General features: G+C 35.3%; 1 protein-coding gene and 2 pseudogenes across 1 annotated transcript; 2 read left to right on the top strand and 1 right to left on the bottom strand.

Annotated features, from left to right (window-relative positions):
- Positions 1–5365: 5365 nt before the first annotated feature.
- On the bottom strand, positions 5366–64222 carry LOC100728715 (protein DEK-like; annotated as a pseudogene).
- LOC111757506 (U4 spliceosomal RNA) lies at positions 46223–46347 on the top strand (annotated as a pseudogene).
- A 24329-nt stretch (positions 64223–88551) lies between the features above and the next one.
- Tyrp1 (tyrosinase related protein 1) lies at positions 88552–105501 on the top strand. Its single transcript, XM_063251176.1, has 8 exons — positions 88552–88673; positions 88912–89379; positions 90726–91048; positions 93994–94198; positions 97766–97933; positions 99725–99904; positions 103923–104069; positions 104829–105501. Exons 1-8 carry the CDS (start codon positions 88628–88630, stop codon positions 104996–104998), a joined length of 1707 nt encoding a protein of 568 aa, XP_063107246.1. The 5' UTR covers positions 88552–88627; the 3' UTR covers positions 104999–105501.
- The last annotated feature ends 38678 nt before the right edge of the window (positions 105502–144179 follow it).

Genomic DNA, 144179 nt, shown 5'->3' on the forward strand with positions numbered 1-144179 from the left:
GGAGGGTACTCATGCATTATCCTTTTGCAAAGCTTCTGTGTCTCCCTAGGTGGTAATCTGGCTTTTCAATTTTGGAACCAATGATCAGTGACATACAAGTGACAATGCATTTGATCAGCCAGTTCTGCTCTGGTTGTGAAATCAGGGTAAGGGTTATTTTCAAAGAAGTATTTCAGAATCCGCATCCCTCATAAACTTGTGTCACATTCTTCCTTTTACTTTTTCATATTTTGTTCCTTTTACATCAATATAACTATCTTCTTTAACCAATGATCCTTTAGGAGCATGATGACTTTCAGTGCAAGATCTCTTAGGCACTATTATGGTATATTTGGTCTATCTAAATTCTTAGAATTCTGTATGATTACTTAGCTGGCAAGGTCCTCTATAATGCTACCCTAGTGCTAGGCTTTCTGGGTGCTGGAGTGGCCCTTGGTCTATTCTGTGCTACCACCATGAGGGACTGCCTGAGGGACTATAGCCTCTCAGGGTGCTATTGCAGTCCATAGTTTTTCTGAGTGGAAATTTCAAGTAGATGGTCAAGGCAGGAAAGTTCCTAAAAGATTAAATATATTTTCTGGACCACTTAATTACCAAAGAACTCTGATGTCTATCATTTAAACACCTAAAATGTACACCTGAAAAATTATATTCTAGCTTTTTTTGTCTTATTTTTGATGTTTGAATAGTTTGTGAAAAATCACAAAATATACTACTTGGAAACACACTAGAACATTATCATTCACCATTGCTGAAATAGAGATAAAACTTGAAATATGTTAAGTGATTTCATTGCCCTTTGCTAACCTTTTCTGGAAATGCAAACAGAAATCCTTGGAAAGAAGCTCCTTTTAATGAAAAACATGATGGATTCTGGATTATGAAGTTTCAATATTTTTGTCATGTGTTTTTACTAGGTCAAGTAAAACATGTAGGAAAAAAATCTATGCATTATGTCTAGGAATTGGGTGCCAAAGTTGAAATAATAAAATGTTTCCTTAAAATAGTGTATTAAATCTAAATAACTTGGTAGTTTTTTGTAAATATTCTGTATTAAGTAGGCTTAATTCCTATAATTAATCCACATATATAGAAATATTTTTCAAAAAAATTAGTATCTTGTGCTTTTATCTGCTCAAGGTTCCTTAATTGTTAAGAAAGTCTCTTGATTTACTTTAACTTTGGATGAAACTTTATCATTTTCAATGAAGGCTTAGCAATTAGTACAATAAATCATCTCGGATTTTTAAATAAAAACATTGTCAAATGAGAAAATTATTAATTTTCATTAAATTAAAAAGTGATCAAAGTCAATTAGTCAACATTTTTTGTCACTGTGACCTGAGATAACTTTTAAGGAGGAAATCCTTATGGAGTAATTTTCATTAACTTGTAAGGGAAAAATATTTATAGAAAACATTTTTGATTTCACGGTTTCAGAAGTTTCAGTCCCTCATTGCCTTTCCTGCTCAGTTTGGACCTGTGGCACCTCAGTCCCTGCTGGTGGAAGCACATGTATGTGGAGCTGCTCTATTTATAGTGCCTGGCAAGCAACACAAGGGGGAAAAGAGCAGACCCTCAATGTTCTCTTTGAGAGCACACCCCAGCGATTTAACTCTTCCCACCAGCACCCACCTCCTATGAGTTCAGTTTGACGTGGTGGAGGTGTGACCTTTAACACAAGGTCCTTTGGAGGATACCCCAGATCCAAACTGTAACATTGTCACTTCATGTAATACCACTAAAACTGCAGAAAGTATACATTGTCATCTCCCTTTAAAAATCAGAAAAATTTAACTATCAATACAGCTCACACTAATTTTCTCATTACTTTATTTGCCTCACTTTAACAGGTTCACTGGTAGAGTGGAAATTAGATGTCATTTAGTTCAGCATAGGAACTTTAAGTATGAGATTTTAGTATAAGTCTGTTATAATATTGTTCAAGAAGAGATCTACTATTCAAATAGTTTCTTTTAATTTGTAATGCCAACAAATAAATGCTTGTTGAATTTAAGCCATAAATATTTGCTTAGAATAATAAACTGCTACTCCTCAATTGACTGGCTATGTGGCATGACATGGCATGGCAGGAGGCACGGAAAGGCATCACTGGAATGGACTGAAACAAAACTAAGACTGCATTAGACCATAACTGAAATTCAATATGATCAATTTGTTTTAGCCTGCAGGTCAACAGCTTGATCTTTTGTCACTATGTGCATTGTAAGAGATCATATGTCTTTTGTGCACTTATGTCAAGAAAAACACCACAACATACTTATCATACTTGCAAAACATTTAAGAAAAAAAGGCAAATTCCTTCAAAGTAATTCAGCTTTTGAGAAGGGCAATTGCAATGTTGTCAAAACTGACAAATTGAAGTTTCTAAATAACTGGCTTGTAACTGGGTGTCTCACAGCCAGAAGATGCACCATTGGTCTTTGCTGATTTTCATGTAAGTTTGAAAGTCTTTTATATGGTAGAGAGGCAGGTAAGCATTACCATAGGCAGAACACATGAAAGGGGAATTATTCTAAAGCTTATTTTACTTTTAAAAAGTTAGCAAAATATTGAAGCTGAAACATGCTAACAATACAACAAAACTAACTCAATGGGGAGAATTCAATCATTTACTTTGACCAAGGTTAATTTAAAAATCCTTGCTTTTTCCTGTTAATCATGTTAATATTGATTTGATAGCAGATAGTTCCTAATGCTTCCAATTATTATAAGAGATTCCAATCACATGGAAGTCAGACTATAGAAATGCCAGAGTATCACTTCCAGTACATCGGAACTCTCCATGTTTTAGATGAATGTGTGACATCAGATCATATTCCATAGATAACATTTTAAGGAGTCAGCAGAAAAGTATTATTTCTCTTTTATTATGGATCCTTTAATATTTTGCTAACCAGAGCACTTTTTAGAATGAAAATTTTTGGATAAACATAAAAAAGAGCTAATATTTTACTCATCACTATTCTAAAATTCTAAAATTAGTCTAAAAGTATTTTAAAATTATTCACAAAGTATTTTGGCTTAGAGCAAGTACCCAATGAAGTTCAAGGAATGAACATTTGAAAACGAGAAGTTTGTAGTATAATATATTGTATATAGCATTAATGTTTCCAAATTTTCATTTTCCTATACTCATTTAATGTAATGCACTACTAAATTGTTGACAACTGTCAACAAACAAATGACCAAATAAAGATAAAAACATGAACATCTTGATTTTTTTATATGTGACAAGTTTTGCATGTTGTAAATAATACTACCGGGGCCAATTTCAGGTTACCAATATGACATCACTGAACCCAGAGCTGAGGTCAGTTCTCCTGAACTGGCCAAGCTGGCTCCAGCACACTGCTGTCACTCTTCCCATCAATGTGTCTCTGTATTTTTTTCCACTAGTAGGAGAAACTACTCTTCCATCATATTGAAATGAGTTTGATCATATCCTAGATTTGGGGAGTGGAATCATATGGGATATGACATACAAAAGTGTTGGAAATGTGCCTAATCGCATTAGGCATTTGTGACGGCTGCGTTAGACTTTTTCCATCACCACTAGGAAAACATATCACTGCTCTAAGAAGTAGGAAAGCAAACCTATATAGGACCTATCTCTTGAAATGAATTCCAACCAAGCACAGTATAAATTTGTCAAACCTCAATTCATCCACAGATATAAGAGTGAGAAATCAATGTATGTTGTAATCCAATGCAAGTTAAGGTAAAGTAAATCTATCTAGTAAAATTTTGCAGTAAGAGTCAAACACCCGTGGCTCCATTTTTATTCAACTAACATTGTGCTTGGATTTTCTGGGCTAATTTATGGAGTTTTTTTTTTTTTTCCTGAAAACTATCACCTCTCTCTACTTAATAACAATATCATGTACTACATAAATGTGCTAATTTATTATTGCAATATGTTGTGTTTTTGTCACCATTAGCACTTAGGCACTTTGGAATGATAAAGGCAATCACATCACTGAAAATTTAAAACACTCATTAATTTATATGACTCATCTTCATGATAGGAAATGCATATACTATAGGTGAACTATCCTTGGTATAATTTCTCTTTGAAGAATGCAACTTTTCCAACCTATACTGAATGTACTGATATTTTACATTCAGGAGTTGTCCATATATTGATTATGTGGAATCTTGATTACCCAAAAGATAAAATCCAACAAACACATTAAATTTCTTTAATTCTAAAAATAAATACAACATACCACCATTTCTGAGAAATACTTTTTGTTAGAGATACTAATACTATTGTCTACACATTTTCTTCTGGCATTGTAATACTTTTATCATAATTATGAAAGTGGTCAGGTTTCCTGTAAATATCAGCAATTTATACGGTCAAAAGCAGTTAATAACAATATCACTATGTAGGCCAAATGTAGTTACTCTTAACACTTGCTCAAAGTTTTTGAAGCTTTGATGTGTTGATTTTGGTCTGTCCTTAACACAAAACATTACCTGTGCTTTTGCAGTTAACACTGAAACTATAAATTGCTGACAGTTTCAAGGCAAAGCAGAAGTGCACAGTTCTTGCACTGTCACTGAATTCTGACTTCCACTGCTCCATCCATCACACTTTCTAACACTGACATTTCATAGCTTATAAGTGTAAAGTACCTACCTGTGTGAGTTTAAAAATTTTCTGCAAAAAAGAAATAAAAAATTTTTGTATACAACATTTTTTAAAAATAACATTTGTCACTTCTGTCATACTGACAATTTGGCATAAATACACATGAAGAAGAGGTTCTGATTTACTTATCCACACAGCTTGCGTATAGTTTTTGGAGGTTTCAAGCCATACTCAGCTGGCTCCAAGGCAGGGTGTTGTGGCTGAGGGGCAGCCCTTCATGGTGGCTGCAAGCAACAAGAGAGAAATGACAAAAAAGGGAAAGGCACACCTCTTTACCAACCCTACGTTGTACGCTGACTCTGCCCCAGGTGAGTGCAGCATTCATGCTGCCAATTGCAACACTAAGCAGCGAACCAATCATGAATGCTAGTTTCAGCTGCCTCTATGACTTGAGACTTTGGGGCACACTTAAACAAGTCATAACCGCCTTATATAAAGAAATTTAAAATGTACAAAATACAACTGTAAAAGTAACAACTGCTGCCATGCAACATTTTAACCTAAAAACAGCATAGAAATGCAATTTAAAATGATGAACTCAAATTTATATTAACACCTAAGAAAAAAAGTTTAACAGTAAGTTCTATCAACACAAAGATTTAGAAAAGGAAATACATTCTCTTTGCTGGTATAATATGTGCATCAGATCCTCCAATCTGTAGGAACAAGTCATCCTTGTCTTTTATCTCAAGAAATCGACTCTTCTACTATTGTTTTTATGAAATATTTTCTCAATTAAATCATAAGCAGGCTAGTTTTCCTATATCTTTTTGCCAATCTGCTTCATTGTGACTTCCTCCAAATAGGCACTGTCCAATAATTTCTTTATTTTAGCTCATCATCAATAGGTGGTTTCTTTAGCTTTTAAATTAAAGATTCATCACCTGAACTATCCTCAGACACATTTTTTTGAATTGTTTTGATGCTTGTTAGTGGTGCTGATAGCCACCTGTTTAAGATTAGCACTTTTTACAGACTTCTTCCTCTTAGAAGTAGCTTTCTGTTTAGTTTTTTTTTTTTAAGACGTCTTCTTTAGTGGCTGCTCCTCTTCACCTTCTTTATCTTCATCTGAAGACTCTTCCTTGTTTTTCTTTTCATCTTTGTCACTACTAGATTCATCTGACAGAATTTCAAGACATTTGGTTTGCTTTGCCTTCCTTACCTTTTCAGAACTGTTCTATTCCTTTAGACTGCCATTGCTAGAAGATTTTTTTAGACTTTGGCAGTGGTTTGCCTGGGTGCATTAAAAATTCAAGATCTTCAAAACCTGTTTTAGATCATCAACACCTATTTTGAAAACCTTTACTCTCAAAGATTGATAACATAGAAGAAATAGATAGATTCCTAGAAACATATGAAGTACCAAAGCTAGGTAAAAAAGATGTGAAACTGCTGAATAACCCAATTTCTAATAATGGAATTGAAAATGTAATTAAGTCCTTACCTGCAAAGAATAGCCCAGGCCCATGCATGTCAAAAGAAAACCCATAAACTGGGAAAAAAATCTTAGTGAACTCTCCCTCAGATGAAGGACTTCTGTCTAAAACATATAAAGAATTAAAAAAAATCAGACTTCCAAAATTCAAAGATCCACTCCAAAAATAGGCATCTGAGATGAATGCATAATTCTCAGATGAAGAAATGTTCATCATCATTGGTCATTAGAGAAATGCAAATTAAAACCACACTGAGATTCCATCTCACTCCTGAAAGAATGGCCAGGATCTAGAAAACCAGCAACAACAAATGCTGGAGAGGCTGTGGGGGCAATGGAACTCTCCTGCACTGTTGGTGGGAGAGTAGACTGGTGCAACCATTGTGGAGGTCACTCTGGAGATTTCTCAAAAATCTGGGATTGGAAGCCCCGTTTGTTCCAGCTATTCCACTTCTAAGCATATTCCCAGAAGAACTGAAAGCATCACACCACAGTGATATACGTGCACCCATGTTTATAGCAGCACAATTTGTAATAGCCAGATCTTGGAAACAACCTAAGTGTCCATCAACTGAGGAATAGATTAAAAAGTTATGGTATTTTTATACAATGGAGTACTACTCAGCTATAAAGAATGACAACATTGAGATATTTATAAATAAATGGGCACAGCTTGAGACCATACTCATAAGTGAAATAAATCAAACTCACATGTATGAATACCAAATAGTTTCCCTAGTGTAAGAAATGATATGAATACATAAAAGTATGTAGTAATCATGATTCCCCATTGTATTGCTTTGAAGCCTTGTAATGTTTTCACTCATTAATTGAGTTGATTTTATTCTGGGTTGTTTGATTTTATTGTCTGTGATGGTATGAACAGCTATTTTGAAGAAAACAAGACATCACAATAGCTAGTGCTGATTTAATATCATCTTGTTTTGAAGTCCTATCAAGCTGTTGTTCTTCTGTCTCCATTTTATCATGTTGTATCTTATTGGATTTTATTATATGTGATAGTATAAACAAATTTTTATAGGCTGAGGTAATATAGAAACCATTGTTTATTTTCTGTTAGCTGGTTCTAAATACCCTGTAATACTTTCATTCTCTTGAATAGGTTCATACTGTCTTGATATGTTTGATGCTATAGTATACAAAGTTATACTCAAATATTTCAAGAAAAGAGACACTATGGTAACTACTATTTTGTCAGGTTATCTTATGGTGAAACAGTATGTTGCTTAAATTGTTCTGTTCTGACCTGTGTTGTTATGTTGTTATGTCCTCTTTTATCTCAATCTCCTTTTTTAAAATTAGTTTATTTTTTTTATTTTTCTAATTTAGGCTTCAAAGCAATATAGCAGGATATATTATAGTAACTTTTTTGATTTCCTTTTAACTTGATTTGAACCCCTGTATTGCTCTCACCATCTTGTTTTGACTGATTTTACTCTATTCTGTTTTATTTGATAATATCAAGTTTGAAGGTACAGGGAACTACCTTGAAGGCAATAAGATTCACTATGATGCCCATTCTGCTTTGACTGTTACCTTTTTTTGAACTCCTGCCTTATGAGACACAGTATAAAGAACTAGAGTTCTTCCCAGTGGGAGAAGGAAAACCAAATGAAAAAGTTTATAATAGATTCATTCTCACCACTCACAGTGTTCCACGCTTTTCACATCCTTAATTTCAGCTTACTTTTCACCTCTCACACGATGCTTTATCCTATAGCTTCAATTTAATTAACATCTTTCTTCTCTGAACCTTTGTTAAAATAAACATGTAATTTAATTTATTTTGTTTTTTTAATGCTTGGCAACTTGTACATATTGCTCTTGCTCTTGATGTTCTCAAGGTGTTCTCCTTGAATATGTATTTAAACAGAGACAGACAGACAGACACACACACACACACACACACACACACACACACACACACAGTCTCAGTAGTCAGCATGAGTCATCCTCATGAAAAACTTTTGTTGCCATAGTGGAAAAAAGCTGGGAAATATATCTTAGAAGATCTCACAGGTAGAGTATTGCAAGAGAAAAAGGAGAGAAGGGAGGTCTCAAGCATAGATTGCATCCCTCTTGCACACAGTTTGTTTTACAATAGAAGAATTTTGGTTAAATAGTAGAATATTTGTGTCAATCAGCATTTCATTCAGTTGACTTCTCTAAATTAGAATAGCTCATCAGCTGGTGAATTTTATGATCTTGAAATATCCTATTGTAATCACTGTAGCTATTTATATGGAGGAAAGGATATTTTTCTGAAATAGAATCCATGATCTGATAAGATAAAAATAACAGCTACTGTTATTACATCACAGAAACCGCAACAGTCTATAGTAATATTTATCTAAATGCAATTTGGTTGTTCATTAGCAACCTGCTACTAATACAGAAATTTCTAACTCTGATTTCATGTGCTATAGATTTTAAGGGGCCTCAATAACATGAATGGGAAAACACCAGGACTTTCTAAGCTATTCTTGAAATTTAGTATTTTTTACAAATTATAGTGTAGGGCAACAAACCATCATGGTTTTAGCACTATCAATGGCCTGAATTAGTTCAAATCCCTTATATTTTCACATCATATTGCATTTTTGCAGATGCATCAAATACATTAAATCATGACTTTGAAGTTACAGTAAATATCATGCTCCTTATGTCTTGTACAAATGGGTTATATGTATATTTAAAATTTAGACCCTGAGCTACTTATAAGCAGAGTGAGTGTTAAAGCTGTGTGCAAGTGGAAAACTCACTGTTATCTAATAAGATTGTGTTTCCCAGCACTTTGGGTATGGAAGCAAATGAAATATGATTTATTAAACCTACCTACTGTCAAGCCCACCTTGGCTCATCTCCACTGTGAAACAAAACTGTTAGGCCTTCCATTGCCCTCTTTGACACAATCACTTATAAATTTTTCTTAGAGTGATTTGTCATTTTTCCCCTTGTATAACTAGCGAGCTTTCCATGAGTATTTCTGAATGTTCCTTTTCCAGTGGCTCCTCATGGTGGGCTTTGCCTTTGGGGCTCACCAGATGCCGATTCAATAAGGAGCTGGGCCATCAGAAGCCTTAAAAGCAGCAATTCCACTGCCCTCCAATGATGATGGAAATGTTCAGGCAACCTCTTTACAGCTCTTTCTGATCCATTTCAGCCTCAGAGCCAAGTGGTTCAGGGTTTAGCAACAAGATGGTTCCAACTCACTGCCATTTTTAAAGGCCCTCCATCCTCAGTGGATAAAAATGTGTGGATAATATTAATAGTGCCTTTGGTGCCTCTATAGGCACATCCATCTACATTTAAATACACGTTTTTATGTTTAGCCATTTATTCCTAGCTGTGAAATATTGCAACAGCTTAAACATTAGCATACTAATCCAGGCCTGAGGTCTTGGGAGATTTATGTTGAACATTTTTGATGCTATTATTCACACTATATGCGAAGCTGAGTAAGACTTTCTTCTGGATCAGAGTAATACCTGCACTCTGAACACCTGGCTGTACTCTAAACACCTATTCTAACTTCAGTGATATTTCAATTTTTTTTAAAGTTTAAGACGATGATGTCAGCATGGTTTTGCAAATATGAACGATTACAGAGTCAGAGAGAATTGATTTAAAATCATGTCATTCACTAGTTGTGTAACCTTGAGTAAGGATTTATCCTCACTTAGCCTCAGTTTTTTTGACTATAAAAGTAACTAATGTTAGAAGCAGTAAATGGAAGAATAAGAAAATGAAAATTAAAATACCAAACAAATATGAAGCCTTAGGTGTGTAGCTGGCACCTAACGAAAGGATGCTATCATTATCATGATCATCAGTAATAAACAATGAGACCTAGGAGCAGTGACTTTTCTGAACATGGACACACTCCTGTCACAGACAGAACCACTAAAGCTCATTTGTTCTATCTAATTCATCCTTCATGGCAGAAAAGTGAGACAGAGGTTAATATGGTTTTTGAGGCTCATTTGATTATTTGTCTAATCTAAAACTAAGGGAAATACCTACTATTTGGCCTAAATTCTATTCAAATATAAAGATCCAAGCTTCATGACACATTGCCAAGGGGCCAAAGGTAGAGAATTTCATCATGAGGTAACAAATCTCCATTTCCTTTGCCCAGATGAAAAATCAAGGAGTGGGAAAAGCAATGGATCCATATAAGAAAATGGTTGCTCCTCTACATCCCAGAGCTACTTCTGGGAATATTTTACATCCATGGAATTCGGAAGCACAGAGCAGCAAAACTTGGCTTCATATGTCCCTTCCCTTTGCATAGTACAGGAAGCACAGACTGAATTTCCATTAATCTCAATCTGAATTTTCAAATTCAATTTTGATCCAGCTGTAACACTTCTCTCACTCCCTCTAGAATCTGTTTTCCAACTTCTGCCACCAAATCTTGCTTCCAGTCTCCCTAGAATGTACTCTCTAGTCTGCACTCCCTAGTCTGTACTGCACAAAAAACATGAACTATAAGGTAAAATAGTTTACTAGCTTTTTTGTTTACCAGACAGTTCTACCTTTACAGGATTGTGACACCTGGAAATGGAAAGATAGCCTCTTTGCATCTCTGTTGCCAAGCAAAGTCCCTAAATGACATACATTCAGTAGAATCATACCCACCCTCAGATCTACAGCCACGTAACAAATGAGCAAATTTGATAATGTCACTTTACTGTTTGAAACCCATTAATCACTCCACAATGCATTCAGAAGAAATGGCAGCATCCTAACCTCTATTACACTACTGGTAGCACTCTGTCCTCTGCCTGCCTTCCAGGCTCAACTCCGAACACTCACTCTAACTCCCTCTCACTTCCTCGACTGAATCATTCTTTTCCCGGACTTGGCAATGCTAGTCCCTGCCAGGACGTTTCTCCCTCAACAGCCCCTGTTAGAGTCACCCTTTGTTTGTAGCATAAAAGCCTTATCTTTCTAACTTTTTTGTGTGTTCTGGATTCTCATATTTTTCTTTAACACTTGTTTTTCTTTAGATTTTAAAGATGTGGGCATAGTATCCTGTTTCCTTTCTTTCCATACTTCTTAACTGATTGTTTCAATCCTTACAGGTCAGCTCTCAGTGGCCTCTCATATTGCTTAGTCATGTTTCAAAACTGATGCACAATTTCCTTTGAGTGACTATACATGTGCACCTGTATCCTTTTTCTGTTACAATTTTCTGTTGCTCTTTTGAGCTCATTTAAGCACAGTGATTATTATGTTTTCATATATCTCATCGGCATGTAAATAATAAGGCAGTGTTTCATACACCACAGTTTACGCAAAGGGTTCACCTGTCATCAGTGCATTGTTTCAGCCATTCAGCAGGTGTGAGATAAGATTGAAACAGACAGTGTTTACAACAGTTTTTACAGCATAAGACGCATTGCTGTTAACTGCCTTCAAAATACCCCCAGTCACTTTGAGCACACTATTGCACTGTTCTTGCCACATTCTGAAGCAATTCAGAAAATCCTCTTTCCTGAATATCTTTACAAATTATGCTCAAAAATTAGGTGCATGTTGTTGCTGAGTGGTACAAAACAGAAAAGCCAGTTCGAGTGCCTGAGAACATTATGATGCATCTGTCTCTCACCTTATTTACAGGATCTTCACCATGTGACTTCTGATTGTTCTCTGAAGTCAAAATGACCAATCTGAATGGATACTGAAGCAGCCATGATGGCCCCACTTAAAACATTTTTGAAAGAAGACTTCCAGAACAGCTTAGAGAAGTGGCAAGAATGATGAGATTAATATGTTTGAACTGAGGGAGAAAATTTTGAGTAGCACCAATAGCAATGTCTGTTAGGGCAGTACTTTTTATAGTATAAACGTTAACCATATTTTTTATCACACCTTGTATTTGTTGCATGCTTGTGTGACTGTCACTTGCAAAAGCAGTAGAGAAACAAACATAAGCCCAAAGGAAAGGGCCTCTGTCTGCTGCTCAGGGAGCGCACAGCCTATTAAAATGGCAGATCTTGCCTATTATGCTGACCATTCAGACAAACATACTTAAAATACAAAACTGTGGAGGAGACCGCAGCATAACTATTAACCCCACACAGTCTGGAATGCGGTTGCTTGGGTCTTCTAACCCTTGCCACTCATTAGCTACATGGCCTTCACCAGCTTCATACCTTCATAAGAACTGGCTTCTTCTTTTGTAAGCAGTGAGGGAAAATCACTTCTTATCTCACAGAATTGTTATAATGATTAAATGAATTAATGTCTGAGAAACACTTGAAGCTATATCTGGCATGCAATAAGTACTATAAACTTGGCCGTTATCATTATAATGTTGTTTCAATCCTTACAGATCAGCTCTCAGTGGCCTCTCATATTGCTTAGTCATGTTTCAAAACTGATGCACAATTTCCTTTGAGTGACTATACATGTGCACCTGTATCCTTTTTCTGTTACAATTTTCTGTTGCTCTTTTGAGCTCATTTAAGCACAGTGATTATTATCTGTAAGGATTGAAACAATCAGTTTAGAAGTGTGGAAGAACGTAATTCTGTTCTTCCAAATTTCTTGGTGATAAATTTCCTCTTCTGAATTACAGTGACAGAATTAAAATGGCTTTGTTTGACCAATGCTATTTTGAGGGGTCTTGTACATTGGGAGAGTAATTTTACAACTTTAATCTTGGAAACATTCAATATCCAAAATGCTGAATACAGAATCCCAGGCCTTCCATCACACTGCAGTTACCTTGTTCTTCCTGTTGTTCTGGTTTTCGACTTATATGCAAAAAAAAAAAAAAAAAAAAAAAAAAAAAAATCCTAACTATTAGTGACTTGAAATAACATCCATTCTCTCATATTTTTACGAGTTTGTAAAGTCAGGAATTCTGTTAGCAGTCAAAGAGAGTAGTTCTGGTATTGACTGGTGATACAAATGATGTTAAACCTGTGGCTCATCTGACCTGCAGGGTCCAGGATGGTTTGGGCCACATTTCTGGGGCGTTGCTGCAGATGGCCCTTTCATCTTGTTCATGTAACTAATGCGCTCTCCACATAGTTTATTACAATCAGGCTTCTAACCCAGGGCTGGCTGGCTTCCTCCATAACCAGCATTTCCAGGTTAGGAAAGAGGAGTTGAAGGCTTGATCTGAAAAATGCCAGGCATTTCCAGCATGTTCCAACCTCTCAGAGATAGAGGCTGGGAGTGAAGGGCACAAGATATAAAATCCACATAAGCAGAGATTTTTAATCCTTTGCCTAGAGCATTTCCTTTAAATAATATCTTCCAGTAACCTCTCACATACTCCTTACTGATGGAAGTCTCAGTGTCTTTGTCTGCCTTCATCTTCTGCATGATGACACTTTTACCTTTCATCTTCTAGGTGATTTAACCCTTTATTTCAAACTTCAGCTCAAACATCATCTACTGTGCCACATCTCCAAATACTTGCTTGCTACTTACCACACTGAACACATCACTACCTTATTTATTGCTTTATTATATGGAGCTGGTCTGTTAATCTGTTTTTTTAAATCAGCAAATTAACTCTGCAGTAGATCCAATACCATGTTTCATTCATTTTTTTCTGTCTAACATTATACTTATACCAACATACCTGATCTGCTCTGAATGAAGCATTGATTGAAAATGGTTTAAGACTGTTATTTTTAAAACTTGATAAAAATGCAAATGACTGAGGAACTTCACTAGACATATTTGGCTACCAAATATATTTTACCAGATTAATTTATAAAATTTCCAATTTCTATAAAGATATAGACTAAGTACTTTAAAATATTCAATATGAGATGGATTTTACACCATAGGTCTTTAGTCAATTACAATATGTATTTTATTGAATTGGCAACAGATAGACTGAGAAATAATTTATAAAAGTTATACTTCACCTGGAAATCAATAAAAATGATGAAGAAGCTGCCTTGATGTTGACAGAGAAACAGAATTATATATGATCTTTCAAGTATAGAAAATTAATCTACACTGGCTGAAGATGTGTTTGATCATAATCCAAAAATTAAAAGTACAAGTAAAGCTCAACGAATTTTCCATTATTTCAAAACGTACCAAAAACAGCTTGCTAAACTGCTCTGCTTGCAAAATTCTGTTTTTTAGCCAATCTCCTCTATGCCTTTGGTTTTTGTTGTTTTTTTTTTTAATCTATCAGTTACCATTCATTTATGGTAAAAATTTCTTCACAAATTAAGACTGCAAAAACTGTGTTTATGTATTTTCATATTACAGTATTCCAAGAACTGTGTTAAGTGGTTTATGAAAAATACCTCATTTTTACAATGACTTTGGAAGTTACGTGATATTTAAAGTAAGGAAATTCAGCTGAAAGAGAATAGGTGATTCTTCCCAGGTCACATAATCCATGAGGGGGACAGACAAAAGATTTCTAACTCCAAACATCTTGCATCAAATCTGCCAGTATTATTTACTAAAGGAATTGAATTATAATGCCTAATCCAATCTACATGGCTGCCCTGTAGAGATCAATCATTCATAGTGTTGCAAAAAAAGTCAGAGAATTGCACAGAGTATTTTATTCTTCATTTTGTGCAAAGGGGGATACATATTTGGGGATGGAATCAAAATTCATTCTTGAGTTAGAGTGAGGTATCTCTGTTTTGGGCTGGAGAAAGGTTTCAGGTCTACCCTAGACCTCCTCTCACAATCAATTCCTCCCTTGTCGCCTTTTTTTCTTTCTATCATTTGCTCACTTATAACCTCATTAGATTCTACTTCTAGGGAAAAAAATTCACAGATCAAACCCATACCTGAGCCTGGGGTACAACTTCTGCTCTTACTCATGGCTATGTTCAATTAAAAATTTTTTTAAAAAGTTAATCTGTGTAGAACTCTAGATTTTAGTGGATTATAATCCATTTTGGGTGATAGCATTAACAATTTGAGTAGTAGTATTTGATTTAAATGAATAAATAAAGTGGTCAGGAGTAGCACAGGTAATATGTGAAATAATTGACAGGAAGTAGCACAGACCCTATGTGATTCTGAAATCCACTCCTCACTCCTGGAATCCTACAGGTACTGTATTTCATTTGAAGCAAAAGCAATGTCATGAAAGAATGAATAATAGCCAACTTGGAATAAAGATGGAGGAATGAAAACAGAAGCAATTCAATTCCCTATCCAATGGCAGTAGTTTGATTCCATTGTCACAGTTATGTCTGAATATAGCTTTATGGCACTTTTTTGAATTTATTGTTAAGGACAAAACACGTCTTTTGTATATTGGTATCACATTGCAGGATGGTCAGTTACATTTATGAAATAAATATATACATGTAGTAGCTTAGTCTTTATTCTTACAGTGTTTAATTTGTTAATACCACATATGCACAGAAATTCAAACTTTTTAAAATTGAGCTTTAACATTTGGTGTATGAAACCTGGATCCTCTTGGGGATATAACTCAGTGGCACAGCACCTGCCTGGCAAGTGTGGGCTTGATCCCTGGTACCAAATAAATAAAGAGAGTCAGAGAGAGGGAGAAAGGCTCAGAATGTAGCTCAGCGATGGAGCACTTGCCTAGCTTGTGCTAAGATACTGGGCCCAATCCCAGCACTATGAAAGTAAGTAAATAAAAATAAGTTGGATAAAGAAATCTGAATTTTGATTTGGTTTCTGGTACAGTTAGGTATACAAAGCAGTATGGAATTGCTGTTAGTGATTATTAAATGAAAAACAAGTTGTCAGCTGTGAGTAAAGTGTGTCTGCCTCCATGGAGTGCAGAGTTATTTTGCCATTCCTTCAGTACTTCAGTTCAATTTTGTTTTCTTAATATAGGAATAAAATTTTGTAATGGAAGAAGTAATTAGAAAGGGACAATATTATAATGTTAAAATCCATTGACTCATACAAGGAGTGCTTTAAATGTATACTTATGGGATACCAGAGTTTTAAGTGTCATTATGAGAGTCAGAATTCATACAGGTATATAAAGTTCAAAGCTTGCTCTTTTCTCCGTAACATTTTGTTCTCAATAATGGGCCCTTGGAATCATGTTCATTCCTTAATACCAAATTTGAAATGCAACTAAGAACAGAGTATAACACGAGGATCTCTGCAGACCTCATCGTGTTCTGAGCTGGCCGCTCTCATTAGTGTGAGTGCACATGTGGGCGAGCTCCAGGGGGCGTTTCTGGGACACTAAAAGCTCTTCACGACGCACCTGCAGTCAAGATTCTACTCAGGCATTTTGGGGCCGCTCTATTTCCTCTCTTTCCTGTAGCATTTATTCACACTTGACCTTATGTTTTAGAAAGTGCACACAAGTCAGTATTCCAGACATCCCAGGGACTTGAAGAGCTGATCTAGTGCCTATGTTGCAAGATGAAAAACAGAAGAATTGTGTTGAACCTATAAAAAGGATGACATTTTGCCTGGCCCTGAGCTGTTCTGTTCAAAATTGAAGCTTTTGCAGCTTGGGGCTCTTTGATTTGTGAGATAGAGAGCATCATTTCTTGGCCATTACTGAATCATAAATGTTCTCTGCCTCTTCCCAGCTCATTTTATTTAAAAGGAAAAAGAGAAACCCTTTATCTTGCAAAATGCACTTTCTTTTTATTTTCTTTCATTTTGTACATTGCTGGAATAGCTTCTGTAAGGGTTCAGTGGAAACATATGTAAATGGTAATTTGAAAAGACCACTGAACTGATACAGAGAAGGTTATTTGGGTGATTAGATTGGAATAGGTGTCGTGATAATAGAGAATTTTGCAGCACTTTTTTTTGCCACATTGCCTTGTGGAAAGGCCAGAACCCTGTACACATTATTTATTTTCATCGTCTATAGAGTAGTAATATTAGAGCCACAGAGCACGTCCAGGTCAGGGTCCGGCTTAACCACAAGGTATTGATTGGTCGGGGTGGAGGGAGTTGAGCACAAAGGAGAAAATGTCTTTAAAAATTCCTCTGCTTTCCATGAGTTTTCAACAACAGGGCAGCACATGGAGCCTTTCTTAACAATGCAAAATGATAACCTCTTAGCTAAACTGTATGTTCTTTTATTGAAACCCTTCTCACTAGTTTAATTATTCCTTTATTCCACAAACATGTTTTCAGTAGATTTTCAATGCTAGTCACTCATAGCAGCTGGAAATCAATAGCAGAGCCACCTTCTCTTTCTCGGGGAGCTCTCAGTCTAGCTATGAACATATAATTATGTCAGAGTAATAAAGTCTATTTAAAGGCTTATACCAGACATGTTCCTATATTTTGCACAGACAAAAGATAGTCCAACATTATTTCAAATGAAAAGAGTATTAATGTCTTCCACAAACCAAAAATAGAAATAAGAAATTACATTTCCTGAGACAACTTTTTTTCCTCAGGAAAAATAAAAGATTTGTGAGCAAAGCACTGACCTGCCTAGAAGCATTTATTTTTTTTTTAAAGATATGCTTTAGAGCCTCCCCACTGAACTACATATTCAGTTCTTGTATTTTGATTTATTTATTTATTTATTTTAATTTGAAACAGGGTTTCATTAAGTCAGTAACTTGCCCAGGCTGAACTTGAACTTGTAGTCCTCTCGCCTACTCCCCTGGAACACTGGCACTGCAGGCAGGCATCATTATGCTCAATAGCTAATTTTTAAATAATGTTTTTAGTATTTTGTGATGTTTAGTTCACGGACTAGTTCTTGAAAATATCTAATGTGTGATAACTCATTTTATCCATTGAAATAAATACTTACTTCCATATTCTTTTGTGAAAAGGACACCCCCAAACTGTAGAACCCTGAAGCTCTATACAGTCTAGGTCCGACTCTGAAGCAGAAATGTGGGGAACTACTCAGAATGCTTCGAAGCCCAAGGGCATTGAGGACACCTAAGGACATAACCCTGCTCATCTAGCGCGGGTGCACTGTGGGATACAGTTAGGTAACCAAGAGTGAGCACAGGTGAACCTGCACCCACTGTTACAGCGTATGTAAGAATGTACGTATGAGTTCACACTCTGTGTGAGAATTGCACAGGCAGCTCTTGTGCCTTGGACTCTGCTCCACTTATGCTGCTTGCCGTTGTTGCTGATTCTTGCACTCATCGGTTCTTCCACTTTGGGACCTCATCCACAAAGATCTCTTTTGGGTCCCCTGAGTGGGCCAACAAGAGTGTAACAGACATTCTTCGTACAAATTGACACTTTCTTTTGGATGCAAAGGGGGCATAATGCATGGTGAAAATGATTACTACTGCAGATCTTACTAATTCCTTAGTTGTCATTTGCCCTAGCCCTGGAAAAGTATAATAATAAATCAGACTGTTTCAGGAGTACTATATTAACATACATTTCTGGTTAATTTTACCAAAAATGTATTAATCAATGTAGAAGTATAAATTTATGCATGGAAAACACAGCCATAATCAAGTAGAGAGCAAATATCCCATATGAATTTTGACAATTCTTTGATCTTATTTGAAATACTTACTGCGAGAGTGGAGACACATGAGTAGCAAATGAACAATTCTTCAGATTGGTGGAAAAACTCACAGGTGTTTAATGTCCTTTGTACAAAGATGTCCTTAATAACAGTTTATCTTTTTGTTCTCTCTCCTGAGTTATCTGAAGAAGGTATTCAGGGTCTTTCAGTGTGCAGGAAGAAAAATACAGCCATCCTTTTCGTTGGCTTCCAACCACCTCAAAAGAGTGAGCAGGCTGAGTCTGAAGGAAGATAGCCATCTGTTAGAGATAAGCAGGCCTGGGCAGTTTTGAAACTGAGCCAACTTGGAGAAAAAGGACAAGTTTCAAGGAAAGACTTTTGACTTCAACTTAATCACTTGCTGCTTGTTGATAAGGAAAAGAAAGATTAGTAAGTAAAGCACTGACCTGTCTTAGAAGCGTTTATTTTTTAGATGTGCTTCAGGACTGCCCACAGCGGGCAGATGTCATTATTCAAAGTAATGTTAATGGAGTCTTATCTGTATAATAAAATTGTGAGAAATTTGGGTTTCAGTACGTTTGGGAAGAACCCAGAGTGTATTGCAGCAGTGAAATAGAGGAGTCCTCATGAGGAAAGGTAGCTCAGAGACAGACTGGCTGCACTGAAATCCTGACTGCATAACTCCATGACCTTGAACAAGCTCCTGAACTTTTATGAGACTTAGTTTCTTGAACCAAAGAAATTAAATTAAGGATAGCATCTACCTCATAGATTGTTATGTGGATTATAGGAGATCATCTCTGTAAGGATATCAGCCCAATGGATGGTAGACAGAAAACATTCTTTAAAAGTAAATGTTCCATTAATCTTGAAGTCATCAGTTTCTAGTTTGTTTCTAGTGAAATATATCATATTTCTAGTGGTGAGACTTGCTATGACTTAAAGAATATGTAAAAGTTCCCTATTTATTTAAATGTGCATTTTACTTGCAAAAACTTCAGTCAGTTCCTAAAGATGATGACCACCAGTGGACCTTACTAAAAAAGTTAGACTCTGGTTTTGTTGCTGGTGAACTGGCTAGAGGAACTGATGCTTCTCACATCCAATATTATACAAAGAGATAGACAGAGAGAGAGAGAGAAGAGAAATATGCAGGCAAGTGGATTTACTTCATTTATCCCAATTTGGAATAAAAATTTTAAACCACAGGGTTCTGAGGAGATATTTTCTTAGAAATGAAGTTTTCATCTTTTCTCTACAGAACAACAAATAAAGGTGCATCTAGTGGTGGCAACAACCAAGCAAAGATGAAAGATATCATAAAACCACACCATTGAAACTTGAGAATCATAGATTTTGACACCTAGGTTAGTAGCTTGGCTGTTTAGAGTCCAAGATTAAGAGTGTACATGTGTTAGATCATAGGACATTTCACTGAACACAAAGAAACACTTTGGGAATAACCTGGGCTGCAAGATGGGTGCTGCCAGAGGAAAGCAGCCAAAGAACAGTACTCAGGTGTCCCGTGACACTCCTCATCCCTCACCTCCTAAAGACTTGTCCTAATCTTCTATCATGGGAATTCTGATTTAGCCAGTTTCTGTATTTATTTAGTTTTGTTTTTGTTTTATCACTGCTACTCTTGCTTGTATAATGACTTGTATCACAACATCAGAAGGGAACATTGGAATGATCCTCAACAAACCATTTTTGATAAATTTAAGCAAAGTTCTGGCTGAGACTTGGTGCAAAAGTATCACCACCACCCAAGAGAGAGACCTCTAGAACTTTTATTTTAGTGACAAAGGAATATACGTATTTATAAGATCAAACTCACATATCAAAAACTGAAGTGATAACATCAAAACTGAGGAACTAGGCAGTGATTACTGTCTTCATCAGTGTAAGTTAATAGTTGCTTAATTCATCCTCTGAATTTTTGTTTATAGGAAACACCCCCATTTGGGATTAGCATACAATTTCTTTCAACCTCAGAAGTCCCCATGCCAATTTTTTGGTAGATAAATTGTGTTTATCAGACCCTTATCTGGGGCTCCCACATGCAAAAGTTTTCAGTATACTGTCCTTCATTAAATCCTTCTTTAGATCCAGCTGACAAGGATATTCTGATGCCCAGCAATCAGCTGTATCATTCTGCCATATGTGGGTCTCCCATAGTCCCCCTTGGTGCATAACTGAGACAGCAGTTCCTTTTTTCCAGAAAATATCAGTTTAAACCACCTTTCATGTTGGTAGCCATCTTCTTTTTTTCTTTTAAAATGTTAATGAAACTGACAAAATTCTGGAGGTGAAGAAGTATGGGAAATAAAACCATCATAATTATGAAAGAAAATTTAATTAAAACAGACCAGTGATTTAGCTCAGCAGCATAAGCACCTATCTGGCAAGCATGAGGTCATGAGTTCAATCCCTGGTACCAAAAAAAAAAAAAAATTTATTAAACATAAGGGGCTTTAATTAGTCAAATTATTAGCTTCTATGACATATACAAAAATATACACATGAAATAAAAGTATTACGTGTTAAATAAAATATTTACAAAGATACTAAGGTAGTTATTAAAGGGACAAAAAACAATGAAAATGTCATGGCAATTTGTGAAGCCTTTTGATGTAAAAGTCAAAGAACTACTTTATATGAAATTCTTTACAAACGCAAACCATTATCTCTTTAAAAACCTGGGGGAAAAAAGACTTCTGAAATATTTTGCCCAAAGTATAGGTAATTACATTTAAGAAAAGGATGCATTGTGTTCAGAATTTAATGTTTCTCTACAAATGAATCATATAATCATATAAAAGGACAGAGATTTTAGAAAAGTTCTTAATTGAAGTATATAAAATAATTTAACACATCTCTTTGGAAGACTTGTGTAGTAGTCTATTTTGTGTTGTTATAACAGAATATCATGAGCAGTATTATAAAAAGAAAGCAAGCTGTATTCAGAGGGTGTAATTCAGTGGTAAGATGCTTTTCCACCTTATGCAAGTCCATGGATGGGAGCCATAGTACCTAGAAAGAAAGAGGAAGAGGAAGACAGAGAAGAAGAGAAGCAAAATAAGAGGGAAGTGTGGAAAGGGGAGTAGGAAAAAGGAAAGGAAAAGAAAACTTGCAGTATTTGGTTGTGGAAGGCTGGGAAGGTCAAGACTATGGCACAGTCTGATGGGGGCCATTGTGCTGCTCCATCCCATGGCAGAAGGTGGAAGAGAAAGAGAGAATGACCTAGAGTGAGAGAGGAAGAAAAGGAAAAATTTGGTTTTTATCGTGCACCCACACCTATATGTAACTCACAAGGCAACGATGCTCCTGATAGGAACACTCTCATGATCTAATAACTTTTAGAGATCTCACCTGCATTAAAGATTAAATGTCTAACATATGAACAACATTAGAACTTTCTTTTCCTTTTATTTTAAACTTAGAGAAATTTTTTCTAATAAACATAAAATTATATATTGGCAAAAGATTTCAAAAATATCAAAATTATTTTGGTTTTACTGTGTGAATAGTGTTTTCTAATACTTACAGTGAATTTCATTTAATAAAATGTTCTATTACCACTGGTAGCATATTTTATATTGCAAATAAATCAATTTTAAAAAATCAGTCAATATCTAGGCTGTTATCTCAAAATTTCTTTGGAAGACCTGTGTAGTGGTCCTTATCCCTAGCATGGAAGATCTCTTTCCTCAAATTTTTCTGTTTCTCTTTGACAACTATAAGCATTAACAATGTTCAGATTCATATTACCCAGAGATGAATGCTGCAAAGAGAGCCTGACTCTTTTAAAGACCGAAACTGAAGTATAAAAACATTAGCCACTGATGAAATGAGGGCTTTTTAAATAGTATAACTGTTGGCTGAAACACTTCGGGTAGAAAATAACATTTTTCCAAGATGCTGTGATATTTTGTGCTAATATTTCACACCTAAGGTGTTTTCTTCATGCAGAGGCAGCAATCAGTTGGAAAATAGAGACAACACAAACTAGCACACTTTTTTTTATCTTAAGACTTAAACTAATTTGCTACATGGTGATTAATGCCTTAATCAAGATTCCTGGGTTTGAAAGTTAATCATTTCATCAACGGAATATAGAATATGTATGGGTGGAAAAACACTATACATCAAAAGGAGAAAAGTGAAACATTTAGACGTTCTCAATTATTAATTTTTCAAAAAAACTGCTATTCACTTTTCCTTTGGAGTGTGCTTCTCTGACTCCTCCCCCACTTCTTAGTAGCTAACTTGCTCTGTGTAAACTGTCTGACTCCATCAGATTTTTAGCTTCATCACATGAAAAGCAAAATGAATATCCCCCTCCTCATGTTGAAAAAGTAACAAAAGCATTTGAAAAGAGCTATGAACATAGAAGCATAGAACATAGATCCTATTTGTTCGGATCTATATCATAGGAGACTGGCATGGACCCCCATACATAAGGAGTAATCCATCGCTATCTTGTGATAAACCCCACCAGAAGGCAGAAGAAGGTATTGAAGAAGGCAATAAAAATACATGTTCTAATCCCCTTGTGTAAACAGAATTCACAAAGCATGGAGATAAATTAAATAGACTGTGCTGGAACTTAGAGGAGTAAAGATGGAATTTGAGGTCAATATACTATACGAATTTGCGGAAAGAAATCACCACACGGAACACCCACAGATACACCAAAATAAAGCAGATGTTGCCACAATGAAAATAGCAGTGAAGCACAGTGCATTTTGCCAGAATGTCTTGATGCCTATGTAATGCAGATGTTGTCTGCTTGTTTATAGGTGCCCTGAAGAAGGACGCAAGCACTTAAAGTAGCTGCTGCTTGCAAACCCTTGAAAATATTCTGAGAGAAGGCTGGCAGTGTGGCTCAGTGTTACAGGTGCTTGTCTAGCTTGCTCAAGGCCCTGAGTTTGAACCCAGACACTGAAAAGGAGAAAAAGAAAAAAGATTCCTTGGAGAACTGATGGTGCAACAACACATTGAGAATCGTTAGCCAAAGATTTCATGTCAGACAAATTCAGTCTGAGTGACATGCACGATCAGGAAGACAAAGAAAGGCACCCATTTAAAGAATGAGAGTGACTCTGCTGAGAAATTACAGTTCTAAGTAGACAAGCCAGATTGAAGAATTGACTTAGTAGAGAAACCAAATCCAAGGGAAGGGGCAAGAACCTTATCAGGGGGTCCCAAGCCCTCGTGCTTTTTAATCATTACCAGGGTACCAGGTCTAACCTGCTCCCTCAAATAGGCTTCCAGAAGTACTGATGGAAGAAGATGCAAAAGATTGCACACTCACCTGGGCGACATTTCAGTGTGTAAGAAATTATCTAGCAAGGTTAAACTGAGATGACTTTCCTAAATGGAATGCATTTATTTCCTCTTAAACCATTCCCATCTTTTAGTAATATGGAGTTCTATACAAAACACAGATCAGTTATATCAGGAAATACAGCAAATATTTTATTTTTGCTTTTCTAAGAATGAACATATTGTAATTTTCCAGTGAAATCATAAAATTAAATGAAATTAATTAACAGATGAAAAACATAAGTCATCCAGCACAGAGTTTGTGACTTATGCACCACTTAGTTGACGATGGCTTCTCTTCTTATCTGATGATGAGAAAAGTATGATCTCAGAACTCATGGCATATATACAATTGTCCTTTGTAAAGTACTATTCTCTCCCACCTAGCACTTGCTTGGTTGTGTGGCATGCCCCCATGTGATGCATCATCATTACTATACAGACTATTGCCTCAGAGTGAATGACAAGACAGTACAGAAAGAACTATAAGCATGACCTTTGTGAGAGAGGCTGATGACTATTAAGTGAATTAGTAAGTGACATTTTGAAACTGTACGTTATTATGTTGGACTTCCATGGTGATATAATTGGGCATATAGGGAAGTTGATAAGCTGTCATTTGGAAATTCTCAGGACCAGAAAGGTCATCCAGAAAAATTATCACCACCAATGAGCAAATATCCCAATAATTTTGATGTATATGATAAACAACACAAACAACTGTAAACATTTTGAGATTGTTATGGAAGTATCCGCCATCAGCAGTCCAGTTGTGCCAGTCCTAGGAGGCAGACATGGTTTACCATATACACCATGGTACAAATGTCACACATGTTAAAATGCCCAGCCATGTGTTTACTGCTTTTTCTGGCTCTCACCACATTTTAGAAGGAGATGCTGGAGTACTCACTACTTGAGGGCCCAGGAGTTCATCAATTTTCTGGTTACTGGACATCAATTAAAGAAGAAAGATTTAGTTTATCTCAGTTTGGGTGGGCTTCAGTCCTCAGCTGACTGGCTCCAGAATAGGAACACCATGGCAAAAAGGCATGGATGACCAAGGCTGTTGAGTTCATGGCAGCTGGGGAGTGAGCAGGAGGAGAGGGACCATATGTGGTACTCGGGCCAGAATTCTATGACCTACCCACACACACCCAGGAGCGTGCACGACTAATTTGTTTGCATTTCTTAATCCAATGAAATTGACATAGCAAGGTTAATTTTCACACTGAGAAACAGTATGGAAAGGCTCATTAACTAACACATTGCTTAGAAGTATTGACAGGAATTATTCTAATGTAGCAATATAATGAGCATAACTGAGTATAGCTAAGGTTTCATACCCATGGTTTGCTTTGGACAACCAAATAACTGCTACTCAATTTTCTTACATAACTTATGCTTTTAACAGAAATTATTAAATGTTTGAAGAGTTTAAATAATAAAAATGATTGTTTATTCTTGCAGTCTACTTCTATCCCTCAAAAAGCCTATAGAGGACAGCTACCAGTGCCCATGAAAACAGGAAAGTTCCTATAAGGAGAAAGTAGGTACCCATTATAATTAAATTATCCTGAAATGAAGAGCCATGCTATCTAACCCTTATTTTGTGGAGCCATGGAACCATGTAAGTCCTGCCTGCTGGTCACAAATGAAACAGGCAAAATCTATTTCTTTGTTTTTATAGCACACCCACTATTCTGAGAGTCCTATGATTATGAATTCAATTTTCCAAATTATTGAGCCCTAGGAAGGAACTGCACTAAGGAAAAAGGTTGAAGTATTTAATTTATGTAAAATTATATACTTCTGCCTGTATTATTATAATACATTATAGTTGATCTATTGATTAATGATCTTTCCCAATAAAATTGGGATTAGCTTAAAACAACCAGGGCATAACACTTCTCTGATCTGGGATTGAACACCAAGTTTAAGTAGACATAGTAAATTTGATTAGAAAAATATTATATTATATTTTATATTATATGCCTGGATGTAATAATTGGACACAAATATAAATAAAATTTTAGGCACTACAGTAGAACTTTTATCAATGGTTAGCTTTATGTGTCAATTTGTCTAGGTCAAAGTATCCAGATATTTGAACAAATAAGGTATAATTAACATTTAAATCAGACTAGGAATATAGCTCAGCAGCATGGCTCCTGCGTGGCAGGAGTGAGGTTGTGAGTTGGATTCCTTATTAACAAAAAAAAAAAAAGCCAGTAGACTTTGACTAAAGCAGTTACCCTCTGTCTTATGGTTGGGCTTCATTCAATAGTCTAAAAAGAAAAACAATGAGTTTTCCCAAGGAAAAAGCTACCTCGTGATGGCTTTCCAGTTTGAGCCACAGCATCATTTCTTCCCTGAGTCTCCAGGCTGCCTCGCTCCCTGTAGGTTTTACCTACTCCCAGAAATGACATTAGCCAATTGCTTAACATAAATCCTTCTGTCATGTATTCAGTGTATGCACACCATCATGTTGACTCTGCTTCTCTGAAGAAACTTGAATAATAGCTCATTTACTAAAACTCAGACCAGTGCGCCCCAGCAATTTATATTTTCCAGATAATTCTGGTGCAATTAAATTTTTCACCCTTCTGTACTTTTCTTTTTCTTTTTGCATATTGCTTTCATTTCAGTGAGAGATATTTGAAATTTTACTGTGGGGAATTTGCATTGTATCAATTTAGCTAAAATAAAATTGTGTTTTCCTAGAATTCCTGCAAAATTCCAGGTTAGTGTGAGCCACAAAGACAATTATGTGAAATTAGAAGACACCACCCTACTCCAGAGGTCCCTTAGTCCTGTGCTCTGCAGCTTGTGGTGATGGGGCTTATCTGCTTGTCATGATTTATGTCTGTGACCCCCAGGCCTCATAAGTTTGCTTTGTGCATTTGTGATGCTTCATTGTCTAGTGCTTGGATTGATGGTCAGTGCTCCACCTACATAGGGGTGGAGCCAGGATATGATGTAATGGCAGGAAGAAGGTGTGTCTTGCTCTTTGCTGGTTCCTGCTTGCTGTTTGCAGCCACCATGAACTGTGGCCCAGCCATACCCGCCTGCCTTGGAGCCAACTGAGTGTGGACTGAAACCTCCAAAAACTGTAAGAAATAAACCTTTCCTTTCCCAACTTGGGCTTCAGGTATTTTGTCTCAGCAATGAGTAAAAAGTAACTAAGACACTGCCACATCACCTGCCCCAGCCTGGACAGCAGCCAGGACCATGGACTTACTACTAGAACGGCCTCTGTCTTCCCAAAATCTAGACGAGAGGAAAAAATAAGATTTCCAGTGTTTCCACTTTGACTTTAGAGGTACAGAGCTGTTGGGAAACAGAAGCTGATTTCCTACCATGGCCCTGGCTTCCTACCTGCTTTGCTAAACTTCATTAGATGCCTGTTTATTGTGCTACGCCTCCTTCTTTTTTAAAAACATATAAGCACAACCCTTCCACAAAGGCTGCTTGTTAAAGTTTTTACAAATGGTGATGTCAAATCCCTGTGGCAAAATGCCTTCTTCCAGTTCTCTCTCTTGAACATCACCTTTTAAGGTTCACAAGTGCCAGCAACCAGGTTTCCCTCAGAGCACGCTTCTAAGTGATGTCAATCTGTTTTCTGAATTTTTTTCTTGTCTTATGATCCAATATTTACTTTTCTTTCCTTTCTTTCTTGTATTCTTCACTTCTCTTTTAATCAAAGATGGAGCTATAGAGGGGAGCACTAAGCAAACAGATTTAAACATCAGTGATTTTAGAAAGTGTTACATCCATTTTCAGTAACTCTTTTTGTGTTTTTGAGGCAAGGCTTCACTATGCAGTTCAGTCTGGCCTTGAGCTTACTTTGTAGCCCAGGCTGGTCTCAAACTTGCAGAGATCCTCCTGCCTCAGCCTTCTGAGTGCTTAGATTGCAGGCATGCACCACCATGTCCAGCTTTCCATAATCATTTTAAGTGACTTCAATTTTTTAAATATTAGTCCAAATTGTGTTTCATTTAAAATAAATTTCAATATTATTTCTAAAGCATTATCTGACTTAATCAAAGATTGTTGGTGAAGTCTTCATATTATCTTTAAAAGCACTATAATTTTTTATGTAACTAAAATCAATATAGTAAAAGGAGACTTCTCCCATTAAAGATGTTTAAATCAATTGTGATAAGAATTATTGAAAACATTTAGTCAGTATCATGAGAAATCTCTAAGTAACCCCATCAGATTACATTTCCATCATTTTTATAGGTCATATTGGTATAGGGGAGCAAAACTCCCAACCTCCTAGAAGTCCAGTATGAGTCCATGTTCTCTGAAATCGAAGAGAGAATTTTTAGGAACAATGGAGGTTAACAGCAGAATATATTTCTGGAGAGAAACAAAGCAGAAGGTGTCCCGAGTGGGTTGCCAAAGACTCTGTCTTTTCCAGGGACTTTTATGGAGTAAAACCACAAAGTTAGGCAGATTTAAAGTGAGGAAAACATGGCACTCACAAGGCAGGCGTGAAATGGGACAACTATGGCTAACCAAGATTAATTGCTCGGGTAAAATTGAATCAGAGACAAATGGGGAAGTGAACCATGTAGTAAGCAGGCAAAGAACAGTGGCTCTTCCTGTGGGAGGTTGGGATGATGACTCCTGGCTTCTGCAGAGTGGTAGAGAGCTGTTTCCAATGTCAATGACTGATGCTCATTCTTAGGATGGGAGTACATTTGTTTGATCTTTTGTCTTGAGGTTTGCTCCGTAGCCAGAGGTGTATGTCTCCCCACAGTTACAAGGTATCTGGCCTTCTGCGCTGGCTCGTTCTAGGGCGCAGCCTGTCTGGTGTCTGTAATATTTCTGTCTAACTAAGTTGCCTGTAACATTATTTATTCCAAAATATTTTATGCTTTTAGTAATATTGATAGATGATTTCTCTCATTAACAGCCTGTTCCCAAATACTATTGATCTTTAAATTATAGCATGGTACAATATAATATGACATAATATTATTTCACTATTAACTTATACTAAAATTTTTTTTTGCCAAATACCTAAGACATGTCATTTCACATTTGAAATACTTAAATATGGACCATTCAGTTTATAATGTTTCAATGGAACCAAAACAGATCAAATATTTTATTATAACAGAATCATTTTTTTTATTTTAAATATTGGAACAGGGCAGAAAAACAAAGTAATTTAAGAAACAGTGCATGGATTCTTTCAAATAGAACCAAACAGACAACAACTCAAACTTTCTTTTCTTAACTCAGATAAACTCTTAACATAAATGAAACAAATTAGCATACACATTGAAATATTTTTTGGTTTATGTCTTGCACTGAGTAACTACTTTGATGATAATGATACACAGTGTAAATTTTGGTTATGAAAATTTATGTTATTTTTTTTTCAAAAGATAAAAAAAGGAACATTGCATCAATTCTAAATGACAAGACAAATCAGAAATATTGGTTGTGTTAGTGACCTAGCTGCTACACCTATGAAAATTACTATGAAGATGTAAAATGTCATTTAATGGTCAAATAAACTTGGTAAATTATAAACTTATTACTGCTTCACGTAAATGCTAGAAAGTTGAATTTCATAGTAACTATGTGATTGGTTAAAACATACTATAATTAAAACACATTTGTAAGATTATCATACAAATAATATTTAAATCAAGCATACTGGCCCTCAGCTATAATCCCAGAACTCTGGGAAGCTGAGGCAAGAAGATAACAAAGTCAAGCCCACCCTAGGAAATTTAGTGAAATCTTGTCTGAAAATTAAAAAAAAAAAATTAGAGTCTAGGGATATGGGTCAATACAAAAATGCCATATTTAATCCCCATATGAAAAAAACAACTTTATTTAAATTTAGGGGTCCATAATATATTTATCTAAATATTACACTTGTTACTTTTTACCACATGGCACAACTATGTCATACAGTGTACAGGTTTACATGTATGTATTATAGTTTCAGCCATCATTATAAATGTTTTCACTCTGCTATGTGACTTATTTGTAACCCAATTTATATCTTCCAGAACCCAAATTTGTAGGTTCACATGACTGAATTATAGATTTTTATTAGTTTTCTTTTATCTTAAAAAGAGTGCATACATTTTATTTCATGAACAATTCTTTTTATCCAATGTACATTGTCATACAGAAATTAATATATGTAGAAAATTCTCTCTCAAATCCCTTGTCAAATCAAAAGGAAGGAAATGGTGCCTTAAGGTCTTGGAATTTCATTATGCAGCATTCAGTGATCCCAAGGACATGTGCTTTTCAATGAATACTAATTGCTAGGAATAAGAAAGGCTTATGTAGACTAATTGCTTAAACAAACAGTAGTTCGTGTAGTGTTACAATAGAAACTTTTAATTACAGTGAGGCAACTTTTTTATAGTTCTTCCAATTTTTTAACTGTGTCTTCTTTAGGTATGTTCAGCATCTCCTTCATTACTTTTATCATTTCTTCTTTTACCTGGGAGATTACTTCTAGTTTGAATTCCTTTAAAGCTTCCTGGAGTTGCTTCTTTAATTCAGTTGCTATTATTTCAGATATTTCAAGTGTATGGCTTACATGTTCTTCTATGTACATAGCTCCTAAGGTTTCTTGGGATGGGCTGGAGGTTTGAGATTGCATTTTGGTCTTTAGCTTTGTCATTTTTCCTATATTTCTATGCTTCAAGTGTTGTTCAAAGGCTTCCCCTAGATATGTTGGAAATCATCTCCCATGCCCTAGGCTCCTGGGACTGAATGGAAGTTGCTGAACCTGGTCCAGTTATGCCCTCAGGCCCTCCCGTGCCACCTTTAGTGTTTCAAGTAGCTGGGCAGGCACCTAACCAGTGGATGATGGGTTGAAGCTCTTCCCAGGCAAAAACCAATGCCCTGGAACTCACTTCACCTACTCTCAAATCCTGTAATTGAAGGTCACTGGGCGTAATATAGTTCGCCCACAAAACCTCCCAAGGCTAGTCTAGTGTGCCTGGGCTCTGGATGGATCATTGAGCTCCACTTGGAGTAATGCAAATTTACCTCTGCCACCACTGAGTTTCCCGGATTGGGAGAAGGTCACTGAGCGTTTTCTGGGCAGGTCTGAAACCTGCCAAGCACAGCCTAACCTGGCTGGGCTCTGGGCGGGTCTTTGAGCTCCGGAAGAGATGTTCTTAAAGTCTCGGGGGGCTCCGGATGGCGCGGACTTACCACAGCCAGCTGTTTCCCGGTCTTTTTAAATAAATATTCTTTACCTGGTTATTACACACTAAGAACAGAATATTTTTTGCTCCCAAAATATTCAAAATTAGTAGAAAATGAGAAGAAAATTTAAGTGCAGCATAAAATAGTAACTTCTATAAAGAAAACTCAGTAGAAACTGTACAAAATAAAAGCAGTGGAAATAATAGGAGGAGACAGTTCCAGATCAGGTAAGAACATGTACCCAACCTGTGCAACCCAAGAAGAGAAAAATCTAACTCTGCCATATACTTCCACCAGATTTTCTACCTCGGAACCAGAGAACTATATACTGAATTCCATAGAAACATGAGCTAATTCAACCTTTTCTCCTTTTAGTTGTGGATATTGGGCATTGTTCCCCAGTCACAAAAAAGCTCACTAATGTACTCTGTTCAGCCAGAGGTTGTAAGGAGAACAATTAGATACAGGACACAGAATATATAATACTATTTTATGATGGTGACCCAGAGTTAAATATCAGAAAGTGCAGGAAATCTGTCCACAACAGTAAAGACCTGAAAAATCCAGTTGAGGATCCTAATCCCACAGCAATAGCTTCAGGAGTCCAGCTGAAGACCTAGAGCCCATGACACTGCCTCACACAAATGCAACTGAAGGCCTAGAGCCCACGACTCATGCAAGTCTGTTTTATGGATCTGCACTGGGATGACCCAAAGTTCAGTGGTGGAAGTTAGAAAGTCTGTGCCAGTGGGGTGAAGGATCTGTGCTAGCAGGCTGAGGGCTCTGTACTAGAGCCAAGAAGTGATACTTAAAATGAGGACCAGCAGTCTCCCAAAAGTATCACAGCCATCCTCAGTGACAACGAAGTCCCGAGCTCCTTCAATGAGAATAGTCGAGTATGTATCAGGAAGCCAGCATTCTCCTGTCACCTTCTCCTGGAGAATAACACACATCTTTCCCTCCAGAACCAGGAAGCAGTGCTTAAAGTAAGGACCTGAGCTCCTGAAAAGTAAATCACAGCCATCTTCAGTGACAGGGTCCCAAGTTTCCTGATGATAATGGCCGAAATCATACTGGGGAAGCTAATCATGACAAGCTTCTTCAGGAGAACCAATGGCTCCAAACAACACACTCAAGAGAACCCACAATGCCATGCTATTTCTTTCCATGTCTCCTTTTGTGCTGGCAACTTTCCTCACGTGGGCCATCTACATACAGCACTATCCTGATTTAATTCAGCTGGTGTTAAGTTGACCACCAGTTTTTAATCCATAATGCACTGTGTCAAGTAAAACTTCAGCCTTTCATTTGTCTTCATAAGCCTTGCTAATCGTTACTCCCCTTTCAGATTCAACCAAGGTGAACTTCTTCATATTTAGTAATTCCAAAGTAGAAACCCTGACATTTCTCCCACCTTCCATTCCCCATTGCCTCAAGCTGACTTCCTCGGTCAGTAAAAGGACCTTTTACTCAGCTACTCAAGCAAAAATCCTATAGATCATTGTTGATTTTCCTCTTTTGTTCAAGCAACAAATTTAATCCATCAATGAGTCCTGCCAGCAACATCTTTGAAATAAATTCTGAATCTGAGCATTTCTCACAGCCTCCACTCTGACTGCTATGTTATCCCAAATTCCCATCACTGCCTGAACCACTGTAGTGCCCTCTGTGCTTCTAGGCTGGTCATCCTGCATTGAACTTTCCTTATAACACTCAGAGCTACCCTTTCCATATCACCTGCTGGATCAAAAATTATGATTATGTCACCTGCTAGCTCAAAAACACTTCATGGATTTTCCACTTCAATCAGACCAAAAAAGAAAACAAAACAATAAGCAAACCAAAAATCCTGCTCAACATTGCATGCCTTGGGCTGAGGTCAGCTCTCAAACTCTGAATCATGACTTCACACAGATCACCTCCTCGTTCTAACCTCGTTTGCTTCTAAGCTCTCATTTGGACAATGCCAAGCATATGCCGGTCTCGGGCCTTTACACCCAGCATTTCCTCCAATCTCCACATGACAGTCTTCCTCTCCTTCCTCACGTCACAGTTCGTGCCTTCTTTCCAGAGTCCTTCCCTGACTCTATTCTCAAGACACTCTGTCTTGCTCAGCCCTATTTCCTGTAACATTGCTTATTTTAACTTTTTTCACATATGATAAGGGTATATGCTTGTTCTTTGTATGTCTTCCCTAATATGTAAAAAGTCATAGTAACAGGGTTTGTCTCTCTTGTATAATATCTCCAGTATCTTGAATAGTGTAGCTGGTTTGTGTTTATTGAATGAGTAAAGTGTCTTGTAAATTACCTTCTATCTCCTGTAGAAATCAGTTCTGAAGGTCTTGATCTGCAGGTTCATTGTACTCAACTTATTTTCTTTATTTAGAGGACTTACATTTTTTACTTTTCTGTATCTATTACTGAGTTGTTTGCATTTAGGATCAGATCACATCAGTCATATGATGTTCATCATAGCATGACCAAGGTAAATCACAATATTTATTGTATAACAAATAATCATTTTACAACACAATAGTGGTTGATGGTAGTGTACAGGACCCATCAATATCAAATAAACAGAAGCTAGGACAATAATACCAGACATTTTTATTTATTTGAGTGCAATCTTCTTAACTAGTGTCTGACTTAGGAGATGAAAAGAGGCAAGTAAGAAGTAAATATAGGTATGAAAAATAAGCCTTTGTCACTTATTTTATTTTTACAAGACACAATCCATTTAATTTAGGTTTATCAACCATAGGTATTCACTCTGAGATAAAGAATATGCCTGCAGTTTATTCCCAGCATACTGGGAAGTATTTTCCCAGTCAAGGAAAATAAAAAGCATTGACAGTATTTTGTTCATCATCTCTTTTTGTACTAAAAAGGAACTCTTAGAGATGAGGGTTATTACTTTCAACATAGATCTGGGTTTAAGCGTACATTTATAGAATGCTATTGACTAAAAAGAAAAAAAGAGAGAGAAGGTAAATTACCTGGTGATTGAAAAGCAGTAACTAAACCATCAGGAAAGTTGTCCAGAGATCACATCATTATTTCCCAGGGTAGAAGATGATCATAATCCCTAGAAAGAGCCGCATCAAATGACTGTGGAAGGAATGAAATAAAAGCTAAATGATGAGCCTCTCTAACATTTTTATTTTGAATTGCTGTCTTAAGTATCTGGGAAGCTATATGAATTGTGCACTGTGTGTGAAGAACTTGGGAGTTTAACTTTTGTTTCCACATGGAAATTTCTGGATGTATTAATTATTAGATTTCCAGATCTTGTTTAGTCACCCACTGTACCAAAAACCATGGAGGTTTCATTATAAATAGTTCAGTATTGTAAACATACTGGTAATTTGTTATTGCATCAGAGTGCATGTTGATGAATTCTTTAAAGTACAAAAGCCTCTCAATGCAAACCAGGTAACAGGCTCAACTGCAGGATTATGATAACAGCACAGTGGACAAGTGACTGATTTCAGGTCCAGCATCTAGATGGCAGTTATTTTATTTTTATTGCAATATTAACACTATTAGAAAGTTTTTCCTGGTCTCAAAATTTAGCAAGTTTTTAGACATTATCCATCCTTACAAATTTGAAAAATTTTCAAGAAAGTGGTTCTATTTTTTAATATGTTGCTGTACTCTAAAAGGGCACAAAACAACACTGACTTCCTCCTAATATTAAATGATAATTTTTAAGGACAAATCAATGAATGTAACTCTTTGGTTTGACAATATTTCTCTTGATCTCTTCCTTTGCACCACTACAACTTGATGCTTTGATTTCAAAGTTACTTAAATGTGATTTTCCAATTAATTATTTTGGTTGGAATCCTAAAGATATTTAAATGGTTGACAGTGCCTTATTTTACTGCAGGTAAATCCAGTCCAAACAAAGCACTGGACACTTCAGATATCAGTAAACATTCTGGGGGAATCAAATGACATGCATTTGACTCCTTTGAAATTTATTAATTTCTGTTTTATTTTTTCTAACAATATTTTTGTCTCCTCATCCTTCCTTCCAAAGTCTTACCAATTTATGACATGAATTTCAGGTGGCAATCCATGTTGTAGTGTAATGACATCTTCAAAAAGGATAAATATATGGCAACTTTTGTACATATTTGCATGATACAAATTCAAAATACAGTAGGGAATATCTGATGCTTTCAATATTTATTATTTATGAGCAGGCATTTCCTGAATGATATATGTAATTATCAGAACATACATGAAATGCTTGATGAAACTGAACTACACAGCTTTTGTTAGTTCTTTTAGCCATTAAAGGAGCCTTTCATTTTTTTGTAGCTCTGAGCATTTGCAATATTCCAGAGGAAGAAACTCAATCTTTTATTTGTTACTTATATTCCAGAAAACAAGTATTCTTGCATATAAAAACAAATCATCTCATGCTCTTGTAGCACAGTAACAAATTAAATGATTGAAATCAGCATTTGTTATTGTGTCACATAAGATTACTATAAATCATGAAAATAAACATAAACTATTTGCTTGTTTCATATTTCCAATTTCTCATATAATTAGAAAAACTTTATTTAAAAGGATCTGAAAGACTCAAAAAAGACAAGATATCTGTAGTAAACTCTTATACTCAGGTTATTACTTTGGAAGACATTTTTCAGTTTATTATTCTAAAAGACACTCCCTAAAGCCCTGGTTCTCATCTTAATTTTTTCTTCTTTCTTTCCCTCGCCCCTCTCCTACTCCTTTCTCCTTTTACTAATAGTACTTGGGAAATAAGTTAAAATTCCCAGAGAATAGAAACTATTAATGAATAATGCCAGACATCTAACATTCCTGACATGAACAAATATGTCCTAAATTTTTAATTTCTAAATTCAGAGCAAAGTTCAGATACAAGTTCAAAGTTTTGAACTAGCAGCCATAGTGTCTTTATAGATTCCAAGGGTAAGGCTAAGAATTTTTAACTTTTAGATGTGCTATATATCTTTTATTATTCATAAAAGTCGAATCTCATAAATCTGCTGATTTCAGAAAATCTGCAGTTTTTTGAATAGTGACCCTTGTGTTTTGATTTTAACCAAATGGGACCAAACTTATTACTTCTATTCTGAAAGGTCATTTTTCATCAAGATTGTATTAGAAAATAAATCATTTAAAGCCATCATTTGGACGGATCCCTGCATGAATATCTTAACACATAATAAGAGCTGTTCTGCAAAGCAAAGCTTGTTAATTCAAAATGGTCTGAAGCTGCCACCTTCTGGCACTTAGGTATCATTTCTCCACATTTAGTATTCTGCTCAAGTACCACGATTTAACTAGAACAACCCATAGCAATGCCCTCCATGCCAAAGGAGGTCTCAAAGTACAGCAAAGGCAAAAGACCAACACTGTTTATTTGTGTGTGTGTGTGTGTGTGTGTGTGTGTGTGTGTGTGTGTAATATACATAGAATATAACAGCACTATTAGTAGAAAAAAAAGAGAATGCAGTGGTAGAGCTCTGGTAACCGGCAAGTTTCCATTAAAATCAGACAAGCTCTAAGAGCTAGGATGGGTGTTCTCATCTGCTTTAGAAAAGTGAAAGTTTGCATGGGATAGAGATGTTGATGATAGCTATTTTCCAGGGTTTTGCTTCTGCGATAGAATAAACCATCACTTGGTAGTTTATCATTGGTCTGCTTGGAGCCTAGTAAAATTAATTCCTTGGTGAAGAATCATTTTTTAAACATAAAATACTTATCAATATAAACCAAATATTAACAGCTATCTCTACTTACAAATATTGGAAAATAAAAATTCATGTTCTTAAAATATTTATGACTTCATTTATCAATTTTTGTGGCTATCAAAGGTAATCCACAGTCTCTTTGATTATATTGATAATACACGATAGTGTTTTGTTTGGGATCAAACTCAAGATATTTAAGGAGCAAAGCCCAGGGCGCAAGTCAGCAGGTCATCTTTGAGGATACACTGGGTTCCATACATAAGCTATGTCTGAGGAGGTCATTTTCTTTTTGCAACAGTAAAAAGAATAAGTTAAGAACTTTACTGCTTTTCCATTTTCCAGACTTTTTTATATAATGATTTCCTCTAAGTGAAGGGCAGTAAGGTTAAATATTTGGAACGTAAAAAGTAGTTCCAAGAAAAGAGACCAGAAATTTCTTGTATTGCTGCTAGTAATTAAACAGCCCTACAGTGCCTGCTGGAATTATAGAACATAAGCAAAGATTAATGAGGCCTGAAGATGCTGGGTCCCACAGTCTCCAAACAACATGCAAGGTGTCTCACCTCAGCTTTCTCCATATTGCACAGCTACCCATTTTTAAGGCAAGCAAATTGTATGTGTTCCCACTTGGATTCAGAAACACTTTGATAAAACGTATGATGAAGAATGTGGGTGTCATAAAATCATCTTAGACTTTCTTTTCCTGTCTCCCAATCATGATAAGAGGCCTTGTCTTATGCTCTGGACTACAGAATATGAAAAAGTGGACGGTCATTTGTGCTCTGAGTTTTTGTCCTAGTTTGCTTCCTAATCTAGGAGATTATAGATTGGGATTCTATACAAAGTCACATCTACTTGGGTCATCAGTTAAATTAGGAAACACATCACAGCTCCTCATTTCTCTGATAGAGCTAGAATGCTTCTGCTTTGAATTACAGCTAGAATGTGTCTGCTTTAATGTTTCCAATAAATTTGTAAAAGAAACAGAGACTTCAGTTAGAAAGAAGTTTTCTCAAACTGATTCTAGACTCATAGATATTACATCAGCCAAATATGTATTCCAAGGAAACAGAGAATGTTAATTTGGTGAAATTTATATACTTATAGGGTCTTACAAAAACCACATGTGACTACACTGTGACCAAAAGTCTACTGAATTCAAACCATTTAAATGTAAAATTATACACAGATGGTTAGCACTTGACTAACATGGTTTAAAACACTACAGGTTCCAGCCGATGCCAGACAACATTCTATGAACAATTTCGTCTAAGTTCAGTGTGCTTGTGTATCTGCTGCCTGTCAGGAGGACCTTGTGCTCTTGCCATCTGCTATTTTTCATAGGTACTAGGAAACTAGGTCACACATATTTTCTCTCTGTGCTCTCTCTCCTTTGTCTTCTCTGCTGACTCTCCTTTCACCTCTCCCCTCTCCCTATCCTCTCTCCACTCTTCTCCTCTTTTCTTATTCCCTCTCTTCTCTTTCCTCCCTTTGTCCCCTCTTCCTAAAATCAAATAAACATCCAGCTATATGATTGCATGTTTTTTGAAACTTTTAACTCTTGCATGTAATCTACTGATTTAGTGTGCAGTGATACACTTAATGATATACTGTGTACACATTATAGACATTGTGGTATTTTATATCTTATAGCAAGAATATTGCTTTAATCTAAATTACCTCAATTTGAATGGACTGACAGACCAAATTGATTTCTCTATCCCTGCTTTCCTCAGGTCTCATGGTAGGTCTGACAGAATTCCACACCAACTCAACTCCCCATCCTGGTATCCACTTCACTCTGGTCTCCTAAATCCCTGTCATTACTATGAAAGCCTGCCATGAAAACTTCCTGTGACAGAGCTCACAAATGCTAGATTTGAACCTGACAAATAAGGTCGGGGATTTAGCTCAGCAGCCTAAATACCTGCCTGGCAAGTGCAAGGTCATGAGTTTGATCCCCAGTACAAAAAAAAAAAAAAAAAACCTGACAAATACAAGATGAAATGTCACCCAGTCCATGTAAATACATGAATTTCTGTCTGTTTCCCATGATCATGTGGTTCCTGCAGAGGTTAATATGGACACTGTCCTCACCAAGACCAGTGTTCCATTCTGTGCAGGTGGGTGCCCTACTGACTTCAAGGTTGATGCTAATTGCCAGCTTCCCACTGATACCAGGCAGGGACCTGACACAGGTACAGGAAGCTGTGTATATGCTGGGCAACATCACATCCACTCCTGATAGCTGGGCTGAATTGGACCCCAAGTGAGACTCTCTGCATGCTAAGCATGCCTTTTTCACTGGCATGTGTGTGAGCGGACAGAAAGAGTGTGTGCTGAGGTGTGTCAGGAAGTGGCCCCTCTAGAGACTGTATGAGGAGGTTAATATGAAATCTGTTTGGAGAGGGAGAGGCTTAAGAATACTAGAGTTTAAATTTTGCAAAGGTTCTGCCTTTACAAGAATGGTTCTCTGCTTTAAGCATTGAAAAGTTATGATCGAATCCCTTTTATTTGTATGTAGCAGCATATGCTCTCATGCTATTGACTTTTGCTGTAACCCAAGGTGTCTACTTTTGCCATGGGTTTTGAATGAATATTCCCTAATTTTAAAAAAGAATAATATTGTTTTGGAAATACATTATCAAATGTAAAGGAAATATTCTTGAAAGTAATTGTCCTCTCAGTAATGTATTCTTTGAATTACTCTTGGAGGGGGATTCTAATGCTTGTCACTTACAAAATTACAATAATATGTTCAATAAAACATTCCTTTATTATTTGAGCTTGTGAAAATATACAAATAAAACACTTTTGGGCAAGACAGCAGGGGGCCAGGAAGAGAGAAGTCAGGCAACATCTCCCAAGAATCAGCCATACTGGGACTGGGCGGAACCCTCCAAGAAGTCAACTAGCCAGTCCTTCCGGTAAGCCATGCAAACCATGTGGGGTCCAAGAAGAGAAAAATCAGATAGCACCTCCCATAGGCTGAGAATCAAGAACCCCCTCCCTCTTCCACCCCCAACACTGCTGTACTCAACTGGCTGGTTAGGGAGACAGGCTGAGTTGATAGGAACTGAGGCACGAAAATACAACTGAATGCTTATATTGTTTGGTTGACTTTGCAGTCTGGGGCTGGCAGTCTGAGTGTCTATTAGAAGGATAACATTATGCGATACTGACAATATCCTTCTGTCTTGTTTTTGAAATCCAATATTATTCTCAGTTTTTATTTTGTTCTGATTAATTGTTTTGATTTATTCAATGTTCTGTTTTGATTGGTTTTATTCTGTTTTCTTTGGTTTGATTTTGCTATACCTGAAGGAATGGACAACTATTGTGAAGATAACAAGATACACTATGGTAGCTACTGTTTTCCTATTATCCTGCTTCAAAGTTCTGTACCAATTTCACTGCTTCATTTTGATTGGCGTCATTCTGTTTTGTTATGCTAGTTTCATTATCTTTAAAAGAAAAAAGTTACTTTTGTTCTATAGGTCGGCAGCACAGAACCCGCCTACCAAGTCCAAGGTCTTGAATTCAACTCCTGATACCAGAAAAAAAAAAAAAATGTGTGTTCTATATGATAGTCTCAAGAAGATGCTTTAGGAATTTTTTCTTTCCTTTTGGAGAGAAAACAGGAGTGTGTTTCTGTGTGTGTGTGTGTGTGTGTGTGTGTGTGTGTGTGAATTCAGTTTAGTTCAAAATAATTTAATGTGTTTAAATCATATGATGAAGTTTTATAACAGATAATTGAGGGTAATTTTAATCCCTACATTCTTTGTTTCATTCCTTGGATATCATTTAGCATGCCATACATTTTCTCATTTAACTTGTTAAACACGTTTCTTCTATTTTCCTCCTTAGAACTAGACTGTATTTTACATTTAAATGAGTGAAACGTTTCAATTATATTTTAATTGAGTTTAGTTACTCAGAATATGAATAAGACCAGGGAAGATGGACATAAGCTAAGGGCCTCACTTTTTGAGCAGGTTCCTCAGTGGGAAGGAAAGTTTCCAAGCAATGTCACTAATCCTGTGTGTATATTTACTTGTATGTCATACACACTCAGCAATCTGTCAATATATTTTAATAAATTATATAAAGAAATAAGCAATTTAAGAAAATATGAAGTAAAAACTAACTACTTGGTTATTTAAGTGCATCAGCTATTCCAAAGATTGACTCATTAGAGAATTTTTTCTAAGTTTGCCAACATTTTCTGATAAAAACAATTCAAAGTCTGAGTGTAAGAAAGGTTTCTTTCAATATTGGTTTGAGAACGGCCATTACTAGAAAAACTTTGCAGTCTCACTTTTTAAAGAGACATCATTAGATATTCTTATTTAAGATACTTATTTTTTCCAGCAATAAACTTTTTAGGGGCTGGGGATTTAGCTCAGTGGCATAAGCGCCTGCCTTGCAAGCAGGCAGTCGTGAGTTCGATCCCAGGTACCAATAAAAAGGAAAAAGACAAAAAAAAAAAAAGGCATAGCCAAACTTTTCAAAAAATTTGCCAAAGTATGGCTTTTCAGTAGACATCTATCTTAACAAGGATTCGATCATAAACCACTTATAATATTTTTCATTCTGTATTTTGTGTATTTGAAAGAACAAAAAAATTCTTCATATCCTTATATGAATAATAACATTGAGACTATTTTTGTCAGCCTTGTATAGTACAAAAGATTTTTATTAAAATCCTTTTCATACTATAAAGTGTTTTAAGAAGTCAACTATTTACCCACTTATAGATCAATAACTGGTAAACACTTAAATTTCAATGTCTTGCAATTTGATGCAAGTTAAATAAAATTTGATCCAGTACTAATCTGCCTTCCTCCCTCCTGAGTGTAGGCTGTACTCACCTGCACTGTGTAGCTCTGTCACACTGGTCGCGAGAAAAGAGGGACAACCAGCCCAGAAGGCAAACACTAGTAATGAGGAGTTGTTTTTATTTTATATAAGATACAAGTGAACCCCGGGCCTCACAGTCCTTAAATAACCCACTAGAACACTTTGCTCACTTACAAGGATGTCAGATCCTCATAATTAACACAAGTTCTTTCCCATAGTCTACAAATATGAAACTCAACTAATGAAGAAAACATGAATGTGTGATTATTCTTGCTGCAAGTGTCTTCAGATCTGCAGTGTTTTCTACCCAGGACCGGTCCCTCTACTTCTTTACTTTACAGATCTCAAAGGCTTTGTGACAAACACTGTGACCTCTTTTAAATGATGTTACCATTTCCCTTTCAAATAGCCCTGCACATTTTGCTAATTTAAAGCCCTCCAGTACTGTTTGTGTCCCCTAGTTAGGGTTGTGACCTCAGGGTCCTCCCGTGCACTGTGGCCTGTTCACAGGCACATCCCGGAGACAGCCTACAGGTACGATCTGTTAGGGAGCTGGCCCTCTCCTATCATCCCAAGCACTGTTCTTAGATTTAGTCTTGCATTTCAATTATAAGACTATGATATATTTCTTCCATACCAACATTATTATGAGGAATGGGAGGAGTTTCTTTATATTGAAGCTTGTCTAGTAAAAAAAATAGTTCTTAAATATCTTTTAAAATAATATACTTAATTACATTTACAAATAGTCAAAATTCCTTCATTCTCACTTGCTAGGAAAACTCTTTAAATGAACAAAATAAAAATTCGAAATGTGACTTTGAAATTCAAGCCTTTTTCTAGTAATTTTGTTGTTCCTTTTCCATCAAATGGTGTAGAGGTCACATCTGATTGAAAACCCCATTAGAGTGAATATCAGACTCCACAATACAGCAGCAAAGAGATAAAAATGTATAATTCAGCTGACAGCCAAGTTTGGTTATTTGATGCTTGTCGAATCTCAGAAACCTTATCTTTATTTGGAAGACCTACTAAAAGAGCCTTCAATGACTTTCTATCACAACACAAGCATTATTGTGCATTTAATGTGATTTCCTGCTGTCTGGGGAAAAAAATGAAAATGAGTCAAATCAAGATGTGAAATGATGTGAAAGGCATATCAAAAAGTCAATAGCCAGCTTTAAGAGCTGCTTTTATTGTCCAGTTACACTACAAAAGGAAGAGAAAAAACTAAGTACAAGATATAAAACAGACACATCATAGACTTTAAAATGATTACACATTTCAAACAAGGCAGAATAGAATTTCTTAGATTTGGGGGTGGGGAGAAAAATAAATGTATCTAGCTTGAATGTGTTTCACATACACAACAGATTTGTTCTGCTTTACACAGAATGTGAATCAAGACTATGTGATAAATAACTCTTGAATGTATTTCAGGCAAGTATAAGCAAGAATATAAAAAAAATAAAAAATTAGTTTGAGACTATATTGCCAGGCTTCTTGAAAATTATTTTGCACAATACACAATGTATATCAAATCTCACAGCAAAGGGGAAAGGCAGAAATAAAAGTCTTGCACTAATAATCTAGTTTCCTTGCTAAAAGTCTGAAAGTAATGAACCATGATCCTGATTCTTGGAAGCCCCCTATTGTAAGAGTTGTGATCAGCCCAAGTTGTGTGTCATGGTGTCATTAACTGAACCACTTTCATGGTGTGAGTATAATCTGATTTTACCGCAGATGGTTTGTCATGACCATATTGGCCCATGTCTCAAGAATACCAGGACTGGAAGAGTTTCCATACTTGAATAACCGCAATAATGTTTTCTGGAAAGATATATAAAGTTCAAATTAATAAAAATGATGAAGAGTACTTTAATGTGGTATACTTGTTTGTTTTGTGTTGGTACATTGATATTTATGTATCTCACATATTAGATTTATAATACACTAATAAACTAATTTTCTGAAAATTTAAAACAACTTAAGTTCTCCTATGTAATCATCCATATAATCAAATTTTATTTGCTACTTAGTGTGAAACCAAGATAGTGCTAGAAGCTGAAAGACTCAGTGAAGAATGTCTTGTTCCTAATCAAGAGTTTTTATTCTAAAATTAGACACTGACGAGTAATCATATAATTCAGAAAGTGTTCGAATGTGTGTAATAAAAGACCACTAGGGAAATTCTTTTTAATTATTCAGTTTAAAATCTGAGACTTGTCAGTGCAGGTATTCTGGTCAAAGTGGTTCTTAACAGACTTTTTTTAAAGAAATGGAGGAGCAGATGAAAGGAAGCAGAGGGTTCCAGGTGAACAAATTGTTCCCGTGCCCCAAGCTTGACCCCTGGATGTTCAGGCACACAAGAACTATTTCCACATGACTAGAGTATGGATATTGAGAGATGACTATGGCAGAAGTAAGGTATGGTGAGGTTCGAACTGGCCTTAAACTGATGTTGTTACACAGTCTGAACTTCATGTTGAGAGAAAAAACAATCGGCTTGACAACTCTCAATGATAAGCATTGTTGTGTGTGTTACAAAAGGAGAAACTGATATTCAAAGATGTCGGGGTAATTTAGTACATAAGTCAGGAGTCTGGCAGAAAATACATGATGCACTTGATCTAGGTAACTAAGAACAGTCAAAAATAAGGAACCAGTCAAATGAACGGGAGTTCAGCTAGGGGCACACAAAGAAGGTGGACCTCTAAGTAGGAAAACTTATTTTCGCTAGGCATAAAGACCATGAGGAGAGAATAATTATCATAATGCAAAAGCAAATCATGTGTGGAGATATTGACAGTTCTAAAGGAAAACCACCATACCCACTGCGCCCAGCAAGAAGAGCACAAGGGAATTCAGAACCATGATCCCACCATGGGTCACTTGCACCCACCTGGAAGTGCAGGGAATGTTGGGATACTGTCCAGCATGACCCTGGAAGGCAGACAAAGCTGGAGAAATAATCCAATGAGACAATGTGTGACAAGCAGGAAATGAATGCAGAGCTCAAACTTAAGTGTCCCTATTCCTCACATCATTAGGTACAGTGAAAAATATTAAAATAAATTATTATGAACAAGAAGAAGGTATATTTATAGGCTGGTATCCTTTCCATGTAAATTATAAAGTTCATTAATAAGATATTCTGAGTGGAATTATTATTTTTTTTTGTCTTTTTCTTTTTATCGATACCAGGGATCAAACTCATAACTGCACACTTGAAGGAAGGCGTTTATGCCACTGAGCTAAATCCCCAGCCCCTGAAATTATTTTTTTTTAAAGGCACTCCTGTATATTTAAGAACAATGCCACAAAATTTGGGCAGTATTTGTGCTTTTATGTCCTCAGATGTATGCAATGATCTCAGAGCTGTAGGCAATTATTGAAAGGAATAAAAATTGCATTTATATTATATGGAAATAGCTATTAGAGGAAATTGAACTTCATAATAGAATTTCTAAGATAATTAGAACTTGTGGAATTTCAAATTTACTTACTTTACTAGCAAACAATTTAACCATGTGAAATGTCTTCTGGAATGAAGAAACTTTGATTTTTCATTCTTTCTTTTTTCCTTTAAGATATTGAAGTAACATTTTCTAGTTTTAATGCATTATTATATATTATAATAAGTGTTAGATACAATTAAATATTTAATTTTATGTGACTATGGATAAATTTAAGCAAAGTTTAAACTACATACTTTATTTTCAAAGTAGTAATTAATTCAATACAATATATGATAATAAAATTGCACAAGACTCTAGATCATAATCAATTCTTTTAATAATAAAAATGAGTCATTCTCCATGAAGTACCATATACAAAGCTTTTAGAAAGATAACAAAATTGACATACAGAAGAATGCACAGAAGCACTTGGCTCAGTCACCACAGACAGTTACAATATTTTATTCTATGAAGCCATAAACTAAGTAGTTAACATGTTCAGTCCTCCGAAGTTTCCTAAGCCTTGATTTCTTCTTTTAGAAATCGAAAGAGTTAAATTAGATGACCACCGGGCTTCTCTCCATTCCTAAATGCATTTTACCTGTGTAATTAAAACAGCCATGTCTGCAACTAGATACAGTGTACCAACAAAAATTCCTGGATTCCCCCACTTTGATTCTCTTAACAGAGCATTAAACTATAAGTACAAGTCTACTTATGCATGAAATCAGGACATTATTAAAGTTTCACAGAATTGTTGGAAGAATTAAATTTGTAAAATATGTGTGATTAACAGTTATATATAAGAAAATTAATAAATATCATCTTTAAAAATCTGAAATATTTTTCAGTAAATTTTCCGTATCCTATTTATGTAGTGCCTTGCTGAGTTTTATCTCTGTTGTTAGTGGTCCCTCAGAGATCTTGTTTACCGAACAAATTAGATGTGTTTTATGGTTTCCTTATGTCTGATCAGTGAGCGCTATCATGCTCACTAGAGCAGAAAGGAGAAGGGCAATCTAACAGAAACTGCTCACAGCCTCTGGAGCTGCCCCACCCCTCATTCAGACCTGTCACAAAGATGGAAAAAATTAGCTTTGCTAGGCGGCAGTATCATAGCCAGTGAAGTTTATCTGAGGCGTGATTATTGCTAATCAAAATGGAAAAAACTTACAAATTGGAAAAGTTCAAGAAAACTTGTCAGACTCTCCCAGGAGTGGAAATGTGGTTGTATTTGAGGTGAATTATTGAAGACGGAGGCCCACTAAAGGAAGAGAGACAGTTAATATTGAGAAACATTCCCCAGGGAAAAATATTTGGAATTACAATTTTTTCTATGACGTATAGAAGGATCCTCTTCCATGCAAATTTTACTACACAAAAGTTGCGCAAACGCCTGAGTGCTGCTCTGATTGGAGAAAGGGGTGTTCACCTCAGGGGGCCCGAATTCCTGCTGGTGGGCTAAGTGAAAGCAGGACCAGGTGTTCCTCTGTGGTCCTCTGGGACTCCCTCCTCTACTTCTACCCCTGCCCAAAAAGGAACAAAAGCAACAACAACAGAAATACCTCTGGCAACTCTTTAAAAACTGCAGTTAACCTAAGGGTAAGTTCTCTGAAAAGGAAGTGAGTGGAGATGATACTTCTGGAGACTCCCCATCCTGAGACTCCAAACCTAACTCTCCAGGACTAGGCATTAGGCTTGATAGCCCTTTGGGAGGACAATCGTAAGTCACCAATCTCTAAGAAAAATATGAACTCTCAGAGGAAAAGTGACAAAACATCAAACATCATCCAAGCACAAATATTCCAAACAAATCATACCAAGAATCATATAAACAACAAAACCAAATACAAATTCCAAATAGAATAAAAGTGAAAATTAACATAATACTCTCAAACAAAATTTATGATCAAAGACTTATTAGAAGAAAATGAGAACTATGAGATATAGAAACTATTATTTTTATAAGGCACCAAAACAAAAAATTGAATAACAAAAATAGCACAGAGAACACATCAATAAACTGGGAGGAACAGATAGAGAAATTTCCTAGAAAGTAACAAGAAAGATAAAAAAAGTCTGTAAGGACAAGTTAGGACACAGACACATGGGCAGGGAGAAATACAAGTGTCAAATATTTATAGAAGCGATCATTAAAAAAAAGAAATTTAAATAATGAAGAAGAAGCATCTGAAAAATATATCAGAAATTCTCACAATTAAGAAAAATTGAAAGGTAACATCAACAGAGAGATAGAAAGTCTGGCTGTTTACAAATTGCCAGAGGAATGAAATAAGAAGAAAGAAACCTAAACAAAGTAGTGAAAATTTGAGACTTTCAAAATAAAGAAAACTTAAAAATACTTTAAGAAACAAGGAAAAAATAAGAATAAATTTCAGAGTGTGGTTAACAACATGTATTGTAAGAAAAAAATAAATATATTTCAATCACTGAAACAAAATAACAATAGACTCAGAATTTTATGTCTAAATAAACAAGCATTTAAATGAAATATAAAGAATTTAGATGAAAATTAAGATATCCTCATTAATAACAAATTCCAGAGTGCTCACACAGGAAGGGCACCGTCATCTTAAAATATTTTAGCAAAAAAAAAATTCAAAAAGCATGTTAGAAACACAGAAAAGTAAATGACACAAAAAAATGAAACTGGTTCTTCCTCTGGATCCCCAGTTTACGACAGCTCCCTCAGACCCTCAGCATTCAATCATTCCCAGACTTTACGCAGAATTCTGCTAATATTTCTCAGTGGCATGCAATGGGAGCCAACTCAGGAGAGGCATACTCAGAAAATTTAGTGACAAGTGTCTGTTACAAGTGTTAAGTGCAGCAGCAATACACTTAACACATAAATTCCATCTTACATGTTTTGCAGCAAATACAATCAGTGAAGTATATTTGTAGCTGAGTGATGGACACATAGCAGCTATTTAAAAGTATAGAATTTTTTCTTCCTGTATGTTTTTCAGTGACATAAGCTTAAGCAAAAAAGAGGCTGAAGTCAAAAGAGCTACTGAATCAGCCCAGCTTCTGTAAATTTGTAAATGTATTGTGTTAATTTTTATCACAAATAATAGTGAAATACCTCTCCTGACTCTAAACTGAAGCTCTGCTCCAACATCACTGTAGGCTTTCTCCCTCCTCTCTGATATCAGGCACAAAAGTTCGAACACCTAAAACTTTCCAGGTCATTTAGCATCTGATTTCAAAGTATATATCCTAAAACCTGAAAGAAGCACTTCTGCTTCTGCTGCTTCTGCTTCTGCTTCTTTTAATATAATTTAGCTTTTTTTGGTGTTGGTACTGGGGATCGAGCTCGTGACCATGTGCGTGCCAGGCAGACACTTACGCCACTGAGCTAAATCCCTAGCAGAAGATGCACTTCTAGGATTCAAAAAAAACTCTTCACTAAACGTGAAAAGCATTCATTTGTATATACATATAAATCCTGCATATGTATGAAAAAATACATTCATATGCATATGCACATTTATACTCTATTTATATTGATATGATAACGTGATAATCACAGACACTTACTGAATAATTAAGAATTTAAAATTAATTTTGTTTTAACTATTGTGGTGGAAAACATCTAGTTTCTACTTTTCTTGGTCAATATTTTTTTGTTCATTTAAACAAAACATTGTTTTGTCCAAAAAGTATTCCTACTAATTGTTTGGAGATAAATATGTTTCACCTTTAAAAGAGTATATGTATGTGTTTTGATTTTGAATTAATTTTAAAATTACATTTACATTTTAAAATTATCATGTTTTCCAACAAGAGCACAGAAGTTAATGATAAGAAATCATGAAATAAATATGAGATAATAGAAAAATGCAAATCATTGTAAAATGTCTTACACTGTTTGAAGAATGGTAATAAAAAATTCAAAAAGTGTATAAAAATGTGACTGACACTGTTCTCCAACTTCCTTGTTTTACACTTCTAGAAATCCACCCAAAATAAAGGGTACACATTCTTTCTAAACATTATTATAATCTAAGGAACTCAAATATATTCCAAGTAATAAGTTATACCGAAACAAATTTTACAAGGCTGAATTTGACTTGAGTTTGACTTATGATAATAAGGACAGAGAAGAAAATATCTGGATTGAAATGAAATGAAATAAATTAAAAATGTAGCTTTAAAAAGTAACCCAAGAAGAAAAAGAAGATCTGGAGTATTGTGACTTTAAAAGAATGTGGATTTATAATCAAAAATCTCCACCAAAAATGCCAGTACTTGCAATGTTTTACTGGTAAATGTTAACAAACACTGAAGGAAGAATTAATACCAATATCTCAGAAATGCTGCCAGACTTGTGAAAGTAAGAAAATATTTTGCAGTACGTTTAACAAAGCTAGTATAGTATTGACACAAACATTTGATAATGATATTATAATGAAGTAAAATATAATGAAGTAAAATTCTTGAGGTTGATGCAAAAAAATTTTACATTGAGAAGTTTAGCAATATACAACATATATGATACATAATGAGTTTGTTCTATAAAAGGAAAGTTGTTTTAGAATTAAAAATAAACAAATATAACTTACCACATTATCTGAATGCAAGTGAAAAAATATATAATCTTAAGACTCATAACATCCTGTCTTTATTTATGGTCTGTAAAATGCTATAGAAAATTAGTAAATTCTCTTAGCTGGAGAATTCCCTGCAAGGATCCTCTTGTCACTAAAAATCTATAAGCAATATTCTGGTTATTGTGTAATACTCAATGCCTTTCCCTTGCATTTAAGAACAAAACAAAGACAATTACTAGTATCACATCTAGTCAAGATGATATTGGAGAACTTTTCTGTGCATTTAGCCTAGAGAAGAAAATAAAACTAAGCAGATTCAAAAGAACAGAAATTAACTTTATATATGAAAACTTGATCATGAAAATTGTTTTTAAACTAACTAAAATTTGTATTATTATAATGAATAAATGTATCACGTTAACTGAATTCCACATTAGTGGATGTAAACAAACCGAAATTTTGTGTACTACAGAGCAAGAACATTTAAAACAATTTTAAATACCATTTAAAATTCCATGTTATTATATGATATCTATGTCTAAATATAGTACAAGATGTCAATTGATGAATAAACACAAATATACTTAAGGAAAAGATCCAAATAAATAGAAGATGCAGAAAAAGTGAAAAATGCTACACGTTCCTGGTGAGATTTTAAATTTGTACAGTTTCTCAGGAAAACAGACTGGCAATCACCAGTAACACTCATACACACATCATCTATAATGTGGCCAGGGATACAGCTCATCAGGATATGATGTGTGTACTTTGAAGTATGCAACATAGAGAAATGTTTATTTTTATGACAAATGTGATATATATATATATACATATATATATATATATATAGTTTGTTCATAGTAGTATACTTTAATAGCCCAAATCTGAAACAACACAAATAGTCATTAAATGTGGAATAGCTAATAAGTTGTGGTATCCAGTGATATATAAATAAATCTAATACATAATCATTTTCCTCCTGAGTGTAAAGTTGACTTTATAATTTAAAGAATCAATCGTTGATTTAGTAAATGTAGGAGTTACGTACCAACAACAAAGAATAAAACTTCTGATGCATACAACAGCATGAATGACTCTCGCAGATACGTTAAGCAAAAGAGTTCAGAATACTCTCACTGTGGAGAAAAAAACATTTTAACAGGAAGAAGAATTATGCCACTCTGGTAGCCCTGGAAATGCTCCCTGCATTGCTTTTCCAGATGTTACATGAGTAAATACCTATGGAAAAATCATCATTTTATTCTTAAAATTTAAGCACTTTCATGTTTCAAAATTATATTTCCAATTTTTAAAAAACCAGAAGACAGGATGGTAGACATAAGCAATTTTTCCATTTGAGTAGACTGTTTCACACTGCTTAACCTCATCGAATGTTCATCTGATATTGCTAATAATACTTTATATATATATATTCCTTCTATTCTTGACTATTGGCTGCATGAGGAAAAAGTCTCAGGTCCTGAGATGCTTTGTCCTCATATCCTCATATCCATATTCTATTTTATGAACAAACATAAATACACAAACACAGAAGGTGAGTGTGAGGAATAAACTTTACAACACAACACATGAATTCAGAAGAAATATTTTGTTTCCCTTTCCACCAATGCAGGTTAACTTTGTACTTAAGATGCAGGATTTATACAAAATCATTCCTCTCATTCTATAGCAAAAGCCCCTCTGTGACATACACTGCATTTTGTATTTTTTTCTCCATAGTGTAGATTCCTTTGCAGTATGATTCAAAGGATACAAGAAAACTACTGTGATCAAATAACACATTTTTGAACAATGTTGAGCTTCTATTAAAGGTGAGCAATATAATACCTGAGATTAACATTTGATTTTTCACTTTATTTTGAAATAAACATGATTAAAACAATAGATAAAATGTATAATGTAAAATATTTTCAAAGAGTGTAAGAACGATGGAAATCTGATTCAGCTGGCCAATGGAACAGTTTGAAATGAATTTGTGGGGGACCACTGCTCTCAAGCCAGTGCCAGGCGTGTATCTGTTGCTATGACATTACTACCAGGCGAGGTAGCATCAATCATGTCTTATTTGCTTATATCCGAGACTAATAAATGCTGCATCTAAGAGTTAAACAATTAACATTAAAAGCAGTTGAAACAGAGGAGTAAGAAAGGCTCTGCATTTGCCAATCAGAAGCAAAAGGCATAATTCCAACATGATCCTTCAATCATAATCATTGAAACAGAAACAAAATTACCAGCATTGATTTGTGATTAAACTGCTGCTCACATGAGCAATGATATGAAATATATTTCTTGGATGAGTAGCAATAAGCATATATTCATTTTATGATATGAAACTGTTTTCCTCGAGAGTGACTGGAGAGGACAGGTAATCAAATGTAAACTTCAATGGCTGATGCAGGATTTGAGAGTCTTAGAATTATGTTACAGAAGAATGGATATTTCCCAAGGCTTTATCCACATGAAAACATCGCACTGTGTTATTAGGTCACATTTTAAAAGTATTCAATGACCCGCTCCTTTAATAAATAATCAATTAAAAAGGAGAATATGAAAGATATTTACAAGGAGTTTATAACAATCAGAATAACTTGCCTAAATTATCCATATAATTCCTCTCTAGTTTATATTGACTAAATTATGTGTGTGTTCAAGTCAAAGACAATGCATAAAAGTAGTTTATCTGTTTTGACATCTCTATATTCTTCCTTCTATTAAAATCTCTTATGTGTAAATATTTTATTTATTTTGAAAACAAACTTACCTAAAAATAGGCTGGAAATATTGCCACTATCCAATATTGCTAATATCCAATAATGACAATGGTAATGTATTTCCACAAGACAACGCTAAGTACTAGATTCTTTAAAATAAATTTTTACACTGACAAGCATATCTGTGCTTTTTCACTTGCCATGTTGAGAATATCCTACCTATGGGAGAATCTGTGGAGATTCAATGGAGCAAATATCTTCAGAGCATTTTCAAAGGGTATAGCCTCTCTAGCCAGCTAAATTCAAAGGCGGAAGGACTAGGAACCTTCTCAGCAGATGGGATGGCATAATGTGGCTGGGTTTGGGGACTTGCATGAATATGAATTACAAATAGAACAGATAACATGGTGTTCAAAAGCTGTTAGGAATGTTGAATGTCAAAGTCATTTAGCTGACATTTGGAGGGACATAATTACCTTAAGAACATGGAAATGGGTTGGTCTAAATTGCATGGGCAGAGAATCACAAGACACACAATGGCATTGCTTTGGCAATAACTGTGACAAGTGGGCATGGCCAAGTAAGCCAAGAATGGCACACATTAATGCAGTGACATTTTTTCAATGTGTGTTGCCCTTTTAGAAATATGCATATGAAGCCTAAATAACCTCTGACCCATTATAAAATAACAGGAGAGAAATGTTTTCTAAAAACCATACCATAAGTCCTATCATTGGCAGGCTAAAGAAAAGAGAGTTCATTCACATTTCATGCATAGAGCTCTATATTTCAAACATGTAAACTGCATTCGACAATTTTAGACCACAAAATTTCATTATTTATAGCTTTGTTTGTAATTTATTAAATGATTCCTGGAATACTTGCTTTGAAAATGATAATACCACCTGATACTAGCACATGATAATTTTGACTGAAGCTCCTATATTTGCATAAATTATTAACTAAAATTATGTATGCAATTGTAAATAAGTAGTTCCCACTAGTTTCTCATTTTTTAAAGTGTATAAATATGTTCTGAATATGAGACATCATGAGATACTTAGGAAGTGAACTAGACAAGTATACTGCAAGTATACTAGATAGTACAAAATGCACTACTCACAATACTAGGTCAAATTATACTTCCCTGAAAAAGATAACTTACAGTACATGGCAGAGACCTAAAAACAGCATATTTTACTCTCTAATTTTTGTCTTTGATGTTAGGCCTTTGCTACCAAGGATAATATTGAAAGACACAGCAAGAAAGTAATGCTTCATTAAGATTTCATCAGATAATCGCATATCATTTCTGAAATATTGATTATAATTCAACACTAGTGATTCAATAAACACTTTAATATCTACACACTAAAAGGAAATTTTCAAACCCTAATTAATATTTTATTTTCAAAAGTGAATGACATACTTGATTTCTTTGCTAGATCAATATCACAGGCTGTAAACACCTGAATCCACAGCAGGCAGACTTCAATTTCCAGTTCTCTTTACTTTACTCTGATGCCTGCCCTGATGAACCCAGGACTCAGTCGCCATCATTTTCTCCTATTTTTGGTAGCACCTGTGGCCTACTCCATGGCATTTAACACATTTTCTCCTGTACTATTTGCTCTTCTCCATATGCATCAATCATTCCTTCTTAGTGGAAATATATAATGTATGAAAACATGAATACATTCAGGATGTGATAGGTACAGATAGGATTCATTGAGACATTAAAATGCCACTGATTGCTGCTTGGAAATGAAAACACCAAGATTCAATTTCCTCTTCATGTTAGGACTAGGCTGAAATCTGGAACAGGAAGAAATCACATGCACTCCATTCTATAAAGGAGATCACAGGCTGTGGCAAAGCCTGAGATGTAAAAGATGCAAGGATAATTAGAAAGGACAGGTGCTGCCAGAAACAAATAACAGAAATGACTGCAATGGAAAAATATCATTTTAGACAGTAATATGAAAGATCAAAAAATTTTCTGCTCATGAAAAGAATAAAACAACTCATCAAAGGGATACTTATTCACTAATGAGAAAATAGTCCAAGGTCAAGTTTCAAGATTCTCTTAAGATAATGCAAAGAAAAATTGAGATAACATTTGAAAAAACAATGAAAATAAAACCAGATTCAGGTTATCTCTAATTGAATCTGAGTTGAACAAAATACTGATATCAGTTTGAGATAGTTCTAAGGTGTTCTGACCTAAAAAACTAGATTAATTGTGAGATATAATTGTTAGAATCAAAAATAGTTCATTCAGTGAATGAGTGTTCAGAATATACTCTGAGTCTCAAAATATTCATGTGACTGACAGAGAAATATCAGGAAGAGACAGGCCTGTCCTCATATCAATGATGGTATTTTACTTTCAACAAACAAAGGAGAAGTGTGTTTGTCGGTGTAAATTTAAAATTCCAAGTGATTATAGTTACATTTGCCTCATAATAATAGTCATGATATTGCAGAAAAGTTAGAAATCAAGTGTTAAAAACTGTAAAATTATCACTTTAATAGTTAAGATTTCATTTCAATCCAAATAATTTTGAAATATGAAATCTGATTGTATATAAAATTTACATGACATTTTATGTAATTCAATGCTTTAGTTTTTGTCTCATAAATTTTTTTTGTCTTTTTTCCTTTTTATCGGTACCAGGGATCGATGTCTCATAAATCTTGATAAACATGATTGTTTATGTTTTCACCTGTGCTCATGACACCATTTTAAAACTTCAGGAAACAAAGGATTAGACACACGAGGTCACTTGTCCTCAAGGAAATTATATTGGCTCATAGGACTTTTCCACAGTTGATTCATTAATTCACTGCTCTTTATGACAAACTAATGACTTATCATGAGCATAAAGAAGTGAGACGAAAGTCTTATGTATCATCAAACACTCATTTTTGCCCAATGATAGTATCCTGGAAATAAGTAATAGGGATGAACAATTTGATATGTTGCTATGTTCTGCAGAATTATTCTAAAGAAGAATTTTATAAATATTCACATGCTCACCTGCTGTGTAAGACTGTTCACATCATTACTCACTCATCAAAAATAATAAGGTATATGAAAATATTTGGTAGAATAATGAAATTATGACTTGTGTTCAGGAAAGATAGCAAAGAACTGAGGCTAGAATTATCCTAATTGTTCATACAACTGTATAAGAAGTCTTAGATATTGTACATCAGACTGCCCAAATTTCTCATCAAATTCAGACAAGCACACTTGGATGCCAAATAATCACAACTGGAAATTCAAGAATTACTGTTATTTAAAAATATGTGAACTCTTAATTTTCACTTTTCACAGAGTTTTGTCTTAGATCCCCAACCACAAATTCAGATATGTATTTTTATAAAAATTTTATTCACAGTAGGCCAAAATATTTCTCTTTACCATACAGCTCGTTAGGCGTCAAAAGAACAATTATCACTAAACAGATTCTAATCCTTCATTTCCTTAACAATGTACTTGCTTTTTTTTTCCTTTTGTTATTTTTTTGTCATTGCACCCAACAGTGCATCACTTCCTGCCTTAAACTGTATGAAACAAATTTGCTTTTCAGTTCTAACAATAATAGTTTTACCATATACCTCTTAAATAACATGTAATTTTTATATCTCACAGTTATTCTCTACCATTATTCTCCAGAAGTTAACTGCTGTGAATACATGATTAATAAGCTAATATGAATGAGAAGTGTCATTTTTGTGGGTGGCAAGTTCACTGTAAAACCAATATTTTGTTTCTCCAACTGTTTGCACTTATTGCGAGGTGCATCTTTCTTCGCGATGACTCGTAGGTCCTGTAATTATTCATGGTTTGAGTGCATGCACATCTGACTGTAGCATGAAAAACTTAATTAGAGGCATGATGCTGTTGAATTTATGAGAACATATTTTCAAAGTTCAAGCTGGTGTCAAAAAGTTGCAAAGATAAGACAATATTGCCTTGTCTGGCTTGCAGACCACGGGTTGCTTGGACAAATCATGAGTACACGACTGACGTCATTTGGCTCAATGAACAATGCAAAGTTGTTAAACCTCCATGAGAACTGCATCTATGGAATTCACTTAGTTTCTTCTTTTTGTAACGTTTCCTTGGAACGTTCTTCCATTTTAACAAGGAGAATAGCTTTATTATTCTTACATTGGAATTTCTCTCTTGATTGATGTAATTAATTCCTTTCGTGTCTTTTACATCTCAATGTCCTCATCTGCAAATGGTTCAGCTGAATCAAATGATCTCTGAGAATTAATTTCTGTATAATATACTGTGATTTGTAGCTACCAAATAATGTTTTCATTGCAGATCACCTTAATGATCTGAATATGACTTCGTTTATTTACCTACATTTATCCATATGTAATTTATTTAAATCAAAAACTATGAATTTCCTTATGGAAAATAATAAGAGTAATAGATTTTACCTTCATAGAATTGTGAAAAAATCAAATCAAATATTTGTAAGCAGTTTTATAGTACCTAGAATATAGTGGCTACTCATTAAATGTCATAGTAATTACCCACACATGTCTTCTTGGCATTGATGACAATGTTTCTAGTAAAATACTAATATCAGTAAAGATAATATGTGCTGTATCTTTTTAAAATTAAGATCATAATCTCATTTTTAGTTCAATTTCATTCATGTGCCAAAATTTCTCACTTTCACAATTTCAAGCAGCATTTAACAATGCCTTATTTTCATATCTAAATATTTATAGGACGAAGACTATTAGAATATCATAAGCATACTGTAACTGTTTTATTTTGAGTAAGTAAATTTGATATTATGATTTTACAAGTGCTAAAATAGTTACAGCTAAATTAAATTTAAGTGGCTTTCCCCTGGTTAGATTTTCAATTAGTATTATTAGCAAGCAACATCCACAGAGAAAAAGTCTATAAAATACTGAATTATATCTGTAAACAATTTTTAATAAAGAACGAGTAGACAGCCAAATCAATCCACAAGTGACACTGTGGATAAAAATAGTAAAAAACACAGTTTAAAATTGTCATGCAAACAAAAATTGGGAAAAAATTGAAGAAGTAAAATATATACATGAGAAAAACTCAGACACCAAACCCAGGAAGAGATTTAATGGAAAATATTACTCTATTAGCTGCAAACTTTCTAAAGATTTCAAGTTTTGACTTACTTTAAACTTAATAACTGATAAGGCTGCCAATAAAACACACACACACACACACACACATCTCTTAGCTTTTATTTTACTTAAATATTGGAATATAGAAAAGTGATGGTTCCATACTTTTTTCCTATGCTGGGAAGAAGACACTTCAAAAACTGGATGGAGTTCTATAAATCTTGATTTAAATGTAACACTGGCCATGGGGAGAATGTTGAATGGATATTATTAGAATAGGCATATATCTGGAAATGGAATATCTTAAAAGCTATAAATGTGCATATGTATGCATGTAAATACATAGGATATGATCATAGAATAATCATGGAGAAGAAATAATAGAGAAATGGAGTAGGGACAGGTAAGAGCCACTGCACCATGGTAATTTATGTGGGTCTTATCATTTGCCATTCTATGCATGACACAGTGCAGCAAAGTGAGCAAGCAGCTAGGTCTGCTTATGTGGTAGATCATTACACACTGTGCCTAGAAGGAGATAAATATTCCTGGATTGCCTGTAGAGGATGGGTTCAGCATTGATTGCATTACTATCTGAGAAACCCATATTTTTAAAGAATGCCTTGAGGATATTGTTGAGAATATGTAAAATAAATTTATATCCCAATATAATTTATATCCCAATATATCCCCGTCAGAAAAATGTTTTGTATTTCTTTGTTTTATTTTGGGAATATTTGGATTTTTGTCTTTTTTTGTTTTGGTTTTGGTTTTATTTATGTGTTTGTTTATTTTTGAGACAGCTCACCATGTAGCCTAGGGTGGCCTTAAATTGTGACAGTCTTCCTTTCTCAGCCTCTCGAATTCAAGTGCTGTAACTACAGCTGTGAAAGACCATGCCCAGTAGAAATTTCTTTACTACTATTAGCAAAAAATCATTCAGTATCCATCAGAAGAATAATTTGAATAGGCAATAAAAAGTCTAAGGGATCGTCTCTCTTTTTTTACTTCTATTGTCTTGAAACTCAGAATTTTTGCCCCTCATGCACTTCTCTTTTATAAATTAATATTGTGTATTATTTGCTAATCATTTGTTCTCACTGAGAATAGGGAGCACATTTCATTCAAATGCAGTTCTCTAGGTTCAGGGCAACGAAATGAAAATGACTGGCAAGAAATTCTAGTGGAAAATCCAGAGGGCAGGAAAATAAAAGTGCTGTCAAACAAATAAGCAGCACATGGCAGAATTAATTTCAGTATAAACAAATTTTTAAAGAAAATTGAGACAGTTGACATGATTAAGAAAGCTGCTATTTCTAACAGACATTGGGATTCGATCCCAACTAGCTCAGGATAACTGCTCAGCTCTGGAATAAGAGCCTCTAAGCAAGAGAGAGAAATAAAGGGTAATGAAAGGGAAAGAAAGGGCAAAGAACAAAAGCCTCAAAGAAAACAAGCACCTAACATCTGATTTTAAAAAATGTATTAGGAGGAGGTTAAAAGAATAACCGCAGCTCAATGAACAAATGGGGGGAGTGGAGCTGCTATACCCGGTGCGGGAGCAAGCGGAAGTGTCCTGTTGTCTGTAGGAGTTGATGTCACGTGTGAGGGAAGCCATCAGAAAACCTTAAACAAAGGAGAGTGTGACCCATGTCTTGACTTTAAAATGTCACATGCCTCAGCATACATCAAGTATACATACAAATTCCCTGGGATTGATATAATCATTGACAAGAAATATAATAAAAAATCAAATAAGCAAAATAAAATGTCATATCACTCCATAAAGCTGTCAACCATTTAGAAGTCTGTCCTTGACATATATGAACAATACACAGTCTTAGTTTTCACCATTTTGAGCTCCTATTCTGATCCCTTTGCTTTCTATTCTAGATTGATTATTTCAATATTTGTTTATGTGTATATTCTCACAAGCTGATTCAAATCTTACCAAAGAAGATAAGGCTATAAATTTTAAAATGTAATGAATTATAACTCCTGGATAGTTTTGAGCAACAATAATTTCTTTTGTTTTTTTTTTCCTTTGGTTGTTGTTGTTTGTTTGTTTGTTTGTTTTGGCATTTTGAAATAGGATCTCACTGTGTATTCCAGGCTAGTCTTGAACTCACTAAGTAGGCCAGGCTGACCTCTAAACTATAGCAACATACTGTCTCAGGCTCTGGAGGACTGGGGTTATAAGTATTTGCCTCCATGACTCCAGAAGCATTGATTTCAAAGGCATGAATTTTGGACCAAGTCTGGAATTCTATCTCTTATATATAACTTATTAAAGTTATTCTCTATTTTCTCTTGTGCCAATCAAACAGAATTTACTCAGTTGGCTTTGGCTTTCAAAAGTGCACCATTTTGAGGCTATTCCTACCATCTTTCTGTTCTTCATCATATTTTTGTATGTAATGAACACTACCATCATGGAGATTGGTGCACACGCATGTCACATCATAATGCTTTGAGGTCCCCTCCCCTGTCTTCTCCCCTCTATTTTCATCATCTCCCAATTCACTTTCTGTCACCCCGAAGTCTTCCTCCCAGTTTCTTGTCCTCTATCTTTTATTTTGCTCTTTGAATTTTGTATACTTGAGGTTTCTCACATAAGAGAAAAGATGTAATATATGACCTTCTGTGTCTGATTACTTTCACTTAGTATTATGATCTCAAGAGGCACCCAATTCCTAAAAATTACTTAATCCTTCTATAGGGCAAATGTTCCCAAAGCCTTGCTCACTCACATGAGAGAGAAAATAAAAACAAATAAAAATATCACTTCAATAGTATCACATTATAATTTCTCCCTTAGAGTATTACATTATTCTAAGAATCACCTGAAAATTCTAGTAATAAGTCAATTGCAACTCACACATAGTGCTTTCTGAATTTTCTTAGTGTGAATTTCATTTTTAAAAATGTTATTAAACTATAAAAATGAAACAGACAACTTTTTGAACTAAGGAAGAGAGACACAAAAGTGTTGACAGGTGAGGAAATGAAGTTGATAACTTCTCCATTTCTACTGGCAGTGTCTGATATCAGGAAAAGTAAATGTCTGTGGTTCTTTGTCTTTGTTTCATTTTGGAGTGTGAGAGGCTGGCTGGAAATGGGCTGACCGCAATATCCCATTACATGTCAAGTATTTTTTATAACAATTATATAAAACCTAGGAAGATGTTTGAAATATGCATTGACCCAGTGGAGAGATATAAAGAGCAGGGTCTTGAAAGTCCCCAAGCACAGCTGGCTGTAGCTCTGCAGCTGGGTCATATGGAGGCAGGAACAGACCTGAGACAGAACCTTAGCAGCTGTTCGCCAAATGATAGCAAGGTGTTTCGGTGTTTTAGCAATTCTGCTGGAGAGTAGCATTTGTTATTTCCCCTATATGTTACCACGCAAATAGCATTTGGTGACCTGTGGAAGTCAAATAAATGTTCCTTCTCTCAATAATATGAATGGAAAAGATAAAAGGAAATTATCTGTTACAAATGATATATTTTAAATTCAATGTGTTCTGTCTTAAGCAGTTTGCGTTAAATGTCACTTCTTCACAAAGACCTTCCTGACCTCATTAAAAATAAAATAAGTTTCCCAACCTTCCCATTAGCTTCTTTCTCATTCTTGTGTCTTTTTTCTTCAAATCACTTAGCACAACTTGAAATATTTGATTCTTATTTCTTGTATTGGAGATTGAAACCAGGACTTTCACAATTCAGGGGTTTTTTTTGTTTGTTTGTTTGGTTTTTTTTTGGTTTTTTTTGGTTTTTTTTTTGAGACATGGTCACATGGTCTTGCTAAATCTATAAATTGTCCAGGCTAGGCTCAGACTTGCAAGTCTTCTGCCTCAGCCCCCAGTGTTAGGATTACAGATGTGTGCCACCAACCACTTGTAATATTATATCAGATTTTTATACTTCTGGGTGAGTGTATCCTTGTTCTTTAACCAGAATGCAAGTTTTAGAGACCAGAAACAGTCTTACATCATATATATTTACATTCCCTTTGTGTTCACAATGGTTGGCTCTTAGACAATTAATAATTTGCTAGATAAAACAACTAACATATTTCCCTATCCAAAATTAATACCATGATCTATATTTCCATTTCATTTACCATTCACTACTTTTTTATTCTATTAATGGTGTGTGTCACTCATTAATTGTTTGATCTCCTTGATAATGGGGAGGACACATTTCGTTTGTCCTTGCAAGATATTCTACCAGATCCTGCCAGGCCCACAGATGGAAGTATTAAAAATTAGCTGAAAGGGTTCTGGCAGACACAGAAAGCTGTTACTATTGCTTCTCTACAACAAAAACAGGATTATTTGTTCAGACTTTGAGATGCTTAACCACTCAAAGGCTGCATTTCAATCTCAAAACATTGGGTTTATTCCAGGATCATATGAGTTACAATGAATAAATGAAGAATGGAATGCAAACTATTTTTTTCTGAAAGCATGATCTTACTCTAAAAGTCATATGAAAAATCTAGCAGCAAGTCACTAAAGAATCAAGCATTTCCAAGTTTGCCTAATTATGTATCCCAAATATATCCAGTTTAAGAAAAAGTAAAATAATCTAATTCTCCTGTGGCTCCCCACTTCTGTGTAATTGTGTAACCAATTAGTCCATGAGTCTGAGAACCATATAGGTAAACAGTTTACATATTTTCCAGTTCAAGTAAACAGAAAAGAAACTTGACTTTCTCCTTTAAAGTGTTAGATCCTGGACAGACAAGAGTTCACTCTTTTGTTTTGTTTCTAACAGCTGGACACAATATATGTCCATGCAAACATAACAGACTGAAGAGAGTTCTACCCAGAAATGAAAGCTGGCAGATAAAGATTCCCCCACACCGAGATGGTGACCTGCTCTTCTCACATGCAAACTTGAACCAAGCAGTGAAAGTTGACTCTTTGCAGTTCAATTGAGAAGCAATGAGTTTATAGGTTTTACTCATATCAAATTGTCCGCTTTCTTGAGAATAATGTGGAAGGTTAATAAGCAAAGTCCTTTTCTTCTATTAAAAAATATATGGTTCTTCAGAATACATGACACACTTGAGATTATATTTGTACTCGGAAAAAGTACTTCTAAAGTTCTCTTAGGTTTACCGGATTTAGCAATAAAAACGCAAGACTCTTGAATACACTTTGGTACCAATAAAAAATGAAAAAAAAATGTTTAGTACATTGTTCGTGCAACATACTTATACTTAAAGTTAGTTGTTATTTATCTGAAATACAAACTTATCTCTGCATCTTATCTAGCAACATTATCCTAACTTATTTCAATTTTATAGCCAAGTCCATTTTATTAATCATTTAATTTGTCTTACCCCCTAGAAAATGAGAGTGAGTATATATATATATATATATATATATATCTGCATCATTTCTTGCCTTATATTTTTATTGTAGTTAAACACACATACAAGTTTTACTATCTTAACCATATTCAGGTGTATAGTTAAATAGAATTCAGTTTGATTTTCATTTTATATAATCACCACTATCCCTTTCCAGAACCATTTTTATTTTGCAAAACAGAAACTCCACAACCATCGTAGAATAATTCTGTCTCCTTCCTTCTCCAGCCTCTGGAAAAGGCCACTCTGTTTTTTTCACTGATTCTTACTACTTTCAGCATAGGTCAAGATCCATGATATGCGCCTGAATTCATGGATAGTACAGAACTGTAGGGTGTATATACTGCTTTTGCCTATGCATGCATAACCATGACAAATTTAACATATCAATTAGGTATGGCAAGAGACTAAAAACAACAATAAAAAATAATGACTATAATAATAAATTATAAAAGTTATTTAAAGCCATTGAAATTTGATTTTCAGAAATGACCAGAGGCAGCCTATACTCACAAGTTGCTCAAGCATATTTATCCAGAAAAACAGATATGTGGCTTTGTAAGGAGCTAAGAGTAAGGTAGAAATTGCAAAACTGCATCTGAAGAGTACTGACAATCAGAAGAAATTCTGGAATATTGGCATTTCAATGATAAATTAACTGAAACAGTACATTCCAGCACATGAAGAACTGCTGCTCAGTGAAAGAGGGAGAATTTCCCTTTCATGCAGCAATAAAAGGAAAATCTCAGCATAACTTGCGAGCACTGACACATGAGCAGAAAGATGGCCCAAGTACAACCAAATGGACCAAGATGAGACCCATCACCCCCCATCTCTTCTCTCCAGATTTAGACAGCGTCAGATTGGGAAGACACCCTCAAAGCTGCCCACCACCGCTCCATCCTCTGTAGAACAAACAGATGTATCTGAGCAGAATTGGTGTAGGAAGTCATATTTTCTACCTGTGCTCAGAAAAATCCCCACATTTTCTATGACTGAGATGTGAAGACCCTCATCACCTATGTAGGAGAAATCAAACTTTGCCCTGGGAGAATCCTGGCAGGGCAGAAGGATAGTGTGACACAGCACAGGCTGAAACACAAGGGCAGGAAAGGGTTCATTAACATGGGCCTTTGAGGTTGGAGAGTGTCTGAGTCTGGGGTGGTGATCACAGAGATCAGCAGGAGGCTGAGCTCCTCCAGTCCCAACACAAATGCCAATCTGTGAGAACCCATCCTTCTCAAGTGTGCTCAGAGGCATTGAGAGTAAATGCAGCAGGGCACAGACACCTCAGAAAGTGGGATCTAGAAGTTTACTAAGTTTGACCCACAGTCTGGACTCACAAACAGAATAGGCAAGTGAGAGATTTTGTGGAAAGTCTAGATTTTCTGACCCCCTCAATCCCAGGCATGGAAGAAATTATTTGGAAAATGTGAGCCAATTCTGCCAGTGAGTTTAACCAAAGTGCTCATCTGTTTTGATTTGGACCTGGAATGTCTCCCCACCAAAAAAATCCAAGCAGTCAGAGGCAGGGCTTGTGGATGGCAATCCGATTATGGGATTAACTTGACTGGTTTAGGAAATGGGGCCTAGTGAGAGGAGGGTTATCTCCCTTCCTGGCTCCTCCTTTGCTTTCCCTTACCACCATGACATGAGTTTTCTACCACCCTGTCCCTTTGGGTAAACCAGTCAAACATGGGAACCTTCTGAACTCTTAGTCAAAATAAACCTCTTCTTCACATTGCAGGTGTCATATATGTTGTCCCAGGGACAAGAGAATGACCAAGTTATCATCCATGAATGGACACCTCCTGCCTGCTTTTTTATTGTGTCTCCTGCTTGGACAGAGGCAGAGGAGCTCTGAGCTAAAGTATAACAAGATTTTCACACACATCTAGACTCCAGTGTAAAAACCACTGCAAAGAGAAATATTAGATCTGCCTTTGGAGGAATTTGGGGGTGAGAGTGTTTGTTTGCTTGTTTGTTTTCTTTTGCTTTATGAGTGCTAGGGATTTGTACATTTTCATAAAACCACTTACAAGTGTTAGTTATTGCTCTTGCTTCTGTCTTCTTCCCGTGGTATATTATACTCCAGACCAAGAATTTTTTTTTTTTTTAAGATCCACAGAATTTGTGTTTCAGTTAGGTCCTTATCTTCTCTCACTTTCTATTTGTATATTTATTTATCAATCCTTGTCTAATAGATTTGCCACTGGATCTTGTATACGGTTAGGTGTTTTTGTTTTACTTTTTTATTTTTGTATAAACTCTCTCTTTTTTAACATTTGTTTGTATGCCTTACACTTTCAGCTGAAAACCAGAAGACTGAATCAATTGATGTGATAAGTCTAAATATCAAATTTTAACTTTTGCAGCTTTGGAGGGTTTTATTGTTTGTGTTGTTTTTAATTATAGGATTTTTCTATCCTGGTGATCAACCTGAGGCACAGTCTTAACATTTTCTTCAGATGACTGCCATATATTTGACTCTATGTGATTTTAATCAGCAGTCGGTGGTCAGAACACAATCTTTGATCAGTAGGGAAGAGGATATTCTTTGTCCATTCCAATGATCAACAAGCTGTCTGCAGTCTGATCTCTAACACATGTGCACACCTCTAAGATGTGGAAAATGAGTGGCTTCTCTTTTCGTAAGCATTGAAATGGACCAAAAGTACCTGGGATTTGCTCCTCAAAGCCTTTTCTGGATGATGCAATCCATCAATAGACTCCAGAGTTCAACAATAGTTAACAACAAACCAATGCTGCCTGTGCAATCAATATCTAGGTGCAGAGATCAATTCCTGGTATTTCCTATTCCACCATCTTCTCAGAATTCTATGATTTTAAGGTAATTGGCTTAAATGCTACTGTGTTTCTTGGAATAGACGACAGATCAGAAGTAAACCTAAACATACCTTTTATTATAAAAGCATAATATTGGTCAAAATAAACTTAAGAATGTACTCTGCTAACAATGTTCAAATCTCAATCTTGTAATACAAAAAGAATTTATCTGTCATATATCCAGCATCAATTATGATCATATCCAGTATGTTCAGTAATCCAGACTTTCTGGGTTTATAACCCCACTATTTCAAAAATGCTGTGTTCTTTAGCAATAATGTGTTCTTCATACCTAAGAAGCACAAAAAAGAAATACACAAAAAATGCACCATTAAACACTTCAGCCCAGTAGTAGTACATTTCATTTTCATGCACAGCCCACAGACAAAACTAATCACATAACCATGCATCAATGCATGGTTTGAAGGAGAAAAGAAGTAAATAAGGTTAGGAAGTACAAATCTTGGCCACAGTATTTGTGATTGTAAAACCTGTCACACAATCGAGAAGCTAGATAAGTACTCAGTGGTTCAAGCTGCTTCCAAATATAGAAATCTGTAATTAAGGACATCACTAGTGTTTCATCTAGCCTTTGTCTCATTAATGCCAGTGGTTTGAGACTCATGTTTTCCTTATGAAATACTCACTGCTTTGTTAGACTTGTAAAGCTACAGTCTACTTCCTCATACTTTCTAAGACCTGTTTCACACTGGGAATATTGCTGCCAATGCTTGTACTTTATTTTTTATCAATAGAAAATAACTGCAAAAGTTCTATTTTAATAATTAAGAACAAACTAATACATGAAAAAAGAATAGATCACTTTTTAAAGCTTAGGATGCTTATGAGAAAAATCACTATATATAATGTCAATTACAGTTTTCTTTTAACTTCTTTGACCACAATTTATTCTTCAGAAGATGCGCATCGAGGCATAGTAAGACCTTCTGCCTTTCATTTTGATTTTGCTCTGGTTGCTCTGCGTATGCAATACTTAGTTTAGAAAACTAAATCTTACAGGGAATATTTCTGACTACCAAATCAAATGAATGCATCAAATGACTATCAAATCAAATGAAAAGGTTTGACCTAGATTCTTGATTTTTTTCAATCAAATAAAAGTATTTTATGACACATGTTTTAAAAATAATAAACTGATTACTTAGCACTTGGTACTTTCAAGACTTATTTTTACTTTGTAACTGAGGGATTAAAATAATGATAAGAATGCTTAATATATACATTTCATGGATAGAGAACATAAATTATTTTGTAAGTGGGTGACTTCTTTATCTATTCAAAGGGAAGGTTTCCTTTATTCTCCATTTGATCTTTCCTACTGATTAGTATCTGGGTTTAATTTTCTTTCTCATCAGGTTCCTATTTTGTTTGTTTAAACCTCTTTTACATGCTGGAGGAAAATCATTGAGCACTTCAGAAAAAAATATAGAGCTCTATTTTTACTGACCTACTTAGAGTTCTGCATAAGAAAATAAACACTAGCAAAGCTCATCAAAATAAAAGATTTAATAATGCCCACTGACTAAAAGCAGACTGAAATAGCATCAGCAATACTACCATAGGGTTAGAAAAGGAATTTGCTAGCAAAAGATCGTAGTCTATTTTATCCATAATTGTTAGCTCAAGGTATTAACACCCTCATACACAAAATATTTGTCTCAAGGTAACTGGAGCATCAATTTAACTGCCTCTTATAATTCCCTCTCTGCCTTTCCATCTCCATACCCACCCTTTAGTTAACCAGTTTGTTTCAAATTTCAACAACACAAGTATAACTGTCTTGTTGTAAAAGTAGTGCTGGAAGCCAGTTGAGTTTGCTTATTTCTATAAACAAATGAGTAAATCATTTTACTTCTCTGAGTCTCTTTGAGCAAGAATAACTACCTTACAGAGTTGATGTGAAAGACTTTGATGTAAAAGTTACATTGCAAATTTGTTTCCATTATTATACATTTTAAGGCTTCTTTGCTACTGAGATTAAAAGATCTCCTTGTGAAATGTTAAGCCAAGCATGACTTTGCTATTAACAGCCTACACAATGACAAAAAAAAAAGCAAGATACTAGCAAAATCCAAATAGAAAATTCAAAAATTAGAAATTAATAAATCAGTGAAAGTTATAAATGAAACAGTAATAGGTCACATCCCAGTGAATTGAGGAGTTCTCTTTCCTGTGCACAATCACATTTAAGAAATTTTAGAAACGTTTTACAAAGAAAAGAAATCATTGACAAAAGCTTTTGTAGCTGCTGAGAGTAATATATGTGAATAAATAAACATGCCCAACACTTACAGTGAAGTGTGTCCAGTTATTACTAACCGCTCCCTTAATATGACACAGAAGAAAACCAAGACATGTTTTTCAACTTTTCTCCATGGTTATGAATTTCTACATGAAGAATTCTGCTTCCTACCCAGCCCTCATACTGAACATTGCCTAGTGAACAAGATAAGCATAGTTTTTTCTCTACATAGTCTTCTGCATTTCTAATACTCTCTACATTCACTGTTGTCAATCTAATGTGAAAGGGCAAAGCCATGCAGCACCATAAATAAAAGCCTTAACCAATAAGAATTACAGTTAAAGACAGAATTTATTTTAATTATCTATTAAATTTAAACTTTAGTGATATGTAATTTATAGGATTATTTTATAATATTCACCCAGAGTTAAATGCAAAAGAGTGCAGATCTGTCCACACTCTAGAGACCCAAAGAACCAACTGAGGGCCTGGATCCCTTGGCAATGTGCTCCATGAATCCAGCTCGGGGTCTAGAGCCCACAATAAAGTCCATGTATCAAAGATCTGCACTAGGAAGCAGTGCAGATCATTGGTGGAAGCTAGAAAATCAGTGCCCAGCAGGATGAAGAATCTGTGCCAACAGACTGAGGGATCTGCATTAGAGCAAGGAAGCAACTCTTAAAGTAAGGACCAGAGCTCTCCTGAAAATAACCACAGTCATCCTGCAAGTCATCCTGTAACTGCAAGTCACCTCTGTAACAGCAAGGACTGGAGCCACTCCAATGATAGGAACAGCTAAGTTCATATTAACAAAGCCACCACAACAAGCTTCTCTACAAGGATCAATAGCAACTATTCCAATTCGGTTTCTGTGCTGTTGGCAATAATGCTCAGATAGGTCAACCACAGTCACAACCACACTAACTCAGTTGAGCTGGCTGTTACATATTGACCATCAGTTAAATCACCACAGTTCCCAAATGTTCAGAATGCACAGGTAACTGCATTTGGGAATGCCTCCTCTAGTCCATTGACTTATGCCTGACCATCCCTGTCAGTGAACCCTGAGCCTCCCCAGGTCATAACATGCCTCTCATCTCTCTCTCTGCCGACCTCTGTCCTTCCCCCAGGACTTCTTTGCATCTGATTTGCTCATTCCCTCCCCTTGTGGTTTACCTTCTAATTCTTCTAATTTTTTCACACCAGACTGCTAGGTGGAGAAGGAAAGAAGCAGCAATTTTAATGACATTTTATGAAAATTCAATGAAATTTCAGTAACATTTGGTTTCAGTGCTGACATGGAAGGGAAAGAAATTCACACTGTTTCCTGACTCCCAAAAGTTTACCTAAAAAGTAAAGACACAATGTCAGTATGCAAAACCTGTCTTCTTGCCTAATTTTACATTACAGGGCTATAGTAGAGGCCCTTTAGGCATTACAAATTTCAGGATGCAGAATTCATAGGATGTGTGTGCATGATGTAAATAGGGAGAAAAAGAAAGACTGATAATGTCATTAATGTCAAAGATATTATTAATCAATAATAGCCATAATGATACAGGGACACAAAGTTCATCAGTGCCAGTAATTCTTTATATTTTTCTTTCTGGGACCCTTAATTTTAGTTTTTAAAACTAAAATTTCCCTCACTATAAATTAAAAAATTACAATGAGCAGGGTTCATCTGCAAAAGAAAATTTACTTGACATGTATCCAAACCAGTTTGATCTCCCTTTGTAACTGCTACATAAGTATATCATCCCACCTTATAAGTAATTTTGACTTATAAAGTTTATGCTACACTTATCCAAAGTCTCACTTGTTCATCTGCCTGTTCCAAGTCTTATTATTTTAGATGAAGTCTTTGTTAAAAATTTCAAACTTTTGTAGAATTTCAAATACTTCACATCAGAAGGTTTCAGTGCAATCATTTTATACATGAGATTTTAACAGATACAAAGTGATTCAATATAGCTTGAGCTAAGAAAATGATTTAGACTAGTTAGGCTTTTCATAATGGAGTTATTTTTGAGAACAAAATGATGGGGTTAAGCATGTCCTTACAAAGCTCCCTTTGAGGGAACAAGCTTGCATGTTCCTGAATATTGTGAATATCCCACTCAAAGCCTCTACTTGCAGGAGCACTTACCTACCTGCCTGTCAGTAAGTTCTCCTAATACACTGCCTTCCTATTTGTGTGTTTCCCTGAAATTATCCAACCTAATAGCTCCCACAAGTCTGTAGTTTCAAATAAAATTAACAATTATCAGCCAAATGGACTAAAAGACACTTAAAATTTGAAAGAACATCTCGCGGACAGCTGCAATCTTTTGTAAATTTTTACTACTTGCCATTTCACTATTTATGAATAGTGATCAATGGTGTGATTAAATAGGATATGTGACTTCGATAACCTGGAAAAGTCCCACCAGGCTGTGGGCTTCTTGTTTAGTAGGAGAGGACCAAGAAATAACAGTTGGTTTCTCACAATTAGTTCAAGTAACAGGAAGTTCAAGAACAGAATATTATCATGACTTCGGAGGAGCACTATGATTTTCCATCACCAGTACTGCATTTCCTTCATACCCTACTCTGAATAAGGGCACAGAACATCCATAATGGTTTATTCTTCATTAAAATTCAATTTCCTTTATAGTCATTATCAGGGATTTCAGCAAACATATTTCAGAAATCATAATTTTACATGCTTTGTTGAACAGAAGTTCACTAAAGAAGGAGGAAACTTGTTAGTCTTGTTTTATGGCTAATGCACTGAAGAGCATATAAGGAAGTTTAACTCTTAAATGTACCTGTGTATATAAGAATCTAAAGACAAATGTGGCCTTATGTTAGCTGAAAAGCAAGCAAGAACAACAAAATCTTTACTGAGACCTAGATCTTACAAATATGATTAGTCTTTCATCTGCAAGATAGATAGACAGACAGACAGATAGATAGACAGATAGGCAGGCAGGCAGCATTGGAGCTTTCAAAACAGCCAATAGTTGGTAAATAGAAAGAGACTACTACTAAATCATCAAACTTGTTTCCTTTTTCTCCCTGGCACAAAGCTAGACTAAATTCTCTACCTGTTGGGTCCAATGAGTAATTCTATTCAGGGAAATGATGTAAGCTGCTTCCACATCTGACCTCTGAAAAATCGACCACATGTAATCTCCACACTCCTTCCTCCCTCACTATCGTGATGCAAAACTGTAGAGCTGCATTTGAAAGCAAGACTTGAAGACAAAAGATTCACAAAATGGGAGGAACATGAGTCTTTTGTTTTAGTGAGGAACCACTCTTTATAAGAGCACCCATTTACATTTCATGGTAAAACCTTGACAGTTATGGTAATCTCATGAATGTATAAGGTCTTTCAACGATGCCACCTAGAATTTAAAACAATATGAGCAATCATGCTTTCATTTTACACAAAACATCATGATGAAAAAAGTGAAGAAAGAGATATAACTGCTCATGTTCACCTCATCCATGACATCAGACAGATAGATATAATAGAAACTCTAGGACTCTTTCATGAATTTAAATCAGTATCTCAGAAGTAAACCTCCATATATGCTTATACACATATCAGATTGTAAAAAGAGAATAGTTTCCAGAGCTTAAGACAATGCGTAAAGCAGTTACTTCCACAAAGAATACATGCATGTATTTATACATAAATATGTAATATATAAGTATGCATATGTTACACATCACATATAATTGCATAATGCTTTTAAATAAAAGCATATTTTATATAACCAATATGTAATGCATAGCTGTAACTTTATAAATCAAGGTACATTATATTCTATACATTAGATTTTTGAATAGTTTATTTCTTAAAGTGGTTTAATATTCATTCAGTATATGTTGGCACTTTACTGTAAAGTGCTGACTTTGTAAGTATTTATTGTGCTAGTAAAATCTCTCATACTTATGTCTTTTATTGTAGCTACTGTAAAAGACATAAAAGCATACTTTGTGTTGACATTAATGAGATACAAGCAGTGACCAAAATTTCAATGAATGACTAAATTTTTTAAAACATTAGAATAAAAGACACATTTCTTTTAAACCCTTTCAAAATAGTAACTCTCACTTTGTTTCTTTTTCTTTTTGTTTTTGTTTTTAATTTTGTTTTTGGTAACAGAAATCAAACTCACAAACTCCCACTTGCTAGGCAGGCAAGTTTGATTAAAAGAAATACTGTGAGTGCTGCTGCTTAGTGCCAGCCAACAGAAAGGCAGGCGATGAAAACATCCCGTGTGTTTCACCCACCTCATTCACTGGCTGTGACATCGTGCAACTTGTGACTCCCCCCTAGTCAAGCAAACTCTAAAGGGTTAACATTTCAAATGGATTCAGGCCACTGAAGCAGCAATGATACTGCAATTTGGTGTCCAGCTTTGAGAACTCAGGAAAGAAACTAAAAGCACAGTTTATCAGAGATCGTGTAATCTAAGACCTCTGCAAAATATTGTGAAAAATATTGTGCTTAACTGAATCTCTGTTAGTGACACAAAAACACAGGCCTTATTTTCTACTCTTTCACTGAATTAAGCTTCACCATGAGGTAACACATGACTGGCCTAACAGATGACTTGCACTTGCCACGAAGCCTGAGGAATTCAGCAATTAATCAAAGCTTAGTACAACTAAGGATATAATTTAATAACATTTAATCCAGTAGGAAATTAACATATCTGATATAATTTGCTGCAAATTTTCATAAAAAATATTAATATTCATTAACAACGTGCTTACAAAAATGCACATGCTTCTGAAGTGTTCTATCTCTCCAAATTAATCCGAATTCCAGCTCTTTATCATCTAGATACTCAATTCATTATTTCATAAATGACAATGATAAGATTTCACAACCTGAAAAGAGGAGATCAGTCCTTTTTTCTTGAGATAGCATCTAAGCATCAGCTATGAATGTAAGCCATGCACACCAATACTAGTTAATCTCACAAGGCTCCCAACCTGTATGTTTCTGATCAATACAGTTCTTGAGTCTCCACCAATCACTTTTCCTTATGCTTATTTCCAGTAATCTTTAATGCAGTTTTTTTGGTTTAAGAGTAGGTTGATATTAAGATGTAATTCATGCAATTAAGTAATATCATTGATCTAAAAATCTTTGTACATTTCTTTTTATTATTTGTTAAGTAATTATTATTTAGCATATTATTTCCCTCATGCTATAAACAATGTAATTATGCTACACATTGTACCCATTGTTTATCATAAAGCTAAATCACTGTAAAACTTAATCTCTATCAAAGAATTATTAGTAATAATTTCTGCAATAGGTCAAGGATTATTGCACATGGATTTTAACATTCACTTTTGACATATGTTGTGAATTATTATTCTGGAATATGATATTCTAACCACTCCAAAATTTTAAATACTCTCTCCAGGACTAAAGAGGGAAGATGTAATATATTTCTTTATATTCTTTGAACCAAATCTTAATATAGAAAAACACCTCTAAGCTGAGAATTATTGTCTATATGTATAATAAGATTTTCTACTGGTGATTAATGCCCAGATTTTCACAATTAATAGAACATGCTTATTTGAGACTTTTTCTTTCTTTAATGTTTGAAGTTTTTGTTTTGAAGGACTACTGGTACGTTATTTGGATGATTAATAATGTAAAGTTCATTTCAGTCTACTAAGATAGTAATAACTTAGGTATTAGTTTCAGTGATCCCATCTGCTTTAAAATAACCACCTTTGATTTATTTATTTAAATTAGTGGATATTGATTATTGTCTACATTCTGTAAAGCATTTTTATTTAAGCTTCCTATCCCAATAATAAGTAATGACTGACCTGATTTTCAGATGCAGAACTGAGATTCAGAGAAACAGAGGCACTTGGTCATTGAGGCAAAGCTGATAATCTTTATGACTTAAATAAGAACTCTATTTCTCAGCCTTGTTATCTTGGAATGTTTTTTGTGGGACTCACACTAAGGTGTTCTGAAAGAACTGTAGGAGTTATACAACCAAAGATGTGTGATGGGTAGAGTACTTTTTTCTATTTCAACGTACCAAGAGGCTGTACATATTTGTATCTGCACAGTTAGGTATACATTAGAAGACTGCAGTCTTTGGAATAAAGACTTTACTTTGAAATGATCAGCATTACAGGAAAGTTGCAACTCTACACAAAGAATTTCCATATGTCCTTCACACACTTTCCCTAATGAGAAAATACTTTACTTTGGTTCTTTTGTCAAAACTAAGAAACCAACACTAGTACAATGTTACTAATTATATTCAAGACATTGAAATAATTTACAAAACATAAAACCTATCTAAATATAATTTTATATTCATTGTTATTCTCAATTATCTTTGCCTTAAGTCAATGAATAATAAACCTTTAGATAATGATCAATCAATATGTGACTCCAGTAGTATTAGCAAGGCATTTTAAAATTAAGAATCCAAAATGTGAAGAAAAATGCGCAGTTCCTAAATCTAAGCCAAATTCAATCTAGAACTTTATCAAATTTTACAAAGTTAACATTTGGAACAATCATTTTTCCATATATACATATATTTATAATGAGTAAATTATAATATTTAATATACTTTACAAATAAGGAAACCCAAAAATAGTAAAACAAAAGTGGCTATCATAAAGTAGTTATATTAGATAACCTTATTTACAAAGCTAAAACAACAAATTCATGTCAATTTTGTCATGCTCAAACTGAAATATTGCATATTATTTTTTAAATGACAGCCATTATCATTTAAATACAAATAATCTCTACCAAAAATCAGTTTCTCAATGTATATTTTTTTATTTAAAGGAGAAAAACAAAACAGTATAAGTGTATAAGTAATACAGAATTTTTAAAAAAACAGTAAGAAAGAAATCACTAGTTAATAGATTACATATTGTCATCTTGGAAATAGTTGTTCAAGTTGCAGGATTAAAGCATACAAAGTGGACATTCAAACAGTGAGACTGCAAACAGTTGCGTTCAATGAGTCAGCGAAAACTTAGTAATATGGTCATCTTAGCACACCTAAACACACTTGCAAAGTAACCTTTAGAGCACCTTTTTTTCCTCTCTTTTTTACAACAACATTTTCACATTTTGGGTTTTATTACTCCCGTAGTTCTTATTACTTTTTATTTGGAAGAGAATAAAACCAAGTAGGACAAAACAAAGCAGTCAGTCAAAAAAAAAAAGGAAGGACATAGTACATGATGTAAAAACAGAATATAAGATAATCAACAATGGTTACCATAATGCCTCTTGCTACCTTAAAAAGAATTGCCTACATCATTAGGTATAATAAAATTGAACAAAACAGTACAGGACAAGACCAATAAAACCTAAACATTGGAGACATTACAGGACTTCAAAGAAGATAATAGTCAAACCAGAATGGGCGTCATAGTGAATCTTATTACCTTCAAAGTAATTGCCTATACCCTCAAACTTGATACTATCAAACAGAACAGAACAGAGTAAAATCAGTCAAAACAAGGTGGTGGGAGCAATACAGGGCTTCAAATCAAGTTAATAAGAAATCAAAAAAGTTACTATAATATACTGTGCTTTTTTTATTTTCCCTTAATTAAAAAAATAATTCAAAATAAATATTTTTTTTTAAAAAGGGGGAGATGGAGATAAAAGAGGACATAACAACATAACAATACAGGTCAAAGCATAATAATTTCAGCAATGTAGTGCTTCAGCACAAGATGACCCGACTTAGTAGTAGTTACCATAGTGTCTCTTTCCTTGAAATATTTGAGTATAACTTGTTGTGCTATGGCTTCAAACATATCAAGGCAGTGTGAAACCATTCAAGAGAATAAAAGTATTACACAGTATTTAGAACCAACTAACAGAAAACGAACAATGGTTTCTATATTATCTCTTTGCCTATAACAATATTTGTTTATACTATCACATATAATAAAATCCAGTAAGATGCAACATGATAAAACCAATGGAGACAGATGAACAACAGTTTGGTGGGACTTCAAAACAAGATGATATTAAATCAGCACTAGCTATTATGATGTCTTGTTTTCTTCAAAATAGCTGTTCATATCACCACAGGCAATAATATCAAACAGCCCAGAATAAAGCCATTCCAATTAATGAGTGAAAACTTTATAAGTCTTCAAAAGCCACATAAAGGGGAATCATGATTACCACATATTTTATATATTTGAATCATTTCTTACAATAGGAAAACTATTCAGTAGTCATACATGTGAGTTTGATTTATTTCACTTATGAGTATGGTCTCCAGCTGCATCCATTTCTTTATAAATATCTCAATATGATCCTTCTTTATAGCTGAGTAGTACTCCATTGTATAAAAATACCACAACTTTTTAATCCATTCCTCAGTTGATGGACACTTAGGTTGTTTCCAAGATCTGGCAATTACAAGTTGTGCTGCTATAAACATGGGTGCACATATATCACTGTGGTATGATGCTTTCAGTTCTTCTTGGAATATGCCTAGTAGTGGGATAGCTGGAACAAATGGGACTTCCAATCCCAGCTTTTTGAGAAATCTCCAGACTTACCTCCACAATGGTTGCACCAGTCTACATTCCCACCAACAGTGCAGGAGAGTTCCTTTTTCCCCACGGCCTCTCTAGCATTTGTTGTTGATGGTTTTCTAGATCCTGGCCATTCTTTCAGGAGTGAGATGGAATCTCAGTGTGGTTTTAATTTACATTTCTCTAATGACTAAGGATGATGAACATTTTTTCATGTATTTATTTTCCATTTGTATTTCTTCATCTGAGAATTGTGTATTCATCTCAGATGCCCATTTTTGGATTGGATCTTTGAATTTTGGGGATCTGATTTTTTTTTAATTCCTTATATGTTTTAGACAGAAGTCCTTTGTCTGAGGGGCAGTTCACTAAGATTTTTCCCAGTTTGTAGGTTTTCTTTTCACTATTCTGGACATTTCTTTTGATATGCAGAAACTTTTTAATAAGAGGTGACCCCAGTTATTGATTCTGGGAAGTATTTCCCATGTGATTTGAGTCCTGTTCATGAATTCTTTACCTACCCCTATGTCTTCAAGGTTTCTACCCAATTTGTCTTCCAATAGATTTAGTGTTTCTGTTTTAATATTCAGATCTTTGATCTATTTGGATTTTAGTTTTGTACATGGTGATAAGCATGGGTCTAGTTTTAGTTTTTGGTATATAGAGAGCCAGTTTTTCCAACACCATTTATTTAAAGAGACTGTCATTCTTCCAGTGAACCTGTTTGGCTCCTTTATCAAAGATAAGGTGGTAGAGTGTGTTTGTAGTTGTGGTTGTATTTTCTAATCTATTCCATTGATCTTCGGCTCTGTTTTGATTCCAATACCATGTTGATTTTACTACTGTTGCTTTGTAGTATAACTTCAAGTCAGGGATTGTGATGCCTCCTGCCTTGCCTTTGTTGCTAGAACTGTCTTTGCAACTGAGTGTCTTCTCACTCAGATGAATTTTAGGAGTGATTTCTCGAGATCTATGAGGTATGTTGATGGTATTTTTATTGGGATTGCATTGAATCTGTATAAGAGTTTTAGGAGACTGGCCATTTTCACAATATTTTTTCTTCTTATCCATGAGCAAGGGATGTCTTTCCATTTTCTGAGATCATCTTCAATTTCTGTTTTCAGTATATTTTAATTTTCCCTGTGTAGGTTTTTCACTTCTTTTGTAAGAGTAATTCCTAAATATTTCTTTTTTTTTTTTTTTTTTTTTTTTTTTGTTTCTAGTGTGAAGGGTGTGGCTTCTCTTATTTCTCTCTCTGTGATTTTGTTGTTAGTGTATAAGAATGCCATTGATTTTTGAGTATTGATTTTGCATCCAGCTGCATCACTGAATTTATTTATTATATCTAAGAGTCTTTCAATGGAGTTTAGAGGGTCTTCTATGGAGAGTATCGTGTCATCTGTAAACAATGATAATTTAACTTCTTCTTTTCCTATCTTTATCCCTTTTATTTATCTCTCTTGTCTAATTGTCTGGCTAGTATTTCCAGTACTATGTTAAATATGAGTGGTGATAAAGGACATCCTTGTTTTGTGCCTGATTTTAAAGTAAAGGCCTTCAATATTTGGCCATTTAGTATAATAGTGGCTGTTGGTTTGTCATAGATGGCTTTTATTATATTGAGGTAAAGACCATCTATTCCAATTTTCTGTAAAGTTCTTATCATGAATGAATGTTGGACCTTATCAAAAGCTTTTTCCACATCTATAGAAATAATAATGTGATTCTTAGTTTGCATGTTGAACCATCTCTGCATGCCTGGGATGAATCCCACTTGGTCATGGTGTATAATCTTTTTGATGATTTGCTGCATCTTATTTGCCAATATTTTATTAACAATCTTTGCATCTGTGTTCATTAGGGAGATTGGTCTATAGTTCTCTTTTTTAGTTGGGTCTTTTTCAGGTTTTGGTACTAGAGTAATATTTGCTTCTAGGAATGACTTAGGAAGGATTGCTTCCCTTTCAATTTCATTGAAGAGTTTGAGGAGTGTCGGCATTAGGTCTTTGTATTTCTTGTAGAATTCTGCAGTGAATCCGTCTGGCCCAGGGCTCTTCTTTGTAGGTAAGGACTTAATTGCGTTTTCAATTTCATTAATAGAAATTGGGTTATTCAGCAGTTTTACATCCTCTTGGCCTAGCTTTGTTTCTAGGAATCTGTCTATTTCTTCTGTGTTATCAAACTTTTGAGAGTAGAGGTTTTCCTAATAAGTGTTGATCTTCTGTATTTCTCCAGAGTCTGTAGTAATTTCACCTTCTTCATTTCTTATTGCACAAATTTGAGCTTTTTTCCCCCTTTTTAAAATATGGTTGGCCAGGGGCTTATCAATTTTATTTATTCTTTCAAAGAACCAATTATTTGATTCAATGACTCTTTGGATTGCTTTCTTAATCTCTATTGTATTGATTTCTGCTCTGATTTTTATAATTTCCTCTCTTCTTTTGGCTTTGGGCTTGACTTGCTCTTCTTTTTCTGGATGTTTGAGGTATAGCATCAGGTAATTTATTTGTATCCATTCTGTTTTCCTGATGTGGGAACTCAGTGCAACAAATTTTCCTCTGAGGACTGCTTTCATTGCATCCCACAGATTCCGGTAAGTTGTATTTGTATTTTCATTTCTTATAGGTATTGTTTAATTTCTTCTTTAATTTCCCCTTGACCCACTGATTACTCAAGAGTGTATTATTCAGTTTCCATGTGCTTGTGGGATTTTTGCAGTATCTTTTATAATTAATATCTAATTTCTTTTTTTTATTTAAAGAAAAGGAAACAAAAAAATACATGGAGATAAAAAGGGTAGAAATAATACAAAATTACAGAAAAACAAAGGGTAAGAAATTGCTGGTTGATAAGTTACATATTGTCATCTTAGAAATAGCCATTCAGGTTACAAAATTAAAGTATTTAGAATGACATTCAAAAGATGATACTACAAATAGTTCTGCTCAATGATCGAACAAAAACTCAGTAATATGGTTATCAGTCCTACACACTTGTTTTACATCTCAGAGACGGTAAGATTAAATATATCAAAATGGAAAAAAACAGTTAAAAAAACAATTTAAAGAAATACAGATTTCAAAGCAAGTCCACTGGAGATCTTCACTGTCTATCTAACTGTCTCTAGTTTCTTACAAATAGTTGTCCCCATCTTCACCCACTTTATATACTTATTGCATATTATAGAATTAATCAAATCATTACAGGATGATGAAGGCTTTTTAGGTCTTCAAGATCCAACATTAGGGAAGACAATAATAACTACCATTGCATCTCTCATTCTCTTCATAGTAGCCGTCCCCATCTCTACATATGCTGAAATTGAACTCAATTGACTCAATTGACCAAATCAATGTCATTTTAATCAGCGAACATAGTATTGCTAGAATTTATATCATAATGCTACAAAGTTAGCATTGGGTTTCTTAGCATTTCTTCTTCAGAGTATCTGTTCATTACATCTTGCATTATATAATTTGTTCCCATAAATAATTTTTTAAAAAAAAACCTCATGTGTGAATTTCTATATATATATCTATCCATCCTCTCTGTATTATAGGGAAAACCAAGTCGTAACAAGACAGAAAAACAAATTCCTAGAAAAACATGCAATGGATAAGACATATAAGACCACAATATAGATGATCTTCCATAGTTACTATGTTTTCTCTTATTATTTTCAATAGATTTGTCCACAACACCAGCTTAATATAGTTAAACATAGTATTACCTATTTTTAATAAAAACACAACTTTGAAAGCATTGTAGGATTTGAGAGCTGTTAATAGTTAATACCAGTATGGATATCCTTTACATCTTGTCATCTTGCGAGTAGCTGCCTCTACTTTTAGGGTTGATACTAACAAGCATACCAAATTCAAATAAAATCAGCCAAGGCCAACCCATGGTCTTATGAATCAGATTCAATTAAGATCAGTCATAGTAAGACAATGTAAGTAATACAGGATTTCAGTTTAAGTTAATAGGAAAGTAAGGATAGTTACCATGGTATAACCTGCTATTTTGGGGTCAGATGTCTGTGCCCTCAAATCTGACATGAGTGGACAGACCAGAACAAATTAAATTCAAACTAAATATGGTGATAAGACTACTGTGTCTTTTAAATCCTGATACACTATTAACAATGACCTCTGCCTTTTTTCATAGTGTTTCAGAACTGTCTATACTAAAGACTATAGCTTACCGTCTCTGCCTCATGTCTGCTACTCCACTTTTCTGCTATAATTTGTCCACCTTATTCCCTCATTCCACTGTCTGCCCCATTCACTGAGGCCTCTCTGCCACTGTTGCTGGAATCCTGGTATCCCTTCCTCTCTTCCTCTGGAATGTCCTTCAGTACTCTCTGTAGGGTTGGATTGGTGGCCACGAACTCCCACAGTTCCTCCTTGTCTTGGAAGCATCTTATTTCTCCATTAATTTTGAGAGAGAGTTTTTACAGGTATATGAGCCTTGGTTGCATATTATTTTCTTTCAGGACTTGGAATATTTCTCCCCATTCCCTTCATGACTTAAGAGTTTGTGTTGATAAGTCTGTTGTTATTTTGATAATTTTCCCATTGTAGGTAATCTGCTTCTTTTCTCTGACTGCTTTTCATATTCTGTTCTTTTGGTGGATTTCTGGAATCTTGATTATTATATGTCTTGGCATAGATCTGTTTTGGTTGTAGGTAGCTGGTGTTCTGTATGCCTCTTTTATCTGGATACCATTTCTTTTTGCTATACATGGGAAATTTTGCTTTAATATATCTGTGAATATTCTTTGTATTTCATTTTTGGTTGCTCCTGCTTCCTCACTCACATTCTTTATTCTTAAGTTATGTATCTTTTGTCATCTTCTAGTCTTTGAATTGTTTCTTTCTGGTTCCTTGTTATTTTTAAGAGTATTTTTCTTTCACGATCATAGGTCATAAATCTCTCTTCAAGTTTCAGAAGGCTGTCTTAATTTCTGTCAGGATATTTTGCCAGTGTTCAATGGAGTTTTTAGTTTCCTGGTAATCTCTTTGGATCTGTTTCATGCATTCTAAGTTATGTTTAAATTCTTCTTCAGAAGTTTCTCTTTCTTTTCTGATTTCCTCAGTTCTTCCATCTGTGTTCTCTTAGGCAGGGCTTGTCATTTCTTTAATTAATCTCTTTATATCTTGCCTCACTTGGATCAGGAGTACAGCTTTAAATTCATCTATGAGGTCATGGAGGTATTTTTTTAATTTCAGCTGATGCTGTGTCCAGTATTGGATGGTTACTGTGCTTGTTCTCTTCAGTGTTTACTTCTCCTGGGCTTATTTTCTCATGTTGGGCAGCTGGAGATTTTTTTTTTATTTTTATCTCTTGTCATGTTTCTGGATTCTTTTAGACTGGAGTGTCCTGGGGGTCTCTGGCCCTCTCCGTATTGCTTAGGACCTTTCAGAAGCGTCCAGACCTCTCTATGACAGGAGCGCCAGGACAGCGGGTCTGCCCAATTCCAAGATGTCTTCCACTAGTTCTCTGTATGATGCTGAAGCCAACATGGTGTCAGGCTCTGCCCAATTTCAAGATGTCCTCCACCAGACCTTTCTACAGGGGCAACTCATTGATGTCACCAAGCCCTAGGTTCTGCCCATCTCTAAGATGTCTTCCACCAGACTCTCTGTGTTATTGATGTCCCCGTGGTGGTGAGCTCTGCCCAGTTCCAAAATGTTCTCTGGCCAACCCCAGCAGCCGCAGGACTCAGTCCCCCGTACTCCTCAGGGCTCGGTGCAGGTCCTACTGCACACTACGCCATTTGCCCTCACTGTGCTCCTGGCACAGCATGGAATCAGAAAACTGCACAGCGTTCGGCTTTGGAGCTCCAGAGCCTTTCACAATCTCCTCTGGTGCAGCAGGCCGTCCTGCCTGCTTCTCGGGGTCCCAGGTCTCAATTTCCAGCAGTCACCAAAAGTCAACACAGCTTTTCCTGTTGGGTCCTCAGGTCAGTTTGCTGCATTAAAGGCGTGGGATTTGCAGCCTCCCATTATCAGCTTTTGCAGTCTCAGCACAACTTTAAATCCTCCAGCCGCGCTGTCTTGGTTAATAAGAATCGTTATCCATTCATCTGGCCCTCTCCATGTTGTTATATTCTAACATCTAATATGATTTCTCTGGAGATACTCTCCGCCCAATCCCCTAGCAAGCCACCATTTTAGCCTCCTACTGGTGCCTTCTCTGTGGAGGCCTCTGACATTGCCAGTGGTCACACTTCATCTCTTAATTTCTAATTTCAAAGCGCTATGATCCAATAACATGCAAGGGATAATTTCATATCTTTCACATTTATTTAAATATGTTCTGTGAGCTAATATGTGGTATATTTTAGAGAGTGATCCATGTACTGTTGAGAAGAATGTGTATTCTGATGTTGTTGGATGGAACACTCTATCTAAGTCTATTAAGTCCATTTGTTTGCATGTGATTCAGTTCTGTTATTTCTTTGCTTATTTTCTGTCTGGTTGATCTGTCCCTTGGTGTCAATGGTGTGTTAATGTCTCCTGTTACAATTGTGTTACTGATAATTTGACTTTTCATTTCTGTTCATACTTGTTTTATATAACTGGATGCTCTGGAATTTGGTGCATATATATTTAAGATAGTTATCTCTTCCACTTGAAGTTTTTCCCTAACAAGTATGTAGTGACCTTCTTTGTCTCTTCTGAGCATTATTGGTTTAAAGTTCACATTGTCTGCAAACAGAATGGCTACTCCCACTTTTTTGTGGTTCCTGTTGTGTGAAGTATTGTTTTTCATCCTTTGACTTTCAGTTTGTGAGTATCCTTTTGGATTAGATGGGTTTCTTGTAGACAGCATATGGTTAGATTTTGTTTCTTGATCCATTCTGCCAGTCTGTTTCTTTCATTGGTGCATTGAGACCATTTACATTAATGGTCATAACTGTTATATGTTGGTTTATTATTGACATGTTATATTTCTGCTGTTGCATCTTTATCTTTCTGTTCTGTTTAATTATCTGCTTTGCTTAGTGGGTTTTTCCCTAAGTGTATCTAAACTGTCTTTCAGTATTCCTTGCAGATTGGCTTGGTGATCATGAAGTTCTTCAGCTGTTCTTTGTCATGCAAGTATCTTTTTTTCTGCATCGATCTTGAAGGATAGTTTTTCAGAGTACAGCAGTCTAGGTTGGAAATCATTTTCCTTTAGGATCTGGAATACTTCACTCCATGCTCTTCTTGACTTTATTGTTTGTGCTGATAAGTCTGCTGTGATTCTGACAGGTTTTCCTTTATAAGTGATCTGTCTTCTCTCTGACAGCTTTTAATATTCTATTCCTATGCTGGATTTCTGGGATGGTGATTATTATATGTCTGGGTGTAGTTTTATTTTGGTTATGATTATTTGGAGTTCTATATGCTTCACTGATCCTGATGTCAGTTTCTGATGTCAGGTTAGGGAAATTTTCAGCTATTACTTCTTTAAATATCCTCTTGATGTCCTTTATGTCATCCCCTTCTTTTTCATTAATCCATATCAATCTTATGTGGTTTTTTTGCATCATCTTGCAGTTGTTGAATTATTTTCTGATTCCTTGTTATTTTTAAAAGATCTTTCCTTTCTTGTTCATTAGCTGCAATCTTGTCTTCAAGGTCTGAAATTCTATCTTTACTTCATTGAGGTGGTTTTTACAGCTTTCAGTGGAATTTTTGATTTCCTATATATCTCTGTGCATCTGCTGTGTGTATTAGGTTTGCTTCATATATTGCTCATCTAGGGATTCTATCTTTTTGTTTAGTTCTTTCAATTTTTGAACTGTCTCTTCTTCAGATATATTCAGCATCTTTTTCATTTCTTTTATCATTTCTTCTTTTACCTGGGAGATTATTTCTAGTTTGAATTCCTTTAAAGCTTCCTAGAGTTGCTTGCTTATTTCAGTTGCTATTATGTCTCATATTTGAGGTGTATAGCATATATTTTCTCCTATATACATCGCTCCTGAGGGTTTTTTGTATGGGCTGGAGGTCTGACATTGTAATTTGGTCTTTCGTTTTGTCATTTTCCTATATTTCTGTGTTTCAAGTGTTTTGAGTGTTATTCTAAGGCTTCCCCAGTGTCTGTTGAAAATCCTCTTCTATGCCCTCAGCTCCTGGGAATCTGGCACCCAGTTCCCTGGATTGATAGAGGGTCACTGGAGATGGAAGAGGCTGGCTCAAGCCCAGCCTCTGGAACTGATGGCGCTTGCTTAGCATTCCACAGTTCACCAAGCACAGCCAGGAGATGGGAGCCTAATGTCTGCTCCCAGGACCTGCCACACCTCTCCAGTGCACCCAGAAGCTTCGAGGTTCCCTGGCCAGGTGAGAGAGGGTCCCAAACCAGCTGGACTTGAGGGAAAGTGTACGGGGCACTCACCCCAGGCCACCGGGCCTCTGGAACTGGTGGCACCTGCCTACTTGCTTAGAACTCCACAGTCCTCCAAGCTCAATGTATATTTTTAAAAATCCTACTTTATTCCCCCACATTTGCAGAACAGTAATTTAAAAAACAATCTGAGGTTGAAAATTTACCAAAGAATTACTATAATAATGAAGATCTGGAAACAAAGCAAAACATATTAAAAGTACTCATGAAAAATACAACCATTGATGTCAACTGCATGATGTTTTATCCAGTGGAGAAAAGTCTAGGGGTACAGTTACTCTCCTATTATCTGAGTACATAGATGCATTCCAAGATAGTGCCTAAAACCACGGCTTGTACTGAATTTTATGTTTACTGTGTTTTATCCTATTTATATTTACCCTAGAACTGAATTATTTCAGTATACAATTTGTTTCCTTTCCTTACTAAGTCAAGAGCTTTACCTTTTCAGTTAAAAAAAAGAAAGAAAGAAAGGAAAGAAAGAAAGAAAGGAAGGAAGGAAGTTTGTGGCTTCTCTTACACATCCAAATTGCCAGCCTCTTATACTTGCACATTGGAGACATTATGGTGTAAATAAAAGTTTCTTAAACAGGCACTGAAATGCTTACACAGATTATCTGAAAACTTCTGATAACTGAGCTGGCCACTAGGTAACTGATGGGGTAGCTGCATGTACAGCATGAATATGTAGGAAAAGGGATGGTGCCTTGCCTAGAAGGTCAGCATGCAATTTCATCAACCAACCCAGAGTACTGCACAATTTAAAATTTATGAATTATTTTGGCAATTTGCCATGCAACAATTCAAAACACAATTGACTAAAGAAACCACAGAAAGCAAAATTAAAGAGAGGCCCATTGTGTATGTAATTGTCAATTATTCTAATAATACTAAATGTTAACAAGCTTGTGTATGTAATTGTCAATTATTCTAATAATACTAAATGTTAACAAGCTTGCAAAGCAATAAACAATTTCAACCCTGATAGTGGAGATACAAAGTGATACAATTACTTTGGACAACAATTTAAAATTACCTTGTAAATATTCACAAACCTTAAGATTAGCAATTCCCTCTGTAGAGACTTAATCATGCAGAATGCATACATATATTTAATAAGTACTTAAAGATCATTTATAGTAGCATTGTTCATGAGGCAAAAAAATAAATGAAAAATAACGTGAATGTCCACCAACAGGAGACTGGGTAAATACATTTTAATGCATTCTTACAAAGGTATATAATACAATGATATATAAAATTGCCACTTATAAAGACTATACAGTACTTCTGCAACATTTCACATGCAACAACTTTGATTCACTTTAGAAACAGTATTAGTAAAAAAAAAAATTTAATCATTGCAGGCTACTTGCAGAGTAACGATACCAATTTTGTGATCCTGATTCCCTACAAATGCAGCTTGAGAAAAACAAGTTGACCTTATGCATAAGCTAAGTAATCACCAAAATTCTTCTGCTTTTTAAAAACATTTATATGATGCCCATTGTGGTTTGACTAATATCTTCTTTTGAAGTCCTGTAAGGTCTCCAGTGTAGGTTTTATTGGTCTTGTCCTGTACTGTTTTGTTCAATTCTATTATACCTGAAGATATAGGCAACTCTTCTTAAGATAGCAAGAGGCATAATGATAACTCTTTTTGATCACCTGGTATTCTGTTTTTGCATCAGGTACTATGTCTATCCTTCTGTTCTAACTGACTCTGTTTTGCTTTGTCACATTTGGGGTTTTTTTCTTTGTTTCTCTTCAGAAAAAAAAATTATAAGAACTGTGGAGTAATAAAACCCAAAAAGTGTAATTGTTATTGTAAAAAAGAGGAAATGCAAGTGGTCTAAAGGATATAACTGCATGTATATTTAAATGTGTAGGATGGAGAACCATATTACTGAGTTTTTGTTGGATCATTGAATAGAACTGTCTGCAATCTCACTGTATGAATGTCTACTTTGTATGCTTTAATTTTGTAATTTGGACAACTGTTTCTAAGATGACAATATGTGATCTATTAACTAGTGATTTCTTACTGTGTATTTTTTTTTCTTGAAATTCTGTATTACTTGTACCCTTTTACTGCTTTGTTTTTCTTTCTCTTTAAATTAAAAAAAAATTATGAAATAGCCTAGGAAACACATAGACATTTTGTATACATAAAGGATAAAAAAATAAAAAAGAATGAAACTTTAGTTGGCCAACAATATCTCAATAACTACACTTTATAATGTGTTTGTATTAAATCATCTGGTACTGTAATCATGGGCTGTAAACAAAAGAAACTTTTTAATTTTACCTCAATTTACAAAACCTTAGTTATATTTTCATTGGTAACCATATACTCATTCTCTTATATGTTTTCTGGTCAATTTTATGGCTTAGTAAAATGGGCTGTAGACAGCCAACATTAACCATGAATCCTGATAACCTATGTATAAAAATTTACCTTTGAAGATTGACTTCATATGCATAAATTTCATCTTTAGGGGAAAGTTCCTGTACAGTTATACATATCCATTACTGTTAATGCCACTGGCATACAGAAAAAAGTGGGAATGAGAAATCATGCAGCAAAACTACTAGTTACCTGTGATGCTTTGCCACAGAAACAGCCACCAGTGCCAGTGGAGGTAGTCGAGGTGAGGTAACCAACTCAAAAGCCTGCAGGCACCAGTGTTATGCAGGTTGGTATAATTGGTTCTGATTCATTTTCTACTATAACTAGTCTTCCCAGAAATTGTAAAACTGACAGCATCTTTTTTCATATTATTTTATTTTTTAAAAAAAGCAAAACAGAAGGATAGAAATGATATGGAATTTCAAAAAAATAACATTAAAAAGTCATCACTATTTGATGTATTACATATTGTTTTCTTAGAACTCGTTGTGGATAACTATACTACTAAGTTTTTGTTAGTTCAGTGAACAGAATAGTTTGTGCTGTTTGATTGTCCATTCATTTTTTATGCTTTGATTTTGCAACCTGACAGTGTCTTAAAAAAAAAAGAGCAGAACTCAGCCAAAAACTATTGCAGGGTACAAGTACTAGCCTGTTTCTTGTATCAGAAAATGTAATTAATCTTGTTTCACTCTATTATGACACTCTCACAGAAAACCAGCTCTACAATGCAATGAAAACAAAGGTGCTATAGTTTCTCTAACTTATTTTCCAAATTAGTGCTGCTGACCTTTTCTTAAAACTTTAAGTATCACAAGGAAACCAGTGGGAAGCGAATCATGTGCTGACCAAGTTGTTAAAGGGCAGAAAAATTCACTGATGTGAAAAGGGATTAGGGAAGGCTGGAGAATAGGACCAGCCCCTCCTGCTTTGGGTGAGCAGATTTATTAGCTGCAAGTCAGAATCCCACATGTAATTAACAGCTCTGACATCATGCAAAAAGCACATAAAAAACTGTCCACTTAGGCCAGTCCTGTAGATAAATCTCTCAGGATCTTAAGGTACTGGAGAGAGGCTCTTTGGGAGTGAGTGTACTCTCACCATTATCTCCACTAGCAGGGAGACTTAAAATTAACAAAATTAACTTGCTGGAAAGTTCCCAGTTCTTTGTTCAGCCCCCATGGCTAATATTGCTAATTGTGCTGAGCTGCTAATGAATACTTTTGGTATATGATCAGTACTATCATATAAATATGAATTTTAAATGAAAAAAAGTAAATTACTAGGAAGTGGATTTAATTAGAGAGGTAGTATGCATGTCAAACTTTTGAAAGTAAACTATTATCATTGTTTGAAGTGTCTTTTTATAGCAGGGATTTTATGCTGAAGGGAGATTGAGAGAGCCTGTATCCATTTTAAGAATACTAAAAACTTGCATAATTCTATTTTTCTTTCTTCTTCCAGGTGAATTTTTATCTACAGGACTACCTCCCTCTATGCCAAGGATGCAAACCAGACCTTTGTGCTGCAGCCTTATGCCCACCAGAATGAAATCTTACAGACTCCTGTCTCTGGGATCTATGTTCTTCTCTCTGCTGCTTTTGCAGCAGGTGTGGGCTCAGTTTCCACGTCAGTGTGCCACTGTCGAGGCTTTGCAAAGTGGTGTGTGCTGCCCCGATTTGTCCCCCTTGGCTGGGCCTGGGACAGACCCCTGTGGATCTTCCTCAGGGAGGGGCAGGTGTGGTGTAGTGACGGCAGACTCTAGACCCCACAGCCGCCAGTACCCACATGATGGCAGAGACGATCGGGAGCAATGGCCTCTGCGATTCTTCAATAGGACGTGCCAATGCAGTGGCAATTTCTCAGGACACAACTGTGGAGCATGCCGTCCTGGGTGGACAGGAACTGCCTGCAACCAGCGCGTTCTCACAGGTAGGAGATGGTGTGAACTGGTGCACAGACTTGGGTGAGATTTGAAGCTCTTTATTGCAGCCTACATCACGTGAACTAGAAGATCACCTTCAAATTATACTGCTCAACTTTCCATTTTCCCAGTTGAGCAAACTGAGGCTTGGCAAGGTTAAAAAACATGTTACAAGTAGAGGGTTGAAAAAGAAACTGAGTCCTTTAAATTAATAATATTTCCTAAAAAAAGATTTGTTAAGTGATCACTGTGGTGCTAGGACCTGTGTAGGACTAAGGCATTGATGTTAATTGCCATAGATGAGGTTCAGAAAGGTCAAACACACATCTGATGCTTTATAAAACTGAGTTCTATGGAGCTCTAATATTTCAGCTTCCTCAACTAGCCCTGCTAGCCAGCAAGGAAGTTTCCCACTATGCTGATCAAATTCAGGCATTTTAGATGAGTTGTGGAGCCTAGAGTGTAAATAGCATGATACAGACATCAAAACATTAAATAGTAACAGCTTGTGGTACTTGATCTTTTTCAATATGCCAAACCCTGAACCAAGGATGTAAAAAAAGTAGTTATTATTCTTTATTGTGATGAAGGCCTTGGTCTAATTGCTCTTACGTGTGTGCTCTGATCTTTACCACTCCACATTTTACAGATGGAAAACTAAGCTTTAAAAAAAATGTTCCCAAAGTCACTTAAAAAAAAAAAAAAGAAAAGAAAACCCTGGTTTTAGTCACTGTACTGTAACCCTTACCTGATTTTTGCAAGAGTCATGATGTTAAAAAAGCAAAAATTCTAAGAAAAATGTCAATAGTGAGCAGAATGAATATGACCAGGTCACAGATTCATAGATTCACAAGAAAAACTTTGAAATTCACAAGTAAGGTTAAAAAAGGTTAACAAAAAACAGGCCAGATGTATATAGAGAGGGGAAGAAAGAGAAAAAGATTGGAAGAAGATTTTAATTAAGGATTTTTTAAAGTTGAATTTTCCTAACCTAAAAATCCAAAAGATTCAAAACTCTAAAATTTTGACATGAGACCACAGGTGGAAAGTCCTATACTGTCAAATTTTGTTGCATGTATAACACAAAATAAATTACTTTTGTGTTTAGATGTACCATCCTCAAAATGTCTCATTATGTATTAAAAACATTTTAAAATGCAAAAGTACTCAAATTCTGAAGCATGTCTGATCCCAAGCATTTCAGGGAGAGAGTGTCTAACTTATAAAATAATTTGAAAGAGATTCAAATATACATATATGTAACCATTAATGGACAAGCAGGACACAATGGGCTCATTTTCTACTCATTCCCGTAAGGCAGAAGTTTTCATGTCTGATTTTTTCATCCCTAAAGTGAGAAGAAATCTCCTGGACTTAAGTGCAGAGGAAAAGAACCACTTTGTCCAGGCCCTGGACATGGCCAAGCGTACCACTCACCCACAATATGTCATAGCCACAAGGAGGTCAGAAGAAATACTGGGATCAGACGGCAACACCCCACAATTTGAGAACATCTCCATTTATAACTACTTTGTTTGGACACACTATTACTCTGTCAAAAAGACTTTTCTTGGGCCAGGGCAAGAAGGCTTTGGCGAAGTGGATTTCTCTCATGAAGGACCAGCTTTTCTTACTTGGCACAGGTACCATCTCCTGCAGCTGGAGAAAGATATGCAGGTAGGAATGAAAATGTTTAACTTCAAGTCCAATTTCAAGTCCTTTGTAGATGGTGCATCACCCTGTCTGTAAGTCAGTTTAATTCAGTGTTGCTCCAAATGATTAGAGCATGTGATGACAAAGTGATTTCATGGTATTAATCTGCCTTTGGTATTCATTTTTCATCTCATTCTGATCACTTGCTTATTAGCTAAACTTTATCTTTTTGTGAATTGAAAAAGAAAGTCATTTAAGGCATTTTGAGGCACAAATTAAACTAAGAAATCTCTACAGATTTAAAAAACTGGCTCCCAGGAAGTCAGAAACAAAGCAGACTCATTTTGCATGGACCCTTCTTTGTTAGAGGTAAGTAGATGCTCTCTTCTGGTTGGATGAATTGAGCGTATATGCACCCCTCCAAATGCCCAGTCGTATATACAGGCTGAGCCTCTGTCACATTTGAATGGACCCATCATAGTCTAGTGTATTGAAAATCATTGGGAAGGCAGCAACAGCAAAGGAAAGGAGAAAAGGGGGGAAGGCTTGCAGAATGTAAAGGCCATACATCTCTGGCTCCAGGTGCCTCCCACGGAATCCTCCTTGGGATTCTCCACCTCCCAGGCTGTGGGGATCTGCCAGGCTTTTGCAATTTCATTCTGTGCCTCTCTTCGGATAACGGAAGCAGGAATAGGCTTTGGGTGCTGCGTAGGACCAAATGCAAGGAGGGAGTGACTCACTCAGCCCCTTTGTTTCTAACTGGCCGATCTCCTCTCACTAGTTGATGATTCTGCCCAGTACAGGTTAGAGTTAAAAACATGAAAAATATTCCTTTACATTTTGATTGTTATATTTTCATTAAACTCCATGTTTCCATACCCTACCTAAAGACCTTACATAACTATATGCAAATTATGGATACTAACTTTGTTGATAATTATAGTCATCTTATTATGGATAGACATAAACATTATGTTACATACCAAAAATTCAGTTTCTTTTTAAAAAACTAAAATATATAGTACCTCTATCATCTTTTAATTAAAAGAAACTGGCTTTTCAGGAGCATAAACTGAACCTCAATCTGTGCACAACTATTTCATGCTTATTTTTTAAGCAGATACATTCAAAAGATACTAAAGTATTTGGTAGAATAGACATTTATGTTTTCTTTTTTTAACTGACAGATCTGTTTTTCTGATGAAGTGTTGTAATTTTAAATACAAATTTTGATGATCAGGTCTCAACTAAAAAATTCATAAATTAAACTTCTTTTCAATGCTTAATGGTAATAATCTCCCCTAAGTTAAAATTTTAAAAATTAACCTAAAGACTTCTAAGGACAGAAAAGGTATTTAGACTAATTTATTGATTTTCAGGATGTTAGTACCAGCATTACTTCAAGAAGAAAAATTGAAAAATTTGAAAGATAATTAATGTTCTAAAATGCAGAATAAAATATTTGTTTGTAAGTTGTCTATACTAATGCAGTTTGTCATGATTAAATGAATTTCTCTGGTACCTATTTTATATCTCTTACACAAGTGAGGCATTTAGTAGATTTGGTGTAGACAGATCTGTCATTTATCATTGACTAGATCTGCGTATATCCCCGTGGGTACAACAGCTGAGAGCACAGGCATAAGGTTTTCAAAGGCTTTCACGTTGTCTGTGTAAACTTGGACCTCTATACAGCACACAAGGCATTCAGCAACTTACAGTCTAAACAATGCACAGCTGAATTGCTGTCTGAATTTGCTCTGGTTCCTAACAGTCCATTTCTGAACCACAGCCTGGTTCTTAATGATTCCTCAGAAGCTGTCACTAATTTTTGTGAACCACCACAATGGCTTCTAAATGAGGACTGCAAACACTTGGAGATCAATAACTGAGGGTGTGCCTTGAAAGGCAGCTGACCCTATCACATAATCAAGGGTAAGAAAATGTGGCCTGGAAAGGAATTAAAAGTAAAAAGGCAGAAGGTACTGTGTGCTTGAGAAGCTAAACAATGATAATTCTTTCATTTAAATCACATCCCTGTTCCCAGTACTTCAGAGGCTGAGGCAGGAAACTCTTGACTTTGAGTCTGCCATAGGCTAGAGTTCAAGATCAGCCTGAACTACATAGCAAGATCCTGTCTCAAAAAAAGAAAAAAAAAAAAAAAAAAAAAACTCACTTATGGATGTAACTTCTTAAAGGGAATATGAAATGAAAAACAACAAATAAAGTAATGCATGCTTTAGGAGCCCAATAAAATAAGCCTGTGACCTTTACTGAAGTGTTTTTAACAAATGCAAGACCAGCTCTTAATGGAAACTGGGTCTCTGGTCTAAAAAGCAACAGGCACAAAAATTTATTCTGTTTCTGCTTAGTATTTCCTGTGTGAATTTCAGACAGATGCTTGAGTCTTAGTTTAGATCCAGGAGCACGACTCTGTAAACCAAACACTTTTAAGTAGATATGGTAAAAGAGACCATATTCCCTGCCATCAAACCAGAGTCTAACTGACTACAGTCGCTGAAATTAAATTTTAAAAAACAGAAACAAAAGTCAGTGTTTCCAACAACACATTTCAAAGTTGGATCTGACATCAGACTAAGCCTTAGTGATGTTTTACTTAAAGACAGGAAATGAAAAATACAAATGTCAAAGAGTAAATGTTTTGTGGATAATTCTTTGATATAACCAGGAGAAATGTAATCACCTGCCCAAAAGAAAGAAAAAAAGAAGCAGCAGCAGCAGCAGAAATACTTTTTTCCTTTCAAGTTATTTGAGGACACAACAAATTGAGTTTCATTCATTTTGGGAGTCAGTGACTTCTGTTTAACTCCTTGGTACCCACACACCTTGACTCACCAGTTCCTTAGTTGCCTTGAGGAGCCCCTGTAGAAACAAGCAGAGAGTGAACCCAGCCAATAGGAAGAGTGTAAGCTGAACCACAGAGGACTAACAGAGTTTCTATGATCTAGGACATGTTACAGGAGCCTTCTTTCTCCCTGCCTTACTGGAATTTTGCAACTGGGAAAAATGTCTGTGATATCTGCACTGATGACTTGATGGGCTCAAGAAGCAACTTTGATTCAACTCTCCTGAGTCCCAACTCTGTCTTTTCTCAATGGCGAGTGATCTGTGAATCCGTGGAAGAGTACGATACCCTGGGAACACTCTGTAACAGTAAGTTTCAATGAAAATCAACAGTTGGAATTCCATTATTGGAGGAAGAGATTAAACACACTGCCAGGAAGCCCTTCATTCTACCAATTATTTCAGAGTAAAATCTGTTATTGTTATGGTAAGAATCAGTATTCAGATTCTCCTTGAGCATCTATTGTGTGCAAGACAATCTATGAGGTGGTCCAGGGAAAGAGAAAGTGACTGTGTATTTTTACATTGCACTGGTCACACCATTGCTGATTTCCTTAGTTTAGAAATGTCTAGATATATAAATTAATCCTCTTAGTATACTCAGTACTGCTTATTAGTCATGTGTCTGGGTTGGAATTTCACAGAAAATCTTTCTCAGGAAAATATGAAATATGAAAAAGAGATAGAAATGGTCTGGGAGCGATGAATGTGGGAAGGAAGGAAAGAAAAAAAAGAAAATTCTTTTTTATTCAGTGAGAGTTTAAAAAGACACTAATGATGCTGGAAGACCTTTTAGAAAAAACAAAACACTGCACAGATGATGTCTGACAGCTCCTAATTGTCTGCTCTTGCATAATGAATGAAAGAAAATGTAAGAGATACCAGGTTGTCCTAGGTCATCCTCCAATTATCTGAACTTTTCTGTTGTAGTTCAGGGCTCTTTCATGTTACTCTATTCCTGAGTTTCTATTTCTTTCTTGGATCATATCTCTGTGCTACTAACCTGAGGCCTTATTAGAAGTTCCTATTCCATCTGATTTTCCTCTTCTTCAGGCATTTATACATATTTTGAACATTTGCTCTTCTACATAAAAACTAGAATCATAAGAATGCATTTTATTATTATACTCATATATAACTTTGCAGTATTCATGTATCAAATCTTAAATTACTTTATAAACTTAAAAGAATATTCTGAATAGATCAGAAAGAAGTAGGCATGTGTAAACATTTTGCCATTAGAATATTTAGAATGTATGTGCTATGTACAGACCTAAGAAATGTGATAGCTTACCAAGTTTTCACTATAGGTGATAAAAATTTAGAATACATTTTTAATTGGCATAATGAATGATTCCATCTTGTGGAAGAGAAACAAAATTGAGGATCACGATCTCTTAGATACTTAAATATCTATCTTTTCTGGTGAGGCTGCAAATTTTGGGCCTTAAATTTTATGAACATTTTCCAATCATACTGATGATCAGATACCAAAATGAACAAAATTTAAGTGCGCATACATAATTATAACAGAATGGAAGATGAAAATGAGGTATATTCTTTTATGAAAGTTTTTATTGTCAATTAATATGCATCTTTCATAATTTAGAAGGATAACTTTGTGACACATTGAAAATCTTCCTTAAGATTGCTCAGTTCAAGGTGTAAATACCAAATACTTTATTTATTAGGCAAGATAGGGAAAAATGAAACTAATCTTTCACCAAACACATACTATGTCTCATATTGAAATGTTTACTGTGTTAACTCACTTATGCCTCCTAGCAATCCCCTTTCTCTCTACTTTTCTTCTTGGGAGATCGTGCCCGTGCCTGTGGTTTCAATGGTCACCATTTGGAGGAGACCCATGTGTATGTATCTTCAGAGCAATCGTTCCTTAAATATTCCATGCTCGTTGCAGTTAACTTCACAGACTGAAAGGTGAATTCTTGATACCTAAAATTCATCCAGTCACTAAAATATGAGATTTGATTAATGATATGAAAAGCACTGATTGTTTTCATGATACTTCTCAAATCTATTTTCTTATTCAGCTATTATCAACTTTCCACAATTGGAAACAATACTGTGATCAATAAGATATTAATAGACACAACAGTAGAGGGTGTCCATGTGCAAACAAATTTAAAAATAATTGGCATAAGTTTAAACTCATTTAATAAATTCCTTTACTATCAGAATTTTCTACTACAAAATTCCACAAGGAAAAATTATGCAGTGTTTTGAGTACAAGTAATGCTTTATTTTTTTTCTTATGATTTGTCAGTAACTCCCTAGGCAGTACTCCTCAAAACATCAGTTTTTTTGTTTGCTTTTGAATCAGGGTCTCTCTGTGCAGTTCAAGCTGACCTTGAATTCACTCTGCATGCCAGGCTGGCCTTGAACACATGGTATTTCTCCTGCCTCAGTCTTATAGGTGCTGGAATTACAGGCTTGCACCAACATGCCTGGCTTTAAAACATCAGCTTGCATTGATAGTTTTTAGTGAATGTGCATCCAAACAGTCCACATATACTGTACTTGCTAGTTTCAGTATATACAATTTGTTTATATGTTATATAAAGTTCATTATACTAATCCATCAGGTGGTAATCGTTATGTTAACTCTAAACTATATGACATTGGAAGCTTTATGAAGTAAAAGAAATGAGTTGAAGTTACAATAATTTCTTTCCCCATCCAGTGGATTATTTTTCTTCTCCCTCTAAGGAACATATATTCCTCTCTAGAGATCACTGAGATACACTGAAACAAAACATTCCAAATCAATCTCCTTTTCTCCCACCAACCTTTGTCTTCAATTTCTCCTCACTTCCTAATGAATTAAATATGACTTCCTACTTTCAGTTCTTGAGTTCTTCAAATATGTTCTGATCTAGCTTCCCATCGTTCTGTTATGGCCCATCAGGGTCACATAGTTTCAGTAAAAAAAAAAAAAGATAAACAAAAATACACACTCTATAGCAAACTCTATTCTACAACCATATGCACTGAGCAAGTCTAATGCCAGGCAGGTGCCAGGATTATGAGGTACAATCGTATTCTGATGGGATTTTCTTTATAAAAACAACTTAGCTCTTATTTCAATTGCCTAAAATAAGATTTCTCTATAAAAATTCTCTGTGATGCTTCAAATTTCTTTGTAAATTTCTTGTGAAAGTTTTTCCATAACTACAAGACTAGAAATTCTCCCTCCCTATTTGTCTGTCTGTCTCTCTCTGTGTGTCTATCACTATCTCTCCTTCCTTTTCTCCTCCCAATTCCTTCCCTTAAGACTCTCATTATATTGTCTATCCAGTTCTTTGTTTGCCTACTGGCTATTCTTTTCAAGAAGTTTAACTTTTTAATCACATCAATGAATATATTCGTAGACTGAATATCACTATCCATAGAGATTTAGGGAATTTTTTTCAAATTTTGTGACGGCTTAAAAATTGCATTTTAGTACAAAATATCAGATAAATAGATGATAGATAGATATAGATACATGAAGGAAATACAGATTTCATATTGGAATTTAAGTTTGTAAGATATTTTGGCAAATTTTAATTTTCCATTGAATTTTACTTGGATACATTCACTTGAAAGAGCATATCTTGCTTTAACAATTACCAAGATCCTTATCTGTTAGTGTGATACTTCTTCCTTCAGCTGCTTTTATGTGTCACATATTTACTCACAGTAGTAGGATATAGAAAATTGGAGCTTTATTCGCTTTAATGTTCCTAAGCACACATTTTTAAATTCGTTTACCATCCAGAGGACCTATTTTGCAGTGTCTATGCTGTGTGTAATGTTTTAGAAAGCAATACTGATAGCTCCATAGATCCTGTGTTTGTACCCTGTTCTCCCCAGGCACTGAAGGAGGGCCAATCAGGAGGAACCCAGCAGGAAATGTGGGTAGACCCATGGTTCAGCGCCTTCCCGCTCCGCAGGATATTGCCCAGTGCTTGGAGGTTGGTGTGTTTGACACACCCCCTTTCTATTCCAATTCTACAGACAGTTTCCGAAACACAGTAGAAGGCAAGTAAATGAAATGGGTTCTTTGAAATGCTCTGTTTATGATAGTAAGTGAAGAAGTCCATATCAGGGCTAAAAAATTAAACACCTGTTATGCTATGAATTTGTGTGATTTGAGGTGCCTCTTACGATTGGTCACAATTTTCTGTTCTTAATTTAATTATTATAGGGGAAGGGATTAGAAATTATTCCCCAATCTTGCATACCTAAAAACTACCTAAACTCAAATTTCTGGCAGTTAGCTGGCCAGTATATATAACTATATCAAAGTTTAACATTGGCAAATAATTAAAATGGTTATAAAATAATTTCTTTTTTAAAAAGCATTACAATAAGAAATTTCAAATAATTAGCTGGTAGTCTGTAAAGCCTGGTTTGAGTATATATTTCATTAAGGTTGTGTGGTCCTATAAATCTTTCTAAAATTTTCTAAAAATCCAAATATCTCCAATGACTCACAGTTTGTTAATGACATTTTGATACTGTTTTAAAGATGAGAAAAATGAAATCCAAATACATAAAAGGATATTCCCATGACATTCAGGTAGTTAGCAGCAGTATAAATCCAAATGCAAACTTTCTGCCTTTACATATACATTTTTATAACTCTAAACTATGCTTGATACATATGTAAACTTTTAAAAGAATATAATTATATAACTTCATTATAGTCATATTACTATTAAATTCTACGTTGAATATAGCCTTGCTCACATTAGATACGCTCTGAATCCCTCCCATGGGAATAGATGCTGCTTAAATATACTTATTTGAAGGTGATTCAATAAATAGCTACTATATTTTGATTAAACTACATCTATAAAGTAAGGCTTTAAGTATGACTTTCAAAAACCTACAGATTTTGTCTCATTACTGCACAATCAAAACACAATTGATAACGATTTCCAGGCAAAGTGTATGAAAAGAATAGTGCTTAGCCACATGCCGTGTGCTGCATAGACAATCTTTAAGTGTTTCTAGAATCAAAAAATTAGGAAATGAATGTATGAAAATGAGTGAATGCTGTAGGCACATAATGTTGCTTCAAGTCTATGCACACACTTATAACTCCTTTTGATATCATAGGCTCTCCATTTCTTTTTATGATCTGTTCAGCATCTATTCTCATCTTCTCACTAGTACGGTGGTACCTGGTTCGTGAGAGCTTTTGTTTGTGAACTATTTGGTTCACAAACAGAAGCATTTGGTGAAATTTTGGTTTTTCTTTTAAACTCTCCAATATTTTATAAATATTTTGACTGCAGGTTTTTCAGATGTTTTAAAACATTATGTTAATGGTAAGAAAATGTAACTTTCCTGCAAAATAATTCTTCCAAAATAAACATGCTGACAGTCATCCAAAAGGAGGAATAAAGATGAAAAGTAACATCTGGCAATTGCAGGACAATCAAAACGGTGTACTCCCAACTGTGTCAGCAGTTTTAGTAAAACTGAAGAGTTCCTCTATCTTAGTTTCCATGTAGAACAATGTGTCCCTTATCAAAATAGAGTGTTCTATATATTTTGACTGGTATCCTTTGCAGGTCATTATTTTTAACCTACTGGCTACACATAGAGGGTCACACTGACAGCTTAAAAGTAACCTAATTCTGAGCATAGCATGAAAATGTCATCAACCATTGGTACTGAGTAGCAATGCAATCTTATTAATGCAAACTTTGGCTTGACAAGCTTTGGGAAAATTGCTTCCCAATATAATTACTGCTGTTGACTTGAAAATAGTGAGATATGTGCAATATTTTCTACTCTTCTCATCCTTACTTTTAAATCTAGGTTACAGCGATCCCACAGGAAAGTACGACCCTGCTGTTCGAAGTCTTCACAATTTGGCCCATCTCTTCCTGAATGGAACAGGAGGACAAACTCATCTGTCTCCAAATGATCCTATATTCGTCCTCCTGCATACTTTCACTGACGCAGTCTTTGATGAATGGCTTAGGAGATACAATTCTGGTAAGACACTTCCATGTGCATTTTCAAAGGGCACTGTTCCAATGGCATAGTTAACAGTTTATGCTAGCTCTTGACACTCATGAGATACACTTCAAAATAAAGATAAAATAGCTGCTCTCTGGAGTCATTTCCAAATATTCAAACCCATTTTTGAAACGGCAGAAGTCTCTCAAAATAGATATTTTAAGATGACATTTATTTACCATTTACTAGAGTTAATCAGGTGATCTCTTCTCATTTTTGCTACAAAAAAATAAAATAACTGCCACATTTCCCAGATTTTTATTCCTCTTATCTTCCACTGAACATTCTTGTAGCATTTTAAAATTAATGGGAAAACCTTATAGAGCTCTTCTTTGATGCCTCAGGGGATCAAAATTTTATAACCATGTTCCACATTTCTGTGTTTTATTGCTTTATGGCCTCATATAATGGAAATTTTGTTTAACTTGAAAAGTTAATGTTGATTTTTGTATCATACCATAGGAAATCTCTTTTGGGCTCATTTCAATGTGTTCTTTAAAATACTATTTAAAAGGCCTCACTCTCTACACTGCTACTCAGTCCGAAAGCCTTGCATTATTTTGAGACCTTTAAAGCGCTTTCACTGGTTAACCTTCCATGTTTTTAATATGTTATAAATTTTTTACTTTTTGCCTTCTCTTCATTATGGACATAAGCGTGGCATTAGAGGTTATCTATTGCTGTATCTATCTAAGGAAGCCTCTCTCTCTCTCTTTCTCTCTCTGTCTCTCTCTCTCTCTGTCTCTCTCTCTCTCTCTCTCTCTGTGTGTGTGTGTGTGTGTGTGTGTGTGTGTGTGTGTGTTACATTCCTCTTATCCAAAGTGTTTGAGACATTTAATTGACAAAGTAGGTCCAAATAGTTTATGCCATCAGAAAATCATTTAGGATAAGGTTAACTTACACATAAATATTTGCTTCACTTTGGAATTCATTGATTGGAATTCCACTTCATATTTCATGTGCATTTATATGCATAACTACAACCACTGTGAATTTCTATAATTTGCTGTGTCAGGGCTCTTTTTTTTTCAAGTGTATCAAGCAATTAAGACTTTTGAGATCTAGTCTAAGTGTAGCATACTCGATTTTTATGTCACTTTAATGCATGCTTCCTAATCTATATCTTTTTCAAGATTACTTTCAGTATAGTTACAACTCAAATTAATGTTAAAAATTATCAAAACTATGAATCTTTTGCTACATATATACTAATAGGTACTTGACAGCAATGTACAAGTTATATTTAATCTGGTCATTCACAATATGTTGAATGTTAGGTAATGAAGAAACAATCTGGCAAGTCACTTAAGTGAGTTTTCTTTCAATTATGAGAACATGCATTGTATTGCCTTCTATACATTGATTAAAAGTAATTATTTCACATAGTATTTTGTTAGAAATGTTCCAGATTTTAATTTAAACATTATTGTTGAATCAGAAAAATATCTTTGACTCTTATTTATCTCCTACTCCTTTCCTTCAAGCTATAAGAAGCTTAAAGTTTCTCAGTTCCCTTTAATTAGTTATGGGAGAAATACTTTAAATGCAAAGTAGAAAATTAGCCTGTACAATATTTCTTATAAAATCTGACCATAAAATTGAAGGCAAGTCAATGAAAACACTTATTTTATTGCATGAAATCTGAACCCAATTAATTGTCTTCTTAAATATCCCTTAAACCTGCAAGTAACATTTGGAAAGCAGTGTAATAAAACAACTATTTCAGGAAGAAAGAAAAATTAAAATATGAAATATTTTAGTCTTTTTGAAGATAAGTCTGAAAATATTTAATAAGATTGATTTGAGATGCATTAAAAGATACCAAAAATTGAAAGATATCAAAAAGGCTTCAAAAGTCATAAAATTATTGTAGTACTTTATACCCATTCAGATTTCCCCAAAACATTTGAAACTGGGCAGAAGGATGAGATGAGAAAAATAAAGGAGGGAATGATGAAAGCTTGTTAAGCACATGCACAAATGTTCCCGCTAAAACTTCATTTATCTGTACAAACCATATGCATTAATTTAAAAATCACATAATTATGGAATTAATTATTAGGACCACAAAGGATCAAGAATTGCATTTTATAGTTAAAGGAAATTACATTTGTCTGTGCAATAATATGCATTAGAATCCTCATATTAGACATAATATAATGCAATACGAAGCATTAGAACTATGCCTGCAACAATTCTAAATTCTATTCATTAACATTGTTGATCAGTGTAATATGTAATTTAACACCTCCTTTTCAACTGAGAATTGAGTTAAATTTTAAACACAATAACCAAAAATTCCATGCATTTTCGGAACAAGCAGTTTACACATTTCTTAGGATGATTACTATTGTATCTGTTGAGCCAAGAGAGAAATGAAGTAATCAAATACACACATAAATGCTTTCACAAATACTATTTGAACACCTATTAACTCTGGGCTGTATTTTAATTACCAGAAGTAGCATACAAACCTCCAGAAAAAATACTTTTCTCTGGGAAATTTCCTGCCTGCTGTTAGAAATCAAATAAACAAAGGTAAATAGCTAAATACTATGTTAGGTAGTTTTTTTAAAAATCTGTAGATAAAATCAGAAGGAAAACGGTAGATAATCAAGGTCACTGGATTTCATTTTAAGAGATATAGGCAGCTTTGAATGAGTCCTGCCTAGGGAAATCATGTGAAAATTTCAATTACTATTATTACTTTTACTATTATTCCTCCACTTTCTTTAAGAAACTTAAATTTAGCAAACTCCTAGATCTCAAATGAAGTAAGGCTGATCAAGGCAGGCAAGATGAGTAAAAATGGAAAGTTTAAAAATCTATCTAAGTTATTACCCTTAAAAAGTAATTTAGCACATTACAACTAATGGAATAAGAATTACCTGAGCACAGGAATTTTGCCTGTTTTTTTCAGTACTAGGGTACATGCCTAGTCCAGTACTTGGCAATGGTAGAATTCAATATATTTTAATAAATAAATATTGAACTCACTTTAATAAATATTAAATTTAAAATTACAAATATATAACCTCTATCTGCCACATCTTTGGTCAATTTTTATTTAGACTAGATGCTAAAGCATCCTTCTTTGATGCATAGGATCATAATGACAGTTCAGGGAATAGGACTCTCATAAACAGAAAAGCTAACACTGGCTGGGCCTGCTCACTAATGTCCCGCACAAGCCATCATCTTGTTTTGGTTTTGTGGCATCCCAATTGGCATGTAATTGCATATTTAATTATACAGAACAAATAAGTAAGAAGAGCAACTCTTTGCCATGAAGAACCTACCATTTCTTTTATCCCTAATGACAGAAACACACCAATAATATAGATGTCTCTTATCTAAATGGTTAATATATCTAAGTATACAGAGAGACAATGACAAAAGTTAATTGGATCTCAAGAACTTTATTCAAGTATGAAATTTTTTTGCTAACAGTAAAAATGTAAGAATAAAATTCATAGTGATTTCTCTAACAAACAGAAAAAGATGAAAAATATTAAGCAGAAAGACCAAGAGCCAAGGACAAACTCCAAAAGATGTACCATCTCTCAAATTTAAATTACAGATTATGCTACAATATATTGCAGGTCTCTAGTTTTTTCAGGATTTTTTTATTTTTGTTTTTTATCTTTGGCTTTGCAAAATAAGTTTAATAAACTGTATTTGAATCATTTTTCATAATTTAAAATTTAAACAGTTGATGATCATCATAGATGACAAAATGATGCTAAATTTCCTCTGTTTTTAAGTATTTTGTTGTAGTATTTGATGCACGTTGATGCTACATTTAAAACATTTGCACTGTTTTATGTAATTCTTTGTTCTGCCACAGTGAAGCTTTCCTTGAATCTTTAACCAATATAAAATATAAAGAATATTTGTTTCAGATTCTCCTCAAATATGGGGCCTCTTCAGAACATAATAATGATACGAATATTAACTCTGTGTCTTCTAACCAGTTATCCTTGGAATATTTTAGATATATCCACATTCCCACTGGAAAATGCCCCTATTGGTCATAATAGACAATTTAACATGGTACCGTTCTGGCCTCCAGTTACCAACACAGAGATGTTTGTTGTTGCTGCTGATAGCCTTGGATACACTTATGAAGTGCAATGGCCAGGTGAGTGTTGAAGATGTATTTTTATTGTAATGTGTTCCAAAACCAATTTGTTGTCTTTAAAGCCAAGTCATCATTGTATTCTGAGGTTTACCTCTTCGGCTTGGATTTCAAAGTTTTATTTGGGAGTAGAGAGGAGATTTGACATTTATTGAGAGCTCATTCTGGCCAGATACTGAGCTGATTATAGGCCATAGTACAAGTCTCACAACCCTTGAAAGTATTGTCTCCTCTTGCAAGGAAGAAAACCAAGCCTTAGAGAGGTTAGTTGTCAAGATTACATTTCCTGCAAAGGAAGACAATGGACTGTTGCCTGTGTCTGTATAAATGAAGTAGAATTTGTATATTCTAAGCTACTTTTTACTGAGATTTTGAAGTCTAGAATGTTCTTGTTCAAGTTTCAATCTGTTTCTCAACAAGCGCAGCAGTGCCTGTGGAAGAACACAGGATTTAGATGCTGAACAATCTGGCCCCCAAAATCAACCTTCTCACTAACCAAACAATGGTGAGAAAGGAATTTCACCTGAGCCATCCTTTTTTTCAACTTTAGACTAGAAATAAGAGTAACTGTCCCCATATAATGTACTTGTGGAAAAAAATTAGCAAATGTCTTCAAACCTTCAAGATGATAGGCAACTTGTTAATAAAATGTGGAAAAAAGTAGGAGCATTTCTATTAAAGTATGTGAAAGAAGTGTCTAATTTTTTGTGATAACTATTTTGATCTCTATTTTAATTTACTGTCATTTTCTCTTTCAACTAGGCCAAACGTTTAGTGTTTCTGAGATTGTTACCATCGCAGTAGTTGCTGCTTTATTACTGGTTGGAATCATTTTTTTGGGTGTTTCTTGTCTGATTCGTGCTAAAAACAACATGGAGGAAGCCAATCAACCTCTCCTCATTGATCAGTATCAACATTATGTTGAAGAATAAAATAAAAATCCAGAATCCTAATCAGCCTGCGATCTAATGACAAGCTACTCACGCCCTTACACATTAGTGTCAGGAAACAACCTGACTGAAAATCAGTAGATTGAGTTACCAAGTAGAATTTCTTTCACTTTTTTACTTTCTTATATACACATATGTTATAATTAAAGCACTATTTTTCAATGCTAGAAGAGTAATTCAGACTCGTTCCAATGGTTTTGAATTATCAGCTCTATTTAAAATGTTCAGGTGCATCAACTCCATGACATTTAAAAGCTAGTGTGATCGTCTTTGGCATACTTTAAAGGTTGACTATACAATGTTAATAAACTGCTCTGCTTTATTTGTATGTAAAGGAAAATAAAATTTGATAGTAGTCTTTTTAAAATATATAACTAGTCACTTCTACACGGATGAAATGTAAATGCACTTTATTGATATAACTCAACAGATAAAAATGCAGCAGCATTTATTAGTTAAAATAAATTGCATGAAGTTGTAATGAATTTGTTCAAACTTGTCTTTCATTTGGGTTTCAACATATCATATTTAACCTCAGCTTCAGGACCACAATAAAGTCAGAATCTTTGCCACATTTGAGGCAGTGAAAGCTTCATTTTGTTAAGAAACTGCTGTTCTTGTCTATTTGCTAGTGCGCTTTCCTGGTCTCAGTTCCCTGAAGAAGAAACTTCATGCTTTTCACCTCCTGATTCATACATCTGGCTGCCTAATTCCTCTTCCCCCATCTTAGGGGTCCTCAAAGAAAACATGGAAGTAGAGAATGAGCTTCACCCTGTGCTCAGATGGCATTGCATTCACTGGGTTTCATTTGAATAGCATCATCTTACCATTTACCAGACTCTCAAGCATTTGAAAAATAAAATATTAAAATTCTGCTTTGTTTGTCCCCATTCTGATCCAGCTCTGCAAGAATGATGTTTTTTCTTATGCTCTAACATGAAGTTTTGGGTTTTGATCATGCATATGAAGCAATATTTCCAAAATGAAGTATATATTCTGCATATAAATATATAAACATTATAGCTAAAATTATAATGGTAAGAAATAACTATAGTAATTACATCCTATAGAAAATGACCGATTTCATGTTTCCACTCAATATTCAGAAAGCAGACTAAAGTTATAGCCCTGGTAATTACTGTTTTTCTTTTTTCTTTTTTCGTACCAGCAATTGAACTCAGGATCTCACACTGTCAGACAAGCACTGCACCACTGAATACTGTTTTTCTTAAGGCTATGTATGCAAGATAAGCATAAAAATATTAAATAGTATAATATGAAAATAAAGTTATTTTAAATTTTCATATAGAAGCACTCAACTGGCTCCCTTAAAATACATTTCAATGTACTAAACATTCATAGTTTCTTAGAGAAAGTACTATGCAATGTAATTTTAATATAAAATATCAATGGGACTAAATATGACAAGCTTATATTTTTTTGAACATTTACTAATTACTCATTTCAAACCCATTGAATAACCATATCCTAAATAGCAAACATAGTTCAAGGCACTGTGGATTTTTGGACGAGCAAGGCAGGACTGCAAAATTGAGAAGGTCATATTTGACTTCGGCTTCAAGGAATGCCAGTGGATTTACCAAATATAAAAGTAGAGAAGGGCAGTCTATTCAGAAGTGACAGCATGAGCAAAGGCACAGAAGTTTGAAAGAGCATAAAACATTCAAAAATATAAAGTAGGTCAGTGTGGTTAGAACATAGATTTCATGGAAGAGAGTGGAAAGATTAAATTGGGAATAAAACCAGAATGTCCTGTATGCAATATGGAAAAAAGAGAACAGGGTGAAGTCACAAATAAAATGTATTTTTAAAAGATAAGAGTGGTAGAGATAGTTCTACATAAAGTTGATGAAGAAAGGCCAGAATAAAGTAACTATATCACTTTAAAAATGCAGGTGACCTTCCAATTTTTGAATGTTTCCTTTAAAATTTGGCTTTGCAGCATGTTTCATAAACGAATATGGAACAGTTAGAAAGAAAGAAGATAGAAAGAAGGTCTGTCCCAATATGAAAATTAATTTAAATAATCCTTATTGTAAGAAAGGTGCCTGCGTTATCTTATAAATACAGCTGTCATTTTATTTTTCTCACTTCCACGGACTTTTATTTATTGTACAATTCTATATGATCTTATCAGTCCTATGTCATGTTATTCCTGGCAAACAACATACATTTGGTATGCTGTTGAATTCTCTCTGTTCTCTACCCTCTAGTTCTCTGACAATTAGATTATTATGCACTCGCTAAAGATAAATTCAACACCACTCTTTAAATCCATTCTTTCCTGTTGCTTACGGCTCATTTTAATCCCACCACCCATGCTCACTTCTCTACCATACATGGAGTAAAATTTCCTAACTGGACATTCCCAAATAATCGAGAATAAAATGCTATTACATCTTTGGGTCTTATTTATGTACCCTTTGTTCCCAGAAATCAATTTCAGAGTTAACAACAAATTACACTCTCTTGCAATTACAAAACAATGGATACAGTGGAAAAAGAAACATGAAATAGTAATTTAACTCATCAAGATCTGGTTGTAAGATATTTATTCTTGGTTCAGTTCATGAATATCAAATAACGCTACACACTTTTGCCCTTTTCTACATCCGGATCCAATTAGGAAGAAAGCCAGTAAGAAATGAGAGGAAAAAAAGATTTTAATACTGGTATGCCAAGAACAGAGCCTGATAAGGCAAAAGAAAAAATATATATATATATATGAGAAAATGCAAAATGTGCTGCTTCAGAAACAAGACTGCAAAATTTAAAACATGCCTGTAAATGCATAATATGAATTTGATTTCATTTATGCACACACTGGTATAGTTTCTTAACATCTTTTTTTTTTTTTTGAAGAAACTGTGCTCCCCTCATTGTGTATTCCTAGAAACTTGGTTAGTGAATAGTCATCTGGATATGCATGGGTTTACTTTTGAGCTCTGTTCTGTTGGTTAATGCATAGTTTTATGTCAGCATCAAATTGTTTTAATTACTCTAGCTTTACCATGTATACTGAAATCAAAACTTGTGCTTCTTCTAATTCTATTCTTTTTCTCTTAAAATTGCCTTGGTTATTTGTAGTTATTTATAGTTTTACCCAAGTGTCAGGATTGCTTTTGTTTCCATCTTTGTGAAAAATATTATTGAAATTTTTCATCTCACTTGACTCTGTGGGTTACTTTTGAATAGTACATATAGGTGTATTGATTCTTTCAATTCATGAACATGGGAAAATTTTCCAGTTCCCCCCCCCCCACACTGGTTTTTTTCCTTTTTTTTTTTTTTTAAGCAAAACAGAAGAAAGGGTACTATTATTAGTACAAGCTATAGGATATAATGATACATTCACTGTAGGAAACTGGTACATATAAATAACACATTTCAATTCTATGTGTTTGTATTCTCAATTTCTTTCATCAATTATTTTGCAGCATAGAACTTTCATCTTCTTGATCAAATTAACTCCTCAGTAATTTTTTTCTTTTGATGTTATCCTAATTTGTTGACAGTCTTACCACCAAAGTATGTGGCATTTTATCAACTGTTTTTCTGCATATCATGAAAGATCAGCTGATATTTATCTTTCATTCTGTTTAGTATTATATCACACTGATTGTCCCACATATGCTGAGCCATCATTAAAATTTTTTTGATTCTGTTTTCTTTTTTTCTTACTACCACATGTTTGTAGTATATAATAATTACATTCATTTTGGGGAGTTGGTACACGTACATAATACACTTTAATTCTTCTTCATTCCCTTCTTCTCCCTTTCTTCTTCTGTCCCTCCATCTCTTCGTCTCAGTCCTCTTTGCAAAAGATCTATCTCTCTGTTTCCTATTATCTATCTTTTATTTTGCTATTTATTTATATTTTGATCTTGTCATATAAAAGAAATCTTGTGATATTGTATGTCTGATTTCTCTCAACATTAAGGTCTCAAGAGGCATTTCTTTCCTTGCAAATGACTCGATTCACCTTTCTTTATGGCTGAGTAGCACTCTGTTGCGTATAAACACCACATATTCCCTTCATTTTCCACATATTCCATTCATTTTCATCAGGGATATCAGCCTACAGTTTCCTTCCCTGCAGTGTCTCTCTCTGGTTTTGACCTCATAAAATGAGTCTTGTATACATCATTTCTTCTATTTACTATAATAATTAATTATTTGAATGTTTGATAGAATTTACTTGTTAAATCATGTTGCTCTGCTCTGGGATTTTCTTTGCGTGGAGGTTTTTGGTTACCGATTTTATATCTATCTTTTGTTGAACTGTGCAGAATTTCTCTTGGTACATTGTATTTTTGTAACAATTTATTTTCCTTAGTTTTCAGTTCGTTGTGTTGGTTTGTAAAGAGATTTCTTTTTTGTCTTTCTTATTTCTAAGTCACACATTATTCCTTATTTCTGCCCCTTCTCATCAAGGGCTGAGGCGCACACAAATTCACCTAGTTTCACTGGTCTCAAACCCTTCTTAGAGAAGCTTTAGTTCTTCAAGGATTTAAATGACCAAGTTTGCTGCATTATGATCAAGATATTATCCACTAGAAATAATACTTCGCTTAACTTTTCTTTGCCGTGTTGTGTTTTAATCATAGCCATGAATAGGGAAAGTGGTATAAAATTTTAATGAATTTGGCATGTATGCAGGTTTCAATCAAATTCATTCATTTTTACCTTAGACATTTTCAAAACTTCTAGAACTTCCTTATGAAACCAGAAGGAGTCTCAGCACTGTCTAGGATGGCTTTTTAATTATCTAGAGGAAAAAACCTTTCACAGAAGCAAACAGAATTGTACAATACAACACAGTAGGCAGAATGACGATGAAGTTTAGAGTTACCAACTTCCAAAGACTATGAAGCAGCTTCCCAGACATTCACTTTCAGGGTCCTAGGAATCATTTTTGCTACTTCAAAGTTGTTAAAGAGTATCTGTAATCGATTTATCATTATATTTACTTCTACATTCCTTTAGAACATATTTCATTTGTTTAGAGGCATACAGCATGATGCAGAGATTGTGAGATGAGGTAAAGATATAAACTGAACATGAATGCTAGGAAGAAGCAGATGTCATGGGCACAAGAATCATACTAGATACTGAACTGTGTTTCACCATGTTCTAGCTCGGGGGGCAGTAAACGTATACCAAGGGAATGATTTAATCTTTTGCTGACCAAAATATAAATGGAACTGAAACATAAAGGGGAAAGGAGAAAATTAATAAAACCCTAACGAACTAGTCAACAATAGTGTTGACTAGTATTGTAGAATGAAAATACAGAAAAGATTAAGTATTAGAAAGTTTTCAAGAAACAACGGTACACACACACAAAAAAACTAGTTGGAAACATGTAGCTATGTAGATAAAGCACCACGTGGGATGGTCTCTGACAATTTGAATTTTTACTTGAATAAAATAACATCAAAAGTCTATTTTCATAACATGATTTCTAAATTTGGAAATAAAGAGATATAGTGTTGTATAAACCTGAATCCTCATTCCAAATGGGATGTTTTTCATGGACTAAATTATGGGTGAATATTTATAAAGATAATAATGGTTTGATAAGAATAGTGATGCCATAGTACTGCAGAAGAAGAGCAATAATTATGACATTAGAGCAGTAGAAAAACCATCAGAATTTGGTAAGGCTGATTATTTAGAGGATTATATTTTGGATATATAAAGTTTCTATTTCTGGAAATGTGTACTCTATCATGAGGAAAAATAGTTCAAAATTCTGTTAGCTTTCTATTACTCCATGCTTAAGTAAGCCAATAAATCATTTGATTTTTATAAAAAGAAAAAGGAAAAGGAATACTTGTGTATATTCTACAAAATAGACATTGTAAATTAATAAACTATCTTTTTCATACACCTACATATATCAATAATATATACTTCTATCCTTTGATGGTCTGTATATAAAAGTTCTTAATAAAAATGATAAAAGAAGGATAAAATGAAAGCACAAAGCTTTGTAAATAAGGAGGGGAAGAGGAGAAGGGAGGGAATCTGCTAGGGGAACTGAATCAAGATACATCAGGTACAGGTACAAATTCCCTGTGATGAATGTCATCATTACATATGTATCAACTGTACCAATAAAGTTAATAAGAATTTAAAACAAGTTCTTAATCATTTTGCAGAGGACATACACGCAACCCTGAACTAGTATAAATAATGTCGACCACTCAAAGAAAAAAAAAACTCCCAAAAATCTGATAATAGCCTATTGTTTGGAAAAGATCAAACATAAAATTTTATTATATATCAAGGGGAAAGAACAATAAAAATGAGTATTTCCACAGCAGATAAGCAAAATAGATTTGTTAGAGGACTTACTTACTTCTCTCAGGTTAGAGAGATTAATTCATGTATATATATATAAAAGATGATTATTCTAAAGAAACAGCCATTTATATGAGAAAGAAGATGTGATTTCACCGTGGAGTAAACTATAAATAGCAAAGTTATCGTGACAATTTTGAAAACAATATATTAACAGAAAATTGAAGGCGAAGATAATGCAAAACATATAGGTGAGTAAGACTAAATAAAAACCCTGTTATATATTATAATACCAATGATACTATCTCTAAATACAATGAAGGATAAAAATAACAGTTTAAATTTACTATTTAGACACCAAAAAAATACTATCAGGAGAAGCAACTTGAGCTGCAAACGATTACATTGTGAAATGGATTTATATGTAGGAGCATTGAAGCAGGGGTCTTTGTAGCTCTTTATCAACTTGGAATTTTAAAGGTGAAATTTTAAAGAAGAGGGTGATTATTCTGAAATCATCACTGAAGAATGATTTATCTCAGAATTTCTATTGCAGCACAGAATTTATTCTTATTTTTTTCTTTTACACTGAAATTTAAACTTTAAATTTTGGGAAGAGAGAAAAAGCCTTAATGAGTTAAGCATGTTACAGCTTTTAAAAAGGAACCACTAAATGTGTAACAATAGCTATCAGTCAATCCAATTAAATAAGCAAACTGCAGATGTAAGCACATCCTAGCCTTTTTTAGTTAGACTTCAAAATATAGACCTCTGACATGTCAGAAAATGTGTTTCTGCATTGTTATTTCTGTCTAGTCTTCAGATACAGCCAGATTTTTGTCAATAGGTCTGCTAAAGCTTGAATAGAATATCACCACAAGATGGCACCTTTGAACATGTTTCGAAGTGTTTATTATGAACATCAAATATCTCCAACTGAAATGAACAGTGAAGACATTTACTGTCCTATGCTGTTTCATTGTTTCGTTTCATTTCATTTCATTCTGTTTGGATGTGTCTGTGATCCTTGAAAGAAGAAACACGATTATCATTTTGGTAACAAAAAAAAAAAAAAAGTCTGTGCTCTCAATAATCTCCATATAGCTGATATTCCTAACTAAATAATAATTCAAAAACGCATCTTCCTTCTGGTTAAAACCTTCTTGTACACTTCATCTCCCTTCCCCGTCAGGCCCTCCCAGGCCATCAAATGAAGAGTGAGTAGCACATCACCCAAATGGTTTCACATACAATTGAGGATTCTGTCGGTGTCGGTGACACTGATAGCTTGTGACACTGGAGAAAGGGTACACTAGCTATGGGAATCCAGTCAGCTCATCTGCTGAAGATGCGCATATTGAAGAACTAAGGCTGAAAATGCAAATTCTGAAAGCAGCGGTGATTGTCATAAATACACCTAAAGCTTTCAAAGAAAAACTGACCTAACAGAAAGCTTAAAAATAATTCATTTTGACTGCTCTTGAGACAATCCAATATTTCGTAAGAGAATACGAAGAAGTCTCATGTACCCCTACATTTACTACTTGTCAGTATTTTTCACATTTGCTTTATCACTGTATTTCCATGGACATGAATAGACATATTACTAACTTTTTTTCCTGAAAGATTAAAAGTAAATAGCAAATATTAGGGCTTTTATCACGGCTTCAGAGCATGGCACCTACGAACAATGGCATTCTCTTAAATAATCACAGTGTAACTGTCAAAAAATTCTGCAGAGGTACAATTTACTAATAGATGTTCCCAATGTTCCAATAATAACATGTGTAAAGTGATTTTTAAAAGATAACCAGCTCAACATTTTGAAGAATAATAGAAACATTATGAGAAAAAATAACTGCTATAAATATATTTAATTTAAACTGAGTAAAGTAAAGGGCTGGGAAAAGGCTGGCAAAGGACTGTGTGTCAAATGTCTCTTAAAAAACAAAAAGAAGTCAGCGACTGTTTGTGCCAGGTCGTATTACAGGACCGACTTCCAATCTCTTCTGTTTATCAGGGATGTGTCCTTGAGCAAGTTCGTTATTTCTCTAAACCTCTGTTTTCTTGGCTATAAAAATAAGGACAGTTCTCACAAAATGAGGATATTTAGAATATTCAAATAGAAAATGCACAGTGAATGTAGTCCTCAATGCCTAGGGTGTAGTACAAGCTTAATAAATTTTAATTTCTAGAATCATGAAAATTTAACTCTTTTCAACAACCTTCTTAAAAACAGCCTATGAAAGGAGAAGCTATGCTCCAAAGTTAAGCCTCTCGGTTTTTGATAGCATGCTGCACGCTGGTTTCCAACTGAACGCTCTCCTCCCGCTGCCATCGAGGGGCATGTCACAGCTAATTATCTGTCATCACGCCCTGTTGCATAGGCAGAGCCTTGCCTGCTGCTGTTGGGACCTCAGCGCTGTCTGTTGATTCATTTGCATTGCCTCCTGAGTGTCTCTGCTGTGTATGGATCACACAAAATGAAGCCCAGGGGCCAACTGGCAGGCCCATCTGAATTGTGGAACATAGCTAAGTCCCCTCCTCATTACTTAGTGAGTAATGTGGGGAATGTTCGCTGGTCACACACCCTGGCAATGTAAACGGTCATCTGCTGCCTCATCTGCTTCTCTGCGTCTGGAGTGTAGGACCAGATCGGCTGAGGAACTTTGCTAGCACTTATGCAAATAGCTCTGGGAGCTCCTGGGTTTGGCAACTGTCCTTTCAGAAGCCTCATTTGTGGCTGCACCGTCTGCCTCTTTTGTGTGCTTTCTCAGCTTCATGAGGCAACCCCAAAATAGATCTCTTTCATACTTAAGTTGCTTTTCTGTCCCTCTACCAAAGAAAAACTCAGATCCTTCTCCATGCACTTAGTGCTCTCTGTTCAGTGTTCTAATTTGTAGAATGTCCCAATTTATACTATAAAAGAAGGATATTTTTGAGACAGAATCCTCTCAAATTTATTTATGCATAATTTATTTTTCCTATGAAAAAGAAATTACGTTTCTCAATTTGAATTCAAAATCCATAAATAAACTATTATGGCATTTGCAGATAGTGAAATATATGTCTGGATAGACATATGACAATGTATTATTCCCAAAGCAAACTTTATTCTTCCAAATACATAACTTTAAGGGTCTAAACTGAACTCAATTCAGTTTTTTCAGTAACTTTCGATTACTAAGCTCAGCAGGCCATGATAGCATACATGCAGGAGATTGCTGAGGGACAAGGATTCAGTTTGGTCTATAATTTTTATTTCACTAATGGATAACATTTCTTAATTACTCTTTCTCTTTTCAACACTATGCGGTATGTTTTATCATAAAATACTGCTATGAAAAAGGAAGTCAAAATCTGCCTGGAAAACAAGGTGAAAAATAAAACATTTGTAAGTAAACCCCAAAGATGGGAAACTCCAGCGGCTGCAAAAACCACGATGCTTAAAGCAGGCTGCCTCTAGATGTCAGCATAGTACTAGGGCTTACAGACCTTAGCTCTAATGAAAAAGTAGGAGCAGGAGCGCATCATAAAGTAAGTGTTTTCTGCCACACCGTACTATTTATACACTACGATGATTTTTCTTTTGAAAATGGAGCTAAGTTTATAACTATAAATGTTTATCTGCAGATGACAGAATGGACTTTGTACTTAAAGGAATAAAATGTAGCTATGATGCATTTTTGCAAAAAAACACATTGCTTTCCACATGTTTTGAAGCGATCTTACAGCCTATCATGCATTGCTAGATCTTGTAACTTACTCTGTTCTATATAGAAACGTCAACATTTTAAAATTTAATAGTTTATCTTAGATAAGTTTTGATATGTCTCCAGTAATTATACTTAATTTACCCTGCCTTGTGCCATGGAGCTTTACATAATACCTTTATCACCAAAATAGAGTTTTGTTTAATTAGACTGGCAGAATTCTAAGTATTACAATAAAATTCAAAAGTCATAATGCATATGTAATTGATATGTTACAACAACTACTCTATTAAAACCTTAGATTCCCCATTTATCAAACCCTAGAGAATTTGTCTCCATATTTTTTCCTAAGTTTCTTCAGTAGATTACTTATCAACTAGATGACTCCTATAGATGAGACCTATAGTTTTAATGTATTTCAGAATGCACTGAACCTTTAATTCTCCTTTAAACTTTATTTTTCAGTACGTCAAACCTCCAAAAAATCAAAAAGCAAGACAATGAATATTTACAAATGCTTCATTTTCTTTATCAACATTTTGGGACATCTATTTCTCTAAATATCTTAACATATACCTTTAAGTAAAATCTATTTCTTAAGCAATAACAGAAGTTATTGCCTATCAAAAAGATAGACAACATGTGCTAGATTGTCCATAATTCTGCAGTGCAATTTTTACATGATATATAAGATACATGTATATATGTGTGTAAATGCCTTCTGCAGTGAATTTTAGTCCCAGAAAAGACTCTAAAACTGGAAGAGGAGATAATCATGCATAAAATAATCAGGAAGTGATTCTCTACTAAGATGATAAGATCTTTGACATCCTTTTCAGAGCTCACATTACAGAATCCCTGCTCTGAACAACAGGACACTTCTTGTCTTATATCAGTAATACTATTATCTGATGAGGCAGCAGACTGTGAAGAGACTGCCATGTTAGCAATCCGAAAGGTCCTGGAAGAAACTGCTGGAAAATTCAGAAAGTGTAACATCCTCAAACACAATCCTCTCGGGTTCTACAGAATGTAAAGCTCTGTCCTCTGATCAAAAGAAACAAAACACAAAAGAGAAAGAGAGAGAGACAGAGAAACAGAGAGAGAGAGAGAAGAAGAAGAAGAGAGAAGAGGAGAGGAGAGAAGGGGAGGGGAGAGAGAGGGAAGCTAAAAAGAAGGGAGCCAAGAAGAAAGGCAGAGAGGAAAATGTGAACACCATTATGAAAATGATCCTGTCTACTAAATAAATGTGTTTCATTCATTTCTCATTTGAATGCTGATCTCTAGAGCAAAACAATCAGAAGTTTTAGTTTTCTGTTTTCTAGTATAACAAATTGTCACAAACCTGGTAGTTTAAAACACAAATTTATTTTACTTTAGCTGAAGAAGCAAAAATTTAAAAATAAGTTTTATTGAGCTGACACCAACCTTTAGTTAAGACTATACTCCTTTGGGAGGCTCCAGGGAAGAATCTCTTTCCTGGCCTTTATCTGGCCTAAAGAGCATCATTCCTTTCATTCCTTGGCTCAAGATGCCTTTGGCCAAGTCTAAAACCCCCAGCCCTGCCTCTTTGGACTCTGCTTGTATTTCTCCTGTCACATGACCTTCTTTGCTTTTGTTTGATAAATCTGTCTCTCTGCATCTGTTTTATGAAAAAACTTGTGATTGCATATAAGACCCACCCAGATAACCTAAAATAATCCCACCTCAAGGTCCTTAATTTAATCACATCTGCCAAACTCCTTGCATCATGTAAAGTAAGAGTCCCAGGTTCTGAGATGAGGACTTACATAGATTTGCAGGCCATGTTTCAACTTATACCAGATTTTTTAAAGAGGTTTTGAGACATTATCTCAGTTACTACCAATGAGAGGAATGAATCTAGTTCCAAATTTCATTCAGCTGACATCAAAGTTTATCTTTACTCTTTTTTTTAGCAATGATAGAAGACAATGAATCAAAACTAAAACTCTTGACTGAGAAATTCTGCTTTATCCTCATAAATCTACAATGAGATTTCCCGTTTTCCAATCGTTTTCCCTTCTCTTTACTGGGAGTTTTTATTTTCTGCTATCTTTTTATTCAAACTCCTTGTATGATTAATATTTTAGTTTCACTGTTTAGCAGCAAAATGCCAAATCTACCTCGTAAATCTAGTTCATTTTGATTTTCTTTTTCTTTAAACATTCACATACCGCCCGTCTCATAGAAAGTGGCTTACAGATTCAGTGTACTCTCCATCAAAATACCATCGATATTGTTCACACAACCAGACTTTTAAAAACCCTAAAACTCATATGGAAACACAACAAATTGCAAATATTCAAAGCACTCTACAGTAAAAAAAAAAAAAAAAAAAAAAAAAAAAACTGGGACCATCACAACAAGAATTTCAAGACATATTACGGAGCCTTAGTAACCTAAAGAGCATGGTGCTGGTATAATATGGATACACAGACCATGGAACAGAATAGAGATCCCAGAAATAAGCCCATATATCTACAGTCAACTGGTTCTTATGAAAGACATTGAAAACATACATTGAAGTACAGACAGCCTTCTCAATAAACGGTGCTGAGAAAATTGGATATCTACCTGCAGAAGATTGAAAGTCATTCTTTTACTCTATACAAAGTGCACTCAAAATGGATAGAAGTTCTAAATATAAGATCTAAAATATGACATTACTAGAAGAAAATATAAGGAAAACACTTCAAGACATCAGTGTAGAAGCTGAGCCAGCCATCTCATTTCTAGGTATGCATCTAATGGCAATGAAATTTTATTGTGTTTTTCCTTTTAGTTTTGTTGTGTTGTTTTTTCTTGACACAGTTTCTTGCTAGATAGTTCAGGCTGGCCTTGAACTCTCAGAGATCCTTTTGCCTTTACCTACCAAATGTTGAGATCATAGGTATGCACTCACATGCCTGGCTAGGAAATTAATTTAGTAGGCCAAAGAAATATCTGCCTGACCATTGACATTACGGAGCTATTTACAGTAGCTCCACATAGGGGCCCATCTGTAGTTAAATGGATAAAGAAAATGTAGCATATGTGTATGACACAAATATGTTAGTCATAAATAAAATTAAATCCTGTCACTTGCCTCAAAGTGCACGGAAATCGAGCATATTATGTTCAGCAACATCAGCTAACCATGCAAAAACAAAGGCTACATCTTCTCTCTTATATACAGAAAATAAATAAAAGTTATGCTAGGAATGATGATAGCTATTACAACTAGCAAGGGTAGGAAATAAGGAAGGTGGTTAGGGAGACTGAGTTTGATTAGCGCATGCTGGACTCGTGTAGAAATATCTCACTGAATTTATATATGTAATTAATGCATGTCAATAGAAAATGAAGGGGGCTGGGGATTTAGCTCAGCGGCTTAAGCGCCTGCCTTGCAAGCAGACAGTTGCGAGTTTGGTCGCCGGTACCGATAAAAAAGAAAAAGATAAAAAAAAAAAATAGAAAATGAAATAAAATGTTAATAATAAAAGTAATTATTTAATGAAAAACATGACTTCAAGAGTCACAGGGTTCACAAAAAAAAAAAGATTAAATCGCCTGCCTTTGCAAAAATATCTTTCATATTTAGAATAAGCATCTTAAGGAAGGAAGTTTAGTTCTTTATTCCTGACACACTACGAACTGCTCCTAACTGATCTAAAACATCTTCATAGTTTTCATTGCTTTCCCTAAAATAGTAATTCCTAAGTCTCTTGCCAGTATATTTCCTTATCCCACAGATAATATGTTTCAAAACCCCTAGGGGATGCTTGAAATAATAGATAGAATTGGGCCTGACTTAAACTATGTTTTATCTTATGCATGCATGCTTCTGATAAAGTGAATTTATAAATTAGGCATAATAAGAGATTAACATTAATACTTAATAATACAAATGAACAATATACTACAATGAAATTGCCAACATCACTTAGGAGTCAAAACTAAGCAGATTAAGTGTTGGTTGAACATAAATACTGCAATATTGTGATAGTCTGGTAACTATTAAAGGCAGGTAGGATACTCAGCGAATACACTGGACTGGATGAAGAGATGATTTATGTCCTGAACAGGATGGAGTGGTGAGATGGCAGCAAGATTTCAGAACAACACACAATTTAAAATTTATAAATTGTTTATTTATTTCTTTTGTTTTGTTTTTTTTGTTGTTGTTGTTGTTCTGGGGATCGAACTCATGACCTTGCACATGCCAGGCAGGTGCACTTGTGCTGCTGAGCTAAATCTCCAGCATAAATCATTTATTTCTGGAATTTTTCTTGTAATATTTTTATAATGCAGTTGACTGCCTAATAACTGAAACCACCCAAAGCAAAACCACAGATAAGAGCGTTTGCGGTACCATTTAATCACAGCAGCTATCTGAACTTCATTTTCACATGCTGAGCATCAAAGAAGACAGATCCATTTGACTAGTTCCCAAGAATTTCAAACTTTGTGCCTTAATCCAAAATGGAACATCATCCTCACCATCACCACACTTGCACAAATCCCTCACCCTCCTTTGCACTGGGCCTCGTTTAATGCTGTGTCTACCCAGAAGTCACTGCGACAGGAGCTTTGGAATCTTCCTTTCTTCTTCATCCTGCCTTTATAATGAATGTGTGACATGCATTTATTTATTCCCCAAAGTGTTTCTCTCTTATAAGAGGAAGGCCTAAAACAGATTCATTTTGTCACGTTTTCAGTATATTAGCAAGAGAAAAAGATGCCATATCAGTTACAAAAGAAAAATACGTATTAGAAACTTAAATTGAACAAATTAGTACTTTGGATACAGGTAAAATTGTACCATCAATAGTGCAGTTACAGAATGTATGATTAATTCGGGCCCCAAGACATCCCTATGTGCCTGTAATGGTCACATTCCTCAACCTTGAGGCACAACATCTGACACTCAGATTTGAAGGATGAGAAGTTTAATTTGGCTCTGAGGAATCAGTCCATGGTGGGCCAGCTACCAGACGAAAGCTTCAAACTGGGAGGATATGTCGGAGCTACACAGTTTGTTTCGCAGAAGGCAAAAATCCAGGGCGGGGAGGGAACAGTACAAGAAAGGAAGGGGTAGGGGTTTGACAGGCATTCCAGGGCCACTCCTCCACGCCACACCCAGAAGCCTGCGGAAATGCGCTTGCTAACCACTCAAGGAGGACCCAAAGCTAATGAAATCTACATTCCACTCTAATTACCATAAATTCCATCTGTTCAGAAGGCTTGAGGCAGAAGGATTCCAAGTTCTTCCCAGCAATTTAACTAGACTATATAAAATATAAGTACACGAAAGGTTGGGGATGTAGCTTAGTGACAACAGTGTCCCTAGGTTCAATATCCAGTATCACAAGAAAAGGGAGGGCTATACTGCAGAAAATATAGATAATATTGAAATATGACTTGAAAATATTTGATAATACGTTTTCTCATACCTGTCAGTGTTTACCCGAGACTGACTGCATAATTGCATTTGGAGACCACAGCAAAAGCTTAGAGTGAGATTCAGAGAAACTCTTCTATAATGTTCCTTCTATAATGTTGTGCTATAATGTTCTATAATGTTCCACTATCCTACCTGTCTCTCATTAATAGAACCTGAATCCTAATGTTGTGGGAAATTTCCCAAGCCAAGCTAAACCAAATCAAACCGAAAGGAAGACTCTGCACTAAGGAGATAAGAAGGCAGCATTTCATCTTTACACCAGTGGACTGTTGCATTTTCTCGCCAGTAAACTATTGCAAAAGCACCCAAAGCAAACATCCTGAATCAGGAAGGAGTTTAGCCTCTGTAGAAGTGGAAGGTACAAAGCAAGTGACCAAATGCTACATGATTGGTTATGTACATTGAATCACAGATTGACAGACATGCTAGTCTAAATAGAAGTACTCTAGGAACCAGGGGAGGGAGCCCCTACAGAATGAGCACAGTTAAGGGCCTTACCATAATATAGAAATCTTCCAGATAGAGGGTTTTTAATAAATGAGCACGAATCTGCCCAGGGTGCCTTAAGATACAGACAATTATTCTGACATAGTATTCATCTATGGCTGAGCTTTAGACACTGTCAGGGTCAACTGAATTTAGCAGAACAGTAGAGCAGTAATTTGGTCAGAGACCTCTAATTGATCGCAAAGTTTACCATCTCATGAATGTGTTTCTACATTGTAACTGTGCCCCAACATTAACACACTACAGTCTCCTTCCTCCTCTCCAATTTATCTTCCTTTCTGCCAAGAAACAGATCCATTAAATCTTATCTATCTCTCCGGCCCACTTCAAACAGCCAGGAAAGTACATCTCCTCAATATGACTCCATAATTTAGGACTTCGGGTCCCTTGATTTTCTAAAAACCCAATGCTTTTTATTGCTCTGTGCTTTTTATTGTTTCTGTGCTCTTTCTTACTTCTGTGCAAGCATTCATACTTTTGCCACTGATCTACCGTTTCTGTGCTTGACTATTTCTTAGGATTCCTTTAAGAAGGAAGCATTCACTCCAGCCACCCCACCCTGTGTGTCCAGCCCAGACGTGGTCCCCTGGGGCTGATTCTCTTCTGTGGAGTGCTCTTCCTGTAGGGCAGAGTTCTCCACATTTCAACAAGATCAAGCAAATCCTTGGTGGTTTTCATACTTGCAACTGGAAATATTGCATTCTTTAATGATGGAAATCATATATTACTTATGCTTGTGGGATACCCTACCTAGTACAGCCTGGAAGCAAGGAGATTCATCAGATGGAACACAACTAGAATGAATTTACAAGGAGCTGCTTTCACAGACTCCCACCTCCACCAGGTGGTACTGTGTTATTGTCAATCAAAAACAAATCAAAAGCACAAGGGCAGGTCTGTTATTGTGGCCCCATACCTCAGGTGTGCATTGTAGCACGGGACTCTTCTCACAGCTACCGTTCACTATTGTAAAGTGTAGATGATTAAGTTGGCATTTTTGCTATGATTTTTACAGAAGTAAACTAGAAAAATATGAAATCACTGGGTGGTTAATATTCAGTTATCCTAAACAAAAAGGATCAAACATCCTTTTCTTTCACAGAGTTTTCATCCAATGGTTCCCTAAAGAAGAGAAGTTGCATGTCCATAATTTGAGTGATTCAAGAATATTCCCAGCTGGTCACACTGGCATATGCCTGTAATCCCAGCAATCCAAGAGGCTAAGGCAGAAGGATCACAAATTAAAACTAGGGATGGGCAACTTAGAGACATCCTGTCTCAAAATTTTTAAATTTGAAAAAAGAGAGGTGGGAATGGACTGGGGATGTGGCTCAATGTGAAGGTTCTAGGTTGATACCCCATATTGGGGGGAAGAGAAACTAGACACAGAAGTATGGAGAAAATTTAAGTCTGGTCGGCAAGGTGGCCTTTGGCTGTGTAATTTTAGAGCTCTGATGTTTGCTTCGTAGAATACAAAAATTGGGTGATAGTGATATAATGAATTCAAGACTGACAGTCAAATCGCAGCTGAACTGAATCAGTGTGGTACTGAGTGTAGATAGCCTGCCTGAGGAAATTTGCCAGCATAAAAAGGAGACCTGAAGAGGAAGAGTAACATTGTGGATTCTCCTAAGTGTTGTTGTTTGAAGCCATTGGTTCTCCTGGAGAAGCTTGTTATGCTGGCTCCCCTAATATGAACTCAGAGGAGCTTGGGACCTTGTTGCAGAGAATGTCCTTGGTTCAATTTGGGGGAGCTTTGGTCCTTTGAGCATCATTTTGCGGCTCCGGAGGGGAAGATGTGTGCTGCTCAATCTCCAGGAGAAGTTTATCATGCTGGTTTCCTGATACAAACTCCACTGTTCTCATCACCAGAGGAGCTCGGAACCTCATTGTCATTGAGGATAATGGTGGAACTTTTCAGGCCCTTATTTTGAACATCACTTCTTGGCTCCAGTACAGAACCCTCAGCTTGCTGGCACAGATCCTTTACCCCACTGGCATAGTCTAGCTTCTGCCACTGACTTTTTGGGCCTTTCCAGTAAAGATCTGTGAGACAGACTTTCATGGATCATTGTTGTAGGATCCAATTTTCAGCTGAATTCATGCAGGTTATCGCCACAGGATCCAGGCCTCAGCTGGATTTTCTAGGTCTTTAGAGTTGTGCACAGAATGCCTGCACTTTCTTCGTATTTGACTCCTTGGGTAATCACTATAAATAACACTATAAATTACGTGTCCTGTATGTAATTACTCTGTTGGCAACCCCTGATTACAACAATGCTTGTCTTTACAATATGATGTGAAGGATTAAACATTATCAAGCCCATAATGAAAGGATTTTGGCCCAGACGGGACACTGCAGCTGGTAAAGCCTTGGAGGTGGAACCAAAGGGCTCTATCTTGAGGTCATCTTCCCCGCCCCCTAGGAATTTACCTGTGGCACAAAATGAGTACCAATGGGCTACCTGTGCATCACTAATGCCCTTTAGGCACCACCCTAAACCTAAGCTACATGTATGCCCCCATACCACGTGTCTGGCAGAGAGAAAGCCAGACTTCAGTGGCCCGGGAGTTTTATTTTTCTCTGTGTTCTCAGAATAAAGCCTCTTTTATTTCATACTTCTCATCTTTTGGGCGCGCCAGAATCCTATCACGTAATAATATATAATACATTCAAAGCACTCAGCACAGAGAAAAAAAAATTAAGGATTTAAGGACTATTAGAGGTAGTAACATAGACTATAAAATGCAAAAATTTTATCTACCTTAGAGTTGAGAGAATTCAAACTAGTTTTGGGGTTTCAACAGACTCCTTGGCCTAGAATTAGTTTCAACTAATTATCTGATATGTAGCAAGCCACTCACACTTCAGCTTTCTGAACTACAAAATGAACTTTGCACTAATACCTGACTCATTTTATGTTAGGGGTATGACTTCAATATTATGTACTGGGCTAAAGGTAATTGTGGAGCAAGAGTTGTTGAAATCTATAATGTATTCTGTCAGTTACCAAACCATGACTCAAAACAGTTCAGAGTGATAATCCTCTAGTGGTGCTGGGTTGAGAGAAGTAATATTTAAACTTTTCAAAATGGGATCTAAAAATCTAATTTAATATATTCCCAATCTCTCCTCTCTCCCTCCCTCCCTTCACCCTCTGCTCCTCTCTCTCCAAAGACATAAGAACATGAAGAATGTGTTCTTTCCCTTTAAAGAGGCAAAGATTTCTTTCCTGATCTCCTGATTAGCCAGTTACATGGCTAATGTAACTGCACAGGTGCAGCCTTAATTCTGTGCTATGATTTCATCTATTTGAGGGAAAAAATTTAATAACCATTTTGTTGTTAGAGATAATGTTCTATATAGGAGTCCTACTCTAAGTAGAAATTGGGTGCGTCTTTCTTAATACTAGGTAGCCACAGGGGGGAAAATATTTTGTATATGTTGTTGTTGCAGCTGCATTTGTTGTTTTAAACAAAATAAGACTACTCAAAAAATAACTCCTATTTAAATTCCTTATTTGTCACCAGTATCCTTGTGGGAGTTTAGCTAGCTACCTGCCCACCACATCCACCTTTGGAACACAAAAGCACAAGAACACCACCCTAGAATCTGAGCAAAGAAGTAGCTCCCCCAAGAAGTAGTTAATTCCTAAAATTCCACAGTTAAACATTCATTCTTTTGACTTAAAAACCTTTGACCCCTGGTAAATACATGCTCAGGCAGGTGACTCTTGAAGCCTTATCAGTTATTTGCATCTAAATATGAGCAATCTTATCAGGTCCTCTCCTATTTGAGTAGGTTTTGAAAAGAGGATATGGAGGGAAGGCAGAGGTTGTTTGTGGTACTCTAATTCCATCCTTCTATATACTCCTCCTAGCCATGCGGAAATCCAGGTTTTTCATACATGTGTTTTCAAGTGCAGATGAAATGAGTTTAGCAGAGGCCGAGGATCATCAAGACCTGAGCCTTTATTTAGATGAAAATGCATATTATGAGAGCAGGATAAGGGTGACTGTTTTAATACTGCCATTCCCTGCTGCGTGCTCTGCCTCTCCATATTGACAGGAGGATGCCAGATAATGGACAATTAAAGAAAAAGAATCCTTTAAAAGGAAATTCTTGTTAAAATGGCAAGCCCACATATACAGTTTTTATCCATACATCTAGATCTCTTGTCACTTCACACATACTAATAACCTTAATTTAAAATATGAAAGAAATTTGAAGAATGTATTTCAAAGTTGGTCTCTTCCAGCAGCTATAAATGTTTATTAAAGATGCTATGAGTAGAAATTACTTGTGAACATTTTTCTGCAATCAAAAATTTATTCCCTTGCTATTCCAGCTGTTTTCTTTCATGACTTAAAACAGCTAAAATTTTAAGAGGCATTTAAAGAAAAATCTAAAATAATATTTTACTACCTTTCTCCAGAAAATTAAATACAGTTGAAATGACGCCTGTTAATATTTCTTCCAAAATTTCTCTATCACAGCTTGACATAACTAATAGCGTTTTTGCAGAATTGATGGCTGTCTCATGAAGTTTTCAGCATTTCTGTCATTATTTTATTTAGCAGATGGCAAAGCACATTTCTTCTAGCAAAAGAACAAAATCAAATACATCCGAATGCTTTGAAGGCAAATGCTGTTCGTTAGTTCAGTACCAGGCTAGATTTTATAAATCACCTTAGAAGCCCAGAAGATTTGTTGAAATTCCAACTACTCTGTAGTAATTATGACCCACAGTAAAAGTTCTCCAGTTATCTCCAAATGTGAATGCCAAAGTGCTTTCTTTGGTTGACTAATCAAAGTAATTATTTTTTAAAAAGAAAGGAAGAAAGAGGAACTTTGAGGAAAGAATTCATACTGTGGGCAAGAATTTAATTTATTTGTTCATTTGTGGAATTAATTTGAGAACATATTCACTACCTAAGTGTACAAAGGCACTCTGAGTTTACATATATGAGCGAAACACCGGCCCAGAAACATATAATACAGAAAATCTGCATATGAAAAGCAATTCTGCACATCAGTACATGAGAACCAAGTACCCAAATATCCTTATCGTAGAATGAATTTCAGCAAACTATGATAGGAGTCCATTGTCTCCAAGGGCCAGCTTATGTTATAAGTGAAATGCATCAGGAAACATATGGCACACCTTTCTCAGAGCAGCTGCAACCCAGCCTGAGCTAATTGTTATTATGGAAGAAAGTGTAAGGAAAGAAAACGGTCTTTATGTTTTACTCATCTTATATTCATTAGCTAGGGTCTCTGAAACTAAAGACAGGATGACAATAGAAAATCATTTTTTTAATAAAGGAATGAGGAGAAAAAATTGTAAAAGTACACTAGGTATTAAATATAACCACAGCAGCCTTCAAAGGAAAAAAAAAACCTGAAGCAAAGGCTAAACCTGAGTGTTTTATGTTGAAGATTGGCTAGGGAAGAACAAAGATGATAAGTCACTAAATAGATGTTGAATGTAGCAAACTGGAACAAGCTTGCATCTGTTTATTTGGGTTCTTCTCATTGTCCCTCCATCTGGAAGATAAGGGGACTCATTGCTCTAGGTACAGGATGATCTTCTCACATGATCTGATTGACCCGGAGACCACCACAGGGACAGACAGCCACAGAGATCACTACAGGGACAGAGTACAAACTCCTGGCCTTTCAAATATGACTCAGCAAAAGCACACTTTGTATTTTCTTCTGAGGCAATCAGGGATTTAAAGTATCTGGTTTGTTGTTGTTTCTCTCTCTCTCTCTCTCTATCTATCTCTCTCTCTCTCTCTCTTCAAAGAACCATGACTCTTCACTTAGGTCTACAGATACCCATACATAACTAAAAGTAGCACAAAATATGATCTTCATACTTCACAGTTCCATATTAAATTCATCTCAACTTTATATGTAGGAATATTAGTTATTTAGTCTGCTAGAAGTTAGCAAAACATCATTTATTACTCCTAAATTTAGCCAGTCTATCTCATTACCCTTCACTGAGATTCTATCTCACTCCTGAAAGAATGACTAAGATCAAGAAATCAACCGATAACAAATGCTGGAGGGGCTGTAGGAAAAAAGGAACCCTTCTCCACTGTTGGTGGGAGTATAGGCTGGTGCAGCCACTGTGGAGGTCAATGCAGAGGTCCCTCAAAAAGCTAGGATTAGAAGTTCCATTTGACCAAGCTATCCTGCTTCTGGGCATTTTTCCAAAAGAACTGAAAACATCCTACCACAGTGATTTATGTGCACCCATGATTATAGCAGCACAATTCGTAATAGTTAGATCTGGGAAACAACCTAAGTGTCCATCAACCGAGGAATGGATAAAAAATATATGGTATTTTTATACAGTGGAGCACTACTCAGCTATAAAGAAGGATTGCATCAAGGCTTTTATAGGTAAATGGATGAGAATTGAGACCATACGCTTAAGTGAAATAAATCAAACTCACATGTGTAAACATCGTATTGTCTCCCTAGTGTAAGAAACTGAAAGAATAAATAAGACCTAAATCTACAGTAGATATTGTGACACAGTAAGAAATTGCTCAAAGGGGAAAAATAACTTGTATGGGGAAAGGAGAAAAGGAAAGGAAAGGGGAAAAGATATAAATTTATAAATATGCATAAAATAGCTAAGATGATTACACTACTAATTCTATTAGTTCTTGGAAAAGAACAGTTAATACTCATATGATTAGATAAATTTACATGTGTATATCTGGCAATCTAAGCAATTCTTTTGAAGATAAAAATATACAATATTACGATCATTAAATTCCTGTCATTTTATTCTGCAAGCAGATATTGTTACTGTTTTGAATTTTTTGTTGTTGTCCTTGTAGTTGTTGTTTGTATGTCTTATTTTTTGTTTGTGTTTTTTTCTCTTTAAAATTAAAAAAAAAAGACTCAAATCACCAGGATAAGAGATTTATAGGAATATTCAGCCATGCCCAGAATTTCCACTGTCCAAACCTGTGGTCACCATGGATTCCTGCAAAGCCAAACAAGTCAGATATTGTCCAACAAGTCATGAGGACTCAACCCAGCGAAATGGAACTGCCCCTTAAGCCATCAGGATTCCTCCAGAGCTATAGAACCCTGATTGAGATGATGACTGACTGGACCCGGGCCCACTACACTACTTCACAAAACTTGTCCCTGTCCTTTTGTAAACAGGCCAATTGGAGCCACCATTTCAACCTGCGCTACCCTCAACTTCTCCAAGTGAAGCTTTTTTCCTAACTTTATTTTCTTTCTTTTGTGAGGGGATCAGTTACATCTTTATCAGAGTTGCATTCACCTTTATTTTCTCTTATTATTTATGTAGACTTTATGAAATTATATTTTGCTTTAGTTTTGATTCCATTATTACCAAAGCAAGACCCATACTAGCTAGTGAAATTATTGCCTGTCGCAGAGGAGAAAAGTGGAGGAAAATTTAGAGAGAGATCTTCACGTCTCTTCTATTTTCGTGAATTCTTTCACCCTAAAATATTCAAATACCAAAGTGCCGTATTTTGGAGTAACATATCCTGAGTCTTACATTATTTTGTTTGGTCATTTTCAAAGTTCAAAGTGGTCACTGGTGACTGAAATCTTCCTGGTGTAAGCCAAATGCTTTGATTTAAGCTACACTTTGGTTTCCAAGCGCACTTTCCAGTATGCTTACCTTGTTTCGTCTTGTCTCCTCTCACATTGTATTGATTTTAGAGATTAAAATTTTGAAGAAATGTTTTTGGAAGAAAATACATTTTTATGTGAATAGTTTTGCTTCACCATACCTTTATGAATGATATGCTATATTCAAAGTTCTCAAAAAATAAATTGCTAGGCAAGAGTACCATGCTCACCAAATTTATCTTGTTAGAAATTAAGAAGAAATACAATCTTTCTAAGACACACAAAACTGGGAGAGTTTATCAGAATGGCCTTATAAGAAATTCTCAGAGGACTCCTGCACTCTTAAGTCCTTATTACCTATCATTCATAGCCTTCAATATAAATGTACTAAATTTCCCAATCAACCAAGATTTACACTAGCTAAACAGATCATTTTAGAAAGGTTAACACTATGTTTCCTACAAGAAACACACTTCATTGGTAAAGAAACAGACTGAATGTGAAAGGATAGAAAATGACATAGCATGCAAGCAGAACAAGCAAAAGTTATACTTACAATCAGATAAAATGGACTTCATGTCAAAAACTGTTAAAAAGACAGTGTCACAATATAGTGATAAATGGATCAATTAATCAATTTTGATTGCACTCAACACTGGAGCACCCAATTGTATAAACATTTTTTAGAAGTAATGGAAGAGACAGACTCCAACAGAATCATAGTGACTACAAAATCTCATTTTCTTTAGTGGAATCCTCTAGGTGTAAAATCAATACAGAAACAGAGTCAAACTTTACTATGTCCAACTGCACCTACCAGGTGTCAACAAAGTATTTTATTCAATAATTACCTGGAGAATGTACATTCTTATCATCCTATGGAACATGAAAAGAAATACAAAAGGAAATTCAACATACCAAACGTACAGAATAAAACAAAAGCAGGAGCAAGAAATAAGTTTATAGAAATAAACAGAGAAAGAAGTAGGAAAAGGAAGGAAGGAAGAAAAATTGCTTTTAAATAAACAATCTAACAATATAATTCAAGGATCAAGTAAGTTAAGAGTTAAACTAAACCCAAAATCACTGGAAGGAAAAAGATAAAATCAGAAATAAACAAAATAGTTTAAAAAGCAAATGCAAAACATTAACAAAGAGAAGTGTTGGGTTTTTAAAAAGATAAACAAAAGCAATAAACATTTAGGTAGGCCAAATAAGAAACAAAGAGAAAAGAACCAAAGAAATAAAATCAGAGATGAAAGTGAAGACATTATAACTAAATTACAAGAATACATCAATGTTTATGAATTATTAGAAACAACTATATCCCCAAAACTTAGGAAACCTATAATAAATTAATGAATTTATGACATAAACTACCAAAATTGAATCATGAATATATAGAAAACTTCCACTAATTAGGAGTAATGAAGTTGAATCTTCAATAACAAATCTCCCAACAAAGAAACCCTAGGATCTGTAATGAATTCCCTGCTGAGATTTCCAAATGTTTTAAGAACAGCTAAAACCAATTCTTCTCAAATTATTGCAAAAAGTTGAAAGAAAAGAAACCCTTCCAAACTGACCACATGATATCAGTCTTACACTGATACTAAACCAGGCAAGGGCACAGCAACTGCAACTACAGATCAATATCCCTGAAGTAGGTAGCTGCAAAAACTCTCACAAGGATGAATGTAACAAATCCAATCATATATCAAAAGATTATACATCAGATTATATGCCACATTAGGTGGGGTTTATTCTAGAATTACAAGGATAGTTACAAACACACAACTCAATAAATGTAGTACATCACATCAACAGAAGGAAGAATAAATGATAAAACTGTTAGTGATTAAAACCTCTCAAAAAATAGAAATAAAAGAATGTACCACAACACAGCACAGGCTATGTATAACAGACTGGGTGTCAACATCATATGGAATGGGTTAAGTCCTGTCCTCTAAGATCAACAAAAAGTAAAAAATGTGTCCTTTTATCACTTTTATGCACTTGTACTGGAAGTTTTAGATAAAGAAAATATATAAAGGTAAGAAAAAGTGGAAGTTAACATGTGCTTGTAGATGACATTATTTTTTTCTATAGAAAAATTTAAGAAATTCACCAAAAACTGTTGCTCAGTGTACAAAACAGTGGTATTTAAATAATAGTTTATACACTAAAAATGAAATAAAGAAAACAACGTCATTCAAAACAACAAAGCAATCTAAGAATAAATTTAGCGGAGAAAGTGAAAAATCTTTATAATGAAAACTATAAAACACTGATACGAAATTTGAAAACACAGAAAAATAAGAAGACATTCTAGGTTCATGGACTTAAAGAATTTGTATTGTTACAGGGTCCATGTTCCTTACTGTACATTCTCATAATTGGAACAAAATTCCTAACAAATACAACTTAGAGTTTAAACGCGGGTTACAGTTTCGTAGCATTTAGGGCATGGGTAGATGGCCCCAGGCAGCAATGGCACAGGAAACCTGCACAGGAGCTAGAAAACAGCAAGGGAATGTCAGAGAGGAAAGGGCCTGGGTTCACATATAGCACCCAAGATTATTCCTCCATGTCCCACTCAATACTCCCAGAAGTGCAGTGAACATATCCTCTATGTGGTGCTCCAGCCAATCAAGTTGGCACCGCAGTTTAACTATCACACTACCCAAAGTGATGAGATCCAGTGCAGCTGCCACCTCAAAATACTAGAGTACTCTTCACAGAACCAGAATGAAATAATCCTAAAATTCAGATGGAACCAAAAGAAAACTCTGAAGAGCAAAATAAATCTTTGGTAAAACAGAGGGAATTGGAATCACCCTGATATTCAACCTCCAAATACACCACAAAGCTATTGTAAAAAATAAATAAATAAAATAAAGCTCAGAGATAAATTTCCATATTGAAAGGCCAACTGATTTCAACAAACATATCTAAAACCTACTTTGGAGAAATGGGGTCTAATTAATAAGTAATGCCTGGAAAATTTTCATAAAGAAAAAAATCTTCAACTTTGTCTTCATATATAAAAATAAAGTGAAACTGAATATAACACCTGAATCCATGCAGCCACTAGAAGCAAATAGACAGAATAATCTTCAGGACATTGATGTAGAATATCATTTGTTTGGATAAAATCCCAAAACAACAATAGCAAAAGCAAATAAGTGGGATTATGTCAAATTAAAGCATCTTCTGCAAAGAAAAGAAAATAATCATCAGAGCATAGAGACAATATGTAGAATAGTAGAAAATTTTTGCAGCTTTCCTTATGATGAAACAATATCCAGAATATATAAGGATCACAAAAATTCTAACAGCAAAAAATGTATTCTAATTAAAAATAGGCAAATGATCTGAGAAAGCTTTTCTCAGAAGACACACCAACTGTCAAATAATATATGAAAATATTCCTCAACATCATTCATCACCATGAAAATTCTAACCAAAACCACAATGAGATCCCATCCCAATGACTACATTCAGAAATACTTACAATGCATAGGAAGAAGAATTATTATATTCAGTTGACAAGAAGGTAAGTTAATATAGCCAATATGGAAAACAGTATGAAGACTGCATAAAAACAAAAAACAGAACTTCTGTGTGGTCTAGCAATCCCCCACCCTACCACAAGGGCTACCTCTACGTGAAGTGAAATCAATGTATCAATGTGTATTACAGCACCACTCACAATAGCTAAGATATAGAATCAACCAAGACATCTATTACTAGATTCATTGATCAAATGTGAAAATAGAAGGCATATAGAGATCATGGAATATTATTTAGACATATTATTGAGACATAAATAAGAACATAAAACTGCCATTCACAGCAACATAAATGGACTAGCAAGACATTAGGTTTAGTGAAATAAACCAGATGTAAAATGATTCCCTCATGGTCTCACTCCTATGGGAGCTGAAAAAGCTGGTTTCATAGAAGTACAGCATAGGAGATGGACTCTGTAGATTATTAGGGTAGGCAGTAAGGAGACAGTGGCAAGTGTCAAAATACAAGTAAGAAGAATAAGTTCCAACTTTCTGTGTCATAGTAGGATGACTATGGTTCAAAGCAATCATCAATTAGATATTTCACAAAAATTATAAGAAATAAATTTGAAGTTTTCTAAAGCAAAGATATCAAAGTTTAGGAATATAGAAATGATAATGATCTTGAGTTGGTCATTACATATTGATAACATGTATCAAATTATCCCAACATAATCATAAATGTATAAAATTATTATGTCAACGTAAAAAGATCTATTGAAAATGGGAAGGGGTCCAAGCAATGGAGGGAGGAGTGAGGAAGTAGATAAAGAGTTAAGATGTGTTACGCATGCCTAGCAACACTCCAAGAGGAAGAGGATCATCAGTTACTAAAACATGTGCCAATAAAAAAAAGAACACAAACACAAAGCAAAACTTCTTGAAAGGTTTCCATGACCTATTAACTATATCATACAGAATTTGTGTCATGAAAAAATGCTGTAACTGAGATTTAAGCACACTCAGTGCCTGTGAGGATGTTTGCTGGAGCAGGGTGTTTTCACCATGTTCTTAATTACTCTCTCTCCTGATGCTCCCTCCCCAGAAATTCACCCAATCAGCAAATGTTTCCTTATAATAGCCAAGCTCTAGCCCTCCTCTCCCCAAGCTCTCACCACCAGCCAGAGTACACGTTTCCTATAGAGCAGGACTCAGCCACTTTCTGTGGCTACTGCTACTGGTGTGTGTGTGTGTGTGTGTGTGTGTGTGTGTGTGTGTGTGTGTGAGAGTGAGAGAGAGAGTGTGTGTGTCCCTTTTCCAACAGCCTGCAAGTTACTTGAAAGAAGGGACTTAGTTTCCAGTCTCTGTAATCTTGGGCCTTGTATAGAACTTGGAAAACAGTAGAGAGTGAACAAGTGTTTATTGAATGAATGATATATAATTGTTAATAGCAAGACAACAGCCACTTTGTTAATCTCAAGCAGTAGATTCTGATCATTTCTTTTCTGGAAGCCAATCAGTGAATATGAATGTTTAGGGACAATATCAGGATTGTTATGGATAATTTCTTGGCTTCCTCATCAAAAGGAGGCAAGGCTCCCTTTCTTTTTCCACTCATATTATACCCTCTGTGATTGCGACCTTCCAACGTGGGAAGCTAGCATCTTATGCAGAGAAGGAACGATGCCTGAGTTTCTCTACTTCATTCCTGAAGAACCACCCCTGTAGAATCAAGCCTTTTACGGAAAAATGGGTTGTGCTGCAAAGAGTTCATTGCATAGGGTAGTAAGATGTCACTGCTCCCCACAAACATGCATCTACGTTATAACCAGGGACCTGGGAATGTCACTTTATTTGAAAAAAAATTCTTTCTGGGATGAAATTGAGGTTGAGCCCTAAATATTATGACAAGTGCTTTTATGAGAAAAAATTGGAGAGAGATTAGACCTAAAAGCAAAGAAGACAAGCAATGTAAAGATGGAGGCAGACACTGGAGTGACATTCACAAACCAAAGGAGCTCTGCAGCCCCAGAAAGTAAAAATACAGAATGGATTTCCTCCTAGGTCCTTCAGGTGCCCAGCCCTGCAGTATGGCCCTGTGGACCTCGGGGTCTCTGATCCTGCTCATTTCCGAGAAGCTGGTTCTTCTTGTTTGAAGCCACTGAGTTTGGGTAATGTCTTGAGGTATCTGCAGGAGTATTATCCATGTGGAAAAGACAAGCAAGCCATCAATGATCTGTGAAACCAATTTCCCTGCATTTTCTCACACAGAGTGCTCTGTCTTCCCTATGCTCATCTCCTTTTGCTCAGTGTTTTTGTCCTCTATTCCCTGTGGTTCTCTATGACCTAGTTTCTACTTCTTAGTTGATATAACTTATAATTTCAGTTTGAAGTTGTTTCTGACATAATTGGTTCTGTATCGTAGAACTACTTTAGCTGTCATTTCTGGCTTAAGTGCCATCTCAAGCTATAAACTCATTTCATCCTTTTCCAAACAAAATTATAAAAGGGTGGGATCAGGGATATAGCTGAGTGGCATAAGAGCCTGCCCAGCAAGTGCAAGGTCCTGAGTTTGACTCTCAATACTAAAAACGAAAGAAGAAAGGAATGAACAAATGAACAAAAGAAAGAAAGAGAGGGGGAAGGTGAGAGAGAGAGAGAGAAAGATAAAATTATAAAAAGGTGAAAATATCTGGCCCAACATATAAGTTGCTTTGCCTTTTTTCTGCAGTTGCATCAGCTAGAGCTTGGATCTTGTGACACAAACATGGTTGCCTATGGCTGCTGATTCGTCAAGAATCCCATATATATGTAATTCTCCTTAAATATGATTGTGGATGTAACTCTGTATGACAAACATCTATTATGGTTCTTTTGGTGAGAAAGTCACAAGTATGCTGAGTACCTGTCACGGGCACCATGACTTTATAATATCTTTACCTTAAAATTGCTAATGCAGTGATTTTGTAGAATCATGCATTTATGATATTATTTGCATAGGCTACCAAACAAGTATTTTCCGTATGTAAAGCTGCAGTAACTTTTTGAACTGGGCTTTAAACCCAGAGCCTTTGCACTGAACTGTGTACCTAGACCCTTTTTAAACAATATTATTATTTTTTATTTTTTACTTCTATTTTTACTTTGAGACAAGGTCTCATTAAATTGCTCAGATGAACTCAAACTTGTGACTGTCCTGCATCAGGCTCCTTTAGTGCTGGAATTACAGGCATGAACCACCATGGCTGGCTCCTTGCTGTACTTCTGACAGTATAATAACAGTGCTTTGTCTCATCTCTGCAGAAGACATTTGAGTGTCCATTAGAAAATGGACGTGCCTGGCAAGTTTACAAACAGACTTCATGTTTACATATGGAGGCTCAAAGTTATGGTGAAAGTAGTCACTTACCATCTATGACCAGCCACATTTAACCATGACAACACATTGCTATGTTTTCATGTGTTCATTTAATTAGACTAAACAAGCAGCAAATGTGTCTATACCAGGAAAGGATAAGAAAAACCAACACTCTTCCTTTCCTGAGATATCCAAAATAAAGTTACATTCAGATACAGGAAGTTATAAAAATACTTTGGGGAATTTCCTGAAGGTGGTTATGGAAAAACAGTTTTAATTTAAAAACAGCAACATTTGGCATAGGAGGAGCTAAGGACCAGAATACAGTGCTGTGCCCAAAAGCACATGAGCAGATAAACATAGGCCTTGCGACAAAGACTATTGTTCTACCTTCCTGTTCCATCTGTTACTACTCAAAGGTAATTAGAAATGTATTACATACGATACCAGTAGGCAGTGAAATAAAGACACTGAAACAATGAAAAATTTAAGTGTTTGAAGTTTAACTGCCCCAATATTTTGATCATATTCCCAATCTTGTACATTTAATCCTGAGTTTTTGATGTTTAATCATGCTTCCTAGGGATTATTGCTACTTAACTTTACAATAAATAAGTTGTTTTATTCGATAAACTGTAAGTGCTATAGCAAATTACGTTTTTAATCTATCAATACAGGAACACATGATTGAAATTATGCCCAAATGGCCATGTTATTTTTTAAATAAATACACTTAGATTTCTCTCCGAAAAATATTAACTGTTTCCTTCTATATTTTTTCCTGCTATAGTAAGAGATTATTCAACTTGCTTTTTTTTTTTTTTTTTTTTCATTTTTCTCTCATAAGTGTTCTGTAAGTTAACTGTTGAGCAGGCAGTCTGGTTCTGAGGTTGAACAGTGCTTTGGGGTAGCAGTTCCACAGCTCCCAGGGCTGACATTAGGCTCTCTGAGCCCCAGAACTTCAAAACTCACAGCAGCTGACCTGGCCTCCTGGCTTCCCCAGGAAGGAAATGAAGCTGAACTCCCCAGGAGCTTCCCTGTGGACACTTGGACACTTTCAAGTTTGAAACCAAGTTTGAGGATTCCCCTGGAACTCCCATTAGACTTCTGTCTCATTTCCACTTTTCTACCTTAAAAAAGAAAACTTCCACCAGATGATCTGTACTCAGAAGACCAACTTGAGGGCAGATGTTTTGTTTTTGTTTTTATTTTATGTGGGTTTAACAACTCTAATTTTATGACACTCATGTCTTTATGCTAGATTGAAATCCAGAAGACCGAATACCGATCCATCTGGGTTTCAGGATTTTTATATTCCTTTGAGTTAAAGCTGACTTCAATTTGACTTTACAGCAGAAATCTATGGAAGCATTTAATGTCCCACTATATTACTAAATCTACTGTGTAACTGAAAAGCCAATAGGAACATCTGGGAACCAAGGTTAATTACAAGACAAGTTTTAAGTTTGTTGCCACTGGCATCAGGGAACCAGTTTTATGGTGCTGCTGGAGTCCAAGAGGAAAATGTGAGAAGAAAGGATACTTTGGTGGTGACACACGCTTCTGTGTGTGTTTTATGGCTCTCAATATAACTATTTGATTACTTGGGGGGCAGTTACACCACCTTTGCTTAACAACCCTTTTTCTTGTGTGATCCTTTTTATGTTAATGAAGTATGCAGCTGCTTAAACATTTCTTTAACAGCAAAAGATAAACGCTTGGGATAGATTATAGTTTAGATAAATGTAGAAAGGGTGGAGTAAGTGAGGAAGAGAATGACTGTACTGAACCACTCCTTGGACACTCATTTTGGAAGCTACAACTGAGTCAGCCACAGGAAATTATCTCTGATGGCACTATGACCGAGCAGTGTTAGGAAACTGAGGGAGACTGAAAGCACTGGACCGCAGGACAGGACACAGTGTGTTAACTTTTCTGGCCTGCTATCTGCATGAACATTTAAAATTTCCAACTTCCAAAAGGAAATTAATTGAAGTATCTGGAAGATTTATTTAATTTCTAACATACTAGTTCTAAATTAAAAAACTTATCAAGTTATCTAAAAATAAAAGATTTTGTATGGATGAATTAATTTAAAATACCAGTTTATTTTCAATAATTACAGAGAAGTAGCTCAGACTTTTGAGCTACTCAGATTTCTGAGAACAGAGTAAGAAGAATACAAAATAAATTATAAAGAAATAAGTATCCCCTAGATAGAAGCTAGAACTTATTATATAAAGGAGATAGCAAAAGCAGGAAAAATAATTATGAAAGTCAAAAAAGCCTCTCTGAAGAGGTAATATTTTATGCTGAAACCTAAAACAACAGACAGAACTAGCTGTACACTGCTGGGGACCAGCAGTCACGTGGTGGGTGTGGCTAAGTCCCTACAGGTAGGACATGGAGCAGGACAGAAGGCGAAGCTCTAGAATTTAGCCAATGAGAGTGGGGCATGAAGACCACAAGAAAAAATAATGAAAGGTTTTATGTAAACTACATAATGTCACACTATTTGGAAAAAAACCAGCCTCTGCTCTTCTATTGGTAATAGAACAGAATGAAAAAATAGAATACAGGAGAAGACTCATGATAAATTCTAGCAAAAGGTCATGATGGCCTGAACTACATGGGAAGACAATAGACACTAGAAGTATGAGAGTGTGAGAACATTGTGGAATTAACAAACTTGGTGGTGGCTTGACTACCTGGGAAACTGGATACTAGAAATTTCTCCTAGGTTTTGGACTGCAGTTACGGAGTGTTTATATTGTATATGACATATAGAAGATTGCAGATTGTCGATGTGGAAATATGTGGTAGAGAAAAGTATGTTAATTACACTTTATGGTTTTCTAAAAAATTTTTTCTACAAAATTTATTAATTGTGAAATAAGTACTAGAACTATCAGGAAACACTAGTTGCTGAAAAACATCTTCACTGACTGCAATACCTATGCACAGGTTCAGAGCGTTGGAAAGATTCGTAAGATTTCTACTAACTTGGACACCGTCAGTCATTTAGCTCACTCCCACGCGTGGCTGGCAGAACCAGCACCACTAACTCTTTGCTGTACGGCTTCTCTACTCTGTCTTCCCCTTGCAGCAGCTGCCAGCTGGGATAGGCGCTGTGGTTCCCCTCAGCCCTGAGCCCTGAGGCATCGGGCAGGAATGCGGAGTGGCAGGAGGCCACTTAAGGACTAGTCCTAACATTTACCCACCCTGTGATTCATTTTTGTTTTAATGTCTGCTTCCATAATATGAAACCAAACTATTACTCTGAAAAATGCTGGGAAAATGAAGAAGTGGTATTTGCCATACTCGTGTTATAAAAATTTTCAATAGATAGAAAATCTTCTAAAATTTACAACGAAAAAAATTACAGCGAATATCTTTTTCACCTACCAGTTAAATTGTATAATTAATCTTGCAGCAAAAATACTTTATATCTACCCATTTATCCATCCTCTGATTTATCTTACTTTCTGACATATTTCAAAGTAATCTGTAGGCATTAGTACCTATCCAAGCAGATATTACAGCATTCATAACAACTAGAATGCATGCTTCTTTGGGGGAAATAAAATTATATATATAAGATGTACAAATTATAAGTACATATTCATTGTATTTGCAAAAATGTGTACATTTGTGTAACTCAACTCTTTTCAAAATAAAATATTTGCATTACACAAGAAGTACTCCTCAGACTCTTTTTCCAGTCAGTCTCTGTTCTCATCTCCCCAGCAACTACTTGTACAATTTTTTCCCATTCTATAAAACTTCTTACAAGTGAATTCATATTGCATGTCTTCTTCTATGTCTGGTTTAATTTTTCCTGGTTGTTTCTTCCTGGGACACAATTTACATAAGCTTACTTCTGAATCCAAGTTTCTTCTATGTATCCTCTTAACTACTCTGTTGTAAATGTAGAATCAGAGGCATGTGAGCTATTTTTTTAACATTTCCTTCTAAAATTTTTGGACTCTTTTATAAATGAAGGGATTATTGGTTTAATAAGCAAGTCACTTAAATGTATCTCAATCTGCCATCATTGCTTTCCTTTAACATTTTTACTATTAAATCCTTAATGGTCCTCTAAAGGGCAGGAAGAACACAAAGGTTTTGATTTTTCTTTCCCTCTTTCTCCCTCCACCCCCCACCTGCCCACACACACATCTGCTGAAATAGCTCAGCTAATGCAAACCTGTTTTGAAGTCCTAAGTTTCTCTCACAGTTGCCTTTGTGTGTTGCCTGATTTGTCAGTTGATCTGTGTCATGAATCCATTGTGAATGCTGGGTACAGTTACCTGTCAAACATCTCTCCTTTCTTTACAAGCCTATGTATGACATTTTGTTTGCAGTTGGTTGACAAATTGTCTTCTGGGCTCTCAATATATTTGTTTCCTATGGCTACCATAGCAACATACCACAGGTTGTTGGTTTATACTACAGAAATATATTTTCTCATGGCTCTGATGGTCCAAATTGCAGAACACAGGGTTTGCAGGTCAGACTTCTTCTGAGGTCTCTGTCCTTGACTTGCAGATGGCCAATGCTCTCTATGATCTCCCACATGTCTTTCCCTGTCCCATCTCACCATGTAAGGTCATTGGTTCCGACCAATGATGGGATCCACACTGACCGCCTCATTTTAACCTAGAGATGTTACCAAATATAATCGCATTTTGAAGTACTAGCAGTGAGATCTTCAGCCCATGAATCTGGGGGACACACAGTACAACCATACAACCATGGTTATTTTATGTTGAAGTGTCAGTTAGTAGAAAATCCAGTCTTTGGTGAAGGTAACTTCTTGTAGCTCTGTAAGGAATGTCAAGCTTAAGTACAGTGTGGCTTCTCTTCTCCCTGGTTGGTGTTGACGAGATTAAAAGCCAATCTTTTCAGTTCCACACTGAGGATACCTTTTCATTCTGAGGTGTTTCCTCTCTCTCTCCTCTCCTCCTCTCTCTCCTTCTCTGCTTCTCTCTCTTTCTTTTTCACAGTACTGGAGATTGAGCCCAGAGATTGAGCCTGGAGATTGCACTGAACTACCTCTCCAGTCCCTTTTTACCTATCAATTTATTTCAATTTTTAAATTTTACTTGTACATAGTTGAAGCTCATAGTTCACAACTGTCTTGGAAAATAGTTATATGTACATATTAAAGCATTTTTTTCTTTTATAAAAATACCCTTCCACATATCTTGCCCTTCCCCCGTCCTCCTCCAGTGTCCCTGTCTCATTTTTACTTTTTGTCTTAGCTCATGTTATGGTGTGTAATAGTTACATTAATTGGAGTGTTAAGCTCCAGGCATGGCGTATCTTTATTCTCCTTATTTCTCTTTCCCCTTCTCCTTGTCCCCCACCCCTGTTCTACTTGGACCACTTCCTTATTGGAAGAAATCTGCCCTTTGTCCCTTTGTATCCTTCCGTCATCACATTCTTGTTTGTACTTTGACTCAGTCAAATGCGCAGTGCCATACTGTACTAAAACTTGTATATCAGGTTCACTCAACATTACATTTTCCAGTTCCATCCCCTTTTCCTACAACTGTCTCAAATCTGTCATTTTTTGGAGCTGAGTTGTATTCCATTATATATCGATATCTCGTTTTCTTTATCTAATCATCTGTTGATGGGTATGCTATCTGCTTCCAGGATTTAGCTATTATGAGTTGTACCACTATAAACACAGATATGCATATGCCACTGTAGTATGATGTCTTAAAATATCTGAGCCATGATGATTTTTTTTAATATGGAGGAGCCAAAGTTCTCTTGCTTTTTTTTTTTTTTTTAACAAGACAAATATCCAGTAATCCGGCTCCACATGTTGTATAGATTTCTTTCTCCAAGCAGGCAACTATACTGTTCCATGATACATTGCTTACCTTGAATTGTGCTACTATTTTTAAAATATTTTACAATCTTTTTGCTTGTTAGTGTTTATGTGTTCTAAAAGAATTTTAAAACAAGTGAATTTTGCTTCGTGTCAGGTCTCTAAAACCTGCCTCATCCTTCCACAAAGCCAGTCATAATATCCTCGTTCATTCTAGCCATGTTGCTGATTGCCTCTCGTAGACAGACTGTTTACTGTACAGAGTACAGCAACGCTCGTGCTGATGATTCAGAGATTCAGGGAAATGATGACTTAGCTTTGATTCACATGGTGTATCTTAGTGTTGCTTACTGGTTAGTATTTCAGTTCTTACTGCATTTTGATAGATGCCCTCTTCAACAAATCTGAGGAATCTATTCATACCAAAAGAAACCTCTCTTGGTCCCCATCCTGTAGACTCTCTGCTGGGGTTTTGGGTATTATATCACCTGTCCATGTTCCTCTACTTACTCATCCAAGATTTCTCTTTCTTTTCTTCACAGAACTCCCTTAACATGAACTGTTAGAAAGTGTAAGTCTATTCATCTCTCTTTGCGCTTTAATGTAAGGGCCACCAGAATAGTTTACTTGCTGGACAAAAGAATTTGAACTTTATTAGGTGTTTCAAATTTTAAAATCTCTTCCACTTTTTGCATAGTTATATGTATAACATTTCACAGTCTGATAACTTTGTTTGGAAATTTTAAGGATCTTCCAGTATCATGGAGACTCTCTTGAAAGAATAATGAGCAACATCTGTAATATTGCTTTATGTATTCTGAAGTTTACTGGTCTATATGGTGATTGAAATGAGTCCAAAAGGAGATGTTGAAGTGCATATTCTCAGTCACGCATTAAGTGTAGCCAACTTTTCCCAAATTAAACTTTTCCCAGCATACTATTTGAGGTGCTGAGAAAAAGCATACTAGTAAGTAAATGGATTTTGAATTATTCTTTTTTTTTTTTTTTAGCTGTTCAGAATTATCACTGAGAATGTTCTGGGTTGTTCTGTAGTAATAAAGACCCTGAAAATTATAATGGCCTCACTCACACTATGCAATTAACTACAGGTCAACCACTATTTTACTTTGTATTTCCATCAGCCTGGGTTCAGGCTGGTGGAACAGCTTACATTTGGAACCTGGGAAGCCATTAAGGGAAAAGAGAAAAAAGACAAGAATAACCATACTCAGGCACTTGAAATGTCTTCCTGGTCATGCAACACACAACTTATGCTCATATTTAAATGGCCACCCCCGATTTCATTATGGCAATCTGCATAATTTTGTAGGAAAGAAATTTAGAAATCAGTGTTGGCCAAATGTAAATCTACCAAATAAATATTACCTTAGGAAAAACATACATTCTCTGTGTGTCAGTTTGCTAGTTTACAAACTGATAATGAAGATAGTAACTTCATAAACTTACGCAAGTTAACAGAGATATTATATGCAAAATACAGCACAGTAACTGGCATCTAACTTACTTTTTGGTGTTTTGAGACAGGGGTTCACTATGTAGTTCAGGCTGTCCGTGAGCTCACTTTGTAGCCCACGCTGGCCTCAAACTCACAGAAGTCCTAATGGCTTAGTCTCCTGAGTGCTGGAGTTATAGGTGAGTAAATGTTACTTTTCTTTATATTTATTTATTTTTGTCTTTTTGAGGAAGAGTCTCATTATGCAGTTCAGGCTGGCATTGAACTCATTTTGTAGCCCAGGCTGGCTTTGAACTTTACAGCAATTCTCCTGCCTCAATCTCCTGAATGCTAGGATTATAGGCATGCATCACCAGACCTGGTTGTAAATGTTATTGTAAAACCTAAAAAAAATAAATAAATAAACTTTTATTATTGAATACAAAAGCAATAGACTAATTGGTATCCACAACATCTGAGGTTTTAGACTAATAATTAGAGCAACTGGAGATAGCTGGCATGATTATTGTAGACCAATGGCTGGTGTTTTGGTGTCCTCCACGTGGAATATGTAGGAAGTGAAATGTCCAGGATGACTTTTTCATGCACATTTTTCAGAAACAGGTCTGGGGAGATGTAAGCTCTGGGACCCAGTTCACACGACTCCCTAGTTGTACGTGGTTAAGCTAAGGTGGCTTATATTTCCTGTAGCAGTTGACTTGCCCTAGAGCACACCCTGTGAAAAAGTGTGTTCCAGCAGGCCCAGATAGAAGTTGCAGGGCACAGCAAAAACATGCCTGTAATCCCAGCACTTGGGAGGCAGAAACAAGAGGATCGCTATGAATTCAAGGCCAGCCTGAACTACATAGCAAGACCCTGTCTTAAAAGAAAAAGAAACAAAAACAAACAAACCAAAAAGGAAGTGGTAGTGCTTTATATATACAGTTTGAGGCCTAGAGAATCACTTTCACCGCCCTTTGTTAGTCAGTAGGGCATATTGCTAAAGCCAGCAGAGTTCCTATGCGTTTACTAAAGGAAGTTAGCTGAAGGACATGTGCGACTGTTGCTGGAAGAAAACCTTACAGTATGTGTGCTGTGATTTACTTATTTTTTGTTTTGTATCTCCCTAATACTAATGAGGCTAAACACCTTTCATATATTGTCATCCACTGTCTTCCTTAGTCATGTATCTGTGCAAATTGTTGATCCACTTAGAATTTTTTTTATTTTGAACTTTGAGAGGTTCTTAAAAATATATTCTAAGTGCTATATAAACTACATGATTTATAATTCTTTTTTATTCAATTTATATAGTTACTTTTAAAATTCTTTTTATAAGGTTTTG

This window comes from Cavia porcellus, unplaced genomic scaffold, assembly GCF_034190915.1.
Source record: "Cavia porcellus strain 051 isolate PalLab524CR breed Dunkin Hartley unplaced genomic scaffold, mCavPor4.1 scaffold_1, whole genome shotgun sequence".
Classification (NCBI taxonomy): domain Eukaryota; kingdom Metazoa; phylum Chordata; class Mammalia; order Rodentia; family Caviidae; genus Cavia; species Cavia porcellus.

Excerpts from the sequence above, each read along its gene's own strand:
- Tyrp1 (XM_063251176.1), top strand. The coding sequence starts at position 88,628 with ATGGCTAATATTGCTAATTGTGCTGAGCTGCTAATGAATACTTTTG. Across the intron at positions 88,674-88,911 it reads GCTGCTAATGAATACTTTTG|GTGAATTTTTATCTACAGGA; the intron begins GTATATGATCAG and ends TTCTTCTTCCAG. Across the intron at positions 97,934-99,724 it reads TTTCCGAAACACAGTAGAAG|GTTACAGCGATCCCACAGGA; the intron begins GCAAGTAAATGA and ends TTTTAAATCTAG.